The sequence below is a fragment of the Amblyraja radiata genome, chromosome 2 (assembly GCF_010909765.2).
Source record: "Amblyraja radiata isolate CabotCenter1 chromosome 2, sAmbRad1.1.pri, whole genome shotgun sequence".
In the NCBI taxonomy this organism is placed as follows: Eukaryota; Metazoa; Chordata; class Chondrichthyes; order Rajiformes; family Rajidae; genus Amblyraja; species Amblyraja radiata.
Genome location: NC_045957.1, coordinates 106,632,307 through 106,776,485, shown reverse-complemented (window position 1 = coordinate 106,776,485; position 144,179 = coordinate 106,632,307). Strand labels below are relative to the sequence as shown.

The 144,179-nt window shown below is 44.0% G+C and overlaps 1 protein-coding gene across 1 annotated transcript; it reads left to right on the top strand.

Moving 5' to 3' along the window:
• The first annotated feature begins 29,350 nt into the window (after positions 1-29,350).
• Positions 29,351-126,820, top strand: LOC116966556 (ATP-dependent translocase ABCB1-like). The gene is made up of 20 exons (XM_033012933.1): positions 29,351-29,391; positions 44,328-44,478; positions 49,961-50,021; positions 52,081-52,272; positions 57,888-58,059; positions 64,688-64,812; positions 66,540-66,711; positions 72,390-72,503; positions 73,814-73,924; positions 74,863-74,988; positions 80,538-80,741; positions 82,041-82,211; positions 93,452-93,613; positions 93,707-93,856; positions 104,317-104,463; positions 109,006-109,110; positions 111,975-112,052; positions 116,572-116,655; positions 122,900-123,103; positions 126,702-126,820. The coding sequence occupies exons 2-20, from the start codon at positions 44,361-44,363 to the stop codon at positions 126,804-126,806; spliced, it is 2,601 nt and encodes an 866-aa protein (XP_032868824.1). The 5' UTR covers positions 29,351-29,391; positions 44,328-44,360; the 3' UTR covers positions 126,807-126,820.
• The last annotated feature ends 17,359 nt before the right edge of the window (positions 126,821-144,179 follow it).

The following is a 144,179-nucleotide window of genomic DNA, read 5'->3' as shown; positions in this document are numbered from 1 at the left end:
GGACAGTTCCAACTTTTAAAGAGAACTGGGCCCTATTTATGGTTTGGAGCACAAATTTCCATGTTAAAGGAGATTACTGTTTTGGGTGAGCAGGGTTGGGTTTGCTTATTATGGACACCTAGGTAGCGATTGGACTATTTCCTAGGTAGCGATTGGACTATTTCCAATCAATTCCCTTGTGTTCAGAAGCGAGAGAGATGTAACCTATTGAAAAGTACAGAATTATTTCTTGACATGTGGAGTTGATGTTTCCCCTTGCTGACTTATCTAAAACCAGGGGTCATTGAATCATAGAACTATAGAGTTTTACAGTCTGGAAAAAGGCTCTTCTGCCCAGCTCATCCTTGCCAACCAAGATGCCTAACTGAGCTGGTCACATTTGCCTACATTTGGCCAATATCTCCCTAGACTTTTCTATCAGTTTACTTGTCCAAATATCTGTTAAACTTCATAATTAGACATACCTCTACCACCTCCTCTGGCAGCATGTTCCAAACACCCACCTTGCTCTTCTCAAGCAGATTGCCTCTTAATTATCTTTTAAATCTTTGCCCTCTCACAATAAATCTACACGTTCACTAGGGTCACTGACTCACAGTAAAGGGTTGGTCTTTCAGAATAAAGATGCAGAGGAAAATCTTCACCCATAAGACGGTGAATCTTTGGAATTCTCTACTCAGGAGGGCTGTGGAGAATCAGTTGTTGAATTATTTAAAACAGAGATTATTAGAACTTTAGATATTGATAAAATCAAGGTCAGTGCGGGAAAGGTCCTTGAAATAAAATATAAACTGTGGTCTTACTGAAGGACAGGGAAGGCACAAGAAGCTAAATCATCTATTGCTGTTTATTTTATGTTCCTACATTTTGTTGTCTAATGGTCAGCGCCCCAAAAATCAAAACAAATTCACTAATATGAGTTGTGGTCAAAACCTCTTAAAAAATATATAGGTTCTAAAGGAGCTCAAGAATAGAGCAAACAGCTGGTATGAGAAAGAAAGCCTATTATTTCAAATGTCATACAACCATATCACGTAGAAACAGGCTCTACAGCCCAACTTGCCCACACCAACCTACATGTCCGATCTACACCAGTCCCACCTGCCTATGTTGGGCCCCTATCCCACTAAACCTGTCCTATCCATGTACCTGTCCAATTGTTTCTCAAACATTGCGATAGTCCCCGTCTCAACTACCTTCTCTGCCAACTCGTTCCATACACCAATTTGTAAGTAGGAAATTTTAAGGTCTTCTGTAATCCTGGTCAATATGATCCTAAAAATCTCATTGGATTGTTCTTCCGAAAGAACAGTGGATGGATCCTGAGGCTTCCCAGTGAAGGATTCATCCCAGTGAAGGATGCCTCTGTAGTGGCATTACCAAACTCAAAAGGAAAGCAAGTAGCAGTAGCTCAAGGGATATTTGGTGGCATGCACACTCCCATGGTCCTAGAAATGTTTGCTTCCTGGACGTTTAGTTCTTTCAGAATCCTTGTGCAAACTCCCCAAGATTTTATAATTTTATCTTATCTAATTTTAAATTAAACCAGGAAATGCTCCAAAAGGCTCAGGGGGTGGAGGAAGGGAGTAGACCGAACTGTGGAAACAGAGTTAATTTTTCATGCCAGTGCTCTTTGATTAGAACTGACTTCAAGATTGATTTTGGTGCCAATAATTGTACTTTCACCATCCTCATGTTATCTCTTTTGACAGTGATTCAGGTTTGGCAAGTCTGGTGAGACACTGACTCTGAGACTACAATCCATGGCTTTTAAGGCGATGATGTGACAATTAAAATTTATATATTACCAAGATTGTTAGGCTTTTATTAATTTCCAATATATAATTAAATATTTCACTTATTTTATAGTTGTTTTTTACTTTGTAAATAATTGAGAAAAGTTAAATTAGCTTATTCTTCATCTTTGGGTTCAGTCGATGTTACTGAATCAAGTGATTATGAAGAAATATTGAAATGTCTCCGCATATTTTTCAGCAAAATGGTCAACATTTTGCAGTAGCGATGACAATGAAACTCTCAGAAATTATCACCATCACTCCATTTAACTGTCGCAAAATTCAACTTATTTATTTACCTTTTAATGAGTTTATCAAGATGATTCAGCTGTGTTACCAATAGCTCTGCTTCTTTCTTGAAATCGAAGTTGATTAACCTGGTTCCTGTCGTGTGCCCATGGAGAGTGCCTTTGTGCTACCTCGTGCCTGACCCACCTCCTCCTTTACATTGTCTTCCTCCTCCTGTCATGATATCCATGAGATTGTAGAGGTCTCCATAAGTTATGTCAAAGTGAGGAATCTGGAGTGCATTAAGGTGCAGATCCATTGTAAATCATCTACTCAGGTACCTTGGGTTATTCTGTGGCTCTCATTTTGTGTGCTCTGCATCAGTTGCTGAAAATTTAATTGGAATTAGTCCTCATGAACTGGAATCAGGAGGCAGCCCTCATTGCCCAAGATCATTGAAAATGATTGGAGCAGTTGATTGCCTCAGAATTGTGTGAACTCCTTTGGTAACACCATCATGCTCTGCATCAGTTGGAGTGAACATGAGTGAAATGTGTGTGGAATGTATGACAAATATGGCATGATGAAGCTTTCTACATCTGTTGGTGTTGTCAGCTGCTGTAGGATGGTTAATATTTCTGGTTAAGACTGCATCAGGACTGAGAGTATAGAGGCATGGTATCTCGTAAGTAAAAGTAAGAGGGAGGGATTTGAACCTGATTCTGCACTAATGACAAATAAATGAGTATGTCTCAGAGTGACCATATAGAGAAAATATTTAACTGGCATTCATACAGGAGGTGGAGAGTGTTACAGATAGGAATTTATAGGTGGGGGGGTAAGTAATTAACCCATAGTAATTGTGTATCAAATGAGAAAATTAAAACAAATATAAAGGTTAAAGCAAACAATTCCAGTAGACAGGACAGGGAGAGCAGTATAATATCTATTCTGGAAATGTGATTAAGGGCAGAGCCAGTAGCCCTATTCTGTCATTTACACAAACTCTTAATGCTTCCTAATTCTCCTGCCACCCACCTACATGAGGGGTAATTTACAATTAGCCGAACAACCAGAATGTCTTTGGGATATTGGAGGATATTCCCTGTGATATTTCACAGGCTTCCAATAAGAAAAGCGAGTATGAAATTATTTTAAATTTTTTTTTTTTTTTAATATTTTTATTTATTAGAAGCAAATGTACAAGAGTAGAACAAACGGCATATAAAATTATACAGTTATTGTACAGCTTCAATTTTAACTTTTTAACATTGAGTTAGAAGAAAAGAAAGGAGAAAGAACAAGAAAGAGAAAAAATGAGATGTGCAAAGATAGGACCCCTGGACTACCAAAGTAGTGTAGCCAAAGAGTGGGTAAAAGAAAGAAAGAAAAAAGAACAAAATAAAAGAAGAGAGAGAAAAGTGGTGATATACCTGCCTCTCGTCCCTCCCCACCCACCTCACCCAACCCATAGTTGGATTTAAATCCTAAATTGTGTTGCGCCATACAATCCTTGTAATAAGTCAATGAAGGGTGTCCATGTCTTGGAAAAATGATCTGGTTTTTCTGCCAAGACAAGTCTAATATTTTCAAGATGTAGTGTATCGGACATGTTTGTAGTCCACATCTTAACAGTAGGGACTGATGCGCATTTCCAAAATTTAAGTATTAGTTTTTTTGCCGTTATCAGGCCATAATTAAGGCAACGTCTTTGAAATAGTGATAGCTCAGAACAGGCTTCTGACAGACGTACCGAGAGTGATCAGTTCAGTGTCGGGATCCAATTTTATTTTAAGTGTTATAAAAAATTCAAAAATTCCTCTCCAGAAATTATGTAACTTTATACAAGAGGCAAAGGAATGGGTTATAGTGGCTTCCTGAAGGAGACATTTATCACAAATAGGAGAAACATTTGGGAAGATCTTATTCAGTTTAGACTTTGAATAATAGAGTCTGTGCAGTATTTTAAATTGTATTAGCGAATGCCTAACTTTAAGAGAACAGTTGTGTATGTATAGAAGGCTTTCCCAAAATCTGTCTTTTAAAATTGTTAGGCCAAGTTCATCTTCCCAAGCTCTTCTAATTACTTCTGATGATGGGGTTTGTATATTTAAAAGGGTATTATAAAGGTATGATATTAACTTGTTTGAATCCGAGTTTCTATTCATACATTCGCCTAGCGTGTCTGGAAACATATATTGATAGGCTTGGATATATGATTTCAGATAGTCTCGTATTTGAAGGTATCTAAAGTATTGGCTACCTCTCACATGATATTTCGACTGTAATTCTTGAAATTAGAGAAGAGTTCCCATCTCATAAAGATCTCCCAGTTTTTTAATTCCTAATCTTTCCCAGTGTATGAACGTCTTGTCTAAGATAGACGGCTTGAACGAAGGGTTATTGGCAATTGGTGATAGAAGAGATAAATTTCTCAATTTAAGGGTTGACTTCACTTGTTTCCAGATTCGTAGGGTACTATGGATAATCGGATTTTTCTCATATAGTGATTTCTTCAAATTTATTGGAGAGAGAAGAATCGCGCCTATATTAAAAGGCGAACAATCTTCTCTCTCCATTATTAACCATTTTACTTGTTGGCATGTGTTGTCGATCCAATATATTACGTTTTTAATATTTGTTGCCCAGTAATAGTACAGAAAATTGGGGAGAGCCAATCCGACAATTTCTTTGGGTTTACACAGATGTCGTTTATGGATTCTGTATGTTTTATAACCCCAAATAAAGTTTGTGATCAGAGAATCAAGTTGTTTTTTTTATTTTAGGGGGATATATCGGTGTTGATTGGAATAAGTACAGGATTTGGGGAAGGAAGATCATCTTTATGGCATTTATTCTGCCTATGAGAGACATCGGAAGCATTTTCCAAAATTGAATAAGGGCATTTAGTTTGGTAATTAATAGAGGAAAGTTTGCTTGAAATAGAGAAGTGTATTTTCTAGTTACGTGAACTCCAAGATATTTAAATTTTTCCGTAGCCATTCTAAAAGAGAATTTTAGAAGGTGTCGGATCTTGACGCTTTACTGACATAATTTCACTTTTGTTCCAGTTTATTCTATATCCTGAAAAGGAGCCGAATTCCTCTATAAGATTTAGTATGTTTGGAATGTTAACTTACGAATTGGTGATATAAAGTAATACATCATCTGCATATGATGATATTTTATTATTAGAATATTTAGTATTATAGCTGTGAATATTTGGATGTACTCTTATACTTTCTGCTAAAGGTTCAATCGCAAGTGCAAATAGCAGGGGTGATAATGCACACCCTTGTATATTGCCCCTGGATAGCTGAAATTTAGGTGAGAGTATTTGATTAGTCAGTATTCTGGCAGTCGGCTTGTCATATAGCAACTTTATCCATGAAATAAAATTTTCTCCTAACTGGAATTTTTGCAATACTGTAAAAAGATATTTCCATTCTACTTGGTCAAATGCTTTTTCTGCATCTAATGAAATAATTGGTAAGTCTTCCTTTATCATTCTATATGAGTACATTATGTTAAACAGGTGTCTCAAATTGTTAAACAAGTGTCTCTTGGGTATAAACCCAGTTTGATCAGAATGTATTAATTTATTAACGTATTTACTTAGTTTTCTTGCCAGGGTTTTAGCTAATATTTTCTGATCTGTATTTAACAGGGCAATTACTCTGTATGATCCCGGCTCTTCCAGATCTTTATCTTTTTTGGGTATCAGTGTAATAGTTGATTCGGCTAAGGTTTGTGGTAGCGTCTGTTCTTTAAATGCGTGTATATAAAGGTTATGTAAACGCGGGGAGATTACGTCATAAATGTTTTAATAAAATTCATTACTAAACCCATCTGGGCCTGGGGTTTTGCCATTCTTCAATGAATTAATAGTTGCTTCGATTTCTTTAATTGTAATCTGTGCTCGTAACTCTTCACGTTCCACCACGTTAAGTGACGGAAGATTACAGTTATCAAGGAAGTTTGTGATTTTTATCGTTCCTGTTGATGTTTTGAATGTTTATAAATTTTGATAAAATTGAACAAATCTTTCGTTAATATCTTTTGGAAGTGTGAACAGTTCACCATTTTCTGACTTGATTTTTTGAATACTATGATCCTTTTCCACTTTTCTCAACTGACGTGCTAGAAGTTCATGCGGTTTGTCGCCAAATTCAAAGTTTTCCTGTTTAGTAATTTGAAATAGCCTGATAACTCTTACAGTGAGAATTCGATTTAGCTTGAATTTTAATACTGCTATCTTATTATTTTTGTCCATAGACGGATGTCGCATTTTCTGAATCCAGCTGTCTGATCTGTTCTTCTATTTGCAGTTGTTCCATCCTGGTCTTTTTGTTTTGATATGCTTGATATGAAATGATAGAACCTCTAATAAAGGCCTTAAAAGATTCCCATAATAATGAAGCCGAAATACCTGGAGTATCATTTGTCTCAAAAAAACATTTCATCTGTTGCTTTAGATATTGACAGCAAACTGGATTAGTTAGTATTTGGGGATTAAACTTCCAGAACAATTTTTTATTGTACATTCCTTCTAGTTTTAGGGAGAAGGTTAGCGGGGAATGATCAGAAATAATACTTTTATGATATTTGGGATTAGTTGTAAATGGTATTAATTTTGTGTCCACCAGAAAATAGTCAATACGTGTATAAGTTTTATGTACGGATGAATAAAAGAAGTATTCTCTTCCGGATGGATTTGCAATCCTCCATACATCTGTTATATTTGTATTTTTTATATATGTGTTTAGGAGTTTGCTGGATTTTGATTTTGTGTTATATCTCTTTTGTTGTGAGGATGTATCCAAATATTGATGCAAAACACAGTTGAAATCTCCTCCAATTACCAGGTTTTGCTGGGTGGATTCTGAGATTATATTAAATATTTTATTAAATAATTGTGGATTATCAAAGTTGGGAGCGTAGATATTCACCATAGTAAGTGGGGTAGAATATATCTCCCCAGATACTATGGCGTACCTACCCTCTTTATCTGCTATGGTGGTTTTACAAATTATAATTGCAGTACCTCTGGTTTTGGAGAGAAAGGTAGAGTGATATATTTGACCAATCCAGTTAGCCTTCAGCCTGTTATGAGCTTGATCTTTGAGGTGCGTTTCCTGTAAAAATATTATATCAGTATTAATCGATTTTAATTGGGCAAGAACCTTACCCCTTTTAATTGGCTCATTAACGCCCCTAATGTAGGTCCTTTGCAGTCAGAAACAGGTGAATTAATCATGGAGAACAAGGATATGGCGGACCAATTGAATAACTACTTTGGTTCCATCTTCACTAAGGAAGACATAAATAATCTGCCGGAAATAGCAGGGGACCGCGGGTCAAAGGAGATGGAGGAACTGAGTGAAATCCAGGTTAGTCGGGAAGACGCGTTGGGTAAATTGAATGGATTAAAGGCCGATAAATCCCCAGGGCCAGATAGGCTGCATCCCAGAGTACTTAAGGAAGTAGCTCGAAAAATAGTGGATGCATTAGTGATAATTTTTCAAAACTCTTTAGATTCTGGAGTAGTTCCTGAGGATTGGCGGGTAGCTAACGTAACCCCACTTTTTAAGAAGGGAGGGAAGAGAGAAAACGGGGAATTACAGACCAGTTAGTCTAACATCGGTAGTGGGGAAACTGCTAGAGTCAGTTATTAAAGATGGGATAGCAGCACATTTAGAAAGTGGTGAAATCATTGGACAAAGTCAGCATGGATTTACGAAAGGTAAATCATGTCTGACGAATCTTATAGAATTTTTCGAGGATGTAACTAGTAGAGTGGATAGGGGAGAACCAGTGGATGTGTTGTATCTGGACTTTCAGAAGGCTTTCGACAAGGTCCCACATAAGAGATTAGTATACAAACTTAAAGCACATGGTATTGGGGGTTCAGTATTGATGTGGATAGAGAACTGGCTGGCAAACAGGAAGCAAAGAGTAGGAGTAAACGGGTCCTTTTCACAATGGCAGGCAGTGACTAGTGGGGTACCGCAAGGACTGGGACCCCAGCTATTTACAATATATATTAATGATCTGGATGAGGGAATTGAAGGCAACATCTCCAAGTTTGCGGATGACACTAAGCTGGGGGGCAGTGTTAGCTGTGAGGAGGATGCTAGGAGACTGCAAGGTGACTTGGATAGGCTGGGTGAGTGGGCAAATGTTTGGCAGATGCAGTATAATGTGGATAAATGTGAGGTTATCCACTTTGGTGGCAAAAACAGGAAAGCAGACTATTATCTAAATGGTGGCCGATTAGGAAAAGGGGAGATGCAACGAGACCTGGGTATCATGGTACACCAGTCATTGAAATTAGGCATGCAGGTGCAGCAGGCAGTGAAGAAAGCAAATGGCATGTTAGCTTTCATAGCAAAAGGATTTGAGTATAGGAGCAGGGAGGTTCTACTGCAGTTGTACAGGGTCTTGGTGAGACCACACCTGGAGTATTGCGTACAGTTTTGGTCTCCAAATCTGAGGAATGACATTATTGCCATAGAGGGAGTGCAGAGAAGGTTCACCAGACTGATTCCTGGGATGTCAGGACTTTCATATGAAGAAAGACTGGATAGACTCGGCTTATACTCGCTAGAATTTAGGAGATTGAGCGGGGATCTTATAGAAACTTACAAAATTCTTAAGGGGTTGGACAGGCTAGATGCAGGAAGATTGTTCCCGATGTTGGGGAAGTCCAGGATAAGGGGTCACAGCTTAAGACTAAGGGGGAAATCCTTTAAGACCGAGATGAGAAAAACATTTTTCACACAGAGAGTGGTGAATCTCTGGAACTCTCTGCCACAGAGGGTAGTTGAGGCCAGTTCATTGGCTATATTTAAGAGGGAGTTAGATGTGGCCCTTGTGGCTAAAGGGATCAGGGGGTATGGAGAGAAGGCAGGTACGGGATACTGAGTTGGATGATCCGCCATGATCATATTGAATGGCGGTGCAGGCTCGAAGGGCCGAATGGCCTACTCCTGCACCTATTTTCTATGTATCTATGTATCTAATATTCCAACTACAAAATGTGATTCCTCCAGTTTTCTTCAGAGGGTCGTCTTGCATTAGAGCTTACATGGTTTCCCTTGTTTCAGATAGGGCAACACAATGTATAAAATCAACCTTCTGGTTATTGGGTGGGTGATCCCAATTTCAAAGCCCTGCAGGTATATCACAAGAAAAAGTGCCTTGAGAAGAGTAAGTGAAAAAAGTGCTAAATAAAGTAAATAATTTAAAAAAACAGCGTTTGAAGACACTGTGCGTGAAGCCCACCCCCTGGTGGGATATTTCATGTGAGCTTCTGTGGGTGTTGATTACATTTAGCTCGGCCCCTTACAAAGTAATATTGCAAATATAAAGGACTAAACAAGATATTATGTAAAAAGAAAAAACAGAAAGCAGACCGTTAATAATTTCATCTAAGAGAGTTAAATTTCATCTTATAACTTGCATCTAAGTGGGTATTTACTATTTAAATTGAAAAGTAGAGATATAAAAATTCTTATCTTGTTTATTGATATTAGTATGTTAAATACATAGCCGGTTAAAAAACGTCAGGCTTGAAGGGGTTAATTAGAACCTCCAGCAGTCTCACAGGCAGAACAAGAATTCTCTCTCTCTCTCTCTCTCTCTCCTCCCCTCTCAAACCGCCATCAACAGCCCCACCGCTTCCCTATCAGTCTAATATTCTTCTAAACCTCCTCACTTCATGCTACCTCTTGCCCAGTACCCATCTTCACTTGCTTGACCCCTCTGTTTCAATTTCAATTTTCAATTCAACTTTAATGTCATTGCACAAATACTGAGTATGGGTACAACGAAATGCAGTTTTGCGTCAGTCCGTAGTAGTGCAATATAGAAATTTTTTTTTAAAAGAGGATACAGAACAATAGAAAATGCAAAATAATTAAACAATGGGGACGGAGGGACCGGAGGAATCTATCGGCGGGACTCCGAGTTCAGCAATGCGATGGTATGATTGTAGAAGCTGTTCCTCATCCTACTGGTACGAGACCTGAGGCTCCTGTACCGCCTCCCTGATGGGAGGAGGGCAAACAGTCCATGATTGGGGTGGGAGGGGTCTTTAATGATCTTCCCAGCTCGTTTCAGACACCGTTTTCGGTGGAGGGCATCCATGGCAGGGAGCGGGGCGCCGATGATGTGCTGCGCGGTTTTCACCACCCGTTGTAGTGCCTTCCTGTCCGCAACAGTGCAGCTGCTGTACCATACCGTGAAGCAGGCGGTCAGGATGCTCTCGATGGTACACCTGTAGAAGTTGGTCAGGATCTGGGGGGACAGGTGGGCTTTCTTGAGCCTCCTCAGGAAGTAAAGGCGTTGCTGTGCCTTTTTGACCAGCTTGGAGGTGTTGAGGGACCAGGACAAATCCTCCGAGATGTGTACCCCGAGGAATTTGTAGCTGGAGACGCGCTCCACCTCAGTCCCGTTTATGTGGATGGGGGTATGTCTGCCCCCTCTGACCTTCCTGAAGTCGACAATAAGTTCCTTCGTCTTCTTGGAGTTGAGGACGAGGTTATTATTGGCACACCAGGTTGTCAGGTGCTGGACCTCCTCTCGGTAGGCTGACTCATCGTTGTCACTGATCAGTCCTACCACCGTGGTGTCGTCAGCGAACTTAATGATGGCGTTGGATCCGTACTTAGGGATGCAGTCGTGGGTGAAGAGGGAGTAGAGGAGAGGGCTGAGCACACAGCCCTGTGGCACGCCGGTGTTCAGTGTTATAGTGGTGGAGTTGAGGTTGTTGACCCTAACAGACTGTGGTCTGTTGGTGAGGAAATCCAGTGTCCAGTTGCAGAGGGAGGTGGAGATGCCAAGCCCGCTGAGTTTGGTGATCAAGCTGGCGGGGATGACAGTGTTGAAAGCGGAGCTGAAATCAATGAACAGCAACCTGATGTAGGAGTTGTTGTTGTCCAGGTGGGTCAGGGCAGAGTGTAGGGCCGCCGCTATGGCATCCTCTGTAGACCTGTTGGCCCGGTAGGCAAACTGATGGGGGTCCAGTGTGGGGGGGAGGCTGGCTTTGAGGTGAGCCAAGATCAGCCGCTCAAAGCACTTAGCAATGACAGGGGTGAGTGCCACTGGGCGGAAATCGTTGAGGCTCCCTGTGGCTGACTGTTTGGGCACTGGCACGATGGTTGATGTCTTGAGGCAAGTGGGGACAACACCCTGGGCCAGTGACAGATTGAAAATGTCGGTGAAGACTTGGGATAGTTGTCCAGCACATGCCTTAAGCACCCGGCCAGGGATGCCATCGGGGCCGGCAGCTTTGCGCTCATTCACCTTGCTCAGTGCATCTTGTACAGCAGAGGTGGAGAGACTGAGGGGTTGTTCATTTGGGGGTGGAGCAATTTTGATGGCTGGGGTTTTGTTATCACGGTCAAAGCGCTGTTAGACCTACCTTCTAACTTGCTCTCTTCTCTAACTGTCTTGACCTACCCAAATTCCCTTAATAGTCCACACTGAATCCAGCTTACCATAATCTACTGTGTATGAAAGAATTGAAGTGCCAACTGCGTTTAACATATTCCGTTATTTGAAAAATGTTTACAACGCTTGCCCTTCTCTAATTTTATTTGCAACTTACCGTGTTTCTGGTGAGTCTGGTGATCTAATTGGCTGCAAGCACAGTAACTATTATAGCTCGATTGATTTATTCAGCGGGTCCGAGCTGATTCCTATCAAATAACCGTTAAATCGTTGACCTCTCTGGAATGTTCGAATCTCTGTTGTCTGCACATTTGTGTGACAGAAGGCAAAGCTCCTTATTGGAGAGGTGAACTCAAAAATTGAATGAATGGAATCAGTATATAGCCTAACCCTGGGAGATAGAGTGTCCATTTAAGTCAAGCATTCAAGTCCAGCATGCTCCCTCAGATTGACACAAGGCTGGTCTATACATTTGCCGCAAGATCACATTCCACCTGTGAATGCCTTGCAGCAACATGTGGAGTACTCTCAATAATTAATAATGAGGAATTAACAAGTCTATCGATCCATTGGCAGTTTCAAAAAAATTATACACTATCTTAGTTAAAACTCAAAGTCCCCATACTCCATGTGCACAATTATTTTCATAATTTTAATACAGTAGTGCTTCATGTCATCGGAGCAGAAATAGGCCATCGAAACTCCTCCACCATTCAATCATGGCTGATCTTTCTTTTCCTCTCAATCCCATTCTCCTGCCTTCTTCCCCAACCCACGACCCCCTTACTAATCCATCTCCGCCTTAAAAATACCCAATGACCAAGTCTCCACAGCTGTCAATGAATTCCACAGATTCACCACCTTCTGACTAAAGAAATTCCTTATCTCCTTTCTAAAGGTATGTCCTTTTATTCTGAATTACATTATTATTTATTACACTTTCACTTTTGTTATTATTGTTACATTTTATTTATCCCAATTGTTTTTGCTCTACTTGCTTTCATTCCATGACAGGAGGCAAAGAAGCTAGAGCGAGTTCAGGAAGACCGACCAAGATTTAACAAAATAGAAACAAGGGAACCAATTCTCCTCCAAACAGAGTTATCCAGCCGTCTGCGGGCAAATTATATCCCAACATGATGCAGTGGGTAGTCTAAGATGAGAGGGGCAAAGTTTAAAGGAGATGAGAGTGGCAGGTTTTTACAACATGCTGAGTGCCTGGAATGGGCTGCTGTTGGCGGTGGTGGAGGCAGATACAAAGGTGATATCTAAGAGACTTTTGGATTGGCACATGGTTATGCAGGGAATGGAGGGATATGGATAATGTGCACGTGGGAAGGAGTTAGACAAGCATCATGTTTAGTATAGATATTGTGGGCCAAAGGGCCTGTTCCGGTGCTGCACTGTTCTAAGTATCGCCCACAGGAATATGTTTTGAAGTTCATGCTCCCAGCAAGGAACTTTGCTCATCATTTGTGATTCATAATATTAAGACGAGTTCAATTAATGAATAATGACAAATTAACTTTACTAGCATATTACTTTTCTGGGTGCATAAATAAAAAAACGATTGTTTTCAGTAATAATGGTAATATTTTCTTTGGATAGCTGAACATTTGCATGCGTCTGCATGCGTTCCAGCCGAGCCATGCATGGCTGTCCGAAGGGGATGTGCGTTGGGTGCGACCGCACCCCCCTTTTTTCCCCCCAGAGTAAGAAAAAATTCGGAATTTTTTTTTTTTCCGACAATATATTATTAAAATAATCAGCGTTTCCACTTTGGAAACGGCCAGTTCTCCATTCTCCCGTCGCCGGGTGGGAGTGGCTGAATCTGAACCCAGCAGTTGTAACCCCAACACCAGACGCCGCTGCGGCGGGGCCCGCTCCCCTCTCCTCCTCCCACCACCAGGGCCCAAGCTATCTCCCACCCACACCACCCCCGCTGGGCCCACGCCTCCCCCGCTGGGCCCACGCCTCCCCCGCTGGGCCCACGCCTCCCCCGCTGGGCCCACGCCTCCCCCGCTGGGCCCACGCCTCCCCCGCTGGGCCCACGCCTCCCCCGCTGGGCCCCCGCCTCCCCCGCTGGGCCCACGCCTCCCCCGCTGGGCCCACGCCTCCCCCGCTGGGCCCACGCCTCCCCCGCTGGGCCCACGCCTCCCCGGCTGGGCCCACGCCACCCCGGCTGGGCCCACGCCACCCCCGCTGGGCCCACACCACCCCCGCTGGGCCCACGCCACCCCCGGCGGGAGAAGTTGCCATTGCGAGAGCTCCGAAAAGCGATCTCCCACCAGGGACCTGGTAGCTCCCGATGTTCCTGTCCACCGGGCCTGCGGCCGGAGCCTCCGAAGCTCCGAAGTCGGGTTGCAGCCACGTGCCACCACAGCTCTCCCCTCTCCGAAGTCGGCCAGCTCCGCGATGGCGAGTCCGCAGGCTCCGCGACTGGAGCCCTCAGGTTGGTTCCGGTTGGAGGCCGCCACCGGCTCCACGATGTTAGGCTCAACCACACCGGAGACCCGACAGGGAAAAAGTCGGGTCCCCATAAAGGGAAGAGATTAAAACGGTTTCCCCCACCCACACACATACACAGCTAAAAAATAATAAAAATTAGAACCAAAAACATATATCTAACGGGACAAAAATGAAAAAAAAAGACGGACTGCAGTCGAGCCGTTAGGCGCCGCCACTCCGCATAGGTCTGTGACCAGTAGAGTTCCACTGGGATCTGTGGTGGAACCTCTGCCGTTTGTAATATATATATGTAAGGAATCAATTACTTGATCCATAGAAAGCTGACAATAATTCAAAAGATTCTACCTCTCAGCCTTCTTGTCACTTTTGTCAGCACATGTCCACTGTCATAGATTGCATCTTCAGCATTCGCAAAGGCATTAGATCAGCAAAGATTTCTAGGGTGAAGATTTTGTCTAAAACTTATTTAAGGTGGCGAAGTAGAGGAATCTTGTCTTTCAGAGAATTGCTGATCTATGCCACAGAGAGCTATGAAGGCTGAGTCATTAAATACATTTAAAGCTCAGATGGATAGATTATTAAACCATGGGAGAATCAAGGATTAAGGAGGTCAGATTGGAAAAGGGCTTTGAGTAACAAACAGGTAAGACAAGATCTCACTATGGGGTGCAGCAAGCTCAGCTGACTGCATTGTCAATCCCTTATGTTCCTATTTTGGCATCTGCTTTAATCATAGTTGTTGTAAAACAGATAGCATTGGCATTGAGTTTGCTGCATAATACAAGCCGATCTTGGAATGGCTTGGCCATTGGAATCTAAAGCAAATAGTTTGCATGTTCTTTTAAACCTGCTATCACACCCGCTTCATTCTCCCATAGCATCAGTCCAACATCATCCCACATGAACTCGGGAACAGCAGTTGCGCTTGTCATCCTGTAGCTATCCTTGATTAGATATGTAGACGTGTATTTGAGAACACTTCAAACTGCCTTTTATGTTGTTGTTATCCTTTGTTGGATCTAAAACAAAGGCTTTTAAATTTGTTCACTCATTGGATGTGGACATTGCAAGCAACATTTGGACGTCATCTGTCCTTAATTGCCCCCAACATTGGACAGCACGGTGGCACAGCAGTAGAGTTGCTGCCTTACAGCACCAAAGATCCTGGTTCGATCCTGACTACAGGTGCTTGTCTCTACGGAGTTTGTACATTCTCCCCCGACCTGCGTGGGTTTTTTCTGGCATCTTCGGTTTCCTTCCACACTTCAAAGATATACGGGTTTGTCGGTTAATTGGCTTGGTATAATTGAAAATTGTCCCTAGTGTATGTAGGATAGTGCTAGTGTGCGGGGATCACTGTTCAGCACGGACCTGGTGGGCCGAAGGGCCTGTTTCCGTGCTGAATATCTAAACTAAACTAAGAAGGCATTTATTAGTCAATCTGGTGGGCGTGGAGTCACACAGGTAGATTGGAGGGGGCTGATGTGGTGTCTCGACTTAAAAAAGGCTGCAAGGATAGGCCTGCGAACTACATAACGGTCAACCTACTTTCAGTGGTGGGAAAGTTACTGCATGGCAGTAGATCTGGATGGTTAGACAACATGGGATCCAGGGTGAGCTAGCCAATTGGTACAGAATTGGCTTGAAGGATAGGAAACAGGGTGATAGTAGAAGTTTGTTTTCAGACAGAGGAAACAAGTGGTATCCCACAGAAATTGGTGCTGGGTCCACTGTTGTTCATTATTTATATTAACATTTTGGTGTGAATTGAGGTGGCATGGTTGGTAAGATAGCAGAAGATGCCAAAATTTGTGGTATATTGGCTGCGAAGAAGGTCATCTAAGATTACAAAGGGATATTGTCACATGAGATGAGATTACAATGGGGTATTGTCAAATGAGCTAAGCAAAACTAAACTCCTGGGGTTTAGTTCAGGAAATGCAAATTTTTGCATTTTGCTAAGACAAACCAGGGCAGGACTTGCACAGTAAATGATAGGCCCTCGGGAGCATTGCAGAACAGCGGGACCTAGCTGTGCAGAGACATTGTTCTATGAAAATGATGACACAGGCAGCAGGATGATGAAGAAGGAATTTGCTACACTTGCCTTGATCAGTCAGGGTACTGAATACAGTAATTGTGTCATCATGTTATAACTGTAGAAGATGTCAGTATGGCTACATTTGGATTACTGTTTACAGTTTAGTTTAGTGTAGAGATACCACGTGAAAACAGGCCATTCGGCCCACCGAGTCCGCACCGACCAGCAATCCCCGCACATTAACACAAGCCTACACACACTATGGACAATTTATACTTATGCCAAGTATACAAACCCAATCCAATTAACCTACAAACCTATACATATTTGGAATGTGGGAGGAAACCGAAGATCTCGGAGAAAACCCGTGCGGTCACGGGGAGAACGTACAAACTCCATACAGACAGCACCCGTAGTCGGGGCTGAACCTGGGTCTCTGGCGCTGCAAGCACTATAAGGCAGCAACTCAACCACTGCACCACTGTGTCTCCCTGAAGTTCTGGTCACGTTTCCATAGGAATCATGTCATTAAGGAGTTAAAACTGGCATGTAACAAAGATAATGCCACTATGGTGATGGGGGATTTCAATATGCAGGTAGACTGGGAAAATTAGGTTGGTTCAGAACCCCAAGAAAGAGAGTTTGTCGAGTGCCTCCGAGGGATTCTTAGAGCAGTTTGTGATGGAGCCGGCAATTCTGGATTGAATGTTGTCCAATAAACCAAATATGATAAGAGAACTCAAGGTAAAGGAACTGCTTGGAGGTAATGATCATAATATGATTAGTTTTAATCTGCAATTTCAGGAGGAGAAGGTTAACTCAGAAGTGTCAGTGATGCAGTTGAACAAAGGGGACTATGAAGGCATGAGAGGGGAGCTGGCCAAGGTAGACTGGAAAGGGATCCTAGCTGGAATGACGGTGGAACAGCAATGGCAGGAATTTCTGGGCATAATCCGGAAGACGCAGGATCATTTCATTCCAAAAAGGAAGAAAGATTCTAAGGGGAGTAGGAGGCAACCGTGGCTGATAAGAGTTGTTAGGAATAGAATAAAACTAAAAGAAAGGATGTATAACACAGCAAAGAGTAGCCGGAAGCCGGAGGATTGGGAAACTTTCATAGAAGAAAACAAAACGGGCAATACGGGCTGAAAAGATGAAGTACGAAGGGAAGCTGGCCAGGAATATAAAGAGGACAGTAAAAGCTTCTTTAGATGTGTTAAGGGAAAAAGAGTAGCAAAATCAAATGTGGGGAGATGGCAGACCTCGACCTCATTTGGACTTCCGTGGCCGATCGGCGAGTCGAATCTGCCCCCTGCAATATGGCTCTGGAACTCCAGCCCAGCTGGAGCCGGCAGATCTGTTCCCAAACCCAACTTCCAAAGTTGATCGTACCATAGCACATCAGCGTCCTAGGCGGATCATTCGACTCCTCTCGGAGGCTGTGACTGTAGATCAGTGCATGCTCCTTTAACATAGTGACCTCACCACTACTAACCACTCCCTATTATCTTCAGTATAACTGTAGCCTCCCCACGTCTCTCTCGCTCTCTAGCTCCAGTGACAGACCACGGACAGCTAGGGCACAGTGTGTGTTTTATACCAGTGTCTATAATAAAACATGTAGTGAAGACCACGCATGTTTGGAAGTCATTACATGGTGTCAAGAAGTCTTACTTCGCGCCTCCTGTCTATTGGGTTTTTTTTTCTTTCCCCCAGTTCCAATTTCCCTGTTATTTGCCATGGCTAACTCGTGTCGTAAACCTGACGTGCTGGTGTTTGACTCAGACATCGTGCACCGTTGGGCGGTCTTCAAACGCGATTTCCAGCATTACATCGCGATCGCCCATGCCAATGCCACCCCGGAGGTGCAGGCACATCTGCTACTTAACCAGGCTGGCCCGGAAGCCATGGAACGTTCGGAATCGTTCGAGTACGGCGCTGGTGAGGATGCTGAGGACCCGGTATGTCTTTTGGCTAAATTCACCGCGCTCTGTGACATTCCTACTAATTGCATCATTGAGCGGTTTAAGTTCTTCACCAGACGCCAAAACCCCGGGGAGCATATCGACTCTTTCATTGCCTCGTTGCGTCACCTGGCTCGGCGTTGCCGCCTTGACACGGTGACCCCCGACCAGATGATCAGGGATGTCCTGGTTCACGGTCTACAGGACGAGAAGCTACGGGCTGAGCTCTTAAGGAAGCCCGACCTGACTTTAAACGAGGCTTTGCATTCCTCTCGCATGGCTGCTGCTGTTGCCTCTGTATCTACACCTGCTGCTCAGGACATTCACTATGCCAGTGCTGCTGGGCGCAGGCGGAACGATGGCCTGCCACGCCAGCGTAGCGCTCCCGCACCCGCGGGGGACGGCCCGCGTCGTTGCCCCAACTTCAACTTCGCTAGTCATCAGTTTAATGTTTGCCCCTGCAGCCTGTCGTTCAATTGGCAGGCCGGTCCCTGCACCACGTAGAAGCCTAAACAACCTTGCTGAGCCTGATAGCGCTCTTGGTTCCCAGCACCATTCAGACGAACTCCTTGATTCAGATAACGTCTCCTCCCATGATGAATCGTCTATTTTCTCGCTCTTGGGTGCACCTGCTTTGATAAAGGATCCCTCTGTACATGTTACCGTGAATGGATCGATCTTTACTGCCAAGGTCGACAAGGGAGCTTTCACAAATGTTATGTCAAGAAGCCTCTTCGAACAGATAAGATCTGGTGAGAAGGTTACTCCCGACGACTCCCGTCTTCATGCCTATGGGGGAGGAGTGCTCACACCAGTCGGAAAAACAACCCTTATCTGCACAGTCCTGGAGACCTCTCGGCCCCTCACTTTCCTCCTGCTAGACTCTGAGAATGTTACTCTGTTGGGCACTCGAGCGTGCCAGGACCTCGGTTTGGTTGCCTTCCACCGCGGTATCCACCCGGTGCAGGCCCCCATGGACCCCATGATCGAGTACCCCGATCGTTTTGATGATGTATTGGGGAAGTTACCCTGCAAATACAAGATCGCTGTGGACCCGGAGGTCGATCCGGTGGTCCGCCCGGCTCACCGCGTATCCTTTGCCATGAAGGACAGGGTGGAGTCGACTCTGCGCCACATGGTGGCCACGGGCATACTAAAGGAGGTGAGTGATCCCACCCGGTGGGTCTCCACCATGGTTGTTGCAGCAAAGAAGGACAAGAGCGAGATTCGAATCTGCATCAACCCAAAGGACCTAAACCTTGCCATCAAGCGCCCGCACTACCCCATGCGAACGGTGGAGGACGTCGCTGCACGGGTTGGCCCCGCCACTGTATTCTCGGTCCTCGATGCCAAGAGCTCTTTCTGGCAGATTCCGCTGGACGAACGTTCCTCCTTCCTGACCACCTTCAGCACTCCTTTCGGCAGGTTCCGTTTCCTCCGCATGCCTTTCGGGATCAACTCTGCCAGCGAGGTTTTCCAGCGCACCATGGAGCAGCTGTTTGCCGGTCTGCCGTGTGCTATCATTGTTGATGACATCCTGGTGTACGGGAGGGACGTCGCCGAGCACGACCTCCACCTCCGTCAAATCCTGGATAGGGCTCGTGAGGTCAACCTCAAACTGAACCCCAAGAAGTGCCGTTTCCGCTTCCCGGAGGTCACGTACGTGGGACACGTCTTCACGGCTGAGGGTCTGAGGCCAGACCCACAGAAGACGGCTGCGGTCTCGGGGATGCCCGCTCCGACCGACGTGCCCAGCCTGCAACGCTTTCTGGGCATGGTGAACTACCTGGGGAAATTCATTCCCGACCTCAGCGAGCTGAGTGCGCCCTTGAGGGAGCGGACCAAGAAGGACACCGCCTGGGTTTGGTTCCCGCACCATCAGTCGGCTTTCGAAGCCCTGAAGTCCCAGTTGGTCCGCGCCCCCACTCTCAAATTTTTCGACCTCAAGCGCCCCATCGTCCTCACCTGCGATGCCTCGAAGTTCAGCCTCGGTGCCGCCTGCCTGCAGCTCTACGACAGGCTGCAGCTGCCTGTCTCCTACGCTTCCCGCACCATGACCCCTGCTGAGCAGCGCTACGCTCAGATCGAGAAAGAGCTCCTTGCCGTGGTGTTTGCCTGCTCCAAGTTCAAGGACTACATCCTGGGCAACACCTTCACTATTGAGACCGACCACCAGCCGCTGGTCACGATCCTGAATAAGCCGATACACGTTGCCTCATCCCGCCTGCAGCGTATGATGCTGCAGCTCCAGCGCTTCACCTTTCGAATTGTATACCGCAAGGGCAAGGACATGTTTGTGGCCGACACTTTGTCCCGCGCACCGCTGGCGTCCACTGCCCAACACCCGTACGAGTCGTCTGACCTGATGATATTGAACGTTAACATTGTGCCTTCCCAGCAGATGCGGTCCCTGGTCCAGCACACTGCCAAGGATCCTGCCCTGCAACAGCTTGCGGACGTCATCCGCCGTGGCTGGCACGACCGCCGCTCGTCCCTGCCTGATGGCGCTGCGCCATACTTCCTCGTCCGGGATGAACTTGTACTGCACGACGGCGTGGTGGTGAAGGGCCACAAGGTCGTGGTGCCTGCTGCGCTGCGGGACCACTACTTCCAGTCTGCCCACAGCGGCCATCCAGGGGCCGAAGCCACTCTGCCCCAGGCCCAAAGTCAGTTTTATTGGCCCGGCATGGCGCAAGACATCCGGGACAGAGTCTCCGCCTGCTCGACCTGCAACTGCCTCGCTCCCCACCAGCAACGCCAGCCGCTCCTGCAGCAGCCTGCCCCCGCCCTGCCGTGGATGTCGGTCGCCACTGACATTTTTGAGTGGCGCGGCAAACATTTCCTGGTCCTTGTGGACTCCTACTCCAGCTGGTTCGAGATGGATCAGCTGCCCACCCTCACATCTGCTGCTGTCATCGGGAAGCTGCGCCGCCACTTTGCGACCTTTGGCTCCCCAGTTACTTTGCAGTCTGACAACGGCGGCCAGTTCTCCAGTGCGGAGTTCAGCGCCTTCGCTGCATCCTGGAACTTTCGCCACATCACCAGCAGCCCCGAGTACCCGCAGAGCAACGGCCTTGCTGAGCGCGCCGTCCGCAGTGCTAAGGAGTTGCTGGAGCATTGCAGACTTTCGCGGTCGGACTTTTACCTGGCCATCCTCAACCTCCGCAATATTTCCCGTGACCCTGCCCTGGGTTCGCCTGCTCAGCGGCTCATGTCCCGCACCACACGCCCTCCAATCCCTGTCTCCAAGCGATCTCTGCAGCCCGCGGTCCTCAGCCCTGCCACCATCCAGGAGCGTTTTGCCCAGAAACAGGCCATTCAGAAGCGCGCCCACGACAAGTCCTGTCGTCCCCTTCCGCGTCTCTCCCCGAATCAGGTGGTCCGGATGCGGTCCCCCTCCGGCCACTACCGGCTAGCCGTGGTCGTCGGCTATGCGGACTCTCCTCGGTCGTACCTCATTGACTACGAGGGTACCATCTACCGCCGGTCCCGCCAGCATTTGCTCCTGGTTAACGAGCCCGCTCCACCCCCTGTTGCCCCTTTTGCCCCTCCGGTTCCTTCCTCTCTGCCCTCCACTCCTCGCATGCCCAGGTCTCTGCCGTCTCAGCTCTGTGTGCCTATTTCTCCCCCGGCTCCTCCCAGTCTGCCTTCGCCTTCCTCGCCCGCTCCCGCTTCTCCCGCTTCACCTCCCCGCTCTCCTCGTCCTCCCTCTCCCACAAGCTCTCCTGCCCGTTCCCCTGTCGCCGCCTCGGCTCTCGTCCCTGCTCTTCCTGCGGAGGGAGGGGAGGGTGGGATGCGCACCCGCTCCGGCCGGTTGGTCAAGCCGCCTGTACGTTACGGGGAGTTTGCGTGAATTTGTTAACTGTTTCTTGCCGGTGTACGCGCGGAGGGTGTTTCTAGCGTATGAGTCGTGGTCGCACTGTCACTGCTATAATACTTGTTTCCGAGGGGAAGGATGTAGATCAGTGCATGCTCCTTTAACATAGTGACCTCACCACTACTAACCACTCCCTATTATCTTCAGTATAACTGTAGCCTCCCCACGTCTCTCTCGCTCTCTAGCTCCAGTGACAGACCACGGACAGCTAGGGCACAGTGTGTGTTTTATACCAGTGTCTATAATAAAACATGTAGTGAAGACCACGCGTGTTTGGAAGTCATTACAGTGACCTCTGCTGGTCTGGCAATACAGATAATCCAGAAAGGCTTTGGAACAAAGGGTGCCGGAAAATTGGTGGTGGACCTGTAAGCCTCAAATAAATTTGGAGCTATTATAATCTGGGTTAAACATAGAAACATAGAAACATAGAAATTAGGAATTAGGTGCAGGAGTAGGCCATTCGGCCCTTCGAGCCTGCACCGCCATTCAATATGATCATGGCTGATCATCCAACTCAGTATCCCGTACCTGCCTTCTCTCCATACCCTCTGATCCCCTTAGCCACAAGGGCCACATCTAACTCCCTCTTAAATATAGCCAATGAACTGGCCTCGACTACCCTCTGTGGCAGGGAGTTCCAGAGATTCACCACTCTCTGTGTGAAAAAAGTTCTTCTCATCTCGGTTTTAAAGGATTTCCCCCTTATCCTTAAGCTGTGACCCCTTGTCCTGGACTTCCCCAACATCGGGAGCAATCTTCCTGCATCTAGCCTGTCCAACCCCTTAAGAATTTTGTAAGTTTCTATAAGATCCCCTCTCAATCTCCTAAATTCTAGAGGGTTTTAAGGGAATAATTTCCAAGGATAGAAACATAGAACGTAGACATAGAAAATAGGTGCAGGAGGAGGTCATTTGGCCCTTCGAGCCAGCACGGCCATTCATTGTGATCACGGCTGATCATCCAATCAGAAACCCGTGCCTGCCTTCCCCCCATATCCCTTGATTCCGCTAGCCCCTGGAGCTCTATCTAACTCTCTTTTAAATTGTTTTTAAAATGTCTGCTCATGTGACATCTGATTACATAATGTCTGCAGGTTTACCCACATGCTTAACCATCTAATAAATGGAACATTAGATGGGTAAGCATCAGCAATTTGTGGTGCAAGAAATTTGAGGAACCATGAGACTGCAAATGGAGTGTCAATTCAAATCCTGGGAAGTACGCATCAAGATTGACTTGTGCAGACCGAGCCAAACCAAGCTGAGAGATCATCAAAATGAGAGACAAGACATTGCAGATGCTGGAAGAACTGGTCACAGAGGCATAGTTATACAGCACAGAAACAGCCCAAGTTGACCATGCCAACCAAGGTGCCACATCTACACTAGTCCCACCTTCCCACATTTGTCCCATACCCCTCAAAACCTTTCCTATCCATGTACCTGTCCAAATATCTTTTAAATAGTGTTATGGTACCTGCTTTAACAACATCTATGGACAAGGTGCTCACTGCCCTCTATTGTGTGGTGGTGAAGGTCTTGAAGAAGGGTCCTGACCTATAATGTTCTCTGTCCATTTCCCTGCACAGTTGTGGTTTGACCTGCTGAGTTCCTACAGCAGTTTGGTTTTTGATCATGAAGAGGACCTGCAGTAGGTTCATTTTTTGTGACTTTTATTCACATTGATTGGCATTGCAGACTGAGGGGCTGAGGGCTCTTTTACTCTTATTTTCTTATGTTATTTTTTCACAGTGTACATCCTGCTCATCACCGACAATGTAAATATAAAATAAATAATGGAAAATAATAATACACAACACTGGAGGGGGCCATACATCCTGCAGTGCTGGAGTTGTCATCGTCTCTGGCACTGGCAGTCTTCTGGTAATTCAATCCCACAATGACTTCCATGCTCCATTCTTTTCAATTATTTTAAATGAACCTACCCTCCATCTCAATAAGTATCTGAGTCACGAGTCACCCCCGTACTGGTGTAATGTCCTATGGTCTATCTCAATGCCACATTCCTTCTCCTTCCCCATACCTCTTGATGAGAATTTATCTTTTTTCTTCATTAATGTATTAAGCAACTTAGCTTCTACATCTCCCACTGGCAGCAAAGTCCACGGGCTCACCATCCTGTTGCGGGAAGAAATGTATCTTCATTCCAATGCCCTCTGACAGCAGATATCAAAGGGAGTAGCCCTTGTAGACCACACCATTGACTACAACCTCCATGAAGTCATGGCATTCAATCAAATATGGGTGAGGAAACAACCTCCTGGTTACTGTTTACTGTCGTCCCTCAGCTGATGAATCAATGCTCCTCCATGTTGAACAGGAACACCAAAAGCAGCAAGAATGTACGTGGGGAACGTCATTCTTGAAAATCATCAAGAATGGCCTAACAACATCACCACAGTCTCAGCTGTCCAAGTCCTGATGGAAGGCGATGCCAGACTGGGTCTGTGGAGGGAGTGACTGAATCAACACAAGGGAGATAACACATGACCTTTTCATCACCATGTACATGTGGCAGATGCATCTATCCATTATGGCATTCTGTTGCAGTGATTACAGCAGTTGTGTGGAAACTGGGAAGACATTCCAATGTTGCATTGCACTGCAAACATAATAAATGGGACGGTCTCAGAAGATCTGCTGCTGAAAATTTGGAATCCATTACATACTCTGGACCATGTGTGAAAATATCATCACCAGAAACCTTCTGTGGCTCAAAGGTGGTTTACCACTATCTCCTAGAGGAAGTGGCAATGAACAATAAATGCCAGCATTGCCCAGATTCTAAAAGTAAATATTTAAAAAAAGAGATACTATGAATTGCAGATGTTGGTTTACAAAAAAAATGCTGGAGTAACTGAGCAGGTCAGGCAATTAAAATTAAGGAAACTGCTTGTCCTGCTTAGTATTTCCAAATATCTATCACAAAGCGGGTTGCTTGTTGTTGAGTCAGAGCTGTTGTTCAACTTGTGACTGCATGCATTTCCCTTGGGAACTCCAGTTTCCCTCCACATCCTAAAGACGTGTAGGCTGGCAAGTTAATTGTCCATTTTAAGTTGCCACTAATGTGTGAGTGGTTGAATTTGCAGGTAACGGGAATGGGGGAGAATAAAATAGGATTGTGTACATGTCATGATGTTAATAGTCCAAAGGGCATGTTTCTATGCTGTATGACTCTATACACTTTAAACAGGTATAATGCAGTGGGAGTAGCGAATTCAGTGTTAGGACTTAATTTGTATTTAGCAACAAACCAAACATCTCTGAGATCTATAAAACGTCACCGTTTCCAATGTCTTGGGTCAAACCGATTCACGACCTGAACCTGAAGAGCAAAAACCTCCAGATGCTAGGAACATTCAGCCGGTAAGACAGCATCCATGAAAAGAGACACGGACTTGATGTACAGAATTGATGATGCTGATTGATTGCTGAGGCACGCTACACCACACATCTTATCTCTGGAGGTTGGGTTAAAGCATCACACGTGGATTTAATTTCCTGTTTCGTTATCTGTCCTATTTGTGTGATCCTCAGCGCTCGCTTATTGTTTATTGTTCCAGTGTTCGTGAAGGTAATCTTTCCTTCCGATGAGACTTTGCACCGAATACAGAAGCACTTTTGTAACATTTCCAGTCCAGATCCCTCCAGCAGCTTCGATCGTTAATTGTCGGGCGGAAATCTGACCCAGTCCGTTTGCTCGGGGAAATAGTAAGTTTCATTTCGGCTCTGCATGTTTAACTTTGTTACTACGTTAGATTTTTCTTAATTCCGTATGTCAATTTAATCAGACAAATTAGTAATTTGATAAAATAGTTAGGAATTTTAATGCAGAATCTTCTTAATTATTAGTTAGTGGTATCAAATTCTTAATTTGAATTGATGTATTGTAATTTTTTTTAATTAATTTGTCTTATACAATCAACTAATAATTAAGAAGAAGGTACACAAATGCTGGAGAAACTCAGCGGGTGCAGCAGCATCTATGGAGCGAAGGAAATAGGCAACGTTTCGGGCCGAAACCCTTCTTCAGACTGAAGAAGTTCCTGCATTAAAATCTCAGTTATTTATCACGAAGGCATAGAAATAAGGCGCAAATTTTGGCAAATGATCTGAACGGTTTAAATACACACATAATTCTGGCGCTAGTGGACTTGAATCAAATGTGACATTTAATAGTTGGGTCCTTTAATCTGCCAATAGTTTTGACAACAGTTAAATATATGTTATATAGGGGCATACTTTTAAACAGGTAATTAAAGTACCACCAAGGCGCATCCGCCCCCATTCACCTCTAGCGCTGTTCCATACGTCTCAGTGGCAGAAGTCAGATCTGCTTTGGTAAGAGTACACTATCTGAAAGTAGCTGGTCCGTATGCAGTCCACGGACCGGTTCTGAAGTCGCCTGCCAATCAATTGACCACATTTTCTCCGACATCTTAAACCTCTTCAGCAATCTACTCTCCTCACCTGCTTTAGGAAATCAATATTCCAGACCCTAAGAAATTTGACCAGTCTCTATGACTACCAGCCAGCCACCTTGGGACCTCCATTGGCATCCAGCTTCTGGACTTCTTGACTGGCAGAGACCTCAGTGGGTTAAAATTGGTCATAACACATCCTTTAACTCTGCGCCTCATTGTTGTGTGCTTAGTATCATGATCATCCGCTGTACACCCATGACTGTGTGGCCAAATGCAGTAATAACTAAATCTTTCAGTTCACCTATATGGAGTATCGTATGCAGTTCAGGTTGCCCCATTATGTGGAAAGGATGCAGAAGAGGTTTACCAGAACAAAGTCTGGATTTGGAGGTATTGTTTACAGGGAGAGGTTGGACAGACCTGGATTGGTTTCTCTGGAATGCTGGAGATGGTGGGAAGTCCTAATAGAAGAATATAACATGATCAGCGTATAGTGTAGACGTAGGAATTTTTTTCCCCAGGATGGAAAAATCAAATACTAGAGGGTATAGCATTAAGGTGAGAGGCGCGAAGTTTAAAGGAGATGTGCAAAGAGTTTAGCCGGAAATAGCAGGGGTCCGGAGGTCAAATGAGATGGAGGAACTGGGTGAAATCCAGGTTAGTCGGGAAATGGTGTTAGGTAAATTGAATGGATTAAAGGCCGATAAATTCCCAGGGCCAGATAGGCTGCATCCCAGAGTGCTTAAGGAAGTAGCCCCAGAAGTAGTGGATGCATTAGTGATAATATTTTCAAAACTCTTTAGATTCTGGAGTAGTTCCAGAATCTAAGGATTGGAGGGTAGCTAATGTAATCCCACTTTTTAAAAAGGGAGGGAGAGAGAAAACAGAGAATTACAGACCAGTTGTGGGGTGGTCAGCAGATGGAACCTAGTGGGCAAGAATTAATGGGGGGGAAGGGGGATTAGAAAATAGGAACAAAGGGGGAGAGAGAACCTAGGTGGACCAGTGGGAGTGGGAAAGGAACGCTTTGGGGCTATGGGTTCCCTGTAAAGTACATGTGATTCTCTACCTCACCTGGAAGAGCTGTTTAGATCAGAACACACGAGAGACAATATTTTAGGTGCAACATCCCATGATAGTTTTTTGACCTGAAAAGCTGACTCTGTTTCTCCTCTCACAGATGTGGCCTAACCTAGTGAGTGTATCCAATATTTTCTGTTCTTATTTTACATTTTCTGCATCTTTTCATTTTGAAAAGGAAGTTTGTGTCTTTGTTTTCTTGTGCCAATTTGAGGTTGGTGGTGCTAAGGTGGTATCTCTTAACATGTTGTAGCTTTAGGTTTGATGGGAAGATGGTGGTTGTTACGGGTTCCAACAAATTCCTTTGAAACTCTCCAAATGTGTCTGTGCCCCCATTATGTCATTGAGGTGTCTGCAATACCACTGGGAGTCTGTGGCCATTCCAAAGGACTGGATCTTCCCAGTCTGCTGCGTTTGTGTTGGGATTACAAAGAGCAAACATCTTGCCCAAGGATGCCATTAATTTGCAGATACAATTCATTGTTGAATTGAAAATCGGTCTTTGTCAGTCTCTGGTCCAATAACTGGTCTATTCAATGCATTCCATTGCAAAGCACCAGATATTTTCTTCACATCATGTTACAGAACTTAATGTGCTGGAATAACTCAGCGGGTCAGGCAGCATCTCTGATGAACATGTTTCAGTGAAATTTCAATTCAAGTCCCTTTAGAATCTGTATCTCCTTGTTACAGAACTCATTCCTTTGTGCAGAAAGTGTGCGAAATTTAACGGTGCTAAGGATTCTATTTTTCTTTTTGATATCGTCTTTCATTACAGTTTTGTATTTACACACAAATCGATTTAAAAGTCCTTAAAACTCAAACATCTCTAATCCTAAGAAAATTACATTTCTGTGACAGGTGAAGGGATGACTGAAAAGTATACAAAAGGAAACACTGACGAAATAAACGAAAGTAAAGATAAAGCACAGGATGAAGAGAGGTGAGAAACCCTATATGAAAGATTGTTAAAAAATAGTTGAACTTTGCAGTTAATTTGTTGATGAATATTGTTGTATAATGTATACACTAGTTATGGAATCTGCAGCTTTTGCAACCATTTGTATTGTATGAAAAATTACAATATTTACTGATTATTTCACTTTACATTGAAACATATTTTCCCACAGAAGTTCGATACTTCAGCCAAGTTATAGTAAGTTACTCCTAAGTTTGCTAATTAAATTCTATAACAGTATATACAAGAATAGCAGGTGAGAAGGCAAAATGCCCAGCCAAGTTGTGAGCATTCATGTCTCCCAAGCGTATCTCGTCTCGCATATATATTAACTTGCATCGTCAAACATTTCTCCAGCCTGTCCCAATCTATTTCTGTAAAATTTGCCATCTCAAAACCAGGATTCAGCACCAATATTTCTGTAGGCTTTTCTCACCGCGTACATTGATTGAAAGATACAGCATGGAAGCAGGTCCTTTGGCCACCAAGTCCTCGCCAACCATCGATCACCCATTCACACTAGTTCCACGTTATCCTATTTTTTGCATCCACTTCTTACCTGCTAGGGGTAATTTACAGAGGTCAATAAACCTACAAACCTGTGCATCTTTGGGATGTGGGAGGAAACTGGAGCACTCGGAGGAAACCCATGTGGTTACATGAAGAACATGCAAACTCCACACAGACAGTACTTGAGGTCAGGATCAAACCCGAGGTCGCTGGCGATGTGAAGCAGCAGCTCTACCAGATCCGTCATTGTGAGGCCATGTTAGATTAAATCTAATTGTATTGTGAGCACTGTTGAAAATAGTGCCAGTAAGATGAAATGATTTAAAAACAATCAAAAAATTAATTCTCAGTTAAAAAAATTGTCCAGTGATTTGATTTTAAATAAACATTTTTGATATTGAGAAAAGCATGTTTTAACTGGTTTCAGGAATTTTTAAACTAATGAAATATTTAGAGAAATAAAACGCAGGACATTGAAAAAAAATCTGATCATTATATCTTATAAACTTGCAGCAAAACTAAGGACAAGAAAGGAAAAAAGATTGAACAGGTCAGCACACTGTCATTGGTAAGGCTCATTTTCATGATTTCTAAAAAGTAACTGGCATTTATCTATATTACTCAATGTAAACTATTTTAAGATCTAATTTGCTAATAGTATCGTGAGAAAACTTTCTTTGTGAAATGCGTGCTTAAATATACTAAAACATAATTTATATGTAATAGACTACATGGTGCAGTCTTTAACCATGCATAGTTATTTCCTTATCTGGTGTGTGAAACAGAACATAGGATGGGGACCCACAGTCCCGTTTATATCAACGGGTCGATGGTTGAAAGGGTCAAGAGCTTCAAATTCTTGTGTAAATGTGGGAAATTTTTAATGCTCACGTGTATTACATTTACACAAGAGCTGTCTGACCTCATGAGATCTTCCAGTATTTTCTGTTTTATAACAGAATCGGCAGGGTATTTTTTCTTCAACGTTGTGTCGTTTGTTTTTGGAAGCATGGGTTATAACAAACAGGAAATGTATAGTGAAAATAAGGCAAGGAATTAAAGAAACAAACAATGATTTCAGGAATCATGTCGCTAAAAAAAACGTTATCAAAAACAAAAAACTGTGTCTCTTTTAGCCAAATATGAGAAGTCTATTGCAAGGGCAACTCAGAGAAGGCAGTGGAGGCCAATTCATTGGATGTTTAAGAGAGAATTAGATTTAGCTCTTTGGGCGAAAGGAATCAAGGAATATGGGGAAAAAGCAGTAACGGGATACTGATTTTAGATGATCAGCCATGATCATATTGAATGCCTCGAAGGGCCGAATGGCCTACTCCAGTACCTATTTTTCTATGTTCAAGTTCAAGTTCAAGTGAGTTTATTGTCATGTGTCCCTGATAGAACAATGAAATTCTTGCTTTGCTTAGCACACAGAACATAGTAGGCATTTACTACAAAACAGATCAGTGTTTCTGATGATACTGCCAGCCTTTTTGAGGCAGCGACTGAGATAGATCCCCTCGATGGAAGGAAGGTCAGAGCCGATGATGGACTGGGCAGTGTTTACTACTTTTTGTAGTCTTTTCCTCTCCAGGGCGCTCAAGTTGCCGAACCAAGCCACGATGCAACCGGTCAGCATGCTCTCTACTGTGCACCTGTTGAAGTTAGAGAGAGTCCTCCTTGACAAACCGACTCTCCGTAATCTTCTCAGGAAGTAGAGGCGCTGATGAGCTTTCTTGATAATTGCATTAGTGTTCTCGGACCAGGAATGATCTTCAGAGATGTGCACGCCCAGGAATTTGAAGCTCTTGACCCTTTCAACCATCGACCCGTTGATATAAACGGGACTGTGGGTCCCCATCCTATTAATTCCTGGGATCATTCTTGTAAACTTCCTCTGGACCCTCTCCAGAGCCAGCACATCCTTCCTCAGATATGGTGCCAACATTTTCTCACAGTAGCTCCTTGAGATTAGCAACACATGTAAGTGAGTGTTAAAGTGGTATAGTTACCTTCATTAGTTGGGGCATTGAGTATATGAGTCAGGAAGTCATGTTGCAGCTTAATCATTTTGGTTATGCTTCATTTGGAGTATTGTTTGCATTTTTGGTTGTCCAATTACAGGAAGGATGTGGAGGCTTTGTAGAGGTTGCAGAAGAGATTTATTAGAATGCTACCAAGATTACAGGGTGTTAGTTATAGCAAGAGGTTGGATCGACCTGCAATGTTTTCTCTGGAGCGTCGGAGGCTGAAGGGAGACCGAATAGAAGTTTACAAAATTTATGAGAGGCAAAGAAAGGATACGAAGTCAGTCTTATCTCAAGGTAGAAAGGTCAAAACTATAGTCTTAAGGTGAGTGGGGCATAGTTTAATGGAGTTATGTGGGGTGTTTTTTTTACAGAGTTGTATGTGCCTGGCCAACACTGTCAGGGTGCTGTTGAGGCAGATGCAAGAGTGTCGTTTAAGAGGACGTGCAAGGAATTATGTGGATTACATGGAGGCATAGAGTCACACAGTCAAAAACGGGCCTTAGGCCCAACTTGCCCACAATGACCAACATGTCCCATCTACACTGGTCCAACCTGCCTGCATTTGGCCCATCTCCCTGTAAACCCATCCTTTCCATGTACCTGCCTAAATGTTTCTTAAACTTTGCGATAGTACCTGCAGACTGAAGTGATTTAAAAACAATTGGCATCATGGCAACACGCAGGTCATGGAGGGAACGTACAAACTCCATGCAGACAGCACCTGTAGTCAGGATCGACTTGGGTGTCTGGCGCTGTAAGGCAGCAACTCTACCGTGGCGCTACCATGCTGCCTCAAATGTTTTTTAAATTGTAATTATATACGCCTCTACCACTTCCTCTGACAGCTCATTCCATGAACACACCACCCTCTGTATGAAAAGTGTTTCCAGCGTTTTTTGTTTTTGTTTGAGATTTCCAGCATCTGCATAAACAACATGCTGAATGAACTTTATGGGTCAAGCAGCATATGTGGAGAAAAATGTATGATTGATGTTTTGAATCAAGACTGAGAGTGTAGAAAGTAGATAACCAGTACATGGAAGTGAGAAGGATCGTTGAGGCAAAGGCTGGTTGGTGGAACTAGGTTTCATAATGAGAGGAGTTGATTATCGGGGCAAAGAGGTCCTTCTGCAGTTGTACAGGGCCCTAGTGAGACCACACCTGGAGTATCGTGTGTAGTTTTGGTCTCCAAATTTGAGGAAGGACATTCATGCTGTTGAGGGAATGCAGCGTAGGTTCACAAGGTTAATTCCCGGGATGGCGGGACTGATATATGTTGAAAGTATACACTGGAATTTAGAAGGATGAGAGGGTATCTTAATGAAATATATAAGATTATTAAGGGATTGGACACGCGAGAGGTAGGAAATACGTTCCTGATGTTGGGGGAGTCCAGAACTAGAGGCCACAGTTTAAGAATAAGGGGTTTGCCATTTAGAATGGAGATGAGGAGAAACCTTTTCACCCAGAGAGTTGTGAATCTGTGGAATTCTCTGCCTCAGAAGGCAGTGGAGGCCAATTCTTTGGATGCTTTCAAGAGAGAGTTAGATAGATCTTAAAGATAGCGGAGTCAAGGGATATGGGGAGAAGGCAGAAACGGGGTTCTGATTGTGGATGATCAGCCATGATCACAGTGAATGGCGGTGCTGGCTCGACAGGCCTACTCCTGCACCTATTGTCTATTATAAGGGAGGGAGGGTAAGGAACCTATGCACTTCACCAGTCTTTGTGTCTACCCACCACTCTTATCCATCTGACTAATCTTTTTTTCTGTCTTATATTTCCACCTATCAACATCCCCCATGCCCCACCTGAGCTGGCTCCATCGGCCCATCATTCCCGCTTCATCTGGTTCCAACTATCACCTACCAATCTCTGTCTCACCGCTCCCTCTCATTTCTGGCCACTTCTCCCTCAATCCTGATATAGGGCCTCATCCTGAAACATCGGTAAGAGTCGTGCAATTTTGCAAGTTAATTGGCTTCTGGAAATTGCTCCAGAGTGTGTAGGGGGTGGATGCGAAAGTGGGATAAGTTAGAACTAGTGTGAACAAGTGTTAGATGGTCACAGTGGGCCGAAGGGCTTGTTTCTATGTTTCCTCCAATCAATCAATCAAGCAATCGTATGTATACCTCCACAGAAGCTGCTCAACCCACCGAATGCCTCCAGCAGTTTTATTTTGCTCCCGGTTCCAGCATATGCAGTTTTTTGCTTCAGTCACAGTTTATGTTGACTCCTTTAGCTGACAAAGTATCTAGGGATTTCTTAGAAGGAATAACAAAGTGCATCAATATGCTCCAGTTATGTTATACAATTTTTTCTCTTGAAGTCTGCTGAAGTGACATGCTTTAAAGATTTTAAGGTCAAGATCAAGAGAATCATTCATAAAGCAATAAACTGTGACCTTTAACAAAGTTGTTACTTTGTAGTTCAATGTAGGAAAAGACAAGCAGGAATGTGTTCTACACAAACAACTCCATTGCGATCTTTACCTCAAGATAACACAGATAACGTGCTCAATGTGAGAATGAGTTTTCACCCAGCAATGTTACAGTGAGTGAAGGGACAAATAATAGCAGGAAGTTTGAAACCACCATTGTGAGTGAATTGCAAAACAGAGGCTTTCACTTGGACAAACATAAAATGAATGAGGACTCTGATTGTGAAAGGTTTCTGGTTGACATCTAATAATTCAACTTTGGATTGAAAGAATTACATCGTCATGGAGCTTTATAGCTTACAAACAGGCACTTTGCCCACTGTGTCTATGCTGACCATCATTCCTAGTTGCCCCCATTAATTCCATAATCCTCCATGCCTTGCTTATCCAAGTATCTGCTCTGAAACTTTGTTACTGTTCCTGCCTCCACCACCTCCTCTGGCAGCTAATTCCTCAAACTACATTTAGTGAAACATTCACCGCTCTGATCCCTTGTAAACTTCCCTCTCACTTTAAACCTATAGCTTCTAGTTTTAGACACATCTACCATGGGAAAGACTCTGACTATCTACCCTACGTATGTCTCTCATAGTTTTATATACTAACATGTCATCCTCTTCCCACCTTTGCTGTTATTGAAACATATAAGATCATTAAGGGTTTGGACACGCTAGAGGCAGGAAACATGTTCCCGATGTTGGGGGAGTCCAGGACAGCTTAAGAATAAGGGGTAAGCCATTTAGAACGGAGGCGAGGAAACACTTTTACGCATAGAGAGTTGTGAGTCTGTGGAATTCTCTGCTTCAGAGGGCGGTAGAGGCCGGTTCTCTGGATACTTTCAAGAGAGAGCTAGATAGGGCTCTTGAAGATAGCGGAGTCGGGGGAAATGGGGAGAAGGCAGGAACGGGGTACTGATTGTGGATGATCAGCCATGATCACATTGAATGGCAGTGCTGCCTTGAAGGGCCGAAGGGCCGAATAGCCTACTCTTGTGTCTATTGTCTATTGAAACCAGACCCAGTCAATATAGGCAACATCCTTGTGAATCTATTCTCCATCGTCTTTAGCTTAATCATATCATTCCTGTAGTATGGCAAACAGAACTTCATCAGATGAACTCCATCACATATACTCAACAGTGACATATTCAGCATTTTGTACAATTGTAAGATGACATCCCAACTCTTGTACTCATTGATTCAGTCTATTAAAGCAACATGACACACTCCTTCACCACCATTCCTTCAGGGTGATCTGGCCAATTGGATGCATAACTGGTTTGGTGGTAGGAAGCAAAGTATGACAGTGAAGGTTGCTTGTCACTAGTTGTGTTGACATTATCAAAAATGTATCATTTCATACTAGTCTGAGTTAAATTACATCTGTTAATCCCTTTCACACTTTTCCAGTTAATTATGCCCTTGGAAGACGTTCTTCACTGTCGATTATATGACCAATTTTAGTGTCATCTGCAAATCTACAAACAATGCTACCTACATTATCATCCAAATCATTAATATATATGTGTAGGAAGGAACGGCAGATGCTGGTTTAAACAGAAGATAGACACAAAAAGCTGGGCTAACACAGTGGGACAGGCAGCATCTGTGGAGAGAAGGAATGGGTGATGTTTTGGGTTGAGACCTTCAGCCTGGTTAGGAATAAGGGAAACGAGAGATATAGACAAATATGTGATTAGATAAAGAACAATTAATATAAGATATGCAAAAAAGTAACAATGATAAAGGAAACAGGCCATTGCTAGCTGTTTGTGGGGTGAAAACGAGAAGCTACTGTGATGTGGGTGGGGGAGGGATAGAGAGAGAGAGGGAATGCCGGGGCTACCTGAAGTGAGAGAAATCAATATTCATACCACTGGGCTGTAAGCTGTCCAAGCATAATATGAGATGCTGTTGCTCCAATTGGCGTTTAGCCTCACTGACAATGGAGGAAACTAAGGACAGAAAGGTCAGTGTAGGAATGGGAAGGAGAATTAAAGTGTCTGGCAATTGGGAGATCAGGTAGGTTTAGGGGGGCTGAGCGAAGGTGTTCAACGAAATGATCACCCAGTCTACATTTGATCTCGCCGATGTATAAGAGTCCACATCTTGAACAACAGATACAGTGATGAGGTTGGAGGAGGTGCAAGTGAACCTCTGCCTAACCTGAAAGGACTGCAGGGGTCCCTGGACAGAATCGAGGGAGGAGGTATAAGAACAGGTGTTGCTCTTCTGTGGTTGCAGGGGAAGGTACCTGGGGAGGGGGTGGTTTGGGTGGGAAGGGATGAGTTAACCAGGGTGTTGCGGAGGGTATGGTCTCTGGAAGGCGGAAAGGTGGCTAGTGGTGGGATCTTGTGGCGGAAATTTCGGAGGATTATGTGTTGTATGCGATGGCTGATGGAGTGGAAGTTAAGGACTAGGGGGATTCTTTCTCTGTTTCTACTAGGGTTGGGGAGTTGGACGGAGCTGGGGGTACCAAGGCTACACGAGTGAAGGCCTCATCTATGATGGGAGAGGGGAAACCCTGTTCCCTCAAGAATGAGGACATCTCGGATGTCATGGCATGGAACATCTCATCTTGGGCGCAGATGCAGTGTAGACGGAGGAATTGGGAGTAGGGGATAGAGTTTGCAGGAAGTAGGGTGGGAAGAATTGTAGTTGAGATAGTTGTGGGAGTCAGTCAGTTTGGAGTAGACGCCAGTCAATAATCTATTTCCTGTGATGAGATCAAAAAAGGACAGGGAGGTGTCAGAGATGGTCCAAGTAAATTTGAGTGCAGGATGAAAATTGGTGGTGAACTTGATGTCCATGAGTTCTCTATGGGTGCAGGAGGTAGCACTGATGCAGTCATCAAAGTAATGGGCAGGAAATGGTGTTGGGTAGACTGATGGGACTGAAGGCTGATAAATCCCCAAGGCCATGAGGTCTGCATCCCAGGGTATTTAAGGAAGGGGCTCTAGAAATCATGGACATTAGTGATAATTTTCCAATGTTCTACAGATTCATGATCCATTCCTTTCGATTGGAGGGTAGCAAATGTTATCCGTTCTTTAAGAAAGGCGACAGAGAGAAAACTGAATTCGAGACCAGTTAGCCTGACATCGGTGGTGGGGAAGATGCTGGAGTCAATTATAAAAGACGAAATAGCGGCACATTTGGACAGCAGTAGCAGGATCGGTCTGAATCAGCATGGATTTATGATGGGGAAATCATGCTTGACTAATCTTCAGGAATTTTTTGAGGATGTATCCAAGATAATGGACAAGGGAGAACCAGTGGATGTAGTGTACCTGGACTTTCAGAAAGCATTTGATTAGGTCCCACATAGGAGATATGTGGGCAAAATTAGACCACATGGTATTGGGGGTAGGGTCCTGCCATGGATAGAAAATTGATTGGCAGACAGGAAACAAAGAGTAAGGATTAACAGGTCCCTTACAGAATGACAGACAGTGACTAGTGGGGTACCGTAAGGCTCGGTGCTGGGACCATAGCTATTTACAATGTATATTAATGATTTGCACGAAGGGATTAAAAGTAACATTAGCAAATTTGCAGATGACACAAAGCTGGGTGGCAGTGTGAACTGTGAGGAGGATGCTATGAGGATGCAGGGTGACTTCGACAGCTTGGGTGAGTGGGCAGATGCAGTTTAATGTGGATAAATGTGAGGTTATCCACTTTGGTGGCAAAAACAAGAAGGCACATTATTATCTAAATGGTGTCAAGTTGGGGAAAGGGGAACTACAACGGGATCCGGGGGTCCTCGTTCATCATTCTCTGAAAGTAAGAATGCAAGTACAGCAGGCAGTGAAGAAAGCAAATGGCATGTTGGGCTTCATAACATGAGGAATTGAAAATAGGAGCAAAGAGGTCCTGCAGCTGTACAGGCCACTGGTGAGACCACACCTGGAGTCTTGTGTGCAGTTTTGGTCTCCAAATTTGAGGAAGGACATTCTTGTTATTGAGGGAGTGCAGCGTAGGTTCACAAGGTTAAATCCTGGTATGGCAGGACTGTCATATGTTGATAGATTGGAGCGGCTGGGCTTGTATACTCTGAAATTTAGAAGGATGAGAGGATATCTTATTGAAACATATAAGATTATTAAGGATTTGAACATGCTAGAGGCAGGAAACATGTTCCCAATGTTGGGGGAGTCCAGGATCAGTAACCATCGTTTAAGAATATGGGGTGAGCCATTTAGAATGGAGATGAGGAAAAACCTTTTCACACAGGTAGTTGTGAGTATGTGGAAGCCGGTGCCCAAACGGGTGCCCATAGCTATGATTTAGATGGAGGAAGTGGGAGGAGTCAACGGGTAGGTTGTTGAAACATAGAAAAATAGGTGCAGGAGTAGGCCATTTGGCCCTTTGAGCCTGCACCGCCATTCAATATGATCATGGCTGATCATCCAACTCAGTATCCAGTACCTGCTTTCTCTCCATACCCCCTGATACCTTTAGCCACATCTAACTCCCTCTTAAATATAGCCAATTAACTGGCCTCAACTACCTTCTGTGTGGTGACGGTGAAGACCAGCTCCGTCAGGCGGAGCACAGTGTTAGTAGAGGGAAAGCAGGGTCGTTCTGCGGAACCATCTCTCCACACCGCTCCAGAGATGCTGCCTGTCCCGCTGAGGTATTCCAGCTTTTTGTGTCTATAATTAATACGTATGACAAACACCAGAGGACGGCAATAATCCCTGTGGCACGCCACTGAATACATGTCAGCCCCTAATCTGATAAACAACCGCCACTATCAAACTTTGCTTTCTACCACCAAGCCAGTTATGCATCCAATAAGCTAGAACACCCTGGATCCCATGTGTTCTAACCTTCTAGACGAGCCTGCCATGGGGGAAAATAAATCCGTCCTCTCAAAATCTCTTAATTCAACTTTCCTACAGCTAATGTAAAGCTCATAGGTATGCAGGTCTTTGAATTTTACATGCTGCCCTTCTTAAATAAAGGCACAACATTAACTGTCCTCCATCCTGCTGGTTCTCACCTGTGGCTAACAAAGATACAACATTCTCTGCCAGGCCATAAGCAATCTCCTCCCTTGCTTCCCACTATCTTCTAGGACACACAAGGAATTTTGCACCTTTGCATGCTTTTTAAAATAAGATAATCTGCCTGCCTTTATTGCTTTCCCCTGAGAAATTAGTTTTGGAAACAAAATTGCATAATTGGGATGTCATTGCTTGAAGAAAAAAATTATTGTGGCTTCTTCCCTTTTAAGATATGTTAAAGATTAACCTAAATGATAAAGCAGGCAACATATTCATGCTCTCATAGAAAGCAAGTGTGTATTACCCAAAATAAGCAAAAACAGGAACTGGGTGTGGACAGGGTAATAAAAATGCGGGGGAAGAAATGGAGAGAGAGATGTGGAAAGAGAGAGAGAGCAATGCTTAGATCTGATCTGCTGGTGGTAAACTATTTGCAATTGTGACTGCAGTTAACACAATCCATAACCACCCCCTCTCCCCAGGGGCAGTGGCAGTGTTGGATCACAGATCAAAGCACCTGTAATGTGCAGATACAATACACACTTGTTATAACGGACCATGGGGGGAGGAATAGTATCCGTTATTGGCAATTGTTCATTATAACCGAGTAAGATAATCTCATTGTACTGTGCATAGAAACAAAGAAATGCAAATGCTAGTTAATGCACCAAAGAACACAAAGTGTTGGAGTAATTCAGCAGGTCAGGTAGCATCTCTGGAGAAAATAGATAGGTGATGTTTTGGGTTGGGACCCTTCTTCAGGCTGATTCAGTCTGCTGAGTTACTCCTGTAATGTGTCGTTTCAACTTAATTCTTGGCGCCAATGCTGCTGGTCTGCACCTGTGCCCCGTTCTTCACCAGCTTCCACGTTGTGCGGTTGAAGTGGCTGTTGTTGCGGCTCACATTGTAGTCCCTGGCCGTCAGCGCTCTCTTCAGGCCACTGCCAATGACAGGATGCGCTCGGTCACTGTGGGGCTCCTTCCCCTCTCACCGGCTGTCTTGTCTTCCTGTCGGCCATCGCTTTGTCCGCCCCCGGCTTCACAGCTGCCGCCTCCTCCTTCTCCCATCACTTTATCCTCTCCACCACACACTCTTCCACCTTTGTCTCCTCCTCTCTCCCCGCAGTCGCCAACATCGTCCAAGGTGGAGTATGTATGTAGGCGACGCTGGAGTTGAGGTTAGAGGTGGGGGGGGAGAGAGAAAGGTCGAGTGGACAAAGTGACAACCGATAGGAAGAAGTGGCAGCTGGTGAGAGGAGAGGGATACCTGGTGACGGAGCGCGTCATGTTGATGGCAGCAGGCTTCAATAAAGCGCTACAACGTGAGCTTCAACAACAGCTGCGTCAACTGGACCTTGTGGCAGTAGGTGAGAAACAGCTCACTGGTGCACCTTGCGAGCCATGGGTCACATTGGCAACGTCAGTAGATCTGTCCGCTATAACCTAAATCCCTTATAAATTGGCCCATTAAAATGAGGGTTTACTGTTTCAGTATACAGGTACTGACATTTTGATCTATGCTTATCACTGCTGGTAGTGAGACTTTTAATATGCTGACACAATGCACAATAAAGTGATGTTCATGATTCCTGTTTTCAATGTGATGTAATCCTTACTTCTTCCCAATTCATAACAAACTATATTGATCCAACCTGACTGTCCCGGTAGACCCATTGTCTCTGTCTGTTCGTGCCCCACCGAACTCATTTACAAATACCTTGACTCCATCCTATCCCCCTTGGTTAAATCCCTCCCTACCTATGTTCAAGACACCTCAGACACTCTCCGTCGTCTCCGCGCATTCCATTCTCTAGGCCCTCACCCCCTCATCTTCACCATGGACGTCCAGTCACTCTACACCTCCATCCCACACCAGGATGTTCTCAAAGCCCTCCGGTTCTTCCTCGACCAGAGAAGCAACCTATACCCAGCCACTGACACTCTCCTCTGCCTAGCGGAACTGGTCCTTACCCTCAATAACTTTGCGTTCGAATCCTCCCATTTCCTCCAAATACAAGGCGTAGCTATGGGCACACGCATGGGCCCCAGCTATGCCTGCCTATTTGTCGGTTACGTCGAGCAATCCTTGTTCAATACATACCAGGGCCCCATCCCTGACCTCTACCTGCGCTACATCGACGACTGCTTTGGTGCCACCTCCTGCACCCGCACACAACTGACTGACTTCATCCACTTCACCACTAACTTCCATCCGGCACTCAAATACACCTGGACCATTTCCGACACTTCCCTACCATTCCTTGACCTCACTATCTCCATTGCAGGTGATAGACTTCTGACCGACATCCACTATAAACCCACTGACTCCCATGGCTATCTGGACTACACTTCTTCCCACCCTGCTTCCTGTAAGGACTCCATCCCCTACTCCCAATTCCTCCGTCTACGCAGCTCTGCTCCACGGATGAGGCGTTCCAAACCAGGACATCTGAAATGTCCTAAATATTCAGGGAACGGGGGTTCCCCTCCTCCGCCATAGATGAGGCTCGCACCAGGGTCTCTTCCATACCCCGCAACACTGCTCTCTCTCCCCATCCCCCCACTCGCAACAAGGGCAGAGTCCCCCTAGTCCTCACCTTTCACCCCACCAGCCGTCACATACAAAAAGTAATCCTCCGTCAGTTTCGCCACCTCCAACGTGACCCCACCACTCGCCACATCTTCCCATCTCCCCCCATATCTGCCTTCCGCAAAGACCGCTCCCTCCATAACTCCCTTGTCAATTCTTCCCTTCCCTCCCGTACCACCCCCTCCCCGGGCACTTTCCCTTGCAACCGCAAGAGATGCAACACTTGTCCCTTTACCTCCCCCCTCGACTCCGTTCAAGGACCCAAGCAGTGGTTCCAGGTGCGACAGAGGTTTACCTGCATCTCCTCCAACCTCATCTATTGCATCCGCTGCTCTAGATGTCAGCAGATCTATATCGGTGAGACCAAGCGGAGGTTGGGCGATCGTTTCGCCGAACACCTCCGCTCGGTCCGTAATAACCAAGCTGACCTCCCGGTGGCTCAGCACTTCAACTCCCCCTCCCACTCCGTCTCCGACCTCTCTGTCCTGGGTCTCCTCCATGGCCACAGCGAGCAGCACCGGAAATTGGAGGAACAGCACCTCATATTCCGCTTGGGGAGTCTGCATCCTGGGGGCATGAACATCGAATTCTCCCAATTTTGTTAGTCCTTGCTATCTCCTCCCCTTCCTCAGTCCCCCTGCTGTCTCCTCCCATCCCCCAGCCTTCGGGCTCCTCCTCCTTTTTCCTATCTTGTCCCCGCCCCCCCCCACCCCCGATCAGTCTGAAGAAGGGTTTCGGCCCGAAACGTTGCCTATTTCCTTCGCTCCATAGATGCTGCTGCACCCGCTGAGTTTCTCCAGCTTTTTTGTGTACCTTCGATTTTCCAGCATCTGCAGTTCCTTCTTAAACACAATATATTGATCCAATACCTGCTGATAAGCGATTAATGGGTGTTGAACTCTTAGATTATGTCATTATGCATAAAATAACACCCGTGTTGGAGTGAATCGTGTAAGGGGATTCCTGGTCCAATTTACTAAATGATAGGCGATCATTAGAAAAAACACACAAAATGTTTGCTGTGCTAAGTGCCTGCAGAAAAGGAAGTTGTAAATGAGTGTAGATTGCTGAATGACCTATGGAGTGAAATAAGTAATTCATTGAACATGCAATGATAATAAAACCATAAAGAAGGATAATTGAACTGTATTCTATGAGTCAGAATCGGGACAAAGGTGCAATGATAAAGTTAAATGTGATTATTGAAATTACTGATGGTCTCGGTGATGAACATGACATGCTTCTATTCCAGTTCTGTGGAATGTGAGGGAGGCAGAAGAGGCCAAAGTGGGGCAGGAGGTGCTTGATATTGCGGGTGGGTGGGTGGCTTGGAGGGTGCTATTCTACACCTGTCTACACCTGGCTCCGGTGTGCACCTGACAAAGATTCTCCAGGCTCTCAGTGCAAACGGATTGTTTTCTCTGGAGTGTTGGAGGCTGAGGGGAGACCTGATTGAAGTATATACAATTATGGGGCAGGGCAGAGTCAGAAACCTTTTCCCCTAGGGTGGAAATGTCAAAGATTAGACGGCTTAGCTTTAAGGTGAAAGGATAAAGTTTAAAAGAAATATGCAGCAAAAGTTTCTTTGCACAAGGAGTGATGGGTCCCAAGAACACACCGCTATGGATGGTGGTGGAGGCAGATACAATAGTGGCATTTAAGAGCCTTTTGGAAAGGCACACGGATATGCAGGGAATGGAGGGATGGGATCACATTCAGGCAGGGAAGATTAGTTTAACTGGATATCCTGTTCAGCATGGAAATTGTGGGCCGAAAGGCCTGTTCCTATGCTGTACTGTTTTATGTTCTACGTATTCCTAAATGCTCCTCAATTTTATGTAGCCGTTGGGCCAGAAACTATCATACAATATGGTACAATTTTTCAAGGTGGCTTTGGAAAATTCTCTGCCACCGTGGTGTGAAGTCTTTCTACTGACCGGTTAGCGCGCATCAAAAGCATTTCACTTTACTTCAGTAGACGTGACAATAAATAAACCAAACAAAAACAAATGAAGGTCCTGCTTTGAGGGTTCGGTTCCAGGCATGAGAAGGATAATACATGTTACCTGGAGATGTCGGCCTTCAAAAGGACAATGAGTGAGAAAGTTTGAAGAGATGAGCACAAATGGTTATTTAATTGTGGAATATTGATTTTAGAACCTATTGATTTTTATTCAAGAAAATATAGACTGTTCAGATGGTTTACACAAAGTATTGGGACAAATGCAACATATTTAATGACCTCCTGGTGCTATTTTATGGTCCAGTGGAGATAATATTGTTGAATAACAATCAGATAAACCACAGATGCTGGAAATGTGAAATAAAAACAAAATGCTGGTAAGTCGGGCAATCTGTGTAAAGTAAAGCGGTTAGCTTTTCAGGTCTGGCACTATCTTTCTCCATTCTGGTGAAGCGTCCCAGACCCAATATGTTAACTGTTTCCCTGTCCAGAGACGTTACCTGACCTACGGGTTTTTCCCTCAAGTTCCCTATAACCAAGAATGCGTTGGTGTATTAGAGTCTGCAGAAATTACTGTCATGTGCTATAACCATCTGGGGTGGCCAGTATTCACTCCAGCATGTCCTATTTTTATGTTAAATGACATGTTGTCATAGGGGTGTTAATAAAGCACATTCCAGCACAACCATTAGAAAGATCTTTCTATTTGATAATGATGCCACCATGTGTCTTCCGGCACAGATTGAATTGAAACAGTATAATCCAAATGGCTATTTTACCAAAGCAAAGGTGTTCCACCTCTCTCTGAATCTGGCAGAAGTTGGTGCTGCTTGAAATCTTTAACATATCCTGATTTGCTTGGCAACGTTATGAAACGTTGCCCCTTCAGTAGATTCCCCTACATTGTGCAGAGGAAGATGAGCAGGAATAGATCATGTGGCATCTTGAACCAGCTCCACCAAACAATAACATCATGAGTGAAGTGGTCTGGTTTTTACTCCACTTTATTGCTTATTCCCCGTAACTCTTAACATTCCTAGAGTCTAATACTTTATACATTCCAAAGTGATCCAACCACCAGTCACATCTTCCCATCCCCACCGCTTTCCACCTGCTACAGAGACTGCTGCCTCCTCAACTCCTTGGTTCACGTCCCAGTCTGTCCAAACCACCCCTCCCCAGGTACTTTCCAACATCAGTTTTAGTCATTTAAATAAAATAATTTGAAGTTATTTAAATTTAATTACAGTCATTTAAATCTGGCAGCTTGGTAAGTCTAGGAAAGGTTTAGAATTTGGTAAAGGTTCTGAAATGGTAACTAACACCAGTGATGATATAACTATGGGTTACTTTGAAATGTCAGCCAATGTCAATCCAAATGTGATTTTGAACAATTTGAATGAATTAAAAATTTTTAATTTCAATATTGGTTTCAAAACTAATACCAGTGTTTCTAATTATTCTTATTTAGTTTCGCTATGCAGATGGTGGTGATAAATTGTTGATGGTGCTGGGTAGTGTTGCTGCCATAATTCATGGAACTGCCCTGCCACTCATGGTCATAGTGTTTGGGGAGATGACAGACAGCTTTGTTCATGATGGACTTATGAAAAATATAACAGGTAAATAAATTCACGACTCTTCCACAGAAACCACAGAAGCTTGAATACTTGCTTTCCTCTTATGTAAGTACATAGCTGCATTTGTATAATTTTGAGCAGGAAATGGAGGAACTGACCAAATATATATACTTTTTGTAGGTGGAAAGGTCACTTGTGATTTTAACTTTCTGGATTATCAAGATAATGCAGTTCTGTTGCAGATATTGAACAGTATAATTTAACCTTTTGTACACACTTTGGTCATATTTATTTGTCTTGAGTTGCTAGCGTTAACTCTGAGAGAATACTCTACATGCACTGTTATTTACACATTCAAATTCATTAATTTCAATGGCGACTTTATATAACTTACAATCAACTGTCAAAAATGCGTGCTAGCAGTATTTGATGCTCTCACATAAATTTAGTGCTAACAATGCAAGACCATGTGTTCACCTAAATAAAATGTTGAAGGTTTTGATATATAAACGTTCACCAGAGCCATTTAATTTTGGTTAAGATTGGACTAAAGAAAGATCCTGTCCCATAACGTCACCTATCCATGTTCTCCAGGCATGCTGCCTGACCTGCTGATTCTCTCTAGCACTTTGTGTCTTTTTAAATATATAGGTTTCATTGCACTTCAGTTTTTACTCAAAATATATCTATCAGTTATTTTTAGATGACAGTAAAGAAGATTTGTCTTTTATTGGGATCTGAATTTGAAAATGCACTGCTGTAGCAAGTTGGCTAGAAGATGGCACTGGAGCGGGGCGACCCTTTGTCTGTCCTTCCCAGAGAAGAATCTATTATCTCATACAATTGCCCTAAGTCAATAGACAATAAGTGGAAGAGTAGGTCATTCAGCACTTCGAGCCAGTACCACCATTCAATGTGATTATGGCTGATCATCCCCAATCAGTACCCCGTTCCTACCTTCTCCCCATATCCCCTGACTCCGCTATTTTTAAGAGCCCTATCTAGCTCTCTTGAAAGCATCCAGAGAACCTGCCTCCACCACCCTCTGAGCCAGAGTATTCCACAGACTCACCACTCTGTGAGAAAAAGTGTTTCCTCGTCTCCTTTCTAAATGGCTTACTCCTTATTCTTAAACTGTGCCCCCTGGTTCTGGACTTACTCCTTATTCTTAAACTGTGGCCCCTGGTTCTGGATTTCTCTTTTCTATCTGTAAATCTATACAATGCTGAGAATTATATTCTGCACTCTGTTTCTTCCCCTTTGTTTTATCTGTTGTATTTTTGATTTGTATGTGTGTACTGTATTATCTGATTGGACAGCATGCAAAACAAGTTTCCACTGTACCTCGGTACATGTCAGTAATAAACCTTAGCATTTTTTTTGCCGTATTGTTATTTTGCTTCATGACATTAGTGCTGAGTATTTACAAGCTGGTCAAATTGTCATTCCCTGCACTTTTGATTTTGAAATGTTCACCCCTTCTAGTAAAACATCAGCATATTTCAGAACTAGATCAGAGATCGGAGAGAAGTAACTGCCCTCACTTTACCAAAGCTGTTATTTAATGACAACTGACGATTTCTGGAACAAAGGTCTAACCTGATTTAAGACAAGTCAGAGTAAGAATGCCTTATCTTTATTTTAAAGATTAACAGAGATGCTGGAAATCTAAAATAAAAACAGAGAATACTAAAAACACTCTGCAGGTCAGCCAGCTCTGGGGAAAGAGAAGCAGATTATGGATTTTGGGTTAGAGACATTTTGTTTGAACAGTAAAAGAGATACAAGAGAGGGAAGGAAGGTGATAGAATGGAGGGATAAGACAAAAATATATATCTGTGATAGGGTGAGAGCAGTTAGAAGTTGGCTGTTTTTTTTACTCATGTTGAAAGTAGCAAGGTGTGGGACATGTCCTGTAGTTTAGGCTGTGCTCATGCAGAGAGGGAAAATGGAGCAAAATGACAGATAGACAACCAGCAGAAATGGCCACTTCCAATATAGAAAGGCAATATGGGTTACCTAAAATTGGAGAGTTATTTAAATTTCATTTCTCCAGTTGGTCATGGCAATTGGACTCGTGCTTTTGGACTAATGGTGACGAACTTAGAATGCTAGATCAGTAATTTCACCACAATCCTTCTAAAATATCATCATGAGATCTTCTGAATGTAAGTCCAAAAATGCACTGCACTCTCAATATGATGCTGGAATATTAAACCAGAATTTGGTGCTTCAATCTCTGGAGCGGGATTTGAACCTTCAATCTCCTGATTCAGATAAGTGTTCACCACACTGAACTTTTGCATCAGGTGGTTAAATCTTGATGTGACCATAATTGGTTACTTGCAAAATGATCACAATGTGTACGTGTCGGCCAAGGTAACAGCAAAAAATTGTGGTTTCTTTTTTAATGTCTCTTAACTTCCCCTTGTAAAGTGTGACGCACTGTTTTGATGACACTGAGCTGAGTCAGGCGATTTAATTCAGGGTAGTGGTCGGGGAGTCTGAACTAGTTGCAGTACTCTGGTTTAGAAAGAGGAAGAAGGTGGTTTCATTTGTTCCAGCATTTCCTCCCAATATAACGGTAGAGTGAGACACGGATCACAAGAAAGTTCATCACCAGAAATCCACCTAAAAATATTTGCAGTGTCAGAACCAGTTTTGAGCGCTGAGCTCTTGCCATGCCTAACATCTGAAGCAGCAACTAGGACATTGTAGTCATAGAAAAGTTCAACAATGATTCATGAGTATGGAACCAAGGATGAAAAGGTATGGAGGTAGATTTTGATTTTCATCCGTGGCTGGCAATCTAATAACATTCCCCTGCTCTTCACAAATTTGGCTAATTTCCAATCTATTTACTTCAACAGAAGTACAATTGACAAATTCTGTAAAGTCTTCAGGTGTGTAGATTCCTGCTCAGATGATGAAGTTCAAAAGTCAACCCAATGATGCTATGATAAAACAAAACCATAAAAGGAAGAACATGGAACAGTACAGCACAGTCCAGGACCTTTGGCAAATAATGTATGTGCCAATCATAATACAAATTTAAACTAATCTTATATGCCTGTGCATGGTCTCCTTCCATCCCCGGCTAATTCATGTGCCTGTCTAAATGATTTTTAAACATTCCTATTGTATAGGGCAGCATAGTGGCTGCCTTACAGCACCAGAGACCCGGGTTCGATCCTGCCTACAGGTGCTGTATGTACGGAGTTTGTACGTTCTCCGTGTGACCTGCGTGGGTTTTCACTGGGAGCTCTGGTTTCCTCACGCACTCCAAAGATGTACAGGTTTGTAAGCTAATTGACTCGGTGAAATTGTAATTTGTCCCTAGTGTGTGTAGGGTAGTGTTGGAGTGCGGGGATTACTGGTCACCACAGACACAGTATTAATTAGCTCTCCGAGCCATAACCTGGATTACTCTGCACAACCAGAATTTCCTGTCAAACAGATCCAAGGGAGAGTGGCGAATTGGATTAAAAAATCTGATCAAATGTTAAAAAGCGGCCTAGTGGCAGGAAGCAAAGAGTAATCCAGGTTATGGCTCGGTGAGCTAATTAACACTCTGTTAATCAGCAACACGTCATAGGTGATCAATCAGGTGAGATAAATAGAGCGGCAATGTCAACACAAGACATGTGATACTCGTGAGCTTTCCTTCTTCTTTTGTTCAACTAAGACAATGGGGGATACTTGGGTCTTCAGAAATCCAGAGGCCACATACCTGCACAGTATGCTAGACTCAAACAATGCCAGAGAATTGTTTCTTTACCTGGAAGTATCGTTTGGGTGGTGGGAAAGGAAGAGGGGAAAGCTGTTGCATCTCCTGTAACTCCATGGGAAGGTGCAGGAAAATTGAGCCAGAAGTAAACAATTAGCCAATTGGGCAGGTTGATGAGACGGATAGACCACAAGACTACACTAGAATAGACTTCCTGCGAATGAAAATACTTTTTTTCTGTTTGGCATGTTTTTAGTTATCTCTCAATTTTGAACTCCTCAATTAATCCTTCCTCATTCTTGTTAATTCCAAAGAAAAATACCTGGGAGGAAGGGCAATAGCTAATTTTGCTCTGGGATTATGGGGAGAAGGCAGGTGATTAGGATAGAGAGGGAAAAATAGATCAGCCATGATCAAATGCCAGAGCAGTCTTGATGGGCCAAATGGCCTAATTCTGCTCCTATGCCTTATGAACATATGAAAGCAGCATATTGATCAGCTGGAATTATGGGGAGAGAAATGCATATGGACAATCTGGACAAATCTGAGATGCTGCACTTTGTCAGGTCAAAAATAAGAGAAAAGAATGGCAGTAAATGGCACGATCCTTCAGAGCATTTACGTACAGAGAGATCTTGTGGATGCAGGCCCATAGCATCCTGGAAGTAGAGAGGTTGATAAAGAATGAGGGTAGGCCCAGTAGAAGTATATAAAATTATGAGAGGCGGATATATGCCAGATCAAATGATTAAAAAGTGCCTCAGTGGCAGGAAGCAAAGGGTATTGGTTAACAAGAATTTTAATGAATGGTGGGATGTATGGAGCTAGGTTCTGCAAGTCTTGGTAATAGGCCTCTTGTTACTGATGTATATGTTATTTGGATACAAACGTGTGAGCTATCATTAAGAGGTTTGTTGCAAATAGAAAAGCTGGCTGGATGGATAGACAATGAAGAATTAATTTTAAGGTTATCAGAAAATATCAATGCAAGTCATATGCATAAATACAGTGAGCTGCAGGGACAATAAAAATATTGCTTACAGCAGCTTCGCAAGCACATCAACGCAAACACTCCAAAACATAAATAATACATAAATTACACATAAATTCTGCAAGAAAGTAAAAAAGAAAAAGAAAAAAATTCTAAATAAACAGGACTAGCTTAGATAGGGGATTTTGGTCATCATGGTCAAATTGGGCCAAAGGGCCTGTTTCCGTGCTGTATGACTCCATGACTATTTTTGACACTTCTATTCCAATTTCAGTCTCATTCTTGTTCTACTGTGAGAGCAGGGAGACTGCAGTTGATAATATTAATAAAGCAAAACAGAAATGGAAGATGACTTCACCTCCCTACATTCCATCTCCTTACTATCCCATCACAACCTTACTACCTAAACTCTTTGGTTTGATCTTCTTTAATGGAGCTTAATGACATTAATTGATCCTGAAACTAGGTCAACTTTTCTCAGTGTCACGCCTGAAACATTCTTTCAGCTTCAGAAACTACATGTTGAGTCAGAGACTACTTGTTTCCTGACTCGGTGTCATAGCATTACATACTGTGAGTGTGTGCGCGTGCGAGTGTATGCGCGCACGTGTGTGATATAACTGCGTGTGAGTGCACGTGCATGCTCGCGTGTGCGTGTTGTCTCTGTGTAGATACTTAATATTAAAATATCTTGCATTCTATACTTCCTTTGTTATCATTTCCTCATATTTATGTGATGACGATTTCAATGAATGTTACTAACTTGAACAGAAGGACACGTACTAACTGCAACATATCCATTCCAGCAAATTCAACGCTGAATGTAACTGGTGATTTTACCGAAACATTGGAGGAGCAAATGACGAGGTAGTTAACACATCAAAGGGGTTATATTAATTTTGTATTAATTTCTATAATCATACTGGTTGGCTCCAGTTGATGACATAAACATATTTTTGTAATTTCAGAATTGCAAATAATTAGAATTAAGTTACGCCTGAAGTTATTCATTGCACCATCAACTGTAATATCAGTTTAAAATGATATTGTTAGGATGATGCATTATTGATCTGGCACAGATGTAAAGTAAAACATAAATCGGAAAGAAAACATGATATTTGATTATATTTAGCTTTGGTTGTGAAAGTGCACCTTGATGGTTAAAATATGAAATAGGATAATCTCCTGGTTGGTCCACAATTCCAGAAGTATGATCTCTTTGAGGCATTGTCGCATGGTAATAGCAACATTTAATTGACAAGGATGCATGTAACTTTCAAACATTGCTGCCTGGTTGGAAACTTGTTGGAGCAGATTTCTTAATAAAACCCACCTGATTTTAATTCACTTTAATGGAACAAACAAGGTTATTCTACAAAGGATGGACAGTCCTTTTCTTGGTCACCACTCAGATTAGAACAGAGAACAGTACAATGTAAGATCATGCCCTTCAGTTGACAATATCTGTGCCGAAAATGGCGCCAAGATAAATTAATCTCATCTGCCTCATATAATCCATGGCCCTCAATTCGCTGCATATCCATGAGTTTATCTGAAAGTCTCTTCCATTTCCACCATCATATCTGCCTCCACTACCACACCGAGTAGTGCATTCTGGCCACGTAGCACCCTGTATGTAAGGGAAAAACTTGCCCTGCACGGCTACTTTATATTTTGCCTCTTGCACATTAACGCAATGCCCACTGGTCTATGATATTTCCATCCTGGGAAAAACTTTCTGACTACCCTATATATGCCTCTCATCATTTTAGTTACTTCTATTATCTGTCCCCGCAACCTCTGCGTTCTAGTGAAAATAACCTTTCCTTATAGGTAATAGCCTCCAATCCATGCAGAATTCTGCATCACTTTTGCATCCTTTCCAAAGCCTCCACATCCTTCCTGTAATGCGGCGACCAAAACTGTACACAATATTCTAAATGCAGTTTAACCAAAGTCATATAAAGCTGCAACATACATTCCTGATTCTGATACTCAATGCCAATGAAGACAAGCATTCTAAATGATTTCTTTACCATTCTATACCATATTTCTGAGGAATAAATATTGCCAGCAATTTGTCCTGGACCAGCCTCACCAAAGCAGTGGCCAAGAAAGCGCACCAATGCCTCCACTACATTAGAAGGCTAAGGAAGTTTGGCATGTCCCCAACAATCCAAAATGCAACACCTTCATACCGCTGAATATTTTGACAATCTTTCTCACAGTCCACAATCCCAGCAACCTTGGGGTCATCTGCAAAGTTACTAACCAACCCGTCTTCATTTACGTACAAGTCATTTATATATATTACAAACAACAAAGGCCCCACCACCGATGCCTGTGCATCTCCACTGGTCACAGAACCCAAGCCTAATAAAGCCCTTCTACCACAACCTTTTGTCTTCTATCATTAAGCCAGCTGTGAATCCATACAACCAAATCATTGTGAATCCTGCACATCTTAATCTTCTGGAGCAGCCTACTATGGGGGACTTTATCAAATGCCTTGTATAATTCTTGTAGACTGCTTCATACCCTCCTTACCCTTATCAATCACATTTATCACTTTAAAAAATCCAATCAAGTTATTAAGACATGACCTGCCACATACGATGCCATGCTGTTTGTCGATTAATAACCCATTGTCTTCCAAATGAGAGTAAATCCTATCACAAAGAATCCTACCCAATAACTTCCACAACACTGATATGAGGCTCACTGGTCTACAATTCCCTAGATTCTCTCTACTTCACTTCTTAAACAAAGGAATACTTTTTGCCACCCTCTGGGATTGCAGAGTGGGTGGCAGTAGATGCTGAATATCAAAGAAATTAAATTATTATTTATTGCCTCGCAACAGCTTCATATTAATTGTCTAATCCCAGTACTTTTATTTCAATGCAGTTTTTTTTCTTCTTTGCAGATTTTCCTATTACTATTCAGGAATAGGGGGAGGTGCTTTAATTGCAGCCTTTATGCAGATTTCCTTCTGGTCACTGGCAGCAGCAAGGCAGATAAAGAAAATAAGAATTGAATTATTTCATGCTGTGTTGCGTCAAGAAATTGGATGGTTTGATGTCAGTGAGGTCGGTGAAATCAACACCCGTCTAACTGAGTAAGTGATCACAAATACAGACTTTAATTCATATACAGGAGTATATATATATTCACTCTCACTCTCACTCTCACTCATACATACATACATTGTAAGGGCCATTATTAGCAAGGAAATGGGGTTTTAAATTCTCTATAGAGAAGACAAAGACAATGGTTTTCACAAGGAAGAAAATTAAAGAGGATGTCCAGTTAAAACTATACGCAACAATTTGGAAAGAGTTAAAGATTTCCGCTTCCTGGGGGTTCATTTTGACTCCAGATTAACATGGAGGGTCCACATTACAAAAGTAATTGAAAAATGCAAAAAAGCCATCAATGTAATGAGATGCTTGGCAGGTTTAGAGTGGGGAGCAGATGTATTATCTCTTAAACGTATTTATGTATCACTGATCAGATCCAGACTAGAGTATGGCAGTATAGCTTATGGGTCAGCATCTAAGTCAGTGTTGTCCGAGTTGGACAAAGTCCAAGCGGAAGCTCTAAGAGTCTGTATAGGAGGTGTGCGGACATCACCTGTATGTGCACTACAGGTGGAAACTGGGGAGATGCCGTTGAGACTGCGCCGCAGACAACTAATGGCTAATTACTGGCTAAGCCTTAAGGGTCATGGAGAGAACCACCCAACAAAACAGGTAGTACAGGAGTGATGGGAGAGAGGGATGGCTCAGTCTGGAAGCTTCGGCTGGGTTGGAGGAGTTGTGGCAAGGGACATGGGAGAAGAGGACAAAGAGTTCTGCCCTCCAGTATTGTGGCCATCTGTGCCAATATGGTTACTGAACATCCCAAAAGTTGATCTGGAGATATGGGAGGCAAAAAGGAGGAACAAAAATTCAGACCTAAAGACAGAATATCATAGCCATATAGATAATAGATACAGGGAACACCTCTTAATTTTCACAGATGGCTCAAAGGATCCAGTAGCTGAAACAACAGGGGCGGCTGTGGCAGTCCAGGGGATGAATGTTGAGCTTTACAAAAGAACAAACAACTATTTGACAGTATATACAGTGGAACTGTACGCTATTTTGATGGCAGTTCGGTGGATGGAACAGGTGCAACCATGTAAAGTAGTAATATGTAGCGACTCATTATCTGCAATCCAGAGTATTGGGTCTGGTGCATCCCATAGGCGGCCTGACTTAGTTTATGAAATCCTGCTACTATTAAGCCAAGTGACAAGGAGGGGCAGTGACGTGACTTTGTTGTGGGTCCCAGCACACATTGGTGTTCTAGGGAATGAAAAGGTGGATAAATTGGCAAAGGAGGCTGTAAAAAAAAGAAACATAGAGGTAAACTTACAACTATCCAAATCTGAAGGAAAGCACATTGTGTGGAAGAAAATAAATCAGGAATGGCAACAATATTGGGAACAGGAGACAAAGGGGAGACACCTCTATTCACTACAAAACAGAGTGGGCATTACAGCAAGAAGAGGGGGGAACAGGAGGGAACAGGTAGTATTAACAAGATTGCGGATAGGACACACTCACCTGAACAGCACATTAAAAATATTGGGAAAACACCCTACTGGGCTGTGTGAGGAATGCCATCAACCAGAAACAGTTCAGCATGCTCTAGTTGCATATAGGAGATATGAGACAGAAAGAGGATTTATGATCATTGAAATGAGGAAAATTGGATTGACAGAAATATCAGTAAAGAACATTCTAGAGTGTGGAGGGAAAGGAAAAGGAATAAAGTTGTTGTTTGATTTCTTGAGGGCCTCTGGGCTTATAAAAAGGATCTAATATAAAGACATGAGTACTGTGGAATGAAGCCAGAAGGTGGCAGCAATGCAACATTGCGGATGCCGGCTGCCGTAAAACTCCAAAGAAGAAGAAGAAGAAGAAGAAGAAGAAGAAGTAGAAGCATTTAATGTTCATCCATAATTCTCTTTAAGATGATAGAGGAGTTTCAACTCATTGAATTGCTGTAAACCTTCTGGCAAAAGCACCTCCACAATTCTGAGCCAATGAAGCATTATCCAGGATGTTCTGGGACTAGGAAAGAACCTTTAGCCAATTATGTTTCCATAAACCTGAAGCCCTTTTCCTACTCAGTAGAATTTGTGGGTCTGTGGGGTGATGTCAAAAAGCCTTGGCGATTGATGTAATCTGTTTCATAAATGAAGCAGACTGCCAGTAAAACGTGCTGGTGGTCAAGGGAGGAGATGTTTAAGGTGGTGGATATGGTGGCGGTCACGGAGGCTGCTTTATTCTAGACGGTATTGAGCTTCTAAAGTGTTATTGAAGCTGTTCTCAACTGGACATTTGATTAATATTCCTTTACATTCCTAAAGTTCAAGTTACATTTATTGTCACACACGCCAATTGGTACAGTGAAATTTGAGTTGCCATACAGCCACACAAATAAAATAAAATGAACACAACATTATAGAATTTAACATGAACATCCCCCACAGCGGAATCAATGTTTCCCACTGTGAGGGAAGGCAATAAAGTTCAGTCATCTTCCTCTTGTTCACCCTTGGTTGGGGTCTTTGGGCCCTCCGCAGTCGCTGCTATGACGGCCCGATGTTCAGGCCCTCTCGCCGGGATGATCGGAGCACGGCGTCGGAACGGGAAGAACACTCTCAGCGGCTTGGAGTTCCGAATCAGCCATTTCTGACCTCTTTCCCCACCCCCTCACACCCCCCACATAAAAAAAGACTAAGATCTCCAAAAACATACTTTTTGACATCCTAAAAATAACAAAATGGGTGAAAGGGCGGGCAGCTGCTGGTAAAGGAGCCACACTCGATGGCGCCACCACTCGGTACCATGAATGCAGTGGAAAGAATATGTGGAGTCAATAATAAAACCACATGTTGCTGGAGACTCAACCTCCTCCCTGCTTTACCAGCCACAATACAGTTTGTGACCAAAGGTGATCCCCATTATCTTAATGATGACAAATTGGCGATCGTTATGCGCCTTTGAATGGTTAGGCTCATCTTTGTTGGAGATGGTTATTGCCTAGCACGTGGCACATGAATGTTATTTGCCACGTATCAGCAGAAGCCTAAATGTTCATATTTTGCGACATGAGAACATAGACTGCTTTATTATCTGTGGAGCTTGAAATGGAATTGACCATCTCATGATGGAGGAACAGTAGTGGATGACACAGTCTGGGCTTAAATGATTTACCTCGAACAAACAACACAATATTTGACATGTGCCAGTTATTTAAAGACCAGCTGATCAAAATTCAGCACCAACATGTTCTAGTGTTGAATGACAATCAAGAATGACAAGGTTCAATGGTACTTTATTGTCACATGTATTTAAATTGAAATTATTTTTTTGGATGCAGTTTAATGACAATCCTACTACACATTATGCACAATTATACTAATTATGAGATAATAGACCACTGAGTCAGTGCACAAGTGTCGCTACGTTTTACGCGCCAAGTTGATTTCGGTTTGGTTTTGCATCTTTTGTTTTTGATTTAAGTGCAGATGTCTCATGCCTGCAGCGCTTGCAAAGGAGGGAAAACACCAGCAGGTCCATTGAGCCTCTCCCATGCTGTTGTGCAGTTTCTGCACTTTTTAATTCCCAATTACCTCTCTCAGCAATAGCAACAATAGTCCCAACACTAACCTTTGTGAAATGCTCTTTCCCCTCTGCTGCCAAGCTTGGTGATTAGTTAAACCCTCCATTCCTCTGCTTTCTTTTTTATTCTCGACTTGCTACCTGTTCTGTCACTGCTTCCCTGACACTTTGTTCTGAGCTAATGAAGAACTGCAGAAACCCTATCTTACATATAATTTGTGCACATCATTCTCGATATAGTTCTAAACTAAGGCAGGATCACTTTTATTTTTAATTATACACAGTTCTTAACTTATTTTATTTGTTTTTATAATGCCCTTGTGATTTTACATTGATTCATGCATGGTTGGGAGGTTATTTGGCCACTGTAAATTATTTTATTGTGACATGTAGCGAGAAACATTTTGTTTTGCAAGCTATACAGGCAAATAATGCCATGCATGAGTACAGTTAAATCATACATGAGTATCACAGGTAGTGCAAAACCAGGAATGCATCGAAGTACAGAATGTAGTGTTACAGCTACATAGAAAGTGCAGTTTTTTCAGAAAGCACAAGGGCCACAATGAGATAGATTGGGAAATTGGAAATAAATCCTTAGTTATGAGATTCTAGAGTCTAATTAGAGTAGGGAAGAAGCTGTTCTTAAATCTGGTGGTGTACTTGCAAATATTGTATCCTCTGTCTGATGGGAGAGGAAGAAGAGTGAATAACCAGGGTGTAAGTTAGTCCTTGATTATGTAGGCTACTCTCCCAATGCAGCGTGAAATGTAAATTAAATCAGTTGACGGGAAGAGTGGCTTTATTCACAACCTTCTGCAATTTGTTGTGGTCTTCGGCAGAGCAGTTGCCAAACCTTGCTGCAATGTATCCCGATAGGATGCTTTCTCAAGTGTGGAAGAGGTAATGGAGATGTGAGGGGAATGTGTGGGGAAAAGGTTTCGGGGCAAATTAGTGAGGTGAAGGGAATACTTTGTGAGGCAGCGTAGACCTGATCGGTCAAAGTATCGTCCTTCCATGTATGGTGTGATGAAAGAACACTCGTGTCCTGATCTTTGTACACGGCTTTAAGCACATAATACTGTGTTCCACACGCATTTTGGTATTAAACCTATCCTTGTTCATGAAATTTGGTTCCTCTCCATTAGGCAGCACCTGTCATCTGTGGCCCCATAAGGGTGTCAGGAGTTATGGGGAGAAGGCAGGAGAATGGGTTTGAGAGGGAGATGGATCAGCCATGATTGAATGGCAGAGTAGACTTAATCTCTCTGACGCTTTGATATGAGCAGAGTCATTTTATTAAGCCAAATGGCTTAATTGTACTCCTAGAACTTATGAACTTACAACGCACTTCCAAATCAATCTGTGACATATTTTACATAGCTAATGTCCTAATACCAACCACATAGAATCATAAATAAATTAAATTGTTAGAACACCAAGGCGGCCATTTGAGCCATTGAGTGTGTCATATATATGTATGGAGCACAAGACGTTAGTTCTGGAGCTGAATGAGTGGTCCAATTAGTTATTTCTTGCCTGTTATTGTTTAAATGTTTGTACTTCAATGCTGCCATTGTGACAATAGATGTTCAAACAAGTTAGCAGAATCTGATTTTAATATATTTTGGCAGCTACCAAAAGGCCATTTTTAGCTCCTCGAGTGTAACCAGAAAAAAGGTGGGATTGACTACATGGGATGGAACACTGTTCTTTCACCATTCCAGCCTGCTAATTCATATTGTCTCAAATTTCATACAATCAAGAGGATCTTGATGTTGCCAGATATTTAATAAACATCCAACAGTAAATGTTTCTATGCTGCATGAAAAACTTCTGAATGAAGCTTACAAAAAGATATAACAATTTATTGAAACCAGGGAATATGTCAAGCATCTACCTGGTTGATAGATCCACTGTGATGGCCTTGAAGGCATCAAACTCCAGTGATGAAAGAGCAATGGAAACCCTGAAGACTTGAAGATTAAATAACGAGTCATTGCATACTGCTGTTTACCAGATGACATTCTTTGATTGTGTTCTGTTTGTTTTTCAGTGATATTTCGAAAATAAATGATGGTATTGGTGATAAAATAGGCATTCTCATACAGTCACTGTCCTCCTTTGTAGCTGGGTTTGTGGTTGGCTTTATAAAAGGATGGAAGTTGGCATTGGTGATTCTGGCTGTGAGCCCCGTTCTGGGAATCTGTGCCGCAATCTGGGCTAAGGTCAGTATACTTGACTCATTGCTTTAATTCAAACACAATCTTGTATTTTTAGAATTTGTTGAGTGAAATTTAATTTTCATTACATGACCGTCACATAACAATGCGATTGCCCTGTGTCTAATCTGCCTCATTCCTCCTCCATAAGTTTACTTAAAGTTCTACACCCATGTTCCAACTTCACCAATCATCTTTGCATTTACAAATCCACATTGACTTCCAGTTAAGCAATTACTGAACTTAAAATACTCAATTATGTTTGCAAAACCCTTATCTCCTCTCTGCTGGGCAAAGCGTAACCCCCTCCAAGTTGGCCAAAAAATAACAGCTCTTTCCCAGTTTTGAATCATCGGTCCATCCCATTTTAAATCACTCCATCTTTGATAACTATGCCTTAAATGAGCAATTCTGGGATGTTCTGGGTGTTCTGGGATATTCCTACCAACATTCACTGCCACTTCATACCACTTTATTTCTCCTAATAGACAGAGTCATAGAGTGATACAGTGTGGAAACATGCCCTTTGGCCCAAATTGCCCACACCAGCCAACATTTCCCAGCTACACTAGTCCCACCTGCCAGCATTTGGTCCATATCCCTCCAAACCTGTCAAACTGCTTTTGGGTTGGAGATTGCAACCTTCACGTGGTCCGCCCTGTTTGGACGAATGCAATCAACCTGGCATGCACAATCAAATAAGACCAAATAGAACAAGTTGTCCTCCAACTTTAAGCTGTGCACGCCATATGCAAGAAGAAGAAACTGCTTTTTAAATGTTGGGATAGTCCCCGCCTCAACTACCTCCTCTGGCAGCTTGTTCCATACACCCAGCAGCCTTTGTGTGGAAAAAGGTTACCCCTCAGATTCCTATTAAATCTTTTCCCCTTCACCTTAAACCCACAGTATGTCCTCCGTTCCTTGATTCACCTACTCTGGGCAAGAGACTCTGATCTATTCCTAAAGGACCCGATCTATTCCTCCCATGATCTTATACACCTCTATAAGATCTGGAAGTTTATTAATATGTGGCTTGCTGAGTGGGTTTTATCGACATAAGCAGCTGTATAATGAGGCACAGGTGCAATGAAACGCTTGAGGAAAATTATGTTTGCCAACCTTCCTGAAAAGTATCTTGTATTTTTTTCCTCTAGGCTAAAGGTAATTATTAGCTGCAATTTATTGTCGGAAGCTTTGGTTTTGTAACTGCGTGTTTGTATTGCGTATCCAATATATTGAACCATGTCCACACAAAGACACAGTCTATGCTAGAGTAGCTCAGTGGGCCATGCAGCGTCTCTGGAGAAAATGGATAGGTGACATTTTGGATAGGGATCCTTCTTCAGACTTTGAAGCCTTTGACGTCTGAATCTGAAGGAGGGTCTTGACTATGAAATCATTCATATCATAGGAGGGTTGCTTTCAGAACACATTGTGACCCTTTGAAAACCTATCCACCCGTGAATTTAGGAATATTTTGTAGGGTGTTGTAGTGGCCTGGATGAGGTCAAGAAAAGGCCAGGCAGGTTCAGAAGCAGTTTAATCAATCGTGGCAAACACACAGAACGCCCACGAGCTGCCCTTGGGAAACCCCGTAGCCAGACAATCGTCCCTGTCCCTCATGACCCAAGGAGTGGCCTAACCCCCAGGGACTTCCACAGGATTCCCCCGCCCCCCCCCCCTCCCAAGAACCAGAGGCACGAAATGGACTGGAGGGCGCATGCGACAACCAGCCCGGGTGCGCGTGATGCCTGGCACAGGAACGGGCAACCGACCAACAGATGCAGGGGATGGAGTAGCCACTGGAGGAGGTACCCTAGATGAACGGTGCCCTCGCTTGTGGGGCCGCACTACCAGCACCGGCCGATCAATGTCAACATGCGCTGGCTTCAGCCGCGCAACCGAAACAGTCTCACACCGACCCCCCCATGTCCAGGACGAATGTGGACGAGCCGCTGGAGGGGTGTCCGATGAGCATCCCTGCGCAGGAAGATGAACTGGCAGTCCTCCAGAGCAGATGGAACGTGCAGACTGAAGGTCACATGATGATACGTGGGCACCGGCGCCAGCTTGCCCACCGTCTGCCGAAGACGTTGCAGAGCGTCTGAAGGCTGCTCCACCTGTCCCCATGCCAGCGAGATGAACTCCCCAGGCACCGTCAACGGGGACCCCTATACCAACTCGGCGGAGTGCGGTGCGGTGCGGATCCCCAGCAAAACCCACGGCAGAGCGTCCACCCATTCCGAATCATTGAGCCGTGCCATCAGGGCATCCTTGAGTTGGCGGTGAATCCGCTCCACCAGTCCGTTCGCCTGCGGATGATACGCCGTCGTGTGGTGGAGACGAACCCCCAGGAGCCGTGCCATGTCCGACCACAGCTATGTCCAGCGGCATCCCGAACCGGGCGATCCAGTGCGCTACCAAGGCCCGAGCACAAGCGGCCGTTGAGGAATCAGCCAGCGGAAAGGCTTCAGGCCACCGCGTTAAGTGGTCCACCACGGTGAAGATGTAGGTCATGCCCCGGGACTGTGGTAGCGGCCCCACGATGTCCACGTGAATGTGGTTGAACCACCGCCGAGGTATGGCGAACTCCTGCAACGGTGCACGAACGTATCGCTGCACCTTGGCGGTTTGGCACGAGATGCAGGTGCGCGCCCAATGTCCAACCTGCTTGTGCAGCCCGTGCCACATGAAGCGGGAGGCTACAAGGGCCAGATGCCAGGCAGGTTCAGAAGCAGTTTAATCTATCATGGCAAACACACAGAACGCCCGCGAGCAGCCCTCGGGAAACCCCGTAGCCAGCCAATCGTCCCTGTCTCTCATAAGCCGAGGGAGATGACCCAAGGAGTGGCCTGACCTCCAGGGACTGCCACAGTGTTTTGCTTATTTAATTATTTTAATATTTTTATTATTCGCCATCCCTCGGCGGTGGTTTAATATTTTTAACCTCAAGTTGTGAAGTTCAGTATCAGCAGTCAAATTAAATGTGATTATTTTTGCGACCGAAGCTTTACCTATCCGTTTTCTCCAGAGATGTTTCCACTAATGAGAGAGTTCAAACCCAGAGGACATAGTCTCAGAATTAAAGGATGTTCCTTTAGGAAGGAGATAAGCAGGAATTTCTTTAGTCACAGGGTGGTGAATCTGTAGAAGTAATTGCCACAGAAGGCTGTGGAGGCCAAATAAATTGATATTTTTTAAGGCAGAGATAGATAGATTCTTGATGAGTATGGTTGTCACAGGTTATGGGGAGAATGCTGCCTGACCCACTGAGTAACTTCTGCACACTTTGTGTCTCTCTTTGGTATACAGTGCATTCAGAAAGTATTCAGACCCCTTCACTTTTTCCACATTTTGTTACGTTACAGCCTTATTCTAAAATGGATTAAATTCATTTTTTTTATCAGCAATCTACACACAATAGCCGACAATAAAAAAAGTGAAAACGGGTGTTTAGAAATTTTTGCAAAATAATTAAAAAGAAATAACTGAAATATCACATTTACATAAGTATTCAGACCCTTTACTCAGTACTTTATTGAGGCACCTTTGGTAGTGATTACAACCTCAAGTCTTCTTGGGTATGACGCTACAAGTTTGGCACACCTGTATTTGGTTAATTTCTCCCATTCATCTCTGCAGATCCTCTCAAGCTCTGTCAGGTTGGATGGGGAGTGTTGATACACAGCTATTTTCAGGTCCCTCCGGAGATATTCGATCGGGTTCAAGTCTGGGCTCTGGCTGGGCCCCTTACGGACATTCACAGACTTGTCACAAAGCCACTCTTGCGTTGTCTTGGCTGTGTGCATAGGGTCGTTGTCTTGTTGGAAGGTGAACCTCCGCCCCAGTCTGAGGTCCTGAACGCTCTGGAGCAGGTTTTCATCAAGGATCTCTCTGTACTTTGCTCCGTTCATCTTTCCCTCGATCCTGACTAGTCTCCCAGTTCCTGCCGCTGAAAAACATTCCCACAGCATGATGCTGCCACCACCATGCTTCACCGTAGGTATGGTATTGGCCAGGTGATGAGCGGTGCCTGGTTTCCTCCAGACGTGACACTTGGCATTCAGGCCAAAGAGTTCAATCTTGGTTTCATCAGGCCAGGGAATCTTGTTTAGGTGCCTTTTGGCAAACTCCAAGCGGGCTGTCATGTGCCTTTGACTGAGGAGTGGCTTCTGTCTGGCCACTCTACAATAAAGGCCTGATTGGTGGAGTGCTGCAGATATATAATATAATTATAACACTGCCCAGTCCATCATCGGCTCTGACCTTCCTTCCATCGAGGGGATTTATCGCAGTCGCTGCCTCAAAAAGGCTGGCAGTATCATCAAAGACCCACACCATCCTGGCCACATACTCATCTCCTTGCTACCTTCAGGTAGAAGTTACAGGAGCCTGAAGACTGCAACAACCAGGTTCAGGAATAGCTACTTCCCCTCAGCCATCAGGCTATTAAACCTGGCTCGGACAAAACTCTGATTATTAATAACCACTTTCTGTTATTTGCACTTTACCAGTTTATTTATTCATGTGTGTATATATTTATATCATGGTATATGGACACATTTATCTGTTTTGTAGTAAATGCCTACTATTTTTTTCTGTGTGCTTAAGCAAAGCAAGAATTTCATTGTCCTATACAGGGACACATGACAATAAACTCACTTGAACTTGAACTTGATATAGTTGTCCTTCTGGAAGTTTCTCCCATTTCCATAGAGGAACTCTGGAGCTCTGTCAGAGTGACCATCGGGTTCTTGGTCACCTCCCTGACCAAGGCCCTTCTCCCCCGATTGCTCAGTTTGGCCAGGCGGCCAGCTCTATGAAGAGTCCTGGTGGTTACAAAGTTCTATTTAAGAATGACGGAGGCCACTGTGCTCTTGGGGACCGGCAATGCTGCAAAAAATGTTTTATACCCTTCCCCAGATCTGTGTCTCAACACAATCCTGTCTCGGAGGTCTACAGACAATTCCTTTGTCTTCATAGCTTGGTTTTTGCTCTGACATGCACTGTCAACTGTGGGACCTTATATAGGCAGGTGTGTGCCTTTCCAAATCATGTACAATCAATTTAATTTACCACTTGTGGACTCCAATCAAGTTGGAGAAACATCTCAAGGATAATCAATGGAAACAGGATGCACCAAAGCTCAATTTTGAGAGTCACAGCAAAGGGTCTGAATACTTACGTAAATGTGATATTTCAGTTATTTCTTTTTAATTATTTTGCAAAAATTACTAAACACCTGTTTTCACTTTTATATTATGAGGTATTGTGCATAGATTGATGATAAATAAAATGAATGTAATCAATTTTAGAATAAGGCTGTAATGTAACAAAATGTGGAAAAAGTGAAGGGGTCTGAATACTTTCTCAATGCACTGTAAATCAGCATCTGCAGTTCCTTCTTATTACGTGTGCACACATGTTTATTTTACAGGGGATTGTGGACACGAGATCAATGATCTCATGATCTGTACCTCCTGTAACATCTGTACACTCCATGTGACAGGTTAGAACTATAAAGATCAAATATTGTGCCAAAAGTCCATCCTCTTAGTCTTACAAGATATTGTCTAATCAGTTTATATGGTTTCATTTATCTTTGCCTTTGGCACGACTGGACTTTGAATCAGGTTAAGAAAGAAATTGCACTATCAATAAAGCCACATTTGGCAAAGATTCAACTTATTTTGAAATTTTTTATTGCAAGAATAATCACATTTAAAAAGAATGCTGATACTGAACTTCACAACTTTAAGTTAAAAGTATTAAAACAATTAAATAAGCAAAAAAAACATTCCTAAATTCATGGGCGAATATGTTTTGCAAAGGGTCACAATGTGTTTTTAATTTAACCTTAATTGTAGGCAACAAATTACCAATGTGCTGCCTTATGATATGAATGATTTTGTTGCCACCCTGGGTAATCAGCACAATCAGAACATCTTCTCCACATTTACTGTGCCAAAGGCCTCTCGGATCATAAATGTTACAATCACGTTTATCCTCTTATAAACGTGATTTGAGCCGAACATTGTCAGTTGTTAGTCTGCAGTTCTTTCTTAAACATTGTCAGTTGTTGTATTTTATTTTGTATTAATATTGACAAATCAAATCCTCCCATCCCAAAGTCAGTTATGGTTTACACATCTTAGAGACCTGCTTAATGGATGAAGTTGAAAGCAATTTGGGGGAGCTGTTCTCTCCTCAGAGGCGGGACAAAATATGCAAGGAGTGGATTAGATGTTTGTGTGAAAGTTGAATGGGACATACAGATGTGAGGGAAAAAAACTCAAACAGAAATGTGGAAATAATTCAGTCGGCTAGGCACCATCTGGAAAAAGAAACAGTCAACATCTGAAACATGGTCTCTTTAGCTTTCCACAGATGGTGGCTGACACACTGATAATTTTCCCCAGCATTTTCTGTTTTTCTTTGAAGTGAGAACGTTTCCTTTCCCCCCTGATCCTACGGTGTTGTTATCAAGAGGACAGTAGCTCCAGCTGGGATGAGCTTCAGACTATCCAATGACATTTCTTGTCGTCTTCTACTTGGACAACTAAGGAAATAATTGAATCTTTATTGTTCTTGAATATGAATCTTTATTGTTTTCCATTTTTTTGTACTGATTCAGATACTGACCTCGTTCACAAAACAAGAGCAAAGTGCCTATGCAAAGGCTGGAGCTGTGGCAGAGGAGGCATTATCATCCATCAGAACTGTGGTAGCTTTTGGAGGACAAAATAAAGAAGTTGATAGGTTAGAATTTATATTCACTTTCTCCAGTGCTGATATTGGGGGTCTTTTAGCAATAAGGTTTTGTATTAAAGATGGGATTTATTGGGCCTGAAGACAATGTTTCTTTGCCTGAAGGGTAACATTTTTCACACAAAGGGTGGTGGGTGTACGGAACAAGTGCCAGAGGAGGTAGTTAAGGCTGGGGCTATCCCAACGATTAAGAAACATAGACAGGTTCATGGATAGGACGGGTTTCGAGGGATATTGGCCTAATGCCGGCAGGTGCAACTAGTGGAGCTGGGACATGTTGACCGGTGTGGGCAAGTTGGGCCAAAGGGCCTGTTTCCACACTGTATCACTCTATGACTGTATTGCAATATTGGAAATGCAAACCATTTTTATGTGTAATTGTTAACACCACATACTGTTTACATAGGTGGCCAGGTTGAGTTTATGGTACTGCATTGTCTTGTGGCATAGTCTGAAATCTCCCAATCCAAATGGAACTAATCTCTTAATCAAATTAACACCTGGGCAGGGAATACATCAAAAAGGAAAGACCTATCACACAGTTACTACTGCATAATGTGCAATGAAAACTCAGTTGGCAAGGCTTCCCATCCAAAACCATGATTCCTATTCACCTATAACACCCATCACTGTCATAGAGCCATACAGAGTGGAAACTGGCCCTTCAGCCCAATTTGCCCCTCCGAACAACATGTCCCATCTACACTAGTCCTACCTGCCTGCGTTTAGCTTCTTTCCCCTCTAAATCTTTCCTATCCATGTACCTGTCTCAGATGTTTCTCAAACGTTGTGACAGTACCTGCCTCAAATACACCCTGCAGCAGCTCCTTCCATACACCCACCACCCTTTGTGTAAAAAAAGTTACCCCTCGGGTTCTTGTTAAATCTTTCCCTCCCTCATCTTAAACCTAAGTCCTCTGTTTCTCGATTACACCTTGTCTGAGCAAGAGACTCTGTGTGTTAACCCGATCTATTCCTCTCATGATTTTATACACCTCTATAAGATCTCCCCTTGTCCTCCTGCACTACGAGGGATAGTACCAGCCTGTTCAACCTCTCTCTATAGCTCAGGCCCTCGAGTCCTGGCAACATCCACGTAAATCTTCTCTGCACACTTTCCAGCATGACAACATCCTTCCCATAATTGGGCATTCCTTAATGCTCAAAACTGAACACAATACTCTTGTGTACTCAATATGTCCTCACCAACATCTTATATAACTAGAACTTCTGTACTCAAACTCTGACTGATGAAGGCCCGAAAATGCCATGCACATCTTGTAGTTATGATCCTCACCCTACCTGTTTATAGTTCCAAGGTGTCCGATTGCTCACTGCAAGTACATTCCTTTATCATTTATCCCACTTTACAACAGCCTTCAATGACTTCAGCTTTTGCTAATAAATAAATACAGGGAGCACATGTAATGAAGCTGGTAGATAAGCACTGAGCAAATTGACTTCATGATTCTCATCAAACTCAATCAAATTAATTTCTACCATTATTTAATGCCAATCAATGAAAAATTCCTGTCGAATTAGATCTTTAAATATTTTATTAAATTCCTGATGTAATGGTATGTGTGTGCTGGAATATCATGGAATGTGATTAATTGTTTTGAAGGATATTTGTTTTTTTCTATCTCTTTATATCAACATTGTTAACATGAAGCTAAATACTGCAGTGGTTATTATCTAATGATCATCATTTTATTCAGGTACCTAAAAAATTTAATTGAAGGCCAAAAGCTTGGAATCAAAAAGGCCATCAGCAGCAATTTAGCAATAGGTTTCACCTTCTTAATAATCTATGGCTCCTATGCTTTGGCCTTCTGGTATGGAAGTACCCTTGTTTTGGATGAGGACTATACAATTGGAACAGTGCTTACAGTAAGTGACCTTTTGCATTAAGCATACAAATATGTAAATGTCCCTAGAAGTTGAAGGGATTATTTCCTAACCTTTATTTCTATTCCAGCCCCTTTTAAATGCCATGGGATAATGCAATGTCTGGCCTTATTTAAACTGCATTACACAAGTAGTGTATCAGAAATTGAAGGCCTCTCATACCTAAATTGTATTGATTGTTCCACCATTTAGCCAGATCAAGGCTAGTCTTTTACCTCTGTGCCATTTTCCTGCACTCACCCCATATCTCTTGATTCCCTTAACGCGCAAAAAAGTATTGGTCTCGATCTTGAATGTACTCAATATTGTGGATATAGAATTCAAAAGATTAATTGTGTTCCGAGCAAATACATTTCTTCCCATTGCTTTTGTGAATGTTTGATTGCTTAGCTTGAGACATTGACTTATGGTTCTTGAATCTTTGCCAAGGCCACAACACAACCTGCATCTACGCTGTCAAGCCTTGTAAGAAATTTGCCTTTAATTCTAATAAAGCCTGGACAGTGTGAACAGCGTGTTGTTAACACCTCCTCACTGTGCTACAGTATTTAAACATGAATTAAGCCTTAAGATCGACATCTATACAGATCGTCCATGGTGAGTCAGAGTGTCATAGAACGCTACAGCATAGAAACTGTCCCATCAGCCCAACTCATCTAGGCTCACTAAAGTTGCTTCACCAAGCTAGTCCCATTTGGTCCTGGCCCATATCCCTCCAAAACTATCCTATCCATATATCTAGATGATTTTTAACTGGTGATAACAATGGACTCAGCACCAAACCGGGGCACAGACCGAGAAACAATCCATCACCCTCTTCTTCCTTCCATCAATCCAATTAGCTAGCTCCTAGATTTCATGTGATATAACCTTCATGTCAAATGGATACGTCCACAAATTTCTCATTCTTTACATTTAGTGGAAAGAAAATTGTGAGGACCATGAATCAGAGATCCAATCACCACCCTAAATGTCCTTCTGTCTATATTTACCACAGAAAGCCCTCTTCCAGAATTTACTTTAAGATACTTTGGGAACTTTTAAGCTTTCAATGATAAAAATCAATTACAGTAATGCTGTTCTCAGTGCAAATAAATTGGTTGTCAATATTATTTAATGAGACATTAGTAATGGGTTGTGTAGTGGCCATTTGGCTTTATTTTGTGTGTCATTAATTATAATAATAATAATAATAAATTTTATTTATTGGGCGCCTTTCAGACATCTCAAGGACACCTTACATAGATTAACAGGAATATAAACATATAATCAGAAAATAAATAATAAAGACATCACAGAAACACAAATTAAAAACAGAATTCAGTCCAAAAACAAAAAATCAAAAACACAATGTGAAGAGAGAGCAGCGGCAGCTAAAGCGCGCCAGCGTCCACTCTCCCTTCACGGCAGCCATCTTGGAAAAAGATTAACAGGATTACCTTACAGACAAAAAAAAATCATCCCCTCACAATGGATACCACTGTGGGGGAAGGCACAATGTCCAGTCCCCACCCCAATTTCACCCCAAAGTCAGACCTATTGAGGCCACCGCAATTGCCTCTATGGAGGCCCGATGTTCCTGGCTGTTCTCACCGGGTGGTCTTGCCCCGGCGTCGGGAGAGTCCTCTCAGCGGCTGAGCCACCTGGAACGGCCGTTTTCTAGCTGGAGACCGCGGCTTCCGAAGCCGACAAGGCCGCGCCGGGTTGGAGCTCCCAGGCTCCCGATGTTGAAAACGGCGCCGCCCGCTCCGCTCCGCTCCGCTCCGCAGACCCGCAGCCCGGAGGTGTTGAACACGGCGGTCCAGCTCTCCGGAGCACCAGCGCGTCGATCCAGCGCGGCGACCCAGGCAAGGCATCGCCCGCTCCGCTCCACGATAGTGCTCCAGCGCTGTGCCGCCACCGAAGCTGAGGTGCTGGGCGGTCCCCGCCAGGAAACGGCGCTCCAAGCCCGCTGGTAGGCCACGAGGACGGGTCGACGAGCAGCCCGGAGAAAGAGCTGCCTCACCGACCAGGTAGGGACCTAGAAGTAAAATTGACCCCTATCCCCCACATTAAAAAGTCCAAATCTCCAGACATCACTAAACAGGACTCACTAAAAACTTTAAAAAACGAATTAAAACGAATTATGGCATTTGCCTTTAAATTTTATTCTGCCCGTGATTATGTGGGTGGGATTTCTTACGTAGTCAGTGGCGCGCTTGCTGCTGGCTTCTCATGCGCAGAAGCTGTTAGTAGTTTAGTTTAGCTCGGAAGATCGTGGCAGAAGGTATAACTTTTCGACCATGTGATATTTTGCCGAGACATGGGAAGTTTCAAAGCGAGAAGCTGAAGTTTGACGACGTTTAAAATGTACGAGCAAAGAAGCCGGTCGGATGAATATCTTCCTGTTTTTCTTCAACAATAAAGAAACTATTAATCAAAAGGCAGACAAAAATGCTGGAGAAACTCAACGGATGAGGCAGCATCTATGGAGTTTCTAACTTTTAATTGCAATGTGCAATTAAATTTAATTGCAAACTCGCCCGCTGAGTTTCTCCAGCATTTTTGTCTACCTTCGATTTTCCAGCATCTGCAGTTCCTTCTTAAACTATTAATCAAAAGAGTGTGTTATGAAGATTTATCTTTTGAGAAGCTTGGAGCTCAAGGACATGGAGAAGCTTGCATGCATATTGAAACAACATAGTCCTAAAGCCATGTGCTCTCCAGACTGGCTAGAGAGATAATGGAGCAATCTCTTGAACGATATAATACTCTGCCGCTACAGGTTGTACTGTGTGTGCTGGTCTGAATTACAGCAACATAATATTTGGAATTTGGTACTTCTAACATGCTACTCTGGAAACTAAGTATTAAACAGCAGCGGCTTACATTGGGAATTTGGTTCTGTGAAACTGCTAGCCTTGGTTTAGTTTTCCTGAGAGTCCATGCAAGTTCAGAATTTTTCCAGAATATTTAGTTGACTCTGAAGAAGGCTCCCGACCTGAAACATCACCAAATCATGAAATGCTGCCTGACCCACTGAGTTACTCCAGCACTTTGTGTCCTTTTATATAAACCAGCATCTACAGTTCCTTGTTTCTATCATTTGGTGAGATGTCAGGTCTATTTTCAGGCTGGCCTTGAGGTTTACACCTATTGGGAAATAAACTAATTTTGGATGGTCATTTGAGGAAGTAATATATTATGATTTTTTTTTTTTAGTTGGAGAATAAGCAAATAAGAATTCTTGCTTTTTTCGCAGAAAAAGCGTTTGATCAAGTAGTATGGGATTATATGATTAAAGTATTGCAAAAATTCCAATTGGGAGAGAACTTCATTGCATGGATAAAACTATTATATAACAAACCTATGGCTAGAATACTAACTAATAATATATTATCCTCGAAATTTGAACTATCAAGGGGCAATAGACAAGGTTGTTCATTATCTCCGCTGTTATTTGCTTTGGTAATTGAACCTCTTGCGGAAAAAATAAGAACACACCTGGATATTTACGGTTATAATACAAAATATTCAAATAACAAAATATCCCTATATGCCGATGATGTACTACTGTACACCACAAAACCACAAATTAGTATACCGAATATATTAAATTTAATTGAGGACTTTGGATCCTTTTCAGGATATAGAATAAATTGGAACAAAAGTGAAATTATGTCGATAAAACCAAAAGACTCAACACACCTCAGGAAATTCCCCTTTAAAATAGCTACAGAAAAATTCAAATATTTGGGAATTGAAATTACTAGAAATTACCAGGATATGTTTAAAGCCAATTATAATCCCTTACTTAAGAAATTAAATAATTTGATTGAATTCTGGAAAACACTTCCGATGTCCTTAATAGGCAGAATAAACGCTATAAAAATGATTTTCTTACCACAAATTCTATACCTATTTCAATCAATACCTATATATCTCCCACAAAAGTTTTTCAAAAAATTGGACTCAGACATTACAAATTTCATATGGGATTATAAACCCCATAGAATACAAAGAACACACCTTAATAAACGAAAAGAGTGGGGGGGTCTAGCGCTCCCTAACTTTATGTATTATAATTGGGCAGTAAATATTAAAAATATGATTCACCTGCTGGACAATTCTGCCCAGCAGGCGGACTGGATTGTAATAGAAAAAGGGGACTGCTCCCCGAGTAATATAGGAGCGATTATCCTCTCACCAATAAATTTGAATAATAAAAATTATAATAAAAACCCAATTATACATAGCACAATTAGAACATGGAAACAAATAAAACAGAATCTAAAATTAAGAAACCTATCTCTCTCAATACCAATAGTCAATAACCCATCGTTTAAACCATCAATCATAGACAAATCATTTATACAATGGGAAAGAATGGGAATCAAAACGCTCGAAGATCTGTATGAAGTGGGAAAATTACTATCATTTCAACAACTACAACTGAAATATAATTTGAAAAATAACCAATATTTTAAATATCTTCAAATTCGTGATTATCTGAAAAAATACACAAAAGACTATCATAATATGCCTTCCGACTTACTGGATGAAGCAATGAAGACAAAGGCGGAATCAGCTAATCTAATATCGTACTTATATAATATCATTTTAAACATAGAAATACCCACAACAGATGGAATTAGAAGAGACTGGGAACAAGAATTAGCTATAAACATTTCAAAAGAGAGCTGGGATAATCATTTACTACAGGTGCATAAATGCTCGATCAATGTACGACATGCGCTTATCCAATTCAAAACATTACATAGACTATATTATTCAAAAACTAAATTAAATAAAATCTTTCCTAATGTTTCACCAATCTGTGATAAATGTCTGTGTCAAGAAGCTACCATAGCGCATTCTTTTGTTTTTTGTACAAAAATCCAAAAATTCTGGCATGGAATATTTGATATTTTTTCAAAATTAATTAAAATAAAACTGGTACCAAAACCAGAATGGATCATTTTTGGGATATCGGAAGGTATCCCTGAATTAAACGTGTATCAGAAGAATTTACTCAATTACGGGCTAATAATGGGAAAAAAGCTCATACTTAAATTCTGGAAATATGCGCCCACACCAACAATAAAAATGTGGACATCAAATATGTTTGAAACATTACATCTGGAAGAGATGAGATTCCTCTTAGCAGGTAAAGCAAACCAATTCCAAAAGACGTGGTCTACGTTTATGGACCTATTACAAGCATGAGGTGCAATAGTAATTTTAAAAATAAATAAATAAATAAATGGTATCAGGACCTGGCAATGGGAGGTAAAACAACAAAAACAGACTTGGTTGGTAGTCTTTCTGTGGAGTTCAATGTTATAATAGAGCGAGTGTCCTTACTTTATTTTTCTTTCTTTTCTAGGGTCTACTTTCTTACTTCACTTCCTTCTCTAACTTCTTTTTTAAGGGGCTTTCTTTTCCCAACACTCTCTTGCACTTCACGACTCTTGCGCACTTTCTTTACTTTCCTTACTTCTATCTTTTTCTTAAAGCTCAAAAAAAATGAAGCGGTACAAAAAATGTATTAAGATATATGTGTTGTGTATTATTGTAATTTACCGTACTTCTAATAAAAATAATAAAAAAAAAAAAAAAAAAGAATTCTTGCTTTTTTGGTCAGAGTAACCTAGTTTATTTTTATTCTTCAATTTTTTCAGGTATTCTTCGCAGTCTTAATTGGTGCATTTTCCATTGGTCAATCATCACCGCACATTGAAGCATTTGCCAGTGCAAGGGGAGCAGCGCATGTGGTCTATCACATCATGGACCAGGTAACCGGGTCAATCTATCAGAGCACGCGTTCATTGTTGGTCGATACTTGGATTGGAAAGCTGGGGGAAAGGGATGCTTTTAAACCTTTTGATCACCCAGTGGATCTTCAAATGGACAACCCGATAAGCAAAGGAATACAGTTCGGCATTAAACTTGCCAACAGTTGCTTTTTTTCTGGACAACAATAGTACATTGTTTGTTAATTTTATTGAAAGTACGATATATGTCATAAGTATCATTGAATAGGCCTACAACCCTCTGCATTTTTTTTGTTTGCAATCGGGCAGAGGTGTTGCCAAACTAAGCTGTGATGCATCCCGATAGCATGCCTTCAATAGTGCATCTGCAGAAATTGATGAGAGTCATTGGAGACATGCGGAACCTCCTTTGTCTTTGAGAGTTCTGAGGAAAGAGGATTTGTGTTTTTTTTTTGTCTGTAGCTTCAATGTGGTTAGTCCAGAACAAATTGTTGGTGATATTTGCATCTAGGAACTTGAACCTGCCAGCCATTGGCACTATTAGTGCTGCTTAGGGTGTATACAACACCTTGTTTCTTGAAGTCAATAACTAGCTCTTTTGTCCTGCTGACATTAAGGAAGGCATTACCAATTATTCCCAAATATCCCAATTATTGATATACTTGTACAAATACTCTTAAGACCATGTTTGATGTGCTAAATGACAACATAGGTTTAGTCTGGAAGCCTTCTTGATAGTCACAATAGTGCAGCATAATTTAGCTTGTGTCTGATGTCTGGTTTGATGTAGGATAATTAACATGGCTCCATGGTCTTACTTTCGACTGATGTACACAAGAACATGGTTATGTCATTTTATAAGCCACATTTCTCGAGTCGCCTGTGCTCTACAAAGCTGTTCTTTTAATTTTAGATCACTGCTTGCAGTTAATATGAGAATTTTTTTTTTCCCCCAGACTGGTTCACATTTGAATTAATGCCTGATATGCCCACAGATTTCCTTCACTCATGAATATTCTCTACCAGGTTTGATAGATTGTTGGACACTGTACAGGCAAAGAATGAAATTGAGGCCACCTTTAAGCACATGCCAAGTAAAAATCCACATTTTTGTCAAATCCATTGACCTTCCTTCCCACTCTCGCTTTTGTTGTCTAAATATCAGTTTTTCTTGTGTCTCTCTCTTTGAAACTTCTTTGGTCACACTTTCACTTTCACATGCCGCATACATCTGTATCTGCTAACCACATTTACAGCTGCAATTGGAAATTTATATCCTGCATTAATAGATATGATTATTTACAATTTTGCTGATTTCTATCATAATTCAGGTACCATCAATTGATAGTTTTTCGGAAAGTGGACACAGACTCAGTCAAATTAAAGGAGATGTCGAATTTTCAAATGTGTATTTCAAATATCCATCACGACCTGATGTTAAGGTAGGACTCGAGTCATTCAGGTAATGAGAATGCAGTGATAGACACAAGTGCTGGAGTAACTCAGCATGCCAGGCAGCATCTCTGGAGATAAAGGATGGGTGATGTTTCAGGTTGGAATCCTTCTTCATACCTTTCTTCTGAAGAAGGGTTCCGACCTGAAACGTCATCGATCCTTTATTTCCAGAGATGCTGTCGGATCCCCTGAGTTACTCCAGCACTTTGTGTCTATCTTGTGTGTAAACCAGCATCTGAGGTTCTTTGTTTCTACATAAAATTGCAGTCTCTGTTCCTTCAATAAGAAGATAAAGTTGAAACTATTATATGTAATATATTATATTATATCTAAGATCCGCATTTACATTCGGTCTTATTTACCTCTCTGAAAAAGTTCAAGGCAGTTTATATTTTTGTGGAACTGTGATAACGTCTATGCATATTAAGTAATCCTTTATGATTAAGGTGAGATCATTCTATTATCATAAGATTTAAAGATTCATGTATACTCTTCATTGCAATTAAAAGTTAGTGCATCATCGAATGATTACACTCAATAAATAGTTTATAATGCACATGAAGGAAAATTACTTAAGTTGGGAGAAGACAGAATATTCAGTTTTACATGACAACAGTTTACAATTAGTAATTTAATTTATTAGTTGAGTAGGTTTTTAACCGATACTCTTTTGTAATGCAGAATTTTAAACAGTAAGCATGTTCTGCCTGTCATATTTTATTGATAGTCTTTGTTAGCATAAGCTTAAATTAAATTACATTTCTGATATTGACATTAAGTTTTTAACCAACTACCTTTTAAAAGCATAAAACGAGAAATTTGCATGCCCCTAACTTTCAGAATAGAAGTAAAACATAATGACACAAAACACTATATATTAAAGCCAAACGCAAATACCTTTTCCATCTCTGTTGTTTTGAGGTAGATATTGAAGGGTCTGAACTTGAAGTTACAAAGTGGCCAAACAGTTGCACTGGTTGGCAACAGTGGCTGTGGAAAGAGCACCACCATTCAGCTTCTGCAGAGATTATACGATCCTGAAGATGGAATGGTAAGACATTTCCCAATGTTTGTCATGCTATCAAAATGCCATTGAACACATCATGTATTTTGGGGATAATAAAACTGAGAGAGGTGGGGTGGAGGGAGATTCCAAGTATTCTTGAGTGAATTAAAGTCTAATGCATGCTGAGGAATAAAACAAAAGCATTAATCATCCATTTGAAGCAGGGAGTTCATTTTTATAACTACTTTGAAACAGTTTATTGTAGTTTATAACTAAGGATATTGAAGCTTTATTTATTGCACAAGTGTAACTTTAATATATAGAAACTCCAATGTATTTGCTTCACATATGTCCATAAATTTCAGGCATACTACATACAAGTTGTTTGTGTGCAATTGCTGCATTGCCAGAATGAGTTGGACAATAGACAATAAGTGCATTCAGCCCTTCGAGCCAGCACCATTCAATGTGATCATGGCTGATCATCCCCAATTAGTACCCGGTTCCTGCTTTCTCCCCATATCCCCTGACTCTGCTATCTTTAAGACCCTATCTAGCTCTCTCTTGAAAGTATCCTGAGAACCGGCCTCCACCGCTCTCCGAGGCAGACAATTCCACAGACTCACAACCCTCTGTGAGAAAAACTGTTTCCTCGTCTCCATTCTAAATGGCTTGCCCTTTAATCTTAAACTGTGGCCCTTGGTTCTGGACTCCCCCAACATCGGGAACATGTTTCCTGCCTCGAGAGTGTCCACACCCTTCACAATCTTATATGTTTCAATAAGAACCCTCTCATCCTTCTAAACTCCAGTATACAAGCCCAGTCGCTCAATTTTCTCAGCAAATGACCCCCAGATCCCGTTGTACTTCCCCTTTTCCCAACTTGACGTCATTTAGAACACTAACTTCCATCCTGTTTTTGCCAAAAGTGGATAACCTCACATTTAATCACATTAAACTTCATCTGCCATGCATCTGCCCACTCCTCCAACCTGTCCAAGTCACCCTGCATTCTCATAGCATCCTCCTCACAGTTCACACTGCCACGCAGCTTTGTGTCATCTGCAAATTTGCTAATGTTACTTTGAATCCCTTCATCCAAATCATTGATGTATATTGTAAATAGCTGCGATCCCACCACCGAGCCTTGCGGTACCCCACTAGTCACTGCCTGCCATTCTGAAAGGGATCCGTTAATCCCTACTCTTTGTTTCCTGTCTGCCAACCAATTTTTTATCCATGTCAGCACTCTACCCCCAATATCATGTGCCCTAATTTTGCCCACTAATCTCCTATGTGGGACCTTCTCAAATGCTTTCTGAAAGTCCAGGTACACTACATCCACTGGCTGTCCCTTGTCCATTTTCCTAGTTACATCCTCAAAAAATTCCAGAAGATTAGTCAAGCATGATTTTCCCTTCGTAAATCCACGCTGACTCGGACCGATCCTGTCACTGCTATCCAAATGTGCAGCTATTTCATCTTTTATAATTGTCTCCAGCATCTTCCCCGATGTCTGGCTAACTGGTCTATAATTCCCTGTTTTCTCTCTCCCGCCTTTCTTAAATGGGATAACATTAACTACCCTCCAATCCACAGTAACTGATCCTGAGTCTATAGAACATTGGAAAATTATCACCAATGCATCCACGATTTCTAGAGCCACTTCCTTAAGTACCCTTGGATGCAGACCATCAGGCCCTGGGGATTTATCAGCCTTCTGTCCCATCAGTCTACCCAACACAATTTCCTGCCTAATGTGAATTTCCTTCAGTTCCTCTGTCACCCCAGATCCTCTGGCCACTACTATATCAGGAAGATTGTTTGTGTCCCCCTTAGTGAAAACTGATCCAAAGTACCTGTTCAACTCATCTGCCATTTCCTTGCTCCCCTTAATAAATTCACCTTTTTCGGTCTTCAAGGGTCCAACTTTGGTCTTAACTATTTTTTTCCTCTTCACATACCTAAAGAAGCTTTTACTATCCTCCTTTATATTCTTGGCAAGCTCACCTTCATACCTCATCTTTTCTCCCCGTATTGTCTTTTTGGTTATCTTCTGTTGCTCTTTAAACATTACCCAATCCTCTGGCTTCCCGCTCATCTTCGCTACATTGTACTTCTTCTCTTTTATTTTTATACTGTCCCTGACTTCTCTTGTCAGCCACGGTCTCCCCTTACTCCCCTTGGAATCTTTCTTCCTCCTAGGAATAAACTGATCCTGCACCTTCTGTATTATTCCTAGAAATACCTGCTATTGGTGTTGCACTGTCATCCCTGCTAGGGTATCGTTCCAGTCAACTTTGGCCAGCTCCTCCCTCATGGCTCCATAGTCCCCTTTATTCAACTGTAACACTGACACCTCTGATCTACCCTTCTCCCTCTCCAATTGTAGATTAAAACTGACCATATTATCCGATTCATTACTTAACACTAAATCCAGAATTGCCTTCTCCCTGGTAGGCTCCAATACAAACTGCTCTAAGAATCCATCACAAAGGCACGCTACAAAGTCCCTTTCTTGGGGTCCAGTACCAACCTGATTTTCCCAGTCTACCTGCATGTTGAAATGTCCCATAACAACCACAGCATTCCCTTTGCTACATGCCAATTTTAACTCCTGATTCAACTTGCACCCGATGTCCAGGCTACTGTTTGGGGGCCTGTAGATAAGTTCCATTAGGGTCTTTTTACCCTTACAATTCCTTAGTTCTAACCATACTGACTCCACATCTCCTGTTACAAGGGCCTCAAAGTTGGAGTAGGCGGCGCGACTCACGTTACAGCGGCCCCTACAGCCTGTCTGTCTTTTTATTATTTTTAATCTAGTTAAATGTAGTTGTCGTGTTTATTTTTATATACGCTTTTTAACTGTGTATATGTGGGGGGCGGGGGGAGGGGAAACTTTTAAAATCGCTTCCCTGCACGGGAGACCCGACCTTTTCACTGTTGGGTCTCCGTTGTCATTTGGGCCTAGCGGAGTGCGCAGCTGCGGAGCTGGCTGGCCTCGGAGCATTGGGAGCAGTTGTGGCTCACTGCTGCGGCCCGACTCCGGAGCTGGGAGGCTCCAGCTGCAGGCCGGTGGACTGTGACATCGGGAGCTCGCTGGTTTTCGGAGCGCCGGCAATGCAACTTCTCCAGCTCGTTTCGCGGGGTTGGAACGACCCGGAGCGAGACCATACATCGCCCCGCGCTGCTTCAATGGCCGCGGAACATTCCAACGCCCGCCGGGGGCCCCAACTTTGTGACATTTAGACCTGGAGCGGGGCCGTACATTGCCCGGCACGGCCTTAAATGGCCGTGGGACTTACCATTGTCCGCCTGGGGCTTCAACATCGGGAGAAAAATGGTGCAGGGGAGAGAAAAGACTTTGCCTTCCATCACTGTGAGGAGGAGATTCACTGTGATGGATGTTTGTGTGAATTGAATTGTTTGTGTGTCTTGTAGGAATTGTTTTGTTTGTATGGCTGTAGAAACGGAGTTTCGTTTGAGCCTCACTGAGATTCAAATGACATAGAATAAATATTGAAGTGAAAACGCTCCTTTTGTGCACTTTCGGCCTCAGCCGCCGAGACAGGGCAGCCAGACTCCTCGGCGATCGCAAGCCATCCGTGCTTATGGATAAAATGCTTGCCTTGATTGGCAGACACATGACCTACCTGCTGTTCGAACAGGTGTTCCTCGAGCAGATGCCTGATGACATTCGCCTGCTCCTCGCGGACGACAATTTCACCGACCCCTGACTGCTGGCAGCCCGTGCAGACGTGCTGTGGCAGGCGAAACAGCAGGGTTGGCACCACCATCAGTCGGGTGTTAGCGGTGCCTCGGCAGGTCAAGAGGCACGGCAGTGAGGCCGACCACGAGCGACGCCGGCAAAGGTACATGGTGCTACTACCACCAGAGGTGAAGTTTCGAGGCCCGCCGATGCCAACCACCCAGCATGCATCCAGGGAAACGCCTCGACCGGCCGCCAGTGGTGACTACTGCGGCCGGCCACAAGCATCACCTCCTCTACACCTGGGACCATCATTTGCGGCGGTGTTTTCTCGTGGACACAGGACAACTGTGGGGACAACCTGTTTGTGTCCTGCACATCGCATGCAAAAACAACCCGGTCACAGATGCATTGGCCCGCGCCACCATCAATGCCATCCACGCTTTGGCCCCAGGTGACGACTATACGGCCATGGCGGCCACCTAGCGAGAGGATGAGGAGATGTTCACCTACTGCACCACCATCTCAGGCCTGTTGTTGGAGGATGTGCGATTGGGGCCCGCTGACACCATGCTCCTCTGTGTGGTGTCTACCGGGCAACCAAGACCCATCATCCCTGCCGCCTGGTGCCGCTGCATTTTCGACATGGTTCATGGTTTGACTCACCCTTCCATTCGGACAACAACGGCACTGGTGACAGCCAAGTTCATGTGGCAAGGTGTGCGCAAACTGGTCGGCAACTGGGCCAGGGCATTCATCCCCTGTCAAACCTCAAAGATTCAGCGACACATCAAGGTGCCGCTGCAAAATTTCGCCCTGCCACACCGGCGTTCCGACCACATCCACGTGGACATCGTTGGACCGCTGCCCCCATCCAGAGATGTGGACCAATTCACGAGATGGCCGGAAGCCTTCCCACTTTTGGAGACATCCACTGCAACGTGTGCACGTGCCCTCACTGCCCACTGGATCGCCCGCTTTGGTGTGCTGGTGGACATCTCCAACAGAGGTGCGCAGTTTACCTCCAATTTTTGGTCAGCGATGACCCGGCTGCTTGGCGCTCAGCTGAACCACACTACGGCCTACCACCCACAAACGAACGGCCTAGTGGAGAGGTTTCACCGGCACCTGAAGGCAGCCCTGAAGGCACGGCTCACGGGCCCGGACTGGATGGAAGAATAGCCGTGGGTCCTGCTGGGCATACGCACTGCCCCGAAAGAGGACCTGGCAATTTCCTCTACCGAGTTGGTGTATGGCGTCCTGCTTACGGTCCCAGGGGACTTCACCCCGGTGGCATGTGGACATCAGGAACCGCCTACGACAATGCTGACGCACCTCCGGGAGAAGGTGGGCACGCTCTCGCCAGTCCCAACATCCCGCCACGGACTCACCACCACGTACGTCCCTCCAGGTCTGCCCTCCAGGACTGCCAGTATGTCTTCCTTTGCCACGATTCCCAACGTACGCCACTGCAAAGGCCTTATGAGGGACCTTACCAGGTATTGCAACACGGCACCACATTGGAATTAGAAGGATTGGCAGTTGGAGTGGAACTCGGGTGTCACGAGCGACGGCACATTAGTAATAGTGATATATTAACTTGATGCGCGCGAGAGCGATGGGGCTGTATCGGTTAATTATTAAACAGAATGTTTACACAATGCGTGGACCTCTACAAGATCATTGTTTGGTGTCTGAGAAGGCACAGTTAGGAATCCCGCTTACGTTTAATGTGTGCAGTTTCTTTCTTTTGATTAATCTATTTAATTAATAACATTTTTTTCTCGCCCAGGTTGTTTATTTCATGGTAATGGCTTTGCTTACAGAATTTTCCAAATCACTGGTGTCCATAACTATTGATTTGCTGTACCATCTCCAACAGATAATGCTCGATGGACATGATATTCGGTCCTTGAATGTTAGGCATCTCAGAGAATTTATTGGAGTTGTGAGCCAGGAGCCCATCCTCTTTGCCACCACAATAACTGATAACATTCGCTATGGCTGTGAAGATGTCAGCATGACTGACATTGAAGAGGCTACCAAGGAAGCTAATGCATATGAATTCATTATGAAATTGCCAGATGTAAGTAATGATCTTAACGAAAAAGACACAAAGTGCTGGAGTAACTCAGCGAGTCAACTCAGGTAGTATGTCAGTAGAACATGGATAATTGGCATTTCAGGTTGGGACCCTTCTTTATTTACCCAGTCTGAAGAATGGTCCTGACCTGAAATGTCACCTATCCATGTTCTCCAGAGAGGCTGCTTGACCTGCTGAGTTACTCCTGAACTTTGTATCTTTTTTTTTTAATAAATCAGCATTTGTAATTCCTTGTTTGTCGGTAACGACCGTACCTATTCTGAGTTGCCATTATAATTTCTGCACCTCAAGAGGTTGATTTATGTATAGATACTTTGATGAAGACAGTCACTCACAGGGTCTGCTCTATAAAATAGCATCTTAAATAAATGGACCTGCTGGTCTAGATCCAATGATTCCACACGGCGGCATGTAGTATAACTGTTGTCAGATGTGTGTCAAAATAAAATATCCATTTGCCTTCTGTTATGAATTCCTACCTATTCTTCTTCTTCGTGCGTATGGCGTGCACAGCCTAAAGTTGTAGGACAACTTGTTTTATTTGATTGTGCATGCCAGGTTGATTGCATTTGTTAAAACAGGGCGGACCGCGTGAAGGTTGCAATCTCCCACCCCAATTCATACCTACCATTAAAATTGTCTCAAGCAAAGCTACCTGTTCTAGGTCTGATCTATCCTCCAGGAGATTAAGATCTCCTTGAAATGATGCTTTTCTTCCCATGTTCCCCTTATATTTTATTTTCTATCTGATTTAGTTTACTGCAGGGATACCTGCCCTTCGGCCCACTGAATTCACCCTGACCAGTGATCACCACGTACACTAACACTATCCTACACACCAGGGACAATTTATAATTATTTTACCGAAGTCAATTAACCTACACACATGTATATTTTTCGAGTGTGGGAGGAAACCTCAGCACCCGGAGAAAACCCACACGGTCACAGGGAGAACGTATAAACTCCGTACAGACAGTAACTGTAGTCGGGATTGAACCCGGATCTCTGGCGCTGTAAGGCAGCAGCTCTACCGCTGCACCACTGTGCCGCCCCTATGCCACTGTGGCTGAGGAAATGTGTCCATGCCCCAATGCTTTTAGAGCATTCAAACACCTTTACAATGTGAATATGCATTAGTTGGGCTGATCACCGTGAAAGGTGAAAGCCTTCAGGTAGCTGTTAGGATCATGGAGGTTTTTCAAAGCTCATATGTGTAACATTTTGTTTATTACAAATCCATTGTAAACCTACTAACAGCTCTATCCCTGCGTTTTGCTGCAGAAATTCAATACATTAGTTGGAGAAAGAGGCACTCAGCTCAGTGGAGGTCAGAAGCAAAGAATTGCCATTGCACGTGCACTGGTTCGCAATCCCAAAATCCTGCTGCTGGATGAAGCGACGTCTGCATTAGATGCTGAGAGTGAAGCTGCAGTCCAGGTTGCACTTGACAAGGTACTGATGGTCTCGCCACACTGGCATTGTGAGCTTGGTTGTGTTGCTGGAGGCTTGTTGCAAAATAGTAAGTGTGGTTCACATTTTCACTTTGATAACAAAATCATCTCCCCCTTCACCACCATCACTCTGCACGACCAAAGCCCCACCTCACACCAGCTTTGCCGCACGCTAACACCACACCACACCTCTATGCCGCCACTCGCACCACCCCACACTGCCAATGCCACGACCTCCCACCATTGCACTGCATCACCATCCCCAGCTACCGCCCTACACCATAATTTCCTTGCACAGCCAGCACCCTATCACCACCCATACCACCACCATCCTGCACCACCAATATCCCGGGCCATAACTGCCCAACACCAGTACCCATTCCATTACCACCATTCCACAGCCTGGCTGCAAATGTCTTGAGTGGAGGAGCAGGGATGTCTTGAGTATATTAACCAGACCTTGGTATGACTACACCTGGAATATTGCCTGCATTTTTAGTCACCTTGGAACTGATACCTTAAGTGGAAGTGGTAATTTAAGTACCCTGTGGAAAAATTCACATTGACAGTAAACCCTTGTTTTTATGGACCTCTTTGGTCATATTGTTTACAGTGTACTATGTTTACATTTTCTGTTGTGCTACATCAAGTAAGAATTTCATTGATCTATCTGGGACACATGACAATAAAACACTCTCGGGAATATAACAGATTTTAGTTCTAGCAGAGTTAGTATCCCAACAGTTATCACAGTTCACCAATGAAATTGACATGACAAGCCATCAAAATTGACCACCAATTGCTTCCAATTACACTTAACTCCATTAAACAATGTAACAGACAGCCTATGGTATTTTTAGCTTGCACTAACAAAACAAATGTTTTTAGTTGTTAAAAGAACTTTGTACACTCAGCAGGTTAGGCACGTTAGTGTCTTTCGAAGGAGAAACGGAGTTAACGTTTAAAGTCAATGTCCTTTCACACTGGGCATTTGGTAGTGGGAATCCCTTACTCTGTTATAGTAGACAATTGGCAATAAAGGACATCCCCCCCCCCCCCCCCCCCCCCACATGGTCTGTTATAATGAGGGTTTACTTTGAGCTGTAAGTTGGAAACTATTTGATTGTCATTAGAAACCTGTCGGGTTCAAGATTCTCCTTCAGGGTTTGAACTCCTCCATCCTCACCTGGTCCAGCCTGAAGATTACTCCACTTCCGCCAACGTAATTGACTCTTAAGGGCCTGTCCCACCAGCATGCGACTGCATGCGGCTAGCGCGACCTAACGTGGTCGCTTGAGCCGTACGGCCTCACGGGGCCGGTCCCACTTCGATTGCCGGAGCCGTATGGAGTTGTGCAGGACTGGTCCCGACATCGCGCGGGGCTCCGAAAAACGTCCAAAAATTCCATGCGACAACGGCCTGTCGGCCCACAGCCGCATTGAGGCCGTACGCAGCGCCTCGATGGGCGTACGCAGCGCCTAGATGGGCGTACGCAGCGCCTCGACGGGCGTACGCAGCGTTTCGACACCGTATGAAGCATCTTGATGGCGTACGCCTAGCGCGTGGTGTTGCGTGATGACATCACCGCCCGGCGTGCCGTTGCGTGATGACGTAACCGCCCAACGCCGTGCGACGTCCAAATTCAGTCGGCCCGCCTCCTGCCCAGCTGATTGGTGAGTATGATGTCTGGACCAGCCCCGCACAACTCCAGATGGCTCCGCGGTTGGAAGTGGGACTGGCCCCACGAGGCTGTACGCCTCAAGCCACCACATTTGGTCGCGCTAGATGCATGCAATCGCATGCTGGTGGGACAGGCCCTTTAGTGTGTAGGAAGGAACTGCAGATGCTGATTTACATCAAAGATAGACACAAAATGCTGGAGTAACTCAGTGGGACAAGCAGCATTTCTGGATGGAAGGAATGGGTGACGTTTCGGCTCTTAAGAAGGGTCTTGACCCAAAACGTCATCTACAGAGATGTTGCCTGACTTGCTGAGTTACTCCAGCATTTTGTGTTTATCATTGACTCTTTCCTGCCTCCTCAGTTCAGGAGCAATTGGGGATTGATAGTGGCCTTGGCAGTAGCATTCACATCCCAAGATTCAATGAATGAACAAAAACTTGAACCGTTCGTTATTTACGAAGAACATGGAATTCCAGTGAGCGCCTTGAAGTTCTGACACTGGTGTTATGTAGGCAAACATGATGGCTCATTGTTTCATCTGTTGCAAGGATAATTACTTTATGATCGTGATTGTTTAAGGGAGGAAGTTGCCTCCACAGCCATCTGTGACAAGGAATTCCACAGATTCACCACCCTCCGACTAAAGAACTTATCTCCTTTCTAAATATACATCCTTTTATTCTAAGGCTTCGCCCTCTGGTTCTAGAATCTCTCATTAGTGGAAACATCCTCTCCACATGTACTCTATCCAGGCCTTTCATTATTTCATGTTTCAATAATGTCCCTTCCTCATCTTCGGAACTCAAGTGGGTAAAGGCCCAGTGGTGTCAAATACTCATTGTATGTTAACCCAATCATCCCCTAGATCGTACCTAAAGCTTCTTTAGGTATGTTAAGAGAAAAAGATTATTAAAGACAAATGTGGGTCCCTTGAAGGCAGAAGTAGGTGGAATTATTATTGAGAACAAGGAAATGGCAGAAGAGTTGAACAGTTACTTTGTTTGTGTCTTCCTTATAGGCTGTGGGCCGAGCATCAAAAATGTGTCTAGAAATAGGTTTTTGTGACCCAAGTCACCAAACTACATGAAATTTTCCACAGATTTAGATGAAATATAATTGAGAAGGAAGTCATAACTCGTCATTGTCAAAAGTTGCACATTAATTAAACTAATTAGAAAATGAGATCGGGAAAATAAGCGCCATCTAGTGGCCAATGCCCGTATTACACCATGGGCAACCTATTTCCGTGTTGCAGTCCATTTAAACTATATATTATTATACCAATATATATCTTCTATATTACTAAAAGTCTGTTCTTGACCGGTTTTGGCCATCTGTGCTGCGATTTCCGAGAGAACGCCGTCACCTACGGCCGTCATTTTTGGCCACCTTGCTCAGAGCCCCCCTCCGCCGCATGTGTGCCGAGGATTTTTCCCGTTGATTAAAAGTGACAGAGATATTAATGTTTTTACAACATTCCCCATTCTCTCTGCTGCCCCCGCTGACGGCAGGGCGGAGGGACTATAAAACCAGGAAGTGGTGTGCCACACAGTCTCTTCAAGATGGAGGAAGGCAGAGGGTCACGTTTCTCTGAGCTGTGAATAACACTGAACACATGTCTACTCAAATGTAAGTGCCCTTAGTGGTTCTAAAATGCTTGCAGAATGTGTCTATTGGTTCTAAAGCTTGCAAAAAAATGTCTATTGGTTCTAAAGCTTGCAAAAAAATGTCTATTGGTTCTAAAGCTTGCAAAAAATGTCTATTGGTTCTAAAGCTTACAAAAAGTGTCTCTATTGGTTCTAAAGCTTGCAAAAAAATGTCTATTGGTTCTAAAGCTTGCAAAAAAATGTCTATTGGTTCTAAAGCTTGCAAAAAGTGTCTCTATTGGTTCTAAAGCTTGCAAAAAGTGTCTATTGGTTCTAAAGCTTGCAAAAAAAATGTCTATTGGTTCTAAAACTTGCAAAAAATGTCTATTGGTTCTCAGGCTTGCAAAAAAATGTCTATTTGTTCTAAAGCTTGCAAAAAATGTCTATTGGTTCTAAAGCTTGCAAAAAAATGTCTATTGGTTCTAAAGCTAGCAAAAAGTGTCTCTATTGGTTCTAAAGCTTGCAAAACAATGTCTATTGGTTCTAAAGCTTGCAAAAAAAATGTCTATTGGTTCTCAAGGTTGCAAAAAAATGTCTATTGGTTCTAAAGCTTGCAAAAAATGTCTATTGGTTCTAAAGCTTGCAAAAAAGTGTCTCTATTGGTTCTAAAGCTTGCAAAAAAAATGTCTATTGGTTCTAAAATGGTTCATACTAGCGCTCCAGAAAGCGCCCCCCCCCCCCTCCCCTCCCCTGGTTGGCTTGGCTTGGGTGTGTCTTGAAATTGAAAGGCACTGCTTACTGCAAATGGTGGCATGAAGTTGAAAGGCACTACTTACTGCAAATGGTGGATTGGCTGCTTTGGCTTGAAGTTGAAAGGCACTACTTACTGCAAATGGTGGCTTGGTTGCTTTGGCTTGAAGTTGAAAGGCACTTTTTACTGCAAATGGTGGCTTGGGTGTGGCTTGAAGTTGAAAGACACCACTTACTGCAAATGGTGGCATGAAGTTGAAAGACACTACTTACTGCAAATGGCGGATTGGTTGCTTTGGCTTGAAGTTGAAAGGCACTACTTACTGCAAATGGTGGCTTGGGAGCTTTGACTTGAAGTTGAAAGGCACTATTACTGCAAATGGTGGCTTGGGAGCTTTGACGAAGTTGAAAGGCACTACTTACTGCAAATGGTGGCTTGGGTGTGGCTTGAAGTTGAAAGGCACTACTACTGTTTTTACTTTTTATGTTGTTTTTTTTTTGTCTAGTTTAGTACATTTTTTGGTTATTAGGTGGTGTTATGTGTGTGGGGGGAGGGTGAAACAGAGCTTTCTGTCTCTCCCTTCGGGGGAATGCGACTTTTTGTCGTATTCCCCTTCTCTTCCCCCGTCTGCGCTGAGGCCTAATGGCGGAGCTGGCGGCCTCCAACCTGCGATCGACCTCGAGGGTCCGGAGGTAGAGCCAGCCAGGACTCACCAACGCGAGGCTGGCCGTCTTCGAGCTGTGGCGACGTCCGGGTAGCGGCACGACTCGGCGCTCCGGTGAGGGCGGACGGTGCGGAGCTGAGACACTCCTGTGCGGCCGGCACGGCTACTGGCTGGAAGGCGCTCCCGTGTGAGCAGCCTGGTGCGGGGCTGAGACGCTGCCTTGTGGGCGGACCGGCTCCCGGCTGGAAGGTGCTTCCGTGGGGGCAGCCTGGTGCGGGGCTGAGACGCTGCCTTGTGGGCAGCCCAGGGCGGAGCGGAGACGGTGCTACGGCGGCTGAGGCGGCGGCGACCTGGATCCGGGGCTCGGCCGCGGGCCAATGGAGGACAATGTCAGGAGCTCGCAGGTCACAGGCTGGTGCCTGTTTTCCGGAGCACCCGTTGTAACAGCTGCGGGCAGCTTTGACCACCCCCCGGGCCGCGGAGCTTGAACCGCGGACTGACTTACCATCGCCCGGTGGGGTATCGCCTCGGCGCAGAGGGAGAAGAGGAGGGAAGAGACAGTAACTCTAAGACTTTTGCCTCCATCACAGTGAGGAGGTGTTTGGTGAACTCACTGTGGTGGATGTTAATTTGTGTTTTGTTATTATTACATGTATGGCTGCAGGCAACAGCATTTCGTTCAGACCGAAAGGTCTGAATGACAAATAAAGGATTCAATTCAATTTCAATTCAATTCAATACTGTAAATGGGGGGTGTGGGTGCATTGGCTTGAAGTTGAAAGGCACTACTTACTGCAAATGATGGTTTGGGTGTGGCTTGAAGTTGAAAGGCACTACTTACTGCAGATGGTGGCTTGGGTGCTTTGGCTTGAAGTTAAAAGGCACTACTGTAAATGCACTTACTTCCTGTTTGCACTGTATATTGATTTTAGATAAAACACTACCACTTACGGCTGTGATTTTTGGCCATCTTACTCAGTCCCCCTCCGCTGAGCAGGTGCAGAGAATTCTTCCCATCAATGAAAAATAAAAGCGTTATTAGTTTTTTTTTAAATGTTGAGAATCTCTCTCCTGTCAATCACTCCATGAAAGCCACACCTTTTCCGGGGGGGGGGGGGGAGTGGTTATAAAACCCGGAAATGTGGGTGTGGTTCAGTCTCTGCAAGATGGAGGGAGGGGTCACAACTCGCTGTCTTTAGTGGCTTTGCACCCTACTTCAAATGGTATGAAACTGCACGAATTTGGTGGCCTTGCACCCTGCTAGAAGTGGTAAGAAACTGCATTTGAATTTGGTGGCCTTATACCCTGCTTGAAATAGAATTTCAAGGATTAGCCGTGAGTCAACTACCAGCCCACCAGCCGTGAGTGAGTGAGTTGCCAGCACAACAGGCTTGATTGACTGAGACGCCAGCCCAAGAATCCATTTGGCGCACAATTTGCATACTAGCCCTCTGGAAACCAGTCCCTTCAGCCCACAACACCCATACTAGCGCTCCAGAAAGCCCCCCCCCCCCAACTGGCCACCAATATTAGAATTGGTGGAGAGGTGGAATATTGCGTTGGATGACCAGCCCTCCTGTGTGATGCAGGGACCCAACGGGTCCCACAGTCTAGTATATATATATAACCTGTTAATATGAATGTTATCATATGATGAATATAATTGTGAGTGGTTTTTTTAATGACACTGTCGCAGAGGTCCTGCTCCTGAACCAGCCTAATTAATGGGTTAGGGCCGTTCTTGTGAGTTCCTCCCTTTACTGAACCCCACTGACTGCCAGTGTGCAGAGTGGGGGTGACGGCCATAGTGGGAACGGGGCAGTGCCAGGCAGGCATGTTCCAGTTGCTTTAATAGGAAATTAAATTAGACTGCAGCAGATGTCCCAGGTTTTAAGGGCTCATGAACCTGCCTAAATAAAATGTCAGGACAGATCCTCTAGGTTTCCCCATTTACTGAACCCCGCTGACTGCCAAAGTGGGGAGAGTGGGGGTAACGGCCATAGTGGGACTGGGGCAGTGCCAGACCTGTAAGAGACCTGTCTTATTTCTGATGTAAATGTCACATCCTGGCCAAGAATCGAATGCTCTGATGTTTACTCGATGAATATTCATTTTTAGCTACAATGAGCTTATATTTATGTTATAGACCCCCCCCCCCGATGGTGCCTTTGCAAATGAGGGCTATTACCTTTGTCCTAAAAGAACCCTAAAAGTGTTGCATTGTTTATCTCTAGTTTGTGTGTGTGTGTGTCTGTGTATGCCTTTCAAACGTGTATCTGTGGATGTAAGTGTGGATGGATGTATGTGTGCATGTATGTTTGGATGTGTACATGTATGTCAGCGTGTGAATGGATGTGTGTGTGTGTGCGGATTTATGTGTGCATGTATGTATGTGTGTGTTTGCATGCATGGAAGTGTGCGTATGGATGGATGTGTGTGTGTGGATGTGCGTATGTATGTATGTGTGGATCGGTGGGTGGATTGTCGCAGTCATTCACCGGCACACCATTATCATAAGTAATTCACCCATTGTTTAAATAATTTGACCAAATATACAGTGAAACGATTCACATTAAAATAAAACTTTATATAATCATTTTTTTCCACAATCTATTTCTTTTGTGTACTTTGAACCTTTACAAATGATGCAATGCGCTGGTAGGACATGCCTATGGTCAGTGTGCTCGACCGTTGCTGTTTGTTGACTATGACTTATCATGGATCGAAGCAGTCTCTTTGGGGCCGGCTCATCTGCTTCACCATCAGGAACTGCCTCTTGAGGTGATTCACCTGCTTCAGGCTTTTCAGCATCTTGAACTCAATTGAAAGAGGAAAAAGAAATCAGAAAACGAATGAAAAGTAAAATTAATCAACATCATCAAATATATCTTTTCGTTTTTCAAAGTAACATCATATGACCATAAGTAAAAAGATTTGTTGTTTGAGTCCTATCATTACCTTTCTTCCTTCTAGACTTTGCTATCGCTCGATTTATTGTTGTTATGTTGCAGAAGTGATGATAGCACTCTGCATGATAACCTGGGATACACTGCTGCCTCCTAATAATAGAAGATAATATGTGTCAGGGTGTATTTTACATCTTTTCATGTTTTATATTATGTAAGACAATATCGACATATCAATGAGGAAATTAAACATGTATGCATGTCCAGGTAGATGGGATGGCAAGTCTGCAAATTATCAAATTAGTGTTCATTAAAGCATAGTGCATGTCCACACTAAACACTTTTGTGTGGGCAGGCTCTGAAGAGTGGAGGGGCAGAAGCTGCAGAAAAAGAAACTCATATTACTTAGGTCTGCATGGACTTCAATTCATAAAATGTCAATCTCTTCTTAATGTCAATGAGACTTACACTGGAATTTACTGCCATAGATAAGACTTCAAGTTCAAGTGCAGGAGCAGAGGGTGCAGAATAGCTAGAGAAAGAAACATCTCATAGTACCTAGGTCTGCATGGACTTCCATTCATAAAGTGTCAACCTCTATTTAATGTCAATGAGATTTACACTGTAATTTACTACAATTGATAAGTTATTTCAAGTTTAAGTAGAGGCTACAGAAAAAAAAATCTCATAGTCATTAAGTCTGCATGGACTTCAATTCATAAAATTTCAACCTCTTCTTAATGTTAATAAATTTTGTTAATTAATAATAATTAATAAATTAATTAATAATTGTTAATAAACAATGTTAATTAATTCCACCTCCAGTTTAAATTCCATTTGGAATATTTTGGAGGACCAAGAAACCAAGAAACCAAGAAGAATGTTAATGAGAATAACAATAGGTTACTATCATAGAAAAACTAGTTCAAGTTCACATATGACCAATTCATTTCTCCAGAAACATCAACCATTTCTGACCATTTCTCACTGCAATGGAAGCCTATAAAGTGCGATCAATATCCCTCCGTTTTTCTCCCGTGGTCGTGGCCTGGAAACGGCCGCTACAGACGGCACTATGTACAGCCTCCCTCCCCCCCCCCCACCCTCCCGCCGGCGGAGATGATCCGCGGCTCCGCATTTGCGAATCGGCCGCTTCTTAATTGAGACCGCGGCCTCACTATATTAAGTACCTAGGCCCCGCGGTCGGAGCACTTTTTCCCGGTAAGTTATCGCAGGCAACTCCGAGATTAGCTGTTAAAGACTTACAAGCTGGCATTATTGACAATGTTTAATTGACTGTGTTATGGATACATATAGTTTAGGCCCTCAACTTCATGAATGAATGAATGAATGAATTTATTCACATTATAAAAGGGTGCAATTAAATTAATTAAAGTCCATACAGATAGATTTTCATAAATTCAGACTTTAGATCTTACCTTTCAGTTAGAGTTGATTCCTGGCTGTCTTTGTGTTCCAGCACCTCAGCAGCGACTTTGCTTTCAAGGCTTTCTTCCTCTTCTATCCACTTAGCAGCACATTCTTCAGACCTTTTTATGCTTTTCTCACTAAATTCAATTACCCTGCTGCAAGTTTCCATGACATGTATTCCACAGAACAAATCGGAATCGCCACTAAAACAGGCATCTGTAGAGGCACCTTCAGCCATTTTGTGTGCTAGCCTGAAGCAAAGCGCGTGATTGGTCAACTGGCAGACAAATCAATGTTAAACGTGTTTTGATTGGACTAAGAATTACCCAAAATGTTTCTGTTTTTTCTCTAATTTAATAAAAATGTGCAAGTCTTGTTCATGACGAGTTTCAGGGGTGATTTATATAATTTTTTTACACAATATGTGAACATTTCATGTAGTTTGGTGACTTGGGTCACGAAACAGTAGAATAAAGCTCCTCGCCCCACAGCCTATTAGTGAAGACAGAACCAATCTCCAAGATGTACTAGAGGACAGAGGATCTAGGGATACAGAGGAACTGAAAGAAATTTGCATTAGGCGAGATATAGTATTGGGTAGACTGATGGGACTGAAGGCTGATAAATCCCCAGAGCCTGATGGTCTGCATCCCAGGGTACTCAAGGAGGTGGCTCTAGAAATCGTGGACGCATTGGTGATCATTTTCCAGTGTTCTATAGATTCAGGATTCCTGTGGATTGGAAGGTTGCTAATGTTATCCCACTTTTCAAGAAAAGTGCAAGAGAGAAAACGGTGAATTATAGACCAGTTAGCCTGACATCAGTGGTGGGGAAGTTGCTGGAGTCAATTATTAAATAAATAATAACGGTGCATTTGGATAGCAGTAAAAGGATTGGTCTGTCAGCATGGATTTATGAAGGGGAAATCCTGCTTTACTAATCTTCTGGAATCTTTGAGGATGTGACAAGTAAAATGGATGGAGGAGGGCCAGTGGATGTAGTGTATCTGGACTTTCAGAAAGCCTTTGATAAGGTCCCACATGGGTGATTAGTGGGAAAAATTAGAGCACATGGTATTGGGGGTAGGGTATTGACATGGATAGAGAATTGGTTGGCGACAGGAAACAAAGAGTAGGGATTTACTGATGACACAAGTCTGGGTGGCATTGTGAACTGTGAAGAGGATGCTAGGAGGTTGCAGGGTGACGTGGACAGGTTGAGTGCTGTTGGCAGTTTTGTTCTCCTAATTTGAGGAAGGCCATCCTTGCTATTGAGGGAGTGCACCGTTGGTCCATGAGGTTAATCCCTGGGAATGCGGGGCTGTCATATGAGGAAATATTGGAAAGACTGGGCTTGTATTTACTGGAGTTTGCAAGGTTGAGAGGGGATCTTATAGAAACATATAACATTATAAAAGGACTGGTCAAGCTTGATGCAGGAAAAAAAATCCCAATGTTGGGTGAGTCCTGAATCAGGGGCCACAGTCTAAGAATAAAGGGGATGCCATTTACATTTTTTTCACCCAGAGAGTTTTGAATTTGTGGAATTCTCTGCCACAGAAGGCAGTGGAGGCCGATTCAAGGGTGAATTTAAAAGAGAGTTAGATAGAGCTCGAGGGACTTGCGGAATCAATGGATATGGGGAGATGGCAGGCACGGGTTACTGATCGTTGATGATCAGCCATGATCACAATGAATGGCAGTGCTGGCTTGAAGGGCCAAATGGCCTCCTGCACCTATTTCCTATGTTGATGGGTGACATTTTGGGTCGGGACCCATCTTCAGACTTCTGAAGGTGGGCCCCCATCCTGAAACGTAACCCGTCCTTTTTCTCCAAAGATGCTGCCTGACCAACTGAGTTACTCCAGCACTTTGTGTCCATCCATGATTCTGTGAATATTGTCAGGGCACCAAGAGAACCCCCTGCTCTTCTTTGAATAGTACTGGGATCTCTGGTATATAAATCCAAACTCATGGAACAAGTCGATAGTGTCCATTTCAAAGAAAGGCTGCTCCAACAAAACCAACCAGTGCCTTTCACTGCTGCACAGTGTGTCCAGCCCTACTATCCTCTGACACAGAGCAAGGATAATAGCTCATAGAACCAAAGAATTTAAGAAGCTTATACACAAGAGTGTAGTTTTTCAGGTTAAGAAAAGAACACTGATATTCAGTTGGAAGCATCTCACAAACTTATGATATGTTCTATATTCCCTCAAAGGTACGACAAGGCCGCACCACAATAGTAATTGCTCATCGCCTGTCAACTGTTCAAAATGCAGACGTCATTGCAGGATTGGAAGACGGTGTAATTGCAGAGCTGGGAACCCATGAACAACTGATGGAAACAAAGGGGATCTATTACAACTTGGTCACCACACAGGTACTACTGATGAAGGAAATAAATCACACACATAGGTTTAATTTTGCTTTAAAAAAAACTGTACACATATTAATATTTTTACTTTTACTTCAGACTTTTAAGCGTGAAAATGAAGATCAAGAGAGAAATGATGATAAAACAGAAGCAAAAAGCACCAAAAAGATACTACCTGGACAGCCCAAGCAAGGTAGTGTAAAAAAGGCAGAAATAGCCGAGAAGACAGATGCAAGTGAGGATGCACAGGTAGGATTCACATCAATGTTATCAATAAAAATATAATCTGCACTGTAAATGTATTTGAGTTTTAAACGTTGCATCAAAAGTACTTTATGAGAGTGCATTGCATGTTAATTTTCCAGTCAGTCCTCTTGCGCAAAATAAATCTTATCATACATTCTATTTTTATCCTATTGTAAACATTGATAAGATGAAGAGGTAACGGAAGAGTTCAATGCTGTTTTTGCTGATTCAATTTGGTAATACCCACCCTGTATGTTAATTATGTAATATAGGTTTCAAACATTCATAATAATGTACAGTTATTAAAAGCATGAATCTCCTGTGTACGATTAGTTAGAACAGCATGAATCTGGGTACAATTTCAATTTAACCCAACAATGAGTTAAAAAAATGCCGCCTGCAAGAACTATGAGTTGGAAGTTAGGGCTTACTGCCTTTATTACTGTCAACAGTTTTGTGCATGATTGCTGACCACAAAACCGTTGATCATAAGAAAGGCAGAACATTCTAGAAATACTCCACAGTTCAACAGCGTCTGTGGAAAGAGCATCAGATATCATTGACCTATCATCCAGTGTGTTTATGTTTTTTACAATGGTTCAATGGTACTTTATTGTCACATGTACCAAGTTACAGAGAGATTTATTTTTGTATTCAGATCAATACAACTATCACTATACATAAGCACCTACAGTGCCCTCCATAATGTTTGGGACAAAGACCCTTTATTTAATGGTACACAAAAATGCTGGAGAAACTCAGCGGGTGCAGCAGCATCTATGGAGCGAAGGAAATAGGCAAAGTTTCGGGCCGAACCCCTTCTTCAGACTGATGAGGTGTGGGGGGGTGGGGTGTGGGGAGGTGAAAGGAAAAAGGAGGAGGAGGAGGAGGAGCCCAAAGGCTGAGGGATGGGAGGAGACAGCCCGAGGGCTGAGGAAGGGAAGGAGACAGCAAGGACTAACAAAATTGGGAGAATTCAATGTTCATGCCCCCAGGATGCAGACTCCACAAGCGGAATATGAGGTGTTGTTCCTCAAATTTCCAGTGTTGCTCGCTCTAGCCATGGAGGAGACCCAGGACAGAGAGGTCGGATACGGAGTGGGAAGGGGAGTTGAATTGCTGAGCCACCGGGAGGTCAGGTTGGTTATTGCGGACCGAGCGGAGGTGTTCGGCGAAACGATCGCCCAGCCTCCGCTTGGTCTCACCGATATAGATCTGCTGACATCTAGAGCAGCGGATGCAATAGATGAGGTTGGAGGAGATGCAGGTGAACCTCTGTCGCACCTGGAACGACTGCTTGGGTCCTTGAATGGAGTTGAGCGGGGAGGTAAAGGGGCAAGTGTTGCATCTCATGTGGTTGCAATGGAAAGTGCCCAGGGAGGGGGTGGTACGGGAGGGAAGGGAAGAATTGACAAGGGAGTTACGGAGGGAGCAGTCTTTGCGGAAGGCAGACATGGGGGGAGATGGGAAGTTGTGGTGAGTGGTGGGGTCACGTTGGAGGTGGCGAAACTGACGGAGGATTACTTGTTGTATGTGACGGCTGGTGGGGTGAAAGGTGAGGACTAGGGGGACTCTGCCCTTGTTGCAATTGGGGGGATGGGGAGAGAGAGCAGTGTTGCGGAGTATGGAAGAGACCCTGGTGCGAGTCTCATCTATGGTGGAGGAGGAGAACTCAGTATTTTCCAGCATCTGCAGTTCCTTCTTGAACCCTTTATTTAATTATTTGGGTCTGTACACAATTTGAGATTTGTAATAGAAACAATCACACGTGGTTAAAGTGTACATTGTCAGATTTTAATAAAGGCCATTTTTATACATTTCTACGCCCTGTAGAAATTACAGCAGTGTTTATACATAGTCCCTCCATTTCAGGGCACCATATGTTTGGGACACAGAAATATCATGTAAATGAAAGTAGTCATGTTTAGTATTTTGTTGCATATCCTTTGCATGCAATGACTGCTTGAAGTCTGCGATTCATGGACATCACCAGTTGCTGGGTGTCTTCTCTGGTGATGCTCTCCAGGGCCGGAATTACGTATAAGCTTCACAACCTTAAACTTAGGGCCTCGAGCCTTGGCCTCACGAATAATAATTTTGACATAGTGGCGTTGTTAGAAAACCTACCATCAGTGGCACTCCCCGCCGTCTTCCACCATCAATTCCACTGACCTGGCCACTCCACCGCCATCCGGCAGCCCGCAGCCCGCAGCCGTGTCCTTACCTGCAGCCGAGACTCAGCATCGGGCCTGAAGTTTCCACGCTGCAGACTCCCACTCACCTGGGTTTGACTGCGCTGGGTCCTAGTGCCAGTCCCCCCAACCCTGGTAACATCAGTGGCTGTTCCACTGGGTCTTCCCCATCCCCCTCAAACCATGTGACCCCAACTCTTCCCCACCCAGTCCTCATAACCCCCTCCCCCCTGACCACCCACCACCTCCCCACCAGACATCGCCTCAGTCCACTTACCTGCCTTCCCCTGTCCCCAAGCCCCAACATTGCCGTGTGTTCACCATCCCCCCCTGACCTCTCCCTCTCAGATACCGAACGGTCTGTCCTCAGCAGAGGTCTCACCTTTGTCCCCCTCCGTCCCCACCTCAATGAGTTCCGCGCCGCCGCAATTTGGAGCTCTTCTTCCGTCGCCTCCGCCTCACAGCGTTCTTCCATGGGAAGGAGTCCTCACCCCCCATTGATGATTCCTTTTCCCGTCTCTAACGGACCCCCTTCACTCGAATCCCCCGTGGCATTGAAACAGGAGATGTGGGTGACATCTGGAGTCAGGATGGATAGAACTGAGGAATTGTAAGGGTAAAAAGACCCTATTGGGACTAATCTACAGGCCCCCAAACAGTAGCCTGCACATAGGGCGCAAGTTGAATCGGGAGTTAAAATTGGCATGTAGCAAAAGTAATGCTGTGGTTGTTATGGGAGATTTCAACATGCAGGTAGACTGGGAAAATCAGGTTGGTACTGGCCTCCAAGAAAGGGACTTGGAGTGCCTTTGTGATGGATTCTTTGAACAGGTTGTATTGGAGCCCAGGGAGAAGGCAATTCTGGATTTAGTGTTATGTAATGAACTGGATTTGATAAGGACCTTGAGGTTAATGAGCCATTAGGAGGCAGTGACCCTAACATGGTCAGGTTTAATCTACAATTGGAGATGGAGAAGAGTAGATCGAAGGTGTCGGTGTTGCAGTTGAATAAAGGGGACGATGGGGCCATGAAGGAGGAGCTGGTAAAAGTTGACTGGAAAGATACACTAGCAGGGATGATAGTGGGACAAAAATGGCAGGTGTTTCTAGGAATAATACAGAAGGTGCAGGATCAGCTCGTTCCTCGGAGGAAGAAAGATTCCAAGGGGGGAAAGGGACGACCATGGCTGACAAGGGACGTCAGGGACAGTATAAAAATGAAAGCGAATAAGTACAACGTAGCAAAGATGAGCGGGAAACAAGAGGATTGGGTAATGTTTAAAGAACAACAGAAGATAACTAAAAAGACAATACGGGGAGAAAAGATGAGGTATGAATGTAAGCTAGCCAAGAATATAAAGCAGGATAGTAAAAGCTTCTTTAGCTATGTGAAGCGGAAAAAATTAGTTAAGACCAAAGTTGGAACCTTGAAGACCGAAAAAGTTGAATTTATTATGGGGAACAAGGAAATGGCAGATGAATTGAACAGGTACTTTGGATCTGTCTTCACTAAGGAGGCATTGGTGATAATTTTCCAATGTTCTATAGATTCAGGATCAGTTCCTGTGGATTAGAGGGTAGCTAATGTTATCCCACTTTTAAGAAAGGCGGGAGACAGAAAACGGGGAATTATAGACCTGTTAGCCTGACATCGGTGGAGGGGAAGATGCTGGAGTCAATTATAAAAGATGAGATAGCCGCACATTTGATAGCAGTAAGAGGATCGGTCCGAGTCAGCGTGGATTTATGAAGGGGAAATAATGCTTGACTAATCTTCTGGAATTTTTTGAAGATGTAACTAGGAAAATGGACATGGGAGAGAGAGGCAGTGGTTGGAGTGTACCTGGACTTTCAGAAAGCATTTGATAAGGTCCCACATAGGAGATTAGTGGGCAAAATTAGGGCACATGGTATTGGGGATAGAGTGCTGACATGGATAGAGAAGTGGTTGGCAGACAGGAAACAAAGAGTAGGGATTAACGGGTCCCTTTCAGAATGGCAGGACGCGACTAGTGGGGTACCGCAAGCCTCGGTGCTGGGACCACAGCTATTTACAATATACATCAATGTTTTGGAAGAAGGGATTCAAAGTAACATTAGCAAATTTGCAGATGACACAAAGCTAGGAGGCAGTATGAACTGTGAGGAGGATGCTAAGAATGCAGGGTGACTTGGACAGGTTGGGGGAGTGGGCAGATGCATGGCAGATTAAGTTTATTGCGGATAAATGTGAAGTTATCCACTTTCGTAACAAAAACAGGAAGGCAGATTACTATCTAAATGGCGTCAAGTTGGGAAAAGGGGAAGTACAACGGGATTTGGGGCGTCCTTGTACATCAGTCTATGAAAGTAAGCATGCAGGTACAGCAGGCAGTGAAGAAAGCGAATGGCATGTTGGCCTTTATAACAAGAGGAATCGAATATAGGAGCAAAGAGGTCCTTCTGCAGTTGGACAGAGCCCTAGTGAGACCACACCTGGAGTATAGTGTGCAGTTTTGGTCCCCTAATTTGAGGAAGGACATTCTTGCTATTGAGGGAGTGCAGCGTAGGTTTACAAGGTTAATTCCCGGGATGGCGGGACTGTCATGTGCTGAGAGAATGGAGCAGCTGGGCTTTTACACTCTGGAATTTAGAAGGATGAGAGGGTATCTCATTGAAACATATAAGATTGTTAAGGGTTTGGACACGCTAGAGGCAGGAAACATGTTCCTGATGTTGGGGGAGTCCAAAACCAGGGGCCACAGTTTAAGAATAAGGAGTAAGCCATTTAGAACGGAGACGAGGAAACACTTTTTCTCACAGAGAGTGGTGAGTCTGTGGAATTCTCTGCCTCAGAGGGCGGTGGAGGCAGGTTCTCTGGATACTTTCAATAGAGAGCTAGATAGGGCTCTTAAAAATAGCGGTCAGGGGATATGGGGAGAAGGCAAGAACAGCGTACTGATTGGGCCATGATCACATTGAATGGCGGTACTGGCTTGAAGGGCCGAATGGCCTATTCCTGCACCTATTGTCTATTGTCTATTGTCAATCGCCGCTACGAGCGGCCCGATGCTCGGGTCCTCTCGCTGGGATGATGGAACTCTGACGTCGGAACGGAAGAACACCCGCAGCGGCTTGGACTTCCGCATCGGCCACTTCCTACCGGATTCCGTGGCTCCCGAAGTCCACAACATACAGTAGGATCTAAAAGTGTCACACTGTCACTGTCGGGTAGTCATGGTCCTCTAGTGGTGGGGGATTGGGAGGGGGGGGGGGCTCACAAGTGAAATAGCCTAGGGCCTCACTTCATCTAAATCTGGCGCTGATGCTCTCCCTGGCCTGTATTGCAGCCATCTTTAGCTTAATCCCGTTCTGTTTTCTCTGCAGCATATAAAAGGCATGCTCAATTGGGTTCAGATCGGGTGATTGACTTGGCCACTCAAGAATTAACAATTTTTTAGCTTTGAAAAAGTCCTTTGGTGCTTCAGCAGTATGTTTGAGATCATTATTTTGCTGAAGAATGAACCGCCGGTCAATGAGTTTTGAGGCATTTGTTTGAACTTGAGCAGAGAGGATGTGTCTATACACTTCAGAATTCAATATGCTATTACCATCAACAGTTGTATCATCAATGAAGATAAGTGAACCAGTACCTTCAGCAGTCATACATGCCCAGGCCATAACACCCTCACCACCGTGTTTTACAGATGAGGTGGTATCTTGGGTGGTATCTTGGGCTTTGGATCTTGGGAAGTTCCTTCTTTCCTCCATACCTTGCTCCTGCCATCACTCTGATATAAATTAATCTTTGTCTCATCTGTCCACAAGACCTTTTTCCAGAACTGTGGTTGCTCTTTTAAGTATTTCTTGACAAACTGTGACCTGGCCATCCTAATTTTGCGGCTAACCAGTGGTTTGCATTTTGCAGTGTTGCCTCTGTATTTCTGTTCATGAAGTCTTCTGCGGACAGTGGCCATTGATAAATCCTCACCTGACTCCTGAAGAGTGTTTCCGTTTTGTCGCACAGGTGTTTGGGGATTTTTCTTTATTGTAGAGAGAATTCTTCTTTCATCACCTGTGGAGGTCTTCCTTGGCCTGCCAGTCCCTTTGCGATTAGTAAGCTCACCAGTGCTCTCTTTCTTTTTAATGATGTTCCAAACAGTTGATTTTGGTAAACCTAAGGTTTGGCTGATGTCTCTAACAGTTTTATTCTTGTTTCTCAGTCTCATAATGGCTTCTTTAACTTTCATTGGCACAATTTTGGCCCTCATGTTGATAAACAGCAATAAAAATTTCCAAAGGTGATGGAAAGACTGGAGGAAGGTCTAGGTGCTGAGAACTCGCTTATACCTGCATTAAGGAGTCAATTAAACGCACCATAGAGGAAGTACAGAGAAGGTTCACCAGACTGATTCCTGGGATGTCAGGACTTTCATATGAAGAAAGACTGGATAGACTCGGCTTGTACTCGCTAGAATTTAGAAGATTGAGGGGGGATCTTATAGAAACTTACATAATTCTTAAGGGGTTGGACAGGCTAGATGCAGGAAGATTGTTCCCAATGTTGGGGAAGTCCAGAACAAGGGGTCACAGTTTAAGGATAAGGGGGAAATCTTTTAGGACCGAGATGAGAAAAACATTTTTCACAGAGTGGTGAATCTGTGGAATTCTCTGCCACAGAAGGTAGTTGAGGCCAGTTCATTGGCTATATTTAAGAGGGAGTTAGATGTGGCCCTTGTGGCTAAAGGGATCAGGGGGTATGGAGAAACGGCAGGTACAGGATACCGAGTTGGATGATCAGCCATGATCATATTGAATGGCGGTGCAGGCTCCAAGGGCCGAATGGCCTACTCCTGCACCTATTTTCTTTGTTTCTATGTTTCTATGCACCTGAGCAATTACAAACATCTGTGAAGCCATGTGTCCCAAACATTATGGTGCCCTGAAATGGGGGCACTATGTATAAACACTGCTGTAATTTCTACAGGCTGAAACCAAATGCATGGTATAAAAATGGCCTTTATTACTTACTTACTTTTTATTACACACTCAAGGTACAGATAAAAGACAAGTCATTACATAGAATCAATTGCATTCAAAGGCACAATAAATTACATTCAAAAGCACAATATATGGTTTCGATCAAGAATTAAAACAATCAGTGTCCTACAACAAGACAACTATACCAAGGTCTCCAGAGCTGGAATTGGTAGCGCATAGTACTAAGCCTAAGCCAAAGGATGATTTCATTTTCAGTCATTAATCCGGAAAATAAATTTATACATAAGATTTCTTAACACAGTTTGTAAAGTATTTCCTACAACCACAAACATTTCACTTGCACTGCACTATCTGAGCAATTACAAACATCTGTGGAGTGTGGCGGCGCCTAACGGCAGCGGCTCGACTGCAGTCCGTCTGTCTTTTTTTATTTTTGTCCCATTAGATGTATGTTTTTGGTTTTAACTTTTAATATTTTTTAGCTGTGTATACGTGGGGGTGGGGGAAACCGTATAACCTCTTCCCTGTACGGGGACCCGAATTTTTTCCTGTCGGGTCTCTGATGCCGTTGGGCCTAACATCGTGGAGCCGGCGGCGACCTCCAACCGGAACCTACCTGAGGGCTCCAGTCAGGGAGCCTGCGGACTCGCCATCTTGGAGCTAGCCGACTTCGGAGCGGGGAGAGCTGTGGTGGCGCGCGGCTGCAACCTGAATTCGGAGCTTCGGAGACTCCGGCCGCAGGCCCGGTGGACAGGAACATCGGGAGCTCGCAGGTCCCTGGTGGGAGACCGCTTTTCGGAGCTCCCACAACGGCAACTTCTCCCGCCGGAATTGCGGGGTTTAAATGTCTCGTAGCGGGGCCTAACATCGCCCGGCACGGCTTAAACGGCCGCGGGACTTACCATCGCCCGCCGGGGGCTTTACATCATGAGCCCCAGTCGCCTCGACGCTGCAGTTGGACTGCTGGACCGCAGGAGAAGAACAAAGGGAAGAGATAAGACTTTTGCCTTCCATCACAGTGAGGTGGTGTTGGAGATTCACTGTGATGGATGTTTGTGTAAATTGTGTTAAGTGTGTGTCTTGGTTTTTTTTGTTGTAATGTCATGACTGCAGGAATAAAATTTATTTCAAACCTTGTCTGTTTGAATGACAATAAAATGCATTTCATATTCTATTCTATCTTGGCCTCTTAAATAATATTCTCATGGCAACATTATAAGCTACTTTAAGTCTCTGTAAGCATGCTTTTCTGAGTTTGACCACAGGTGTGCAGTATAGAGTGGTGTACAATATGTTTTGAACAGAAACAGCTTCACTCCATCTGTTCACACACTAAACTTGCGCAAGAGAATATTTACTTGTGCATACATCATACGGCGTTGCCTATAAATATCCTCATCATCTGTCATTTGTTCTATAATAAAATGCCCAAGATATTTTAACTTATTACAGACACTAAGATTATTATCAGACAATTTAAAATCAGGAAATTTTAGACATTTATCCTCTTTGGTTCTACAGATCATAACAGCACTCTTACCAACATTATATTTTCACTTGCATAGTCTGGTGGGCATACCAGTAGGCCAGAATTCTCACAATGTATGTAGGCACCCCTCTTTGACTCAATTTAACAAACAACTTTCTATGATTAATATGATTAAATGCTTTAGAAGCATCAATAAAGCACATAAGAACTGATGAGGTTTTTACCTCTATATTTGTTTACAATTTCCTTTAGGCATATATACACAAGTCAGTGCCATGTTTCGCTTTAAAACCAAACTGGTTATCTGTGGAGTTAACAAACTCATTTAATCTATCCAGCAGAATTATTTCTAGGACTAAAGCTCCTGGCCTGTAATTATTTAGGCTCCCTACTTTACCAGCTTTGTCCTTAATGACTGGCACTAACTGAACAGACAACATTGAGTCTGGTAACAAGCCATGAATCATAAAGCCAGTAAAATAAATAATGTGCACTTTAACCACATGTGATTTTTTTTTCTATTACAAATCTCAAATTGGGGAGTACAGAGACAAATAAATAAATGATGGGTCTTTGCCCCAAACATTATAGAGGGCACTGTAGATGCCTTCTGGATAAGCTCCTCAGATACAGCAGAGATGTATAGCAGGATAACACTGAGACAATATGCAGAGTCGTCAGTTTTTATGTTATTTCTAGTTGTTTAAGTGCAGGGTTCTTGGATTGACCATAAATGTCCATTGTCCAGATGACATCACAGCATTGGCCTGGCCAAACCTAGCCGTTGTGTCCTTCACCGCTGCAGTCTGTATTCGGTCCACGCGCTAGGCCTCTTGGAACGTCGCCCGGTCCAGCCGAGCTCCAGGCTGTTGCAGGGCCTCAGCCTCCACTTCACCGTCAAAGCACTGCACAACCTCCCGCAGCCAGTCTGCTTACGGGCCCTCCGTCCGATCCCCTCCTCTCTGGACGGGCAAGCCAGGCCTGTGGACGGGTATGGACGAGTCACACTGGGGGCAACCTTCTGCCGTGAAGAGATGATCATCCACAGCTGCCGACTCTCTCATCTTTGGCCTTCTGGGTGGGTCCTCGGTCCGTGGATGGGCGAGCTGGGCCTTCCAGGTGGGTCCATGGCGGGCAAGTTGGGCCTGCTGGTGGGTCTGGCTGCAGCTTGTCGCGGTTCTCCCACCGTACAGCGTTGCATTTCTAAACTTGAATAGGCTAAGAGAAATAATCGATTTTAAGCCTCAGCATGAAGAAGCAATACGCACATGATGATTTTATATTACAGAGTGAATGCTAAAGGTCAACATGAAGCATTACTTCCTGCTTCCAACCCTACAGGTGCTGCCTGACCTGCTGAGCATTGCCAGCATTTTCTGTTTTTATTTCCAAGCTCCAGCATCTCCCACATCTCGTCTTTACATCAACAGCAAATGCTGTCACTCTGCTTATGTAGCTGACTCTCGGAATGTAGGGAGGTGAAGCAAATGTAAATATTGGTTCAAGCATCTGCAGTTCCTGCTGTGTCTTTAAATATTGGTTCTGCTGTTTATGATCCACTCATTGATATCATAAATTTTGCCATTTAAACTATTGTTAATATTTATGTAATATCTAATCTGTAAATTAGTGGAATTGATTCTCTTTGTCATTCTGCAATGTGAAACCAGAATTACTGTTCATTGATTTTTCATCCTGAAGTTATGAATTAATTCTTACATTTTGAAATAACAAGGTATGAAAGGAGTATTTTGAAATGACATTCCATGTCACAACACATAATGAAATATTTTATTTTTCAGGATGAGGATCTACCCAACGTGTCCTTTTTTAGGGTCCTCAAGATGAACAAAAAGGAATGGCCTTATCTATTAATAGGAACTTTCTGTGCCGTTATAAATGGGATCGTGCAGCCTGCCTTTGCCATAATTTTTTCAGAGATTATCGGGGTAAGTTTACCATTGTTATAAAGGACACAAAGTGCTGGAGTAACTCAGTGGGTCAGGCAGCATCTCTGGAGGACACGGAGAGGTGACGTTTCGGGTCGAGATCCTTCATCACACTGGGTGCGAAGAAGGATCCCGACTCAACACCACCTATCCCTGCTCGCCAGGCATGCTGCCTGACCCACTGACGTACTCCAGCACTTTGTGTCCTTTTGCGTAAACCAACATCTGCAGTTCCTTTATTCTATCTTTTAACATTGTTAAATATGGTCTATAATCCAGATATGGACAGTGACGTCCATAAGTTATAGGAGCAGAATTAGGCCGATAAATCCCCAGGGCCAGATATATTAATATTTGGCCCATCAAATCTACACCGCCATTCAATCATGGTTGATCTATCTTTCTCTCTCAACCCCATTCTCCTGCCCAGGGGCCGGATTTAGATGAAGAGAGGCCCTAAGCTGTTCCATTTGTGAGGCCCCCTCCGCGTTGGTTTTCAGCACTGGCGGCGAGGCAGCGACCGGACAGCCATGGCGGCCAAATCTCACACAATTCAAAGCGAGGGAGAAAGTGCCCAGCGCCGACCAGTTGCCGTTGCAATGCGCATGCACAGAGCGGCCGATGATGTGCTGGCCGTGGTTGTGCGCATGTGCAGGGGGAGGACGTGCAGGCTGCAGCAATGCGCATGTGCAAGGCGGCCTGCCGTGCCGGCGGATGAGGAGTGAGCGGAGCCCAGCGGCCCGGACACGGATAGCGGGGGGAGATGGAGAGAGAGAGAGAGAGATAGAGTTGAACTCTAGATAGAGCCCGCCCAGAATTGAACGGTAGGTGTCCTGCCTTGGCCGGAGGCCCCCTAGACCTCGAGGCCCTAAGCTTAAGCTTGTTTAGCTTATAGGTAAATCCGTCCCTGCTCCTGCCTTCTCCCCATAACCCCCGACACTCGTACTCATCAAGAATCTATCAATCTGTGCCTTATAAATATCCATTGACTTCCACAGCCTTCTGTGACATCCAGTGTTCCCTTAGATGCTACATATGTGATTTTGGTCCTGTATCTGCCAAAGGCACTGTAATGGTCTCTTTCTGTTCAAACCTGCTTCACCATTACTTAAGGGCAAGAAAATTGAGCAGTCCTGCCAGGAGTACAGTGCAGGAATAAAGATCTCTCTCTCGAGTATCTTAACGCCTTCCATCCACCCACCCCCTGTCTACACTGGTTATGGATGGTGACAGCAGTTCCTCTCCATTGAGATTGTAGTTCCGGCCTCCTCCAACAGTCATGCTGTGGATGTGCACCAATACAGCCTACCCCCCTCCACTATGACCATTTACCATGCACCCTTCCCATCCTCTCCACCCATTATCCATCTCAATTTCTAGTCTGCCGTCTACTGTCGTCTTGATCGATGCAAGGGAAAGCAAGGAGACATGCATAAAGAATTAAAAAAAATTAGGGCTCTTTACAGAACGAAACAATACAATTTATAATATGAAGTGAGAAAATGACAAATAACCATATAACCATATAACAATTACAGCACGGAAACAGGCCATCTCGACCCCTCTAGTCCGTGCCGAACACATAATCTCCCCTAGTCCCATATACCTGCGCTCAGACCATAACCCTCCATTCCTTTCCCATCCATATAACTATCCAATTTATTTTTAAATGATAAAAACGAACCTGCCTCCACCAACTTCACTGGAAGCTCATTCCACACAGCTACCACTCTCTGAGTAAAGAAGTTCCCCTTCATGTTATCCCTAAACTTCAGTCCCTTAATTCTCAAGTCATGTCCCCTTGTTTGAATCTTCCCTACTCTCAGTGGGAAAAGCTTTTCCACGTCAACTCTGTCTATCCCTCTCATCATTTTAAAAACCTCTATCAAGTCCCCCCTTAACCTTCTGCGCTCCAAAGAATAAAGCCCTAACTTGTTCAACCTTTCTCTGTAACTTAGTTGCTGAAACCCAGGCAACATTCTAGTAAATCTCCTCTGTACTCTCTCTATTTTGTTGACATCCTTCCTATAATTAGGCGACCAAAATTGTACACCATACTCCAGAATTGGCCTCACCAATGCCCTGTACAATTTTAACATTACATCCCAACTTCTATACTCAATGCTCTGATTTATAAAGGCCAGCACACCAAAAGCTTTCTTTACCACCCTATCTACATGAGATTCCACTTTCATGGAACTGTGCACAGTTATTCCCAGATCCCTCTGTTCACCTACATTCTTCAATTCCCTACCATTTACCATGTACGTCCTATTTTGATTTGTCCTGCCAAGATGTAGCACCTCACACTTATCAGCATTAAACTCCATCTGCCATCTTTCAGCCCACTCTTCCAACTGGCATAAATCTCTCTGTAGACTTTGAAACTCTACTTCATTACCCGCAACCCCACCTATCTTAGTATCATCTGCATACTTACTAATCCAATTTACCACACCATCGTCCAGATCATTGATGTACATGACAAACAACAGTGGACCCAACACAGATCCCTGTGGCACCCCACTCGTCACTGGCCTCCAACCTGACAAACAACCATCCACCATTACTCTCTGGCATCTCCCATTCAGCCACTGTTGAATCCATCTTGCTACTCCACCATTAATACCCAACCATTGAACCTTCTTAACCAACCTTCCATGAGGAACCTTGTCAAAGGCCTTACTGAAGTCCATATACACAACATCCACTGCTTTACCCTCATCAATTTCCCGAGTAACATCTTCAAAAAATTCAAGAAGATTAGTTAAACATGACCTTCCAGGCACAAATCCATGTTGACTGTTCCTAATCAGACCCTGTTTATCCAGATGCTTATATATTATCTCTAAGTATTCTTTCCATTAATTTGCCCACCACTGACGTCAAACTAACAGGTCTATAATTGCTAGGTTTACTCTTAGACCCCTTTTTAAACAATGGAACAACATGCGCAGTACGCCAATCCTCCGGCACTATTCCCGTTTCTAATGACATTTGAAATATTTCTGCCATAGCCCCTGCTATTTCTACACTAACTTCCCTCAATGTCCTAGGGAATATCCTGTCCGGACCTGGAGACTTATCCACTTTTATATTTCTCAAAAGTGTCAGTACTTCCTCTTCTTTGATCCTCATAGTTTCCATAGCTACTCTACTTGTTTCCCTTACCTCACATAATTCAATATCCTTCTCCTTGGTGAATACCGAAGAAAAGAAACTGTTCAATATCTCCCCCATCTCTTTTGGCTCTGCAGATAGTTGGCCACTCTGACTCTCTAATGGACCAATTTTATCCCTCGTTATCCTTTTGCTATTAATATAGCGGTAGAAACCCTTCGGATTTACTTTTACCTTACTTGCCAAAGCAACTGAGCAGCTGAATTAAATAAATACTTGGCATCCACCTTCACAGAGTCATGCAAAATCTGGTGGATGAATGAAGAGAATCAAGATTCGGGTGAGAAAGAGAACATTTCAGAATTATTCACTGGAGTGCCTGGGAGGGAGTGTAGCAAAGATTTCCTGAACGGTGCCAAGGATGGCATGTTCGCTGCTTGAGGAGAAATTGAGTAAACTAGGACTATATTCTCCAGTTCAGCAAAATAAGTAGGATTATATACAAAATTTTGTAAAAGGCTTGACCGTCTCGATGTAGAAAATATGTTTCATCTGGCTGCGGAGCCCAACATTAGGGGCAGAGTTTGGAAAATGAGGTGAAGGTCATTTTAGGACTGAGATGAGATTTTTATTTCACTCAGGGTTGTGAACCTTTGGATTTCTCCATCTTGGATCTGCTATAAAGGCTCAGTCATTGTGTTCATTCATAGCACAAATCTCCAAATTTCTTTACATTGAAAGAATTAAAAAATATTTGGTTAATGACAAGTGGCAAATGGCCAAGTGGCAACTGAATCTGAGGTTGCAGATGAGCCATGTTCTTTACCAGTGGCCAAGCAGGCTAGGAGAGCCTGGACAACCTGCTCCTCATCCTATTTGGAAATAAGGAACTGCAATTGCTGGTTTACCAATGAAAGGCACAAAATGCAGGTCAGGCCGTGTCACTCGAGAACATGAGCAGAGTCATAGAGTCTTACAGCATGGGAACAGGCCCTTTGACCCAACTTGCCCACACTAGCCAATGTGCCCCACCCATACCAGTCCCACCTATCTGCATTTGGCCCATATCCCTCTAAACCTGTCCTAACCGTGTACCTGTCTAAATGTTTCTTAAAGTTGCAAAGGTACCTGCCTCAACTACCTTCTCCGGCAACTTATTCCTTTCACCCACCACCCTTTGTGTGAAAATGGTACTCCTCAGGTTCCTATTAAATATTTCCCCCCCTCACCTTACACCCATGTCCTTTGGTTCTCGATTCCCCTACTTGGGGCAAGAGACTCTGTGCATCTGCACGATTTGTTCATTTCATGATTTTGTCCACCTCTATGTTTAGTTTTGGGCTCGGAACATCATCAGACTATTTCTTATGTTCTTTTATTTTCACAATCACTAGTTGATTATATTTCTTTTAACCCACACAGGTTTTTGCGAACACAGACAAGAATGTTGTACGTCGTCAGGCTACGTTGTATTCCCTACTTTTCTTAGCAATAGGAGGTATCTCCTTTGTTACTTTTTTTATTCAGGTACGTGCTAAAGAACCTTATGCTCAATAAGTGAGGTACTGGATGGAGTGGGTAACAAAGCTGAAAGGTTTAGATAACATCACAAACTGCAGGAGCAAAACTTGCATGGGTCATGCACTTGGTTTTATTTGTTATTGATTAAATCCGCATTTGCTTATACCATCGAAAGACTGGGATATAATTTCAGAGTTTCTGCCTGCTGTTATTGAAGTAGGGGTGTCTTAAAATGGGGTTGATAATGTAGAACTCTTCTACCAGCAGAAGTGTTGAAATGATCCCAGTCCCTATCCTCAGTGTCCGCAATTAGCTCCCCCACACCCGACCATCCCAAACTGTTAGATACAGTAATCTCCTTTAACATGGAAATACGTGCTCCAAGCCATAAATAATGTCCCAGTTGTCTTAAACGTTGGGACTGTTCAGAATCTGCAATGCTGTCTAAAAGCTGGACCGGAAAGGATTACTGGAGTGTTGACCTATCTTTTTAAGTAGAAATGCTATTCTGCGACCCACAAAAATAAAGTTAGTCCAAATGCCTTGAGCAATGCAAGATCCTCAATTGCAAACCTCCTCTCTTTGCAACATTATATCTTGCTTATTTTAAATCAAAAGCACTATGCCCAATACCAGGTGAATGGGTGGTTCCCACGGTCCAAAGTTGTGCAATAGAGTGTGTACAGTGAATGTTCATCAGACGGATCTCTTTGGAGAGATAAAGCAGATTGGTTCAAAACTGTCCAGGCTTGAGATGGCGTTATGTAGATGGCTTTTAAAGAGAACTGGGCACTATTTTTGGCTTGGAGCGCAAATTTCCATGTTAAAGGAGATTACTGTTTTGGGTGGGCAGGGTTCGGTTTGCTTATTGTGGACACCTAAGGTAGCGATTGGACTAATTCCAATCAATTCCCTTGTGTTTAGAAGAGCGAGAGATGTGACCTATTGAAAAGTACAGAATTATTTGATGTTTCCCCTTGCTGACCTATCTAAAACCGGGGGTCATTGAATCATAGAACTATAGAGTTTTACAGTCTGGGAAAAGGCTCTTCTGCCCAGCTCATCCTTGCCAACCAAGATGCCTAACTGAGCTGGTCACTAATATCCCCCTAAACCTTTTCTATCCATGTACTTGTCCAAATATCTTTTAAACTTCATAATTAGACCTCTACCACCTCCTCTGGCAGCATGTTCCACACACCCACCTTCCACGTCTTAAGCAGATTGCCTCTTAATTCTCTTTTAAATCTTTGCCCTCTCAAAATAAACCTACACGCTCACTAGGGTCACTGACTCGCAGTAAAGGGTTGGTCTTTCAGAATAAAGATGCAGAGGCAAATCTTCACCCATAAGATGGTGAATTTTTGGAATTCTCTACTCTGGAGGGCTGTGGAGAATCAGTTGTTGAATAATTTAAAACAGAGATTATTAGAATTTTAGATATTGTCAAAATAAAAGATAGGCTGTGGTCTTACTAAAGGATGGGGAGGGCACAAAAAGCCAATTAAGCTGGGTTTTTTTAATGTTCCTACATTTTGTTGTCTAATGGTCAGCACCCCAATAATCAAAACTAATTCCCTTATATGAGTTGTGGTCAAAACCTCTTAAAAATATATATACATTCTAAAGGAGCTCAAGAATAAAGGAAACAGCTGGTATGAGAAAGAAAGCCTATCATTTCAAATGTCATACGGCGTAGAACGGCTCTTCAGCCCAACTTGCTCACATCGACCAACAGGTCCCATCTACACCAGTCCCACCTGCCTACGTGTGGTCCATATCCCTCTAAACCTGTCCTATCCATGTACCTGTCCAATTATTTCTCAAACGTTGCGATAGTCCCTGCTTCAACTACCTTCTCTGCCAGCTCGTTCCATAAACCGATTTGCAAGTCAGAAATTTTAAGGGATCCTGCAATCCTGGTCACTGTGATCCTGAAAATCTCAATGGATTATTCTTCTGGAAGAACAGTGGATGGATCCTGAGGCTTCCCAGTGAAGGAATTATCCCAGTGAAGGATGCCTCTGTAGTGGCATTACTAAACTCAAAAGACATTCTTGCCATAGAGGGAGTACAGAGAAGGTTCACCAGACTGATTCCTGGGATGTCAGGACTTTCATATGAAGAAAGACTGGATAGACTCGGCTTGTACTCACTAGAATTTAGAAGATTGAGGGGGATCTTATAGAAACTTACAAAATTCTTAAGGGGTTGGACAGGCTAGATGCAGGAAAATTGTTCCCGATGTTGGGGAAGTCCAGAACAAGGGGTCACAGTTTAAGGATAAGGGGGAAGTCTTTTAGGACTGAGATGAAAAAAACATTTTTTCACAGAGTGGTGAGTCTGGAATTCTCTGCCACAGAAGGTAGTTGAGGCCAGTTCATTGGCTATATTTAAAATGGAGTTAGATGTGGCCCTTGTGGCTACAGGGATCAGGGGGTATGGAGAGAAGGCAGGTACAGGATACTGAGTTGGATGATCTGCCATGATCATATTGAATGGCGGTGCAGGCTCGAAGGGCCAAATGGCCTACTCCTGCACCTATTTTCTATGTTTCTATAAAAGCAAGTAGCAGTAGCTCAAGGGATATTGGTGGCATGCACACTCCCATGGTCCACAAATGCTTGTTTCCTGGACTTTTAGTTCTTTCAGAATTCTTGTGCAATCTCCCCAAGATTTTAGCGTCTTTCCTCATTTTAAATGAAAAGCGGAAATGCTACAAAAGGGGGGTGGAGGAAGGGAGCAGATATAACTGTGGAAACAGTTAATTTTTCATGCCAGTGGTATTTCATTTAAGCTGACGAGCTTCAAGATTGATTTTGGTGCCAATAATTGTACTTTCACCATCCTCGTGTTATCTTTGTTGACAGGGATTCACATTTGGTAAGTCTGGTGAGACACTGACTCTGAGGCTACGATCCATGGCCTTTAAGGCGATGATGCGACAGGTAAAAGTAATTTATTAACAAGCTTTCTAACTTTTATTAATTTGCAATATATAATTAAATATTTCACTTATTTTGTGGTTTTTTACTTTGTAAATGAGAAAAGTAAAATTAGCTTATTCTTCAACTGAATCAAGCAAATCAGGGCGGCACAGTGGCACAGCGATAGAGCTGCTGCCTTACAGCGAATGCAGCGCCAGAAACCCAGGTTCAATCCCGACTACGGATGTTGTCTGTACGGAGTTTGTATGTTCTCCCCATGACCTGCGTGGGTTTTCCCCGAGATCTTCGGTTTCCTCCCACACTCCATATACGTACAGGTTAATTGATTTGGTAAAAGTTAAAATTGTCTCTAATGGGTGTAGGATAGTGTTAGTATGTGGGGATAGCTGGTTGGCGTTGACCCGGTGGGCCGGAGGGCCTGTTTCCACGCTGTATCTCTAAACTATGGTACCTCCCACGGCAGAGGCGGCGGCGCCCAGGCGCAGTGACGCAAGGTGGCCTGCGCTGGCGGCCGCAATGGCGGAGCCGTCGAGTGCAGCCGACCGCCGAGTTCTGGCTGTACCGCATCCTGCGCAAAGCCGCCAGCACGGCCACGCACTGTGTCTGGGCTTTTCTGTCGGGATCGAGGTTGTCAATATGCCGTGGACGAGTGAGTATGAATACTTGAGCCACCGCCTTCAGGACAGAGCCAAAGCAATGGTCCGCAGGTACGCCATGTTCGTGTGCGCCTGTAACTAGGGGCCGGTGCTCCGGGTAGCGTCCTCGAAGGGGCGGGATCTAAGTGAACACGTAATTTCATGCCTGCTATCCGCGGCAGGATGGGGGGCGGGATCCATGTGTACACGTGATAGATGTGGCCTGCCATCCGCTCACAACCTGAGTCCTGGCCCCCATGCAGAACAAGGTTGTCGACACCTGCTCCAAACTAAATTAAATAGTGAAATGTTTCCACATATTTTTCAGTGAAGAATTTTGCAGTAGGAATGACAATGAAACTCTCAGAAATTATCACCGTCACTCCCTTTAACGGACAACATCTTAGGATCTGTGTGCTGAGCCCCCTCCTCTACTCCCTCTTCACCTACAACTGCACACCTTTTCATGGTACTAACACCATCATCAAGTATGCAGATGATACAACGGTGATTGGCCTCATCAGCAACAACGATGAGCCGGCCTATAGGGAGGAGGTCCAGCTCCTAGTAGCATGGTGCGCTGACAACAACCTGGCCCTTAACTCCAAGAAGACCAAGGAGCTCATTGTAGACTTCAGGAAGTCTAGGGGCAGCACGCACACCCCCATCCACATCAACGGGATGGAGGTGGAACGTGTTTCCAGCTTCAGGTTCCTGGGGGTCAACATCTCCGATGACCTCTCTTGGACCCACAATACCTCAACTCTGGTCAAGAAGGCTCACCAGCATCTCTTCTTCCTGAGGAGACTGAAGAAGGTCCATCTGTCTCCTCAGATTCTGGTGAACTTCTACCGCTGCACCATCGAGAGCATCCTTACCAACTGTATCACAGTATGGTATGGCAACTGCTCTGTCTCCGACCGGAAAGCACTGCAGAGGGTGGTGAAAATTGCCCAACGCATCACCGGTTCCTCGCTCCCCTCCATTGAGTCTGTCCAAAGCAAGCGTTGTCTGCGAAGGGCGCTCAGCATCGCCAAGGACTGCTCTCACCCCAACCATGGACTGTTTACCCTCCTACCATCCGGGAGGCGCTACAGGTCTCTCCGTTGCCGGACCAGCAGGTCCAGGAACAGCTTCTTCCCTGCGGCTGTCACACTACTCAACAATGTACCTCGGTGACTGCCAATCACACCCCCCCCACCCCCCCCCCCGACACTCCTCCCACAGGAAAAACACTATGACTCTATGCATGTAAATAGATTTATTTATTGAAATCATATTCTATGGCGCTCTTCCAGGGAGATGCTAACTGCATTTCGTTGTCTCTGTACTGTACACTGACAATGACAATGACAATGAAAGTTGAATCTGAATCTGAATCTGATTTCTGCTATCGCAAAATTCAAAGTATTTATTTTACTTTTTAAGGAGTTTATTCAAGATGATTCAGCTGTGTTGTGGATAGCTCTGCTTCTTATTTGAAATCAGTTGATTAACCTGGTTCCTGTCGTGTGCCCATGGAGAGTGCCTTTGTGCTACCTCTTGCCTGATCCACCTCTTCCTTTACATTCTCCAACTCCTCCTGTCATGATATCCATGAGATTGTAGAGGTCTCCATAAGTCGTGTCAAAGTGAAGAATATGGAGTGCATTAAGGTGCATCTCCAGGTCCATTATAAATCCTCTGCTCAGGCACCTTGGGGTTTTGTTGGGTTATTCTGTGGCTCTCATTTTGTGTGCTCTGCATCAGTTGCTGAAGATTGTATTGGAATCAATCCTCATGGACTGGAATTGTAATTATGCTCCTAGAGCTTACCCCCCTTAGTCAAGTTCAGTAAAACACTGAGTCATGCACCAGATCACTATTCTTTATTCTTTCCAACAATAACGAACTCGCTATACAATACCTAACCACCACGGGTCCAATACTTGTCTTTGCTTGTTCAAGCCCTTCAGCCTCGTGCAAGCAGACACCTCCAAAAGGTTACGCAGTCCAATGCGCCCCTCCAGAAGATTGACCCCGATCCTCGTGGGGTTCACTCTTTATAGGTCATCGGACCCTGTGGCGCAAAACTAGATGGGGGTGGCAGCCTCTACAAACCAATCACAGATATCGATGACATTAAACTGTTATTGACAGTTCCCTAACCCAATTACAAGGTACCCCATTACAATGTTTCTACAGAAGCTTCTGGAAGGAAGTCAGTTAACCACATTTTTCCCAGGTTGTATAAACAATTCAAACAAGGTTTCACACTTCAACCAATCATCAAACAGCAGTACAAACACATTGCAACATTATTAACAGTATTTTTTTTTTTTTTTTTTTTTTTTAATTATATAGCACATTTTTAGTCAACTTGCATTGACCCCAAAGTGCTTCACACAATTACTTCCATACAGACAGGCAAAGGTGGGTGAAGTGTCTTGCCCAAGGACACACACAGGCAAAGGTGGGTGAAGTGTCTTGCCCAAGGACACAACGACAGTATGCACTCCAAGCGGGATTCGAACCAGCTACCTTCCGGTTGCCAGCCGAACACTTAGCCTATTGTGCCATCTGTCGTTCCCAACTCCCCCTTATTTGGCCAATCCTGACTATGCATTTGCAACACCTCTGAGCTCCTCTGCAAAAGTCCTTATACATTTTAACAAAGGAGAGGACATCTGGAACTCACCTCATTTTGAATATTCATCTAGAGTTCAGACTTTGTGGCACCGGCTCACAGCTTGTAACTTTTCACAGAAAGAGGCCTAGCAGGCCCTGCAAATGCAAAGATCCTCCATTTTATAATACCTCTAATTGGCCAATATTAACAGAATCAGGGGGCAGCCCTCATTGCTCAAGATCATTGAAAATGATTGGAGCAGTTGATTACCTCAGAATTGTGTGAACTCCTTTTGGTAACACGATCATTCTCTATGTCAGTTGGAGTGACCATGTGAAATGTGTATGGTGCAACTTTCTAACATCTGTTGGAGTTGTCAACTGTGGTAGGATTATTAATATTTCTGGTTAAGATACTGCATCAGGACTGAGAGTGTGGAGGCATGGTATCTAGTAAGTAAAAGTGAGAGGGAGGGATTTTAATCTGATTCTGCACTAATGACAAATAAATTAGTCTGTCTCAGAGTGACCATATATAAGAAAATATTCAACTGGCTTTGATTGTTTGCATTCATCATCATTTACATTAGCAATGTGCATTGAGCCTTGCGGATCTATGCAGATTTCAGAATTAATTAGATTTCAATATCCATTTTGTAGTTTAAAAAAACTCTTTATCTCAATTGACATTTGTAACACTATAGTCTGTTTTCTTTTTTCTCTCTTTTACATTACCTTGACGTATTATGCCCGGTACGACTTGTCTCAATGGCAGTAAACAAAGTTTTTTCACTATATCTCTGTACATGTGCGAATAACATTCCACTTCCAAGTATATTTCTAAGCATTCCCAACAAAATAAATATAACTCGTGTTTTGGAGTCTGATGACCATCTCTCATTTATAAGTGCATAAATAAGGTCGTAAGGAATAGGAGTAGAATTTGGCCATTAGGACCATCCAGTCTACTCTGCCATTCAATCATGGCTGATCTATCTCTCCCTTTTAACCCCATTCTCCTGCCTTCTCCCCATAACCTCTGACACCTGCACTAATTAAGAATCTATCTATCTGTGCCTTTAAAAATATCGACTGACATGGACTCTACAGCCTCACGTGGCAAAGAATTCCACACATACACCACCATCTGACTAAAGAAATATCGTCTCATCTCCTTCCTAAAGGAATGTCCTTTAATTCTGAGGCTATGATCTCTAGTTCTAGACACTCCCACTAGTGAAAAAATGAAACTAATTAATTGATGTGTACTTTTTTAGGATATTAGCTGGTATGATGATTCGAAAAACAGTACCGGAGCGTTAACGACCAGACTTGCAAATGATGCATCTCAAGTTAAGGGGGTAGGTATCCATAAGAATTCAGATGGTATTAGCAAACCCTATCAATTATATGAATCTTAATCTGATGAAATCTAACTAACTGCTGAAGGTAATCTCAGAAGAGTGCAGCACAAGAAAGGACAGGGTCTGATTAGGAACAGTCAACATGGATTTGTGCCTGGAAGGTCATGTTTGACTAATTTTCTTGAATTTTTTGAAGAGGTTACTCGGGAAATTGATGAGGGTAAAGCAGTGGATGTTGTATATATGGACTTTAGTAAGGCCTTTGACAAGGTTCCTCATGGAAGGTTGGTTAAGAAGGTTCAATTGTTGGGTATTAATGGTGGAGTAGCAAGATGGATTCACCAGTGGCTGAATGGGAGATGCCAGAGGGTAATGGTGGATGGCTGTTTGTCAGGTTAGAGGCCAGTGACTAGTGGGGTGCCACAGGGATCTATGTTGGGTCCACTGTTGTTTGTCATGTACATCAATGATCTGGATGATGGTGTGGTAAATTGGATTAGTAAATATGCAGATGATACTAAGATAGGTGGTGTTGTGGATAATGAAGTAGATTTTCAAAGTCTACAGAGAGATTTATGCCAGTTGGAAGAGTGGGCTGAAAGATGGCAGATGGAGTTTAATGCTGATAAGTGTGAGGTTCTACATCTTGGCAGGACAAATCAAAATAGGACGTACATGGTAAATGGTAGGGAATTGAAGAATGCAGTTGAACAGAGGGATCTGGGAATAACTGTGCACAGTTCCCTGAAGGTGGAATCTCATGTAGATAGGGTGGTAAAGAAAGTTTTTGGTGTGCTGGCCTTTATAAATCAGAGCATTGAGTATAGAAGTTGGGATGTAATGTTAAAATTGTACAAGGCATCAATCAAGATGGCGCTCCTGAGAGGGCGACGTCGCGGAGCTCTCAGAGTCAACCTGCTTTTTTGTCTGTCTCTTGTTATTTTGTGCCATACTACGGTAACAGCATGGTCAGCAAACGACGTCTATGACCGGGCGACCCTACTACGGCTGAGAGAGTGCAGTCCTTTTGGACATTTAGACCCGAGCACGTTTAACCCCTACCCTGAGCTAATACGCTACGGCGACTCGACGCTAGGCCGACACCCGGACAACGACAGGCCCAGGCAGAGACGCGGCAGACGGGGAGGGGCCGAACGACGACTCCGGCACTTGGTTAGCAGTGGAAGGTTAGCCCTCCCGGTCATACTGTTTGCTAACGTCCAGTCTCTGGTAAATAAGATGGATGAGCTCCATGCTCGGATCTCCACGCAGAGGGACTTACAGGACTGCTCCATGCTGTGCTTCTGTGAAACATGGCTGGGGGAAAGGACACCCGACGAGGCGATAACACCAGACGGCTACACGGCCTTCAGGGAGGACCGGAGCGCAGCGGACAGCGGCAAGACCCGCGGCGGAGGAACGGCCGTCCTCGTCAAACAAACCTGGTGTACCGACTGTAAGCTTATTTCTAAATCTTGCTCTGAGAATGTGGAGTATCTAACTGTGAAGCTACGGCCGTTTTATCTACCCAGAGAACTGCAATGTATTATTGTTAGTGTCGTGTATATTCCCCCTTCCGCCAAAGAAGAGGCTGCACTCAGGGAGCTACACGACATGATCAATGAGCATGAAAACAAATATCCTGATGCTGCTTTTATTATTCTGGGAGACTTTAATCATTGCAACCTCAAGAAAAACATACCAAAACTGTATCAGTTTGTGACTTTCCCAACTAGAGGAAATAAGATACTGGACCACTGCTACAGTAATATCAGAAATGCTTTTATAGCTGAACCAATATCCCACTTCGGCAAGTCTGACCACCTGGCAATTCGGCTCAAGCCCACCTACACCAAGAGGCTTAAGGCACAGCCAGTCACAGTCAGAACTGTTAACACCTGGACGGTCAGTGCACAGGCTAGCCTGCAGGGATGTTTAGAGGCTACAGACTGGAACATCTTTAAGGTGGCCACAGATGACATTCATGAATACACAGAGGCTGTGAGTGACTACATCAGCTGGTGCACATCTATATGTGCCCCTCCCAGAACTGTGCGTGTGTTTCCAAACCAGAAACCTTGGTTCAATGGAAACATAAAACAGAAGATCAGGAAAAGGCAGGAAGCTTTTAAGTCAGGAGATCAGAGGGAGTACAAGAAAGCCCGGTACGAGCTACAGAAGTCCATCAGAGCTGCAAAGAGGGCTTATTCCCAAAAAATTGAAAGCTTTTACCTAAGTAACAACACACGCAGTATGTGGCAGGGAATCCAAGCAGTCACAAACTACAAGAAAACAGTACCAACCACAGACCCCCAGGATGTCACCCTCCCAGACAGCCTTAATACCTTCTACACCAGGTTTGACAGACTGAACACAGACATCCCCTCAAAAGCCCCCTGCAACCCCACGGACACTGTCTTTCAGGTGACACCCACACAGGTCCTGAAAGCTCTGAGGCAGGTGAACCCCCACAAGGCTGTGGGACCAGATGGCGTCCCTCCTAAAGTTCTGAAGGCCTGTGCAGAACAACTCACTGGAGTGTATGTAGACATCTTCAATCTGTCTTTAAACCAAGCAGCGGTCCCCCGTATTTTTAAATTTTCCACCATTGTACCAGTTCCAAAAAAAACAAACCCATCCACCCTGAATGACTTCAGGCCAGTGGCACTCACGGCAGTTGCCATGAAGTGTCTAGAAAAACTGGTTCTCACACACATCAATCACATGGTCCCGGGCACGATCGACCCACTCCAGTTCGCCTACTGCCCCAACCGCTCAGTGGACGACGCAGTGGCCATTGCTCTACACCACATCCTGCAACACCTGGACAGCAGAGGAACATACGTCAGAACGCTGTTCCTGGATTACAGCTCGGCTTTTAACACCATTCGCCCGGGCAGGCTGACTGAGAAGCTGACAGACCTCGGCGTCCCGACTCCCACCTGCAACTGGATCTTGGATTTCCTGACTGAAAGACCACAGGTGGTGAGGATGGGAAGGAGGGTGTCTGCAGAGCTCACCGTCAGCACAGGATCACCACAAGGCTGCTGTCTCAGTCCCAAACTTTTCACCCTGTACACACACGACTGTGTCTCCACCCAGGAAAATACCATCATTATTAAGTATGCGGATGATACCACCATCCTGGGCCTCATCAAGGGGGGGGACGAGTCGGGCTACAGGAGTCTGGTGAACGACATTCTTGCCTATGGTGAGGTGAACGACCTAAGCCTCAACACAGACAAGACAAGAGAAATAATAATGGACTTCAGAAAAAATCCACCCCCCCTGCAGCCCCTCATCATCAAGGGGACTGTGGTGGAGAGGGCTGACAGTTACAGATACCTGGGACTACAAGTAACATCAGATCTGAACTGGACTTTGAACACTGCTGCCACAGTGAAAAAAGCCCAGCAGAGACTGTACTTCATCAGGCTGCTCAGAAAAGCTGGTCTGCACTGTAGCCCTCTCACCCAGGTCTACAAAGGACTGATAGAGAGCATCCTCACCACAGGCATCACGGTGTGGTATGGAAACACCACACAGACAGAGAGGAAGGCTCTGCAAAGAGTCATAAAGACTGCAGAGAGGATTATCAGGACGGAACTCCCCTCCATGGACACAATCTACACACAGCGCTGTCAAAAAAGAGCAGAGAGAATCATCAGAGACACACTACATCCAGCTCACTCCCTGCTCAAACACAAAAACTGCACATACAACCTCAGGCACAGACGAGCGGACAGCATCGCCACAAACAGAACACACTTTTTTAAGAGCTTCTTCCCTGCCACAGTGAGACTCTTGGCCAAAACAAAATGAACTGATGTCCTGACCTACCTCATAGCATATCATATTATATCATATTATATTGTCTCCTGGGCCTGTGCAATTTACAAAGCAATCGACACTTTTATATAGGGTTTGTGCAATTTACAATGCTCTCACTTTCCCCTTTATATAGGGTTTTAGGCACTTTCTTTTTTATTTCTTTAGAAGTATATGTTTTTATAGATTATGTGTCTTTCTGTGTGTCTTTTTAATTTGACGACTTGACTCTCTGAACAACCGCACAAGAGTTCCTATGTGTGTAAGCACAAATGGCAAATAAAGTTTTTGACCTTTGACCTTTGAAGCCAATTCTGGAGTATGGTGTACAATTTTGGTTGCCTAATTATAGGAAGGATGTCAACAAAATAGAGAGAGTACAGAGGAGATTTACTAGAATGTTGCCTGGGTTTCAGCAACTAAGTTACAGAGAAAGGTTGAACAAGTTAGGTCTTTATTCTTTGGAGCGCAGAAGGTTAAGGGGGGACTTGATAGAGGTCTTTAAAATGATGAGAGGGATAGACAGAGTTGACGTGGATAAGCTTTTCCCACTGAGAGTAGGGAAGATTCAAACAAGAGGACATGACTTGAGAATTAAGGGACAGAAGTTTAGGGGTAACATGAGGGGGAACTTCTTTACTCAGAGAGTGGTAGCTGTGTGGAATGAGCTTCCAGTGAAGGTGGTGGAGGCAGGTTCGATTTTATCATTTAAAAATAAATTGGATAGTTATATGGACGGGAAAGGAATGGAGGGTTATGGTCTTAGTGCAGGTAGATGGGACTAGGGGAGAATCTAGGGGAGAATACGTGTTCGGCACGGACTAGAAGGGCCGAGATGGCCTGTTTCCGTGCTGTAATTGTTATACGGTTATATATGGTTATATGACTGTCCAGCTGAATTTGGCCTCACATTATTTGTGCATTAACATCTCGGATAACCTGTCCTGGGCCCAGCATATAGATGTAATCATGAAGAAGGAGCTCAAGAGCCTCAACTTGCTTTCAAATTTAGAGATTTGGCATGTTACCGAATACATCAACAACTTAGATAAATGTGACAATTACAATACACAGGCAAGCAAGAGGCTGCAGAGAGTGGTTGGTTCAGCCCGGTCCATAACAAACACAACCCACCCCTCTATCGAGATTACTTACATAAAGTGCTGCCTCAAGAAGATGGCATCTATCATCAAAGATCGCCATTAACTGTGCCATGCCTTCTTCTCACTGTTACCATTGGGCCTGAAGTCCCACACAACCAGCCACTTCCCGACATTATCAGGGTCTTAAACCAACCCACACAACCCAAAAGGTCCTGTCCCAATAACATCACTTTTCAGTGACTGTCTTCGACCTTCAAGCTTGTGGGCACTTGCCTGAAAAACCTCGAGCTGGATCGATCGATCGATCGATCGACCGACACACACACACACACACACACACACACACACACACACACACACACACACACACACACACACACACACACACACACACACACACACACACACACACACACACACACACACACACACACACACACACACACACACACACACACACACACACACACACACACACACACACACACACACACACACACACACACTACATGTGTCCGATCTATTCGTCTCATGGAGGAATATTTGAAGGAAAAGAGTTGTAAGATTTCAGGTAATTAATTAAAAATAATTGAACACATATTTTAACAGTTGTACATCCAGAGTCTCCCCACAGTCGAGCAGCAGTAGAGTTGCTGCCTTACAACAGCAGAGACCCGGGTTCAATCCTGACTACGGGTGCTGCCTGTGCAGAGACCTGCATGGGTTTTCTCCAAGATCTTCGATTTCCTCCCACACTCCAAAGACGTACAGGTCTGTAGGTTAATTGGCGGGATATAAATGTCAATTGTCCCTGGTGTATAGGATAGTGCTAATGTGGAGGGATCGCTGGTCGGTGTGGACTCAGTGGGCCAAAGGGGCTGCTTCTGCGCTGTATCTCAACTCAATGAAACTAAAAGGTTAAAAATTACCTAATATACAGATATTTGGCTTCATGCAATTTCTGCCACATATTTAAAAAACTTTTTTTCAAGCTTGTAATAAAAAAATCACTTAAATTAATAAAATAATAAATTAGTGATGGTGTCAAAGGTTACAGGAGAAGACAGGAGAATGGAGTTTAGAGGGAAAATTAGATCAGCAATGATTGAATGGAGGAGTACACTCAATGGGCCGAATGCCCTAAATCTGCTCATATGTCTTATCGTCTTATAACAATGCTTTTAACTGTACCTTGGCACACATGACAATAATAAACCTATCATCTGCATGGACCGGTTGGACTGAAGGGCCTGTTCAATCTTGTATGAGTCAATGAATAACAACCTGCTGTTTTCATGTCGTTACTATAGGCTACCGGTGCCAGACTTGCTACGGTTGCACAGAATGTATCTAATCTTGGATGTGCCATTATTATTTCCTTCATCTATGGCTGGCAACTGACTCTGTTGATCTTAGCCATTGTGCCAATCTTGGCAATTTCAGGAGTGATACAGATGCGAGCGCTCACTGGTCATGCCAACAAGGATCGGGAGGAACTGGAAAATGCTGGAAAAGTGCGTGAGTTATGAGAGGGGTAAACAATTTTGAGGACATTATTTAACATTAGATTTAACTCCAGACAGTATTTTTGTATCTTTTGGAGCAGATAGAAATTTACGGGAGACACAAGAGACTGCAGGTGCAGGAATCTGAAGCGAAAAAAAAACTGCTGGAAGAACTAAATGGGTCACGCAGCATCTGTGGAGGGAAATGGCCAGTCAAGACCCTTTATCTGCACTGTTATTTATGGGGTCTGCGAGAAAACAGGATGGAGATAAATAAAGCAGACACAGTAGCTAACACAATTCTGATGAAAGATCTGCAACCTGAAACATTAACTGCTGCTCCTTCCACAAGTGCTACCTGACCATTGTTTCCAGCAATTTTCTTTTTCAGTAGCATCCCATTTAACAACCATGCTGGGGCGAGTGTGCTTTTCCAGTTATACTTATTTGTTGTTCAATGTATGTTGTGTCCCAGTATTTGTTTATGCGTGCAGTTGACAGCAGTTCAGGGGAAGGGCCCTGGGTGGCATGGTGTCTTGGGAGATTGAAGCAAACATTTATGAGGCTGGAAAGGTTGTGAGGCCAATCACTAATTACGGATGGAGATCAGGAGTTGGAAATTGTGGAAAGTGTTGGTGGTTGGATGCTGTGGGGTCATTGTAGATTAGTTTTAGAGATACAGCGCGGAAGCCGGCTCTTCAGCCCACCGAGTCCGCACCGACCAGCGATCCCTGCAAATTAACACTATCCTACACACACTAGCCAATTAACACACTAGCATACCTGTATGTTTTTGGAGTGTTGGAGGACACGGCGAGAACATACAAACTCCGTATAGAAAGAGCCCGTAGTCGGGATCGAACTCAAGGCAGCAACTCTACCACTGCGCCATCATGCCGCCAGATCGTTATGTCTGCAGGAATCTCTGTAAAAGATTCTTCTCGCCTTCACCCACCAGGTTGTCTGAGACCATATGGCAACAGTTGGTAAAATAAAGCCACACAGCCATAGAGAGTTATACTGCGTGAATACTGGCCCTATGACACAACGTGCCCACGCCTACCAACATGCCCGATCTGCACTAGTCCCACCCGCCCGGGCAACCCTATAAACCCTATCCTATCCATTTAGCTGTCCAAATGTCTCTTAAATGTTATGATAGTATTTGCTTCAACTACCTGCTCCCAGCAATCGTTCCATATGCCCACTACCTTTTGTGCAAAAAAGTTAACTCTCGACTTCCTATTAAATCTTTTCTGCTCTCTTTTAAAACTTATGTTCTATAGATTCAGGATCAGTTCCTGTGGATTGGAGGGTAGCTAATTTTATCCCACTTTAAAAACAAAAAATGGGAGAGAGAAAACAGGGAATTATAGACCAGTTAGCCTGACATCGGTGGTGGGGAAGATGATGGAGTCAATCATAAAAGATGAAATAGCGGCACATTTGGATAGCAGGACGAGGATCAGTCCGAGTCAGCATCGATTTACGAAGGGGAAATCAGGAATTTATTGAAGATGTAACTAGGAAAATGGACAAGGGAGAGCCAGTGGATGTAGTGTACCTGGACTTTCAGAAAGCATTTGATAAGGTCCCACATAGGAGATTAGTGGGCAAAATTAGGGCACATGGTATTGGGGGTTGAGTGCTGACATGGACAGAAAATTGGTTGGAAGATAGGAAAAAAAGAGTAGGGATTAACGGGTCCCTTTCAGAATGGCAGGCAGTGACTAGTTGGGTACCACAAGGCTCGGTGCTGGAACCGTAGCTATTTACAATATATATTAATGATTTAGATGAAGGGATTACATTAGCAAATTTGCAGATGACACAAAGCTGGGTGGCAGTGTGAACTATAAGGAGGATGCTATGAGAATGCAGGGTGACTTGGATAGGTTGGGTGAGTGGGAGGGTGCATGGCAGATGCATTTTAATGTGGAAAAATGTGAGGTTATCCACTTTTGGCAAAAACAGGATGGAAGTTAGTGTTCAAATTTGCGGAAGGGCATTCTTGCTATTGAGGGAGTGCAGCGTTGGTTCACAAGGTTAATTCCCGGGAAGGCAGGACTGTCATATGCTGAGAGAATGGAGCGGCTGGGCTTGTATACTCTGGAATATAGAAGGATGAGAGTGGATCTTATCTAAACATAAGATTATTAAGAGTTTGGACACGCTAGAGGCAGGAAATATGTTCCCGATGTTGGGGGAGTCCAGAACCAGGGGCCACTGTTTAAGAATAAGGGCTAAGCCATTTAGAACAAAGATGAGGAAACACTTTTTCACACAGAGAGTTGCGATTCTGTGGAATTCGCTGCCTCAAGAGGGTGGTGGAGGCAGGTTATCTGGATACTTTCAAGAGAAAGCTAGATAGGGCACTTGAAGAAAGTGGAGTCAGGGTATATGGGGAGATGGCAGGAACGGGGTACTGATTGTGGATGATCTGCCATGATCAGGAGGACAGTGAAACTAGTCGGAGAACTCTGATGGGGAGGGGTGGAGAGAGCGGGAAAGCAAGGGTTGCTTGAAGTCCATATTCATACCGCTGGGATGTAATAATAATAATAATAATAATATCTTTTATTGTCATTGCACATAAGTGTAACGAGATTTGGATATGCAGCTTCCATCCGACATCATAACTTAAGTAACTACTAAAATTTAGGTTTAGATGTTTAGAAGCTGCCCAAGCGAAATATGAGGTGTTCTTTCAATTTGCATTGGGCATCACTCTGACAGTGGAGGATGCTCAGAACAGAAAGGTCATTGTGGGAATGGTAGGGGGAGTTAAAGTGTTTAGCAACCGGGAGATCATGTAGGTCCAAGCGGACTGAGCGGAGGTGTTCAGAAAAACGATCGCCGAGCCTGCGCTTAGTCTTGCCGATAAATAGGAGTCCACACCTGGAACAGCGGGTACAGTAAATGAGGCTGGAGGAGGTGCAAGTGAACCTCTGCCTCACCTGAAAGGGCTGTCTGGGTCCTTGGACAGTCGAGGGTAGAGGTATAAGGACAGGTGGTGCAGGGGAAAGTACCTGGGGAGGGGGCTGTTTGGGTTGGAAGGGATGAGCGGAGGGAACGGTCATTGCTGAAAGCGGAAAAGGGTGGAAATGGGAAGATGTGGCTAGTGGTGGGATCCCGTTGGAGGTGGGGAAAGGTAGAGGATTATGTGCCGTAAGCGACGGCTGATGGGGTGAAAGGTGAGGACTAGGGGGACTGTCCCTGTTGCGCATATAGATAGGTATGCATGCCTTTATAACTAGGGGCATTCAATACAGTGGTCAGGAAGTCATGATACAGCTCTGTAGGACTTTGATTAAGCGCATTTCGAGTATTGCAAGCAGTTCTAGTCGAGTAGTTTAGGAGACTTTTAGATAGGTACAGGGAATAGAGGGATATGGATCATGTGCAGGCAGATGCGATCAGTTTAACTTGGTATCATGTACGGACAAACATTGTGAGCCAAAGGGCCATTCCTGTGCTGTACTGTTATATGTTCTATGGTTGAGACTGGGATTTGGAAGCCCACTTCTGAAAAATCTGCTGTTATTGTGTTGTAGGCAATTCCATTTATGCCGCATTATTTAACCGTTGTTTTCTTCATCTTCACCAGATTGCTACAGAGGCAGTTGAAAACATTCGAACTGTTGTAGCTCTAACAAGAGAGAAAAAATTTGAACAAATGTACAAAAGTAGCATGGCTATTCCATACAGGTAACAGGAGACCATTGGTTTTTGGTTGATGGTATAAAGGGGGTCCTTATTAGCCAGAAGAATAAAGCAGAAAGTTAAAAGATATTTTTTACCTAAAATGTTATTGTGCCTTGGATCCTTTATTTGACAATTGAGCCATGAATAGCGACATAATTTAAAGTGGATTTGGATAATGATTTGAAAAATAATTTTGAAGGGGAAAAGGGACAGGGTGGTGCTGTAGTTTTGATACTGAGCTGATAATCCACATATAGCCCCAAATGGTACGCAGACTGCTGAGCTACAGTAGGGTAAGGGGGTAGCCTTGAGAAATCTCAATATTGATTTATTTGAAAGGTTGACTACTGGGCAGGATCTAAGCCTTTAGACTTTAGAGATACAGCATAGAAACAGGGTCTTCGGCCCACCGGGCCCAACACCGACCAGCGATCACCTCGTACGCTTGCACTATCCTACACACTAGGGACAATTTTCTTTCATTTACTGAAGCCAATTAACCTGCAAACCTGTACGAGTTTGGAGTGTGGAAGGAAACCGAAGCAGCTGGAGAAAACACACATTGTCACAGGGAGAACGTACAATCTCCATACAGAGAACACCCGTTCAGGATTGAAACCAGGTCTTTGGCGCTGTAAGGTAGCAGCAGCTCTACCACTGCACCACTGTGCTGCCCTTGTGTCAATATTGAGTTGGGTATACAGTTGTGCATAGGGCACTGATTTATAGGGTCCCAGGGGCTGTAATTATACAGGGCCTCAGTGAGTTCACACCTGGAGTATTGTGTCCTGTTTTTTTACTCTTTATCCACGAAAGGCTGTACTTGGACGAGACGGAATGCAAGAAAGATTCACTCGACTGGTTCCAGGGATGGCAGGTTTGCTGTTTGAGGAGTGATTGAGAAAACTGGGATGGTATTCTAGAGAGTTTAAAAGAATCTAATAGAAACATACAAAATTCCAAAAGGGCATACTTCAGGATGCCGGAAAGATGTTTCCCCGGGCTGAGGAGTCGAGCAAGGCACACAGTTTAAACTATCCAGCATTGAGAAGAGGAGCAATTACTTCACTCAGTGAATGGCGAGTCTTTGGGATTCACTATCCTGGAGGCTCTGCGGAGTCTCAGTAATTATATTAGTTCAAAACGCACATTGATGGCATTCTGGACATCAAGGGAATCAAGAAACATGGGGATAGTGACACAAAATAGCACTGGGGTAGTAGATCAGGTAGTATAGGGGGGTTGCACGTAAGGTCACTGGGTCATAGGGCTTGACGCATGGAGCCGCTCAATCCATCTGGAGGACATCCGTCACTTCCGGTATATGTTATTAATACAAGAAACGCATACTTTCCTACCTGTTAAAAACCGGCAAAATGTTGAATTTTTGCGCTGAAAAAAATTGTGGGAGTCGGGGTAAGTGAGAGACATGTACCCAACTTGAGAATTCCAAAAGTGAAGCGAAATGAAGGTATAGAGAAGCGAGAACAGAAGGGACTACAGCAGCTAAAGTGCTTGGTAAACATTGGCCGTGCAGATATTGGAATTGAAAATATTGGAAATTATCGCGTTTGCTCACTGCATTTCATCAACAGTAAGGCATTATTTGTGTCTTTTCTTGATTGGTATCTAAAAATTCTCGGAAGTGATAAATCTGGCTGTAAATTTTTCTTCAGATGCGTTTTCATTTTGTATGTAAAAACCTACTAAAACCATGGGCGATTTAAAAAAAATTACAGCCAGATTTATCACTTCTGAAACTTTTTAGATGCCAAAGGAATCAAGAAAAAACACAAATAATGCCTTTCTGTTGATGAAATGCAGTGAGCAAACGGCAAATGTTCACCAAGCACTCTGGCTGTTGTTGTCCCTTCAGTTCTCATTTCTATCTACCGTCATTTCTCCTCACTTTTGGAATTCTGAAGTAGGCTAAATGTCTCACACGCTTATCCCGATTCCCATAATTATTTACAGCGCAAAAATAGACAATTTCAGCGGGTTTTAACGGGCCCGCTACGCTGGAAACAATGGTAAGTGCCTACCTGCAGTTCATCGCATGTACTCCATTTGGAGTAGCGTTGCAACTGCCGTGAAACCTCCCTATAGATCACTGAGGGGCAGCACAGTGGTAGAGTTGCTGCCCTACTGTTTGTATGGAATTTGTACTTTTTCTCTGTGACAGTGTGGTTTTTTCAGGGAGCTCCGGTTTCCTCCTACACTCCAAAGACGTACAGGTTTGGAGGTTTGGAGGTTAATTGCCTCCGGTAAAAAAATTATAAATGGTTCCTAGTGTGCAGGATAGTGTTTGTGTAAGGGGTTTGCTGGTCGGCGTGGACTCGGTGGGCCAAAGGGTTTGTTTCCGCACTGTATTACTAAAGTCTAATCAGCCGTGATCCTAATGCATGGAAGCTTGAAGGGCCTATTTGAAATGGCGGCACGGTGGTGCAGTGGTAGAGTTGCTGCCTCACAGCGCTTGAACCACCAATTACCCGGGTTCGAACCCGACTACGGGTGCTGTCTGTTCGGCGTTTGCACGTTCTCCCCATAACTGGGTTTTCTCTGAGATCTTCAGTTTTCTCCCACACTCCAAAGACGTACAGGTTTGTAGGTAAATCGGCTTGTAATAAGTGTAAATTGTCCATAGTGTGTAGGGTAGTGTTAATGTGTGGGGATCGATGCAGACTCGGTGGACCAAAAGGCCTGTTTGTGCACTGTATCTCTACACTAAATGAAACTACAGCCCTATTCTTCATCTCGCTGGATCAAATGTATACAGAGCATTAAAATCATTGCCACGCATTGCTCAACATTGTCCATTTCCCCTTTTATGTTTCCAAAGGAATGCCAAAAAGAAGTCTTGCATTTTTGGAATCACCTTTGGCCTTTCACAAGCAATGATGTTCTTTGCTTATGCAGCATGTTTTCGATTTGGAGCCTGGCTAGTGGTACATAACTACATGGGGTTCCGAGACGTTTTTCTGTGAGTATAAATTCTTGTTGCATCAATCTGTTTCTGCAAGCAAATGAGGCCATTGGCTTGGGTTATTATTGATGTACTTGCTTTAATTATGTGAGGTACCATAAGGGCCTCTCTATTAAAAATGCAAGAGGAATCCATTTAAGATAATGATGAGGTTTGAAATATTGTGTTTAAGTCTGATCTCCCTATTTGAGAGAAACACGTGATAAGGTAGTAATAATAATAATAATACATTTTATTTATGGGCGCCTTTCAAGAGTCTCAAGGACACCTTACAAAAATTTAGCAGGTAGAGGAAAAACATGTAAGGGGAATGAAATAAATAGTAGAGACATGACTAGTACACAAAGTAGACAGAATTCAATTCAAAACACAATATGAGGCAATTAATGCACAGATGAAAAGGGAGGGGGACGTGGGGCTAAGGATAGGCAGAGGTGAAGAGATGGGTCTTGAGGCGGGACTGGAAGATGGTGAGAGACACGGAATTGCGGATCAGTTGGGGGAGGGAGTTCCAGAGCCTGGGAGCTGCCCTGGAGAAGGCTCTGTCCCCAAAACTGCAGAGGTTGGACTTGTGGATGGAGAGGAGACCGGCTGATGTGGATCTGAGGGACCGTGAGGGTTGGTAGGGGGAGAGGAGGTCAGTGAGATATGGGGGGGCCAGATGGTGGAGGGCTTTGTAGGTGAGGATAAGGATTTTGTAGGTGATCCGGTGGGAGATGGGAAGCCAGTGAAGTTGTTTGAGGACTGGAGTGATGTGATGCCAGGATTTGGTGTGGGTGATGAGTCGGGCGGCTGCGTTCTGGACCAGTTGGAGTCGGTTGATGTAGGTGAAGCTGATGCCAAGGAGAAGTGAGTTGCAATAGTCCAATCGGGAGGAGATGAAGGCATGGATGAGTCTTTCAGCAGCGGGAGGTGTGAGAGAGGGTCTGAGTTTGGCGATGTTGCGGAGATGAAAGAAGGAGGTTTTAATGACATGGCGGATGTGAGGCTCAAGGGAGAGGGTGGAATCAAAGATCACGCCAAGGTTGCGGGCCTGGGGAGATGGGGAGACAGTGGTGCCGTCGATGGTGAGAGTGGGGTTATTGATTTTGCTGAGTGTGGCTTTGGAGCCTATGAGGAGGAATTCTGTCTTATCGCTGGTAGTTTAATAAAGATTCACTAAATTGATTCCTTGGATCATGGGTTTATTTTATGAGGAGATATTAAGCAAACTGGGCCTACAGTCTTGGAAGTTTATAAAACTGAGAGGTCATCTCAATGAAATGTATCAAGACTCTTGATAAGCTTGCAGAGTGGATGCAGAGATGATGTTTTCCCTGGCTGCAGTGTCCAGAATCAGCAGTTATAGTCACAAATTGAGAATACATTTCTCCATTTAGCAAGTTGTGAATCTTTGAAATTTGCCAGCTGAAAGAGCTGTGTGTCACGATATATATTCTACAAAAGGGAATAGACTTTAGAGATACAGCATGGAAACAGGCCCTTCAGCCCATCGAGTCCAGTGCTATAAGGCAGCAACTCTACCGCTGCACCACTGTGCCGCCCACTATTTTTAAATGTTGTAATGGGATCAAAGTATGTGGGTTAGTACAAGAAAGCAGGGTTGAGCTAATGATCTAATGGTGAAGCAGGCATCAGGGACCAAATTACTACCACCTCCTGTTTCTGCATTATGTTAAAAAAAAATCTGTATTTTCAGTATCTTCTAATTTTCCTTACTTTCTCTTTTCCGCCAAATGTTTGACTATCCCATTCTTCAGCTTCTGCAACTTGCTTTCTTGACACTGTCCTTCTCTTTCCAATCTGTACTGTCTCTTTCCTTGCACAATGGTCTACTGCACAGTTGAATGAAGTGAGGCATCACTGAGAAGACTCACTCAGGTCCTGTCCGGCTACCTGAGTGAGTCCGCTTGGATCTGAGGCTACCGCTTGGATCTGAGCTGAACTCTTGGAACAACGCCATCCAGTAACTGCTGAAGAATCTCATTGTCTATCTGGAAACCAAAACCTTGCCTGCTGCCCCTCCGTTTCTATACATCGGTATGATTAACACCTCCTCCTTATTGTTAACTTAATTTCATTTACCTCTCATTTTGTTAATTTCATCTGTAAACTGCAAAGAACAATAGCCTGTTTTATTCGTTGGAGCAAAACTAACTGCAAGTGCTGCAAATGTGACAGCAAAACAGAAGATGGCAGAAGCAGTCAGTAGGTTGGGCAGCATCCATTGCCACGTCCAACGCATCAGGTCAAATTCACTTAATTGATATTTTGTGTAGAAAGGAACTGCAGATGCTGGTATATAGAAAGGACAAAGGACATTTATTGCTACATACATCAATTGGTGCAGTGAAATTTGAGTTATCATGCAGCACACAAATAAGATAAACACAACATTATAGAATTTGTTGAGGAGACTGAGGAGACTGAAGAAGGTCCATCTGTCTCCTCAGATCCTGGTGAACTTCTACCGCTGCACCATCGAGAGCATCCTTACCAACTGCATCACAGTATGGTATGGCAACTGCTCTGTCTCCGACCGGAAGGCATTGCAGAGGGTGGTGAAAATTGCCCAACGCATCACCGGTTCCTCGCTCCCCTCCATTGAGTCTGTCCAAAGCAAGCGTTATCTGCGGAGGGCGCTCAGCATCGCCAAGGACTGCTCTCACCCCAACCATGGACTGTTTACCCTCCTACCATCCGGGAGGCGCTACAGGTCTCTCCGTTGCCGAACCAGCAGGTCCAGGAACAGCTTCTTCCCGGCGGCTGTCACTCTACTCAACAACGTACCTCGGTGACTGCCAATCACCCCCCCACCCCCCGGACACTTATTATCACTTATTATTATTTATTTAAATCATTTGCTATGTCGCTCTTCCAGGGAGATGCTAAATGCATTTCGTTGTCTCTGTACTGTACACTGACAATGACAATTAAAAATTGAATCTGAATCTGAATCTGAATCTGAATTTAACATAAAACATAAAAACATCCCTCCACAGCGGAATCAACATTTCCCACTGTGAGGAAAGGCAACAAAGTTCAGTCCTCTTCCTCTTGTTCACCCGTGGTCGGGGCTTATTGAGGCCTCCACAGTCACCGCAATGGCGGCCCGATGTTTCAGGCCTTCTCGCCGGGATGATGGAACTCCGGCGTCGGAACTGAAGAACACTCTCAGCGGCTTGGAATTTCTGAATCGGCGCTTGCTACCGGAGACCGCGGCTCCCGAAGTCCACAGGCCGAGCTGGGCGGAGCTCCAAAACTGGCAATCCTCGGCGAAAGATCCCAGGCCTCCGCGATGTTTAAAGTCAGCGCCGCCCGCGGGTGGAAGCTCCACAGACCACAGCTCCACGGTGTTCAAGTCAGCAGGCCCAACACACCGGAGCTACAACACGGTGATCCCGGTAAAACATGGTCCCACTCTATGATGGAATTCAGTGCTGCGCCGCCGCTGAAGCTCTGGCCGATCTCTGGCAGGAAAGGCCGCGCCAATCCAGACGGTAGGCCGCGAGGAGGAGGCGAAGATACGGCTCAGAGGAAAGATACATCCTCAACCAGGTAGTGACTGAGAAAATCGGTTTTCCCCTCTCCCCCACCCCACACATAAAAAAGACTAAAAGACCTCCACAAACATACTTTTTGACAGACTAAAAATAACAAAAAGGATGAAAGGACAGACAGCTGCTGGCGAGGCTGCCACACTCGATGACGCCACCACTCGAAACCAAAGATAGACACAAAGTGCTGGAGTAACTCAGCGGGTCAGGTAGCATCTCTGGACGAAAGGGATGCGTGACATTTCAGGTCAGGACCCTTCTTTAAACTGTCTGAAGAAGGGTCCTGCCCCTTAACGTCAGCCATCCTTTTTCTCCAGAGATGTACCTGACCTGCTGAGTTACTCCAGCATTTTGTCTAACTTCGACTTGATACATTGACTCTCTTTTTCACTTGCTTGTCTACTTTTCTTAGTTCTGCTAAGAATTATTGACCTGAAATGTTTAGTCGGTTTAGAGTTTAGTGATGCAGCATGGAAACTGGCCTATTGGCCTGAGGCCCATGCCGACCATTGATCATCCATTTACACTAGTTATCCCACTACACACTTGGGGCAATTTTACAGAGGCCATTTAACCTGCAAACCCACACGTGTCTTTGGGATGTGGGAGGAAACCGGAGTACCCGGAGAAAACCCATGCAGTCACAGGGAGAAAATGCAAACCCCACACACACACACACAACACCCGAGGTCAGGATGGAACTCTGGTCTTTACTGTGCCGCCCTTTCTCTGTGGATGCTACCTACTCTGCTGAGAGTTTTGACATGTTCTGGTTTTGTGAAGTTTCTTCCAAGTACTTTTCACACTATATTTACATCTACTGTAGAACTGATGTAGTGGCGGCGCGGCTCTGGCTGCAGCGGCTCTCCGGCAGTCCTGTTTGTTTTGTGTTTTTTGTGTTGCTTATTTTCGTTTTGGTTAGTCTAGTTTTGGTTTTTAGTTTCTGTTTTGGGGGGGGGGGGGGGGGGTTGAAACGGGGCTTGCTGTCTCTCCCTGCGGGGGAATGCGACTTTTTTGTCGTATTCCCCTTCTCTGCCTCCGTCTGCGCTGAGGCCTAATGGCGGAGCTGGCGACCTCGAGGCTCAGGAGGCAGAGCCCGCCAGGACTTGCACTGGGCTCGCTCCCGTGAGGGCGGCCCGGCTCGGGGCTGGAACAGTGCTTTCGTGAGGGGCTGTGACGCTCCCGTGAGGACGGCCGGCCAGAAGAAGGAACGGTGCTCCCATCGGAGTGGCCGAGCTCGGGGAGGTACGGCGCTCCTAGCCCGAGGGAGGAGCGGCGCCCAGTCGGGGTGGCCCAGCCCGAGGGAGGAGCGGCGCCCAGTCGGGGCGGCCCAGCCCGAGGGAGGAGTGGCGCCCATGTCGGGGCGGCCTGGCGCGAGGCTGAGACGGTAACGGTACTCACGTGAGGGCGATCCGGCTCGGGGCTGGAACGGTGATCCGCTGGGACGGTGTTCTGGCGGCGGTGGCCTGAGTCCGGGGTTCGGCCGCGGGCCAGCGGCTGCGTCAGCAGGACTGGTGGGCGGCAGCTTCGACCACCCCGGGCCGCGGTGTCTGAGCCGCGGGACAGTTGTAACATCGCCCGGGGGGTATCGCCTCAGCGCAGAGGGAGAAGAGGAGGGAAGAGACTGGAGACCTAAGACTTTTGCCTCCATCACAGTGAGGAGATGTTGGGTGGACTCACTGTGGTGGATGTTAATATGTGTTTATTGTTGTTTTTTATTGTATTGTATTGTATGTATGACTGCTTCAATTTCGTTCAGACTTCGGTCTGAATGACAATAAAGGCTATCTAATCTAATCTAATAAAAACTGGGTACACATGACATTAATGAACTTCAACAAACTTAGCACACCCATTTAAGTTGGCATTATTTATAAATTGCACAAGAGACGTGATAATTTTTTTAATGGATTATCATTCTGCAGAACTCACATATTTGTAGGGATAATATTGCATGTTTTTTAATCCGATTTATGATTATTGCAGCGTGTTCTCAGCGATTGTATTTGGAGCAATGGCTTTGGGACAAGCCAGCTCGTTTGCACCTGATTATGCCAAGGCTAAAGTATCAGCAGCCCGAATCATCATGTTGATTGAACAAACAGTATCAATAGACAGCTTTAGTGATGCTGGTGATTTTCCCGTAAGTACCTCGCAGTCTTGTAGTTAATGCTCAGTAGTACCGAACATTAAAAAATTGAAGCCTATGAAATGTTAGAATCTCAAATGGCTCAGAAACAGCTGGCGACTAAATGTAGAAACAGTGAGCGTTTGACGCACTGGGCTTGTACTGGCTGAGGTTTAGAAGAATGAGGGGGGACATTGAAACGTACAGAATAGCGGTAGGAGAGAGCGATAGATAGGCCATGATTGAATGGTGGAGTAGACTTGATGGGCTGATTGGCCTAATTAGAGGAGTTAGATAAAGCTCCAGGGGCTAGTGGAGTCGAGGGATATGGGGAGAAGGCAGGCACGGGTTATTGATAGGGGACTATCAGCCATGATCACAATGAATGGCGGTGCTGGCTCGAAGGGCCGAATGGCCTCCTCCTGCACCTATATTCTATGTTTCTATGTTACTCCAACATGTTGTGTCTACTTGCCAGACTTTGTCCCATCCCCACTTCTCTTCCAGCTTCCCCCCCCCCCACCTGATTTCCTTCCAGAGTGTGCCAGATGTTTTTTCTATATATATAATAGCTCAGTAATTTCATGATCATCACTTAGTTTAGTTTCTTTTAGAAATGCAGCGCAGAAACAGGCCCTTCCGTCCACTGTCCACGCCAACACTAGCACTGTCCTATACATTATGGATATTTATAATCTTTACTGGTCAATTAAGCTGAAAACCTGTACGTCTTTGGAATATGTGAGGAAACCGGATCACCTGGGGAAAACCCACACAGTCACGGGGAGAACGTACAAACTCCTTACTGACAGCACCCACAGTCAGGATTGAACCCGGGTCTCTGGCGTAATAAGGCAGCAACTCTACCGATGCGCCACCGTATCGCTCAAGATAATATACTTTGGGTTCTAACTGTTGATGGACACTCGTATATTTGATATCTTCACAAAGTTATTTGAGAACATGTTTAGAAAAGTTAAAATGGTATTATTTGTCTTGGTTCTGATTCTTTTTTAAGAGCACATTTGAAGGAATGGTCAAGTTTGAAGATGTTGCCTTTAACTATCCTACTCGCCCGGATGTGCCTGTGTTACAAGGTTTAACAGTTGCAGTTGCGAAAGGACAAACCTTGGCTCTAGTGGGAAGTAGTGGATGTGGGAAAAGCACCACCGTGCAGCTGCTGGAGAGGTACTATGACCCACAAAATGGAAAAGTGGTAAGTGACTTACTCCCTTTTGATAGGATCAGAAATTGGTGGGGGTGTTGTTGTATTCAAATAATCACCGACTGTCTATTTCACCATGCGTGTTGCATGTTCTTCTGGATTTTCATTAGAATGATGGTACATTCACAGGCTGTTTTGTTCATAAGTTCATGTATGTGTTCAGTTTTACCACTGAGCATTGATCCTAACCTAATACTACCAGTTGAATGTGGCTTAATGAGCTGCAGACTAGGGTCTCTAAGAAGGATATTCCATTAAAGAGGCTATTTGGTTTATTGGAGCTGAAGGTTATGCTACTTACTTTGCCGAGACATGGACAGCAGCTGATTGCTACTCTGTAATTTGTGTCGCTGTTCTTCCTGCCTCAACATGTCACCAGCACAGTCTGGATACTTTTGAAACCAGAGCATGAGTTTGCTAGAATTAAGTGAGGAGATCATAGAGCCGTAGCATGATACAGCGTGGAAACATTGGTGGGATCCAACGGGATCCCACCACTGGCCGCATCTTCCCATCTCCTCCCCTGTCTGCTTTCCGCAGAGACCGCACCCTCCGTAACTCCCTGGTCAATGTGTCCCTTCCCACACAAACCACCACCTCTCCTGGCACTTTCCCTTTAAACTGCAGGAAATGCTACACTTGTCGCTTTACCTCCCCCCTTGACTCCATTCAAGGGCACAAGCAGTCTTTCCAGGTGCGGCAGAGGTTCACCTGCACCTCACCCAACCTCATCCATTGCATCCGCTGCTCTAGGTGTCAGCTGTCCTACATCGGTGAGACCAAGCGAGGGCTTGGCAATCGCTTCGCCCAACACCTCTGCTCGATTCGCAATAACCAACCTGATCTCCCGGTGGCTCAGCACTTCAACTCCCCCTCCCATTCCAAATCCGCCCTTTATGTCCTGGGCCTCCTCCATGGCCAGAGTGCGGCCCACCGTAAATTGGAGGAGCAGCACCTCATATTTTGCTTGGGCAATTTACGCCCCAGCGGTATGAACATTGACTTCTCCAATTTCAAGGCTTTCTCCTCCCCTTCCCAGATTTCCCTAAGCCCACTGTCTCCGCCTCTTCCTTTCTTCTTCCCCACCCCCCCCACCCTCACATCAATCTGAAGAAGCGTCTCGACCCTAAACTTTACCTATTTCCTTCGATCCATAGATGCTGCCTCACCCGCTGAGTTTCCACAGCATTTTTGTCTACCAGCGTAAAAACAGGTCTTTGGCCGAACTTGTCCACACCGGGATAGTCCCTGCCTCAACTACCTCCTCTGGCAACTCGTTCCGTACACCCACCATCCTTTATGTGAAAAAGCTATGCCTCAGATTCCTATTAAATCTTTTCCCTTTAACCTTAAACGGATGTCCTCTGGTCCTCGGTTCACCTGCTCTGGGCAAGGGACTCTACCTGATCTATTCTTGTCATGATTTTATACACATGATGTAAGATCACCCCTTAGCATTCTGCGCTCCATGGAATAGGTTCCCATCCTACTCAACCTCTGCCCATAGTTCAGACCCTCTAGTCCTGGCAACATCCTCGTAAATAGATAGATCAGCTTGCTAATTGAAGGCATGCAGGCACCTTCCACTGGGGAACAGCATGGACTTAATCAATCAATCTTATCACCATCTATGATTTCTGTGAACCTCAATCCTCTTTGGCAACAGTTGGTAACTTCTTTATTAGTCACCTGGTATCTCATTATCATATCTGGATAGCACGTAACAAAAAGCTTTTCACTACCTTGCTACACATGACAATAATATACTAAATTTGCCCACACTAACCAAGGTATTTACCTGAACTAGTCCCATTTGCCTGTGTTTGGCCCATAACCCTGTAAATCTTTCCTGTCCCTCTACCTGTCTTTTAAATTTTAAATGATGTGCCACATTCTCTGGCACATCATTCCGTATACCCGCCTCCCTTTATATGACAAAGCTGCCCCTCAGATTTCCTTTAAATCTTTCCCTTGCCACCTTAAACCTAACCCTTTAGTTTTATACTCACTACCCTGGGAAAATGACTGTGACTATTTGCTTTATTTATGCCCATCATGATTTTATAAACCTCTGTAAAGTTATCCTTTGGCATCTTTTGCTCCAGGGAAAACACACCAAGCCTATTTCATCTCTCCTAACTCAAACCAACGGGCATCATTGTGAATCTTTTCTGCACTCACACGAGCTCAAATCACATCCATATCCACAACTACACTCAAATCATATAGTACGCCAATGAGAATGCACTTGAGTTATTTTTCATAGATCCAGATTCATGGAGAGGTCCATCCAGCAGATACTTCCTATTCTCAAAGAGAAAACTTTGCATTCAGTGGCATTACCATCGGCAAATCCTCAACAATCACAGTTTTATTGTTTGCCAGTGACGAGAATCTCCACTGGGCCAGCCATGTACAACCCATGGCCACAGGAATTGGACAGAGACCAGATATTATGTGGCAAATGATTCATCTCCTGATACCACAAAGCCTTTCCATAATTTACATGGGCCACTGTCTGGTTGCCTGGATGACTGCAGGTCAACATTCCAGCGTGATGAGAAAATTAAGATGATTTATGAAAGTATTTTCAATTCGTTTTTTACAGCAGTTAAATACAGTAATTTTCTCTGTCAGAATTCTGTTTGTTTTGTCACGGACCTCACAGAGACAATTATCAATAGCCTCTTTATTACCATTATATGTATGTGATTTGGATGAGACCGTACAATATCAATGATTTGGATGAGATCATACATGGCAAGATTAGCAAATTTGCAGATGATGCAAACGTGGGTGGATAGCTAAGATGGTTGTGGAAAATTGCAGCAGGATCTTGATCGGTTCAGGTGGGCTGAGGAATGGTTGATGGAATTTAACACAGAAAAATGTGAGGAGTTGCATTTTGGGAAGTCTAACATAGGCAGGGCCTACACGTTGAATGGCAGGTGCATGGTTCCTTGAAGGTAGAGTCGCAGGTAGATAGGGTGGTCAAAAAGGCTTTTGGCATATTGGCCTTCATCAGTCAGAGTAATAGGTATAGAAGTTGGGAGGTCATGTTGCTGTTATATAAGACATTGGTGAGGCCGCATTTAGAGTATTGTATTCAGTTCTGGGCGCCATGTTATATGAAAGATGTTGTGAAGCTGCAAAGGGTACAGAGAAGATTTACAAGGATGTTGCCAGGACTCAAGGATGTGAGCTATAGGGAGAAGTTCAGTATGCTGTGACTCTATTCCTTGGAGTGCAGTAGGATGGAGATGATCTTATAGAGGTGTATAAAATCCCCAAGGCCTGATGGTCTGCATCCCAGGGTACTTAAGGAAGTGGCTCTAGAAATCGTGGATGCATTGGTGATAATTTTCCAATGTTCTATAGACTCAGGATCAGTTTCTGTGGATTCGAGGGAAGCTAATGTTACCTCATTTTTTAAGAAAGTCGGGAGAGAGAAAACGGGGAATTATACACCAGTTAGCCTGACATCGGTGTGGGGAAGATGCTGGAGTCAATTATAAAAGATGAGATAGCCGCACATTTGGATAGCAGTAACAGGATCGGTCCGAGTCAGCATGGATTTATGAAGGGGAAATCATATTTGACTAATCATCTGGAATTTTTTGAAGATGTAACTAGGAAAATGGACAAGGGAGAGCCAGTGGATGTAGTGTACCTGGACTTTCAGAAAGCATTTGATAAGATCCCACATAGGAGATTAGTGGGCAAAATTAGGGCACATGGTATTGGGGGTAGAGTGCTGACATGGATAGAGAAGTGGTTGGCAGACAGGAAACAAAGAGTAGGGATTAACGGGTCCCTTTCTGAATGGCAGGCAGTGACTAGTGGGGTACCGCAAGGCTCGGTGCTGGGACCTCAGCTATTTACAATATATATCAATGATTTGGATGAAGGGATTCAAAGTAACATTAGCAAATTTGCAGATGACACAAAGCTGGGTGGCAGTGTGAACTGTGAGGAGGATGCTATGAGAATGCAGGGTGACTTGGACAGGTTGGGGGAGTGGGCAGATGCATGGCAAATGACGTTTAATGCAGATAATTGTGAGGTTATCCACTTTGGTAGCAAAAACAGGAAGGCAGATTACTATCTAAATGGCGTCAAGTTGGGAAAAGGGGAAGTACAACGGGATCTGGGGGTCCTTATACATCAGTCTATGAAAGTAAGCATGCAGGTATGAAAAAGCTACTTACTTAACTACTAAACCAGGTTCGCTTCTTAATAAACAGACACCACACAAACTGTTTTGGTAGACCAGTTCAAAACTTTACTTAACATCGGCCGATGGAAGGGAGCAAGAATTCCAGCTAAGTGACCAATATAGACACTCAACTGTCCTCTGTTCCCTTCTCTGAACAACAGAATTACATTGCATTATATAGTGTTTCTTTGTCACATTAGCACATTCCACAGACATTCGTCATGGTCAGAGGTACAGGAAAAGGCATCACATCAAAGGCCTTTTGTTTACAGGTTATGATATACTAAAAACATTGGCCATTTGTTTCAGGTCATTTTATCTTCAAAGAGATCATCCTAGCTCTTTGCTGTTTCCTCTCTGTCACTTGGTCCTTCATAAACATAGGCCATTTGTTTTAGGTCATTTTATCTTCAAAGAGATCATCCTAGCTCTTTGCTGTTTCTTCTCTGTCACTTGGTCCTTCGTAAACATAGGCCATTTGGTTTATGGCATCTTATCTTTCCACTTCCCTGGATCCTCTCCCATCACTTTGCCCCTCCTAAACATTGGTCATTTGGTTTATGGCATCTTACTTCAAAGATGTGACTAGCTGTTTCTCTCTTCCTTTATTGCCTCCTCCCCCATAAACATTGGTCATTTGGTTCATAGCATCTTACTTCAAAGATGTGACTAGCTGTTTCTTTCTCTGTCACTTCCTCACTTGGGAGACAATGTTATGGTAATTATTATCCCACACACTGCAACCTGAGGCAAGCCTAATTTTACACTAAATATGAGCTGTAAGCTAGCCCAGAAACCCATTTTAATTTCTTCTTATTTTTATAACTTTATTCGGCTTCATCAGGTATAGCAGGCAGTGAAGAAAGCAAATGGCATGTTGGCCTTTATAACAAGAGGAATCGAATATAGGAGCAAAGAGGTCCTTCTGCAGTTGTACAGAGCCCTAGTGAGACCACACCTGGAGTATTGTGTGCAGATTTGGTCCCCTAATTTGAGGAAGGACATTCTTGCTATTGAGGGAGTGCAGCGTAGGTTTACACGGTTAATTCCCAGGATGGTGGGACTATCATATGCTGAGCGAATGGAACAGCTAGGCTTGTACACTCTGGAGTTTAGAAGGATGAGAGGGTATCTCATTGAAACATATAAGATTGTTAAGACACTAAAGGCAAGAATCATGTTCCGAATGTTGGGGGAGTCTAGAACCAGGGGCCACAGTTTAAGAATAAGGAATAAGCCATTTAGAATGAAGACGAGGAAACACTTTCTCTCACAGAGAGTGGCGAGTCTGTGAAATTCTCTGCCTCAGGTGGAGGCAGGTTCTCTGGATGCTTTCAAGAGAGAGCTTGATAGGGCTCTTAAAAATAGCGGAGTCGGGGGATATGGGGAGAAGGCAGGAACGGGGTACTGATTGGGGATGATCAGCCCTGATCACATTGAATGGTGGTACTGGCTCGAAGGGCCAAATGGCCTACTCCTGCATCTATTCTCTATTGTCTATTGTCATGAGCGGAATAGATCGGGTAGATGCAAAAAGTCTCCTGCTCAGAGTAGGAAATCAAGGACATAAGTTTAAGGTGAAGAGGAAAAGATTTAATAGGAATCTGAGGGGTAACTTTTTCACACAAAGGGTGGTGAGTGTATGGAACGATCTGCCAGAGGAGGTAGTTGAGGCAGGGACTATCCCAACGTTTAAGAAACAGTTTGGCAGGTACATGGATAGGACAGGTTGGGAGGGATATGGACCAAACGCAGGAGATGGGATTAGTATAGCTGGAACATGTTGGCCAGTGTAGGCAAGTTGGGCTGAAGGGCCTATTCCCATGCTGTATATTGATGATATTAATAATCATTTTGTGAAGTATTCATCCATTTGTTGTACAAATATTTGTGTAAATCCTTCATGTATCAATCTTTTAATTCTGCAGTTTACGTCAGATTAACAAGTAGGATTCTTGTATAACAAATGGGTGTAGACATGGCAAAATAAATGTATTAATGTCTATCACATAAACCCAATGGTAACAAAAAACAGCATACAATAAAGTGCAGACGTCTAAAATATACTTTTTCTCCAGTTTTTAGATAACAACAATATAAAGGACCTCAATATTCAGTGGGCTCGGGCACAGATGGGTATTGTGTCTCAAGAACCAGTGCTGTTTAACTGCAGCATTGCTGAGAATGTTGCCTATGGGGACAACAGCAGGATCGTATCCCAGGAAGAAATAGAGGCTGCAGCCAAAGCTGCTAACATACACTCTTTTATTGAAACTCTCCCTCAGGTATGTTACTGCATGGTTACACACAATAAACTCAGTAATAATATCTAAAAATAATTGAATGTCTCATCTTGCATAAAAGCAGGAAACGATTATACTAGAATTCTGTACAGCACTTGTTAGGCCACAATTTGCGAACTATGTGCAGTTCTGGTCAACATGGGCTGGTTCTCGTTCTGATCAACAAGATAAAGCTGCCACCTCACAATACTAGAGACTTGCATTCAATCCTAACCTCGAATGCTGTCTGTTTGGAGAGGGAGTTTGCATATTTTCTCTGTGACTACATGTGTTTTCTCCAGGTACTCCAGTGTGAAGAGGTGATCGATGGTAGGGGTGGATTTGGTGGGCCAACACGCCTATTTCTTTGTTATATCTCTAAACTAAACTAAACAATAACACCAAAAGATGTGATAGCAGTGGGAGAGTGCAGAGATTTACAAGGATGTTGCCAGGATGTGGAAACTTAAATAATGGGAAAACAAAGTCATCTGAGGCGAGTGTTAATCAAGGCGCATGAAATTATGAGGCTTTGAGAGGCTAAACCTTCCTAATACTGACCTCATTGCTATTTCCTTTAACAATGAGATCCAAAACAATTCAAGTTAATTGGTAAAATGATTAGTTAGTTGAGCAGCAGGTTTTTTTCCCCACCAAGAATGTGCTAGTGGTTTGGAATTAATTCCCTGAAATGCTTGAAGGGGTAAAAACCAGATTTAAGAAGTAACCGAATAGGTAGCTTTCCAACCATCAAGGACTAACTTGCTTCCACCTGATTTTATTTTCAGATTCTATAACTTTGGGTGCTAGCAAAGGATTACATTAGCTATAAAAATGCAACCGCGCATTGATGGGATGGGACCCAATGGGTCCCCCTTGGTCTAGTTAGCTATAAAAACAGATTTATATTGTGGTAGTCGGTAGCTTCTTCTACGAGGCTTACTGAGAAGGTAAACAAAATATTTGACGGATTGGGCTAATGATTTCCC

What these genes read in the sequence shown, in the direction of transcription:
- LOC116966556 (XM_033012933.1), top strand. Translation starts at nt 44,361, where the DNA reads ATGGTGCTGGGTAGTGTTGCTGCCATAATTCATGGAACTGCCCTGCCA. An exon ending in CATCACGACCTGATGTTAAG is followed by an intron (nt 73,925 to 74,862) that starts GTAGGACTCGAG and finishes GTTTTGAGGTAG; the next exon opens with ATATTGAAGGGTCTGAACTT. An exon ending in ATGCATCTCAAGTTAAGGGG is followed by an intron (nt 116,656 to 122,899) that starts GTAGGTATCCAT and finishes TCGTTACTATAG; the next exon opens with GCTACCGGTGCCAGACTTGC.